Source organism: Acomys minous, assembly GCF_964271855.1.
Source record: "Acomys minous genome assembly, chromosome: 19".
Taxonomy (NCBI): Eukaryota; Metazoa; Chordata; class Mammalia; order Rodentia; family Muridae; genus Acomys; species Acomys minous.
Genome location: NC_140499.1, coordinates 66,888,252 through 67,011,571, shown reverse-complemented (window position 1 = coordinate 67,011,571; position 123,320 = coordinate 66,888,252). Strand labels below are relative to the sequence as shown.

Genomic DNA, 123,320 nt, shown 5'->3' with positions numbered 1-123,320 from the left:
GTGTGGGAGGGTCATGCTATCACAGCCACACACAAAGACACACTGGCATCACATAATTAAAACGAAAGCTAATTGTTACACAAATCAATTAACCCATGATGTTTTCTTGTGTAAATTTCATATATGTAACCCAGATAATGAGGCATAATTTTGTTTTGTTTTATCAAAAAATATAAAACAAAACAAAAGAAAAACCAGATCAAAATAGAGACAGGGTTTCTGTGTCAAACAGTGCTGTCTGTCCTGGACTCACTTTGCAGCCAGGCTGGCCTGGATCTCAGTGATCTGCCTCTGAGTGCTAGGATCAAAGGTGTGCGCCACCACACCTGGCTGATGCTGAGTTTTTCTATATCATGAAATGGTTCATGTAGCAGAAAGAAACCATGTGGGCTTGAAGACAGAGAAACTAGTTCTTCTCAGTTGGGGATATCATTTGGGAAGATTCAGGACATGCTGCCCTGATGGTGGAAACATGTCACTGGGGGTGGGTGACAGGCCGCTGTGGCTCTGTTTTGGTGCGTCTCATCCCTGCCCCCAGAGGCACTGGCATTGTCTCAGCTCCTATGCCCAATAAGCTACTGATGATGGCCGGTATTGATGACTGCTACACATCAGCCAGGGGCTGTACTGCCACCCTGGGCAACTTTGACAAGGCCACTTTTGATGCCATTTCCAAGACCACAAGACCTACCTGACACCGATCTCTGGAAAGAAACTGTTCACCAAGTCTCTTGTGAAAACTCACACCAGAGTGTATGTTCAGAGGACCCAGGCTCCAGCTGTGGCTACCACATAAGGTCTTTTACAAGAAAAATAAAGTGGATTAATTTTGTTTAAAAAAAAAAAAGAAAGAAAGAAAGAGAGTTTACATTCAGGGCTGGAGAGATGGCTCAGAGGTTAAAAGCACTTACTGGCTGCTCTTCCAAAGGTCCTGAGTTCAATTCCCAGCAACCACATGGAGGCTCACAAGCATCTGTAATGAGATCTGGTGCCCTCTTCTAGCATGCAGGCTTACATGCAGATAAAACATTGTATACATAAATAAAATTGAAAAAAAAAAAAAGGAAAGTTTAGATCCACACACCATGTCCAGATTTACTCTGTGCTTCATGCTGCAGGTTGAGAATGTGAGCTCTGAGCTTCCTGCTATAGCTTCCAAGTGTGACACTTGCTGCATTGCCACTTTCATGGTGATCCCTTTTGCCATCTTAAACCAAATTAAACTTGTATAGCTTGCCTTAGACTTTGATTTATCACAGCAAAAGAAAATGTAATTAAACATATCCATAATGTTTGATACCTATAATTGAAGAGAATTGTGAAATCTAAAAGGGAAACATAACTACTTGAATTCATGTTTTTTAGAAGACTTTGCAAATCAAAATAAAGAGGGACATCATAATGTTTGAATAGATTTTGACACTTGTCATGTTTCTTCTCAGTGAACAATCTTGTGTAACTGAATGTAAGTGGTAAGTGTGTTGGCTAAGGATTTTACCAAATCCTTTATAGCCCTAGATTCCCTTGTGTGTGAGTTCTTTCAGGTCCTCAAAGACTACTGTGACACGCAGGGCCTTTCACTGGTTGATTACACACTAAAGGTTTTTACTCTTCTGTAAGAAAACAAAGTGCAAAACTTTACCACACTGACTACATTTAGGGGTATCTCTGAAGTATGATTTTTTTTCCTCATGATGACTAAAACTGCTGCCACACACCAAGTCTTTACCACATTGCACACGTTTTCTCTGCAGTGTGTGTTCGTTTATGTATCTGCAGGTAACTGTGTTGTGAAAAGGGTTTGTGACATTGGTTACATTTTAAGGTTTTTCTTCAATGTGTTCTGTTACACATTTAAATATGTGTATGACTGGTTTCATATATAGTTTCATTATTGGTATGGAACTATAATGATTGGCAGATCTACCACATAGTTCAGGGGCTAAGAGCACTGACTGTTCTTCCAGAGGACCCTGGTTCAATTCCCGGCACCCACATGGCAGCTCACAACTGTCTGAACTCCAAGGTCTGATACCCTCACACAGACATATATGCAGGAAAAACAGCAATGCACATTGAAATAAAAATAAATAAGTTAATAAAAAGATTACTTTTTAAGATAATTGATCCTTTCTTTGTAATATCAAATTGCAGTCTGTCAGTGAAAAGCAGCAACTGACTAAAAAATTATCTTGCTTGCTTTCACTTTGTTGATCTATAACACGCTGCTTAGTTGTGAATATACATAGGTTCTTGGGAATAATTTGTTTTCTTCACCTGCAATGTGAAAAAGTTTTTCATGTAAAAATATTGGGGTATATACTGTTTTTACATGGCCATTCAATAAAAGAAAAATAGAATGTACTCACTTTATAATGCTTGGAAGTTGTTTGTTGGGATATGTAAGCTATAAGAAAAAATAAAGTTGTTGGAACATGCCTTGCTTCATCTACCGTGTGTGTGTGTGTGTGTGTGTGTGTGTGTGTGTGTGTGAGTGTGTGTGTGTGTGCGAATATTCCCTCCTTTTTAATTTTTCTTCTTTGCTAGTGACAAACAATACTGGACCCCAGCTGCTGGCTAAAGGGAGAACTGGCTCCAGTAAATCAAGCCAGATTCCATCAGACAAGCCTGGTGAGTGATCAGTCACCAACTCTATGTCCTGCCTCACTTTACCCTGTAGTGTTCAAGCTGGCCTTCAGCAGAAATGTGCAGAGGCTTCACCTTATTAAATACACTCACAGGGTTTCTATCCAGTATGAACTTTTTCATGCCTTCGAAGATGACTGGGACATGTGAAGGCTTTATTATACTCATTAAATTCATAGGGTTTCTCCCCAGTATGTGTTCTTTTATGATACTGGAAACTACTGTGATGTGCAAAGGTTTCACCATATTAAATACCTTTAGAGTATTTCTCCACAGTGAATTATTTCATACCTTTGAGGATGGCTCTGATGTGCGAAGGCTTTACCATATTGAGTATATTCAAAGTGTTCCTCTCCCATGTGACTTCTTTCATGCCTGCAAAGATAATTAGAGCATGTAAAAGCTGCCCACATTCATTACACTGAATTAATTTTCCTCTGTGAATTAATTTTACAGTTGGGTCTAATGGTAAAGAGGAACCAGATCTTAAGGTTTTATCACTTTGTTTACATTCATGGTGTTCCCCTTCTTCATGTGTTGAGTCTCTGAAGATACCTATGGTAGTGAGAGCATTTATTACATGGCTCACATTTATAGCATCGTTTTTCTATATGACGTTTTTCATATATTTGAAGAGAACTGGAAGAACTCAGAGCTTTACCACACCGACTGCATTCACAAATTTTTCTAGAGTGTGAGTCATACCATATTTGAAAACTGAACTAGGACAAACAGAATTTTCACATTCTTAGTACTCATAGAGATTTTCTGCAGTGTGAGTTTGTGGAGGTTCAGGATGATGTTGGAAAACCAATTAATTTTAAAGTTGTATCACATTCCTAAAGTCTAATCAAATTGGGAACTCCTACATATCTTCTCATTGTTCTAGAGAGAGGTATGTTGCTTCTTTCAATATCCCTATGCTCACATGGCTTGTATCCATTGTGACATAGGATACACCCACTAAGAATAAAAAATCACAGGTTTCCACATTGTATTCAGTTTGATTCTTGTTCCTCACAGACATGGTATGAGATTAAGGTTTCTCCACCACAACATTCATGATTATCACTGCCCTCTCACTGACCTTAGCAACATTACTACAAGTCTATGTCTAACACTAGCAATGCTGTGGACTTTTTGCTTATAGAAGATTTTGGACATACACCTATCACATATTCAATGTGTATTCCTTTTGCAATATCTAAGTGGTATGAAACTAAACCGACTGGCAGTTCTACAGCACAGCTCTAATAGGGCTACAATTCAAATAGTGACATCTGTTAAGTCACTGTTTCCTTGTTTCAGTTCTTAGATGAACTCCTTAAGAACACAAATCAGCGCTGGAGAGAGATGGCTCAGAGGTTAAGAGCACTGTCTGCTCTTCCAGAGATCCTGAGTTCAATTCCCAGCAACCACATGGTGGCTCACAACCATCTGTAATGAGATCTGGCGCCCTCTTGTGGCATGCAGGTGTACAAGCAGGCAGAACACTGTATACATAATAACAAATAAATGGAGGAGGGGGAAAAAAAAAAAGACCACAAATCAGATTCCTGACACTGAGGTGCGTGGTTTTGTGAGAATATAATATTCATCACTGGACTTAAAGCAGTGGGGTTTTGGTTGTTTTCAGGTGTTTTTGTTCATTTGTTTTTTGGTTTAGGTTTTGTTTTTGTTTTGTTTGTTGTTTTGACGATTCTGAGTTTTATAGCAAACCATATTGTACAGACTTGGGGGTTTAGGGGTCCAGACCGGCTGGGTCCCACACTTGCCCCTTGCCGTGGTGTTTTCTTCACTCCCTCAAGCGCCCCCATGGTCAAGCCTTTCTCCAACCCCAGGCCCCCCACATCTGCCTTTGGTCTGCCCAGCCCCCACTCACAACCTGCCACCTTCCTGGTACCTGAGATGTGTGGATCGATTCCCCCTCCTCCACCTACATGCCGTACAATCCGTTTCCCCCTGGCCTAAATTGAGTGGGACCTGGACCCAACTCCTCCCTCAGGCTCTTAAAACCCCACACTCACACTGGAAGAAGGAAAGGGGTGGGGAGAGGGGAGAGAGGAGGTGCCAAGAGTCTGTTAACTAAGTTCCCACAGCAACTAAGAGGGACTGTTTCCAGTCTTGGCGCTGATTTCCAGAAGGGTCCATTGGCTGCTATTTCCATGGCAACCAGGAGTGGCAGTTCCCTGGGCAAATGGAACACAAGTGTCCATGACAAGGAAAGAATGGGATGAGCCAAGCTGGAGGAGTGCCATCTCACCCATCTTTAAGCTGACATCCCCCACCAGGTCAGAGTGGGGGAGCTGTTAGGGACAGTAATGCAAGAGAGCTGGGGGGTGGGACAGTCCAAACGGGGTACCCACTAGCCCAGTTTAGGTCAAGCTGGTCCCCTCACATCACAGTCCCAGATCAGAGATTCCCCTGGTTAAGTACAGATGAATGTTCAAGTACTGTGTAGAGAGCCAAGCAGGGGTCTGGGCCATCCCTCACCACTCCCCTGGGCCACAAGCTGAACAGCAGGTTGACTCGCAGCCCCCACTCCTTGTAATAGCTGCCATTTTCAGTGACGTTCAAGGAGTCAGGGTCAGGGAAAGAACTGAAATCTGGACAGGGGGAAGGGAGAGGGGTAACCCCACAGAGAGGGAACGAGCCCCACATCTGCTCCTCTCCCGGGCCCCAGTCCTGGCATTTCCTGGTGTGTAGAGCCTCCTATCTAACTACTGGATCCCCAACTGCTGCTCTGGTTTCCCCTTTTTGGGACCCCCATCATACCCCAGTGGCCTTTGTTCCCTGGACCGTTGTTGGTCTGCTCTCTGCCCTCCCCGCACCCATCCATCACCTCCCACAGCTCCGTGGATCCCAGGATCCTAACCCCCTCACTCTTCCATACTCAAGACTCGCACCTTCACTACCCCTCCCACCATCCCTTTGGCTCAGCACCTCCCCTGTACCTCTTGACCCATGCCCCCAAGGGGATGGACAACGAAGCAGGTGGAAGGCAGAGATGGGAAGCAAAGATCCCCAAAGATATCAGTGCAGGTGGGAAAGGGGAAGGTTGGCTCAAGTCCCTGGGCAGAAATCCAAAGATTAAACTGAGGAGTGTCAAGTCATGAAGAAAATAACCTGGCCTCACGTTAGGGGGTGAAATGAGGGCAAGAGGTCCAGGAGATGGGAGTCTTTAACATCCTTAAGAGGCATGGTGCAGGCAGTGGGGTGGAGCCCAGGGCAGAGGCGGAGTGCCAAGACCACCCAGAAAGCACCAACTCCTGCAAGCCTTGCAGTCGGTTCAGAAGCCCATGAGCTGCTTTTTGTGGAGACGCCTGTCCAGCTGAGGTCAGAGCACACGGCTGGCGGCAAACCACCCCATTAAGCATGAGTGGGGTCATCGACTTCCTCCGGCTTAGTTCCATCCGAGGCCACAGACACTTGTAGCACCAGCAGCTCCAAGTCCGGCAGACTCGCATGCAGACACATCGCACTCGGGGTCCAAGGTGCTGGAAGACATGGAGCCATGCAGCCCGAGGCAGCAGCCAAAGGCAGAGTGTCAGGCTCAGGGCTTGGGGGAGGGGCACATAACTGTGGAGGCTATGGTAGAGGGGCAGGGCCCAGGGGCCAATAGAACAGTGGTCCCCCACTGCCAGGGCATTTATTTAGGCCACCGCCACCCCGTGGTTTTCCTTCTTGCCAGAGTAGCCCCAGGCTGGCCAAAGGCAATTCCAGGCCTCCCCAGGAGCTTTGTCCTCACTAGGCGATGTGCCCTAGGAGTCTGAGTCTGTGTCTAAGTCCTAGGAGTAAGAAGAGGTATCAGGCACCCGCTCCAGCAGCTGGCACATATGCTTGAAACACTCAAGTTTCTCCCTCTGTGGTGATGGGGATGGCACTGCTGGGCCCTCAGCAGAAGCCATAGATGGCTTGAGTTTCTCCCAGTTCTCGAGAGGGAGCCCAGGCCAGGGTGACAGGATGAGAATGCCTGGCTGGGATTCAGAACTCTGGGGGGGGGTGGCGGGGGGCGCGCACAGAAGGCCAGGGCTGCCTGGGTCTGCTCCTCAGAGGAGGCAGGCATCTCCACCCACCTTCTTCAAGTGCCTCTCTTGGCCTCCTTTCACCTTTTTCCTTGGGGTCGGGGGTCTCATTCCCTGCCTCCCACTCCTTCTGTTTGGGGGCCCGGACACCTGGTCAGGGGGAGGGACAGCAGGTAAGGTTCCCTTTCTTCTGGGCAGAGGTGGAGGTGGTGGCTCCTCTGTCAGCTTCCATCCACCCCTCACCACTGTCAACCCTGTGGTGCCCTGGACCCTCACCTGCATCCTTGTCCATCTTTCCTGGGTACATCGGGGACACTCCCAGCAGTTGGGGATCTCTGAATTGATAGCACCCTCAGCCTTTCCCATCTTCAGGCAGCCAGGGTGGATGCTCTCATTGCCGACTGTACACTCCATGAGGCTCCAACCAAACTTCTCTTCCCCACACAGAAGGTACACAGCTGTGTGAGGGAGCACGGGCGCAGTACACTGCCGAAGCAGACAGGACTGCTTCATGTGCCTGCCCCGCCGACGCCCACAGTTTCTTCATGTCTCCTCAGAAATGGCAGTCCCCGCACTCACTTCTCACACAGGCCTGGCAGCGGTGGAAGCAGGTTCCGCGTTGGTGCCCTCCAGCCCCAGGGCCCTGGCTACGCGACGACATTGGGGGTGTCAACACCACCGAAGGCTCTCACGTGTCCCGGGAGATATCTCCTCCCGGGCAGCGCAGGGCGGGAAATGCTCGGAACGCCTGGGTCCACGCCTCCTGAGGGCGCTCGGCCCCTCCCTCCAGCGGAGGGCGGGACAACAGCGAGTGGAGGTCGGGAGCGCCGGGGGCCAGGCCCTCCCACCGGATGCTGCAAGGCCCTTCCCTTGGAAGGTCCTGCTCTGGGGGTCTCAGCCACTCAGCCACTCAAGGCCAACGGGGGGGGGGGGGGCAGGGGGGGCGGCTACTTGGGCATAGGATGCTCAGCTTCTGCCCAGACACCACTCAGTCCCGGTACCAGTCTCAGCTCCCCACCCCCACCTCTCCCCAAAGGCCCCCAACCCTTAACTGGCCCCTTCCCAGCTCCAACTGCCTAGCTGTCCAGGGAAAGATCCAGGGCTCCCAACCATTTCCGGGGCTCAAACTCCTCCCACCGCTGGTTTACAGGGCGGGGGTGTCGCTGCAACCTGCTACCTTCCCCAAGTCCCCCTGACCCACAGAGACAGGGCAAAGAGGGGGTTCGGTTTTTTAGCACTGTTGCTTTTCTTTAAAACTTGCAGGGCACATTAAAATTTCTTCTGCAAGACATGTATCAGCTTGCACATGAAAATGATCCTCCATGTCTTCTAGACCTTGACAACATTCTTCAATATTATGGTCTCCCAAACTGTAGCTTAAAATATAGTACCAGAAAATATATATTATTGGAAATTATGAATATTGAAGTTATTATATCCAGAGTCTCTAAGAATCATGCCTGATTTATTCACCTCATTCTCCCTCATTCTCAACTGAAATTGCAGAAGAACATCAGTAACAGAGAAACATTTGTCCCCTGACTTTAAAAAGCAAAACATAATTCAGTCCTACCTACAGCAGCTTGGTTCCTGTAGGGCTCCAGCATTACATCCTTGTAAAGACTCTTCTGGGAAGGATCCAGCAAAGCCCACTCTTCCCGAGTGAAGTTCACATGCACATCATCATAGGTCACTGCATCCTAAAGTATGCTGTACATGTGTACACAGAAAGCAGAATACTGACATCACTGTACATATCTGCACTATTGACAACATAGTCATATAACTCTGATGCTTCCTCCACTCATTTCCAGACAAAAAAAAGTTCTACTGTAACAACAAAGTCATTTTAGAAGGAAACTGAATAATGAGGTTCATCTCCATCAAGGGCCAGCCTTGACACACACGTTAGTATTTGGACAGGACACAGTGTTGGTGAATTCTAAAGAACCATCTCATGCTTTATCAATTTAGCTATTTGGTTTTTCTGGCTCTTCTGCTGCCAAAGCCGCTCCTTAGCTAAGGAGTCTATTGTTTAACAGCAGGTGGCTATGACAGTTTCCTGCTGTAAACAACAGGAGTTTGTAAAAGAAAAACCTTAGTCTGCTTTTAAGCTTAGTGGCTGACTTAGGTGTTCAACAGTGGCTTGCTGGAAGCTAGAAACAACTGCATTCTCACCCTGGTTACTATAGGTTTATGGTCATCCTGTAATGCAAATACATTTAGTATAACAGTAATGATCCTAATAATCTGCAACAGCCTGTACTCTGTGCAAGTGCCCAAAGCAAGAGCCTGTACACTGTCCAAATGCCCAAAGCAACAGCCTGTACACTGTCCAAATGCCCAAAGTTGCTTCTGACGATTACAACAACCTCTTGATTCACACATCTTATAAATTCATTACACAAGTTCTCTTTCCAACACACAATGGCACAGAATACTCCTTCTCATTCCAGTAAACAGGAATGTGTACACAGTGAGGGGAGATTAGACCAAGGCAAGAAACTCAGCAGGGCAAACACCAAATCCTGCAGCTCTGTCTCACACACATGGATCTTCATGTCAAAGGGCTTAGATGTCCCTGTTCCTGTACCTTTTCATACATCCCTCAGTTTGGCTACTTCCTCTCCCTATCTGCATCTCTCCTTGCAGATTTCTCGGTGGCTTGGGCGTCTCAACATCTTGTTTGTGGTCTCAAAATGCAACTCAGGCTTCATCATCACAGCTTCAATGCAATGAACTCTCACAGCCTCCTCACTGGGACTGAGGCTGCCAAGCATAAATAGCTGGGACACTGCTGAACTGAAACCACAGAGGAAGAATCTTTGAATCTTGCATCTTTTTTGTTTCCAGAACCAGCACAATAAGGCGATCCTGTCAAGATTGGCTTCTATGTTGGGATGGACCCTGCCACGCTTGGACCACAGCAGTAGGTTTTATGTGAAGTTTCTTCCTGGGTTAAGACTCACTTTGCATACTCTTTCGATTAATTTAAGGCTTAGCAGGAGGAAGTGCTGCCCTTAAGGCACCTTGTTAGGCCTCCAACCCAGATCAAGGGCCCTCTTTCTTTTCTCCTTAAAAAGTCCTGCCTGTTTCAGCATCTGACTGCCATCTGAAACTGCCTTGTGCTGTTTTTCTCTACAAACCGCAGACTTTGTGTTTAATTCTGGCCCACGTTTCACTTTTTTTTAATGTAGTCCTGAATGAGTCACAGGTTTTAACCATTCAAAAGGTTCAATATTCCATCTAAGAATCAGCCCACTGATTTTCAATTCTGTCTCAGGGCATGAGCAGAATAAGAAACATTTTGGGAAATACCATACAAATGTCCTCTAGCTAAATTTTTCACAGGGTCTATTTTCTATTGAAACCCTATAACCTTAACTTCATCTTTCTGCACTGCTCAAAACACTCTGACCTTCCAGGTCCTACAAGAACAGCTGATTAAGCTCAATTTATAATATTTTCCACATTCCTCCCAAAGAGAACTTCCCAAGATCTGTCCAACAGCAAAATCACTTTTTGCGTAACATTTTTTGTTTTAACTTGCTCTATCCTCTAATCAAAAGCATCTCAGGTAGTAAGTGGGAGTTTGGGACGGTTCTGTCAGATCACAGTCCATCATTTTGGGAGCTCAGGATAGAAAGTCAAGCTAGAAAGTCAAGGCAAACACCATGGACAAACATTGTTTCTGGCTTGCTCTCTTGCAAGGTTACCGTGTCAAGTTCAGCTGCCCCAGGCCCATTTGCTTAGGGATATTGCCTCACTGGAAGAGCCTTCTCAAATAGATTGTCAGTCACACAATCTCTCACAGACATAGCAACCATTCTGATGAGAGCATGCTGTCAATTGAAGCTCCCTCACATGGCTGTGGGGTCTGAAATGTTGAAAGTTGAAGTTAATTAGGACACAGAGAAGTTAATATATGAGAAAGTTTGAAAAACCACAAATCAATATGCTAACCATTTCAATCACTTAAGTAACAAAAGCACAAACGTTGATGATTACAACTGGGAAACACAGACTTGCCAAGAAATGAGAGGCAAACCTTTAGGATCAAGAGACAACTAACACTGTTTCTCCGCAGAGTTCCCAAAGTAACAAACACTAAAGGAACTCACAACACACTCAAAATCAACTAAACAGATACCAAGAGAAGAATACAAAGAATTGGGGAGCAGTGGCAGCACCTGAGGCAGGGCACTGAGCAGTCTTTGGTGCAGTCTGGAGCCCTGGCCTCCCTTTCTATTCATGCCCCCAGCTCCGTGTTCTATGATAAAGATGGAGATCTGAGTCACGAATTCAGGGCATCATGAGGATGGATTCCCCCCCCCCCCGCACCCCCCCCACCTGCCCGAATCCACGTGGATTTCCTTCATGGTAAAGTGTGAGCCTGTGGCATGGCAGACACAAGCACCCACTGCCACAGCAAGAAACTCCCAGACTCAGGAGTCAGGCTGATCCTCCAACCCTGAATAAACTAAACTCTGTTGCACCAGAAAACAAACAAACACAACAAAGAATCAATGAAACAGAGCTGATTCACTGCAAAAAAACAAAATAGACCATCCATTATCCAAACTAACTAAAACACAGAAGAATATGCAAATTTTAAAAATCAGAAACAGAAAGGACATACAAGCAGACAATGAGGAAATCCTGAGAATAGTTAAGGATGCACTTTAAAAACCTGTACTCCAACAAATGGAAAATCTAAAAGAAATGGATAATTGATAGGCAACTCTAACCAAAGTTAAATCAAGATCAGATAAACAACTTAAGTAGACCTATAACTGCTAGTGAAACAGAAAATTTCATTACAGGACTCCCAACCAAAAAAAGAAAAACAAAAACAAAAACAAAAACAAAAAAAAAAATAAAACACAGGGATGGATGGATGGTTTTAATGCAGAAATCAACCAGACTTTCAAAGAAGACTTAACACCAATACTGCTCGACCTATTCTACAAAATAGAAAAAGAAGGATTATTACCCAATTCAATGTATGAAGCCACAGTTACCTTGATACCCAAAGCACTCGACAAAGAAAGAGCACTGCTGATCAATTTCCATCATGGACATAGATCCAAAAATACTCAAAAAATATTTGCAAACTCAATCAAAAAACAGATCAAAAAGATCACACACAATGTTCAAGCGGGCTTCATCCCAGAGATGCAGGGAAAGTTCAACACACAAAAATCAGTAAATGTAACCCACCATATAAATAAACTGAGAGAAAAAAAGGAAAACACACAGGATCATCTCATTTGCCACCTACCAAGCCTTTGACAAAAATCAAACACCAATTCATGATAACAGTCTTGGAGAGATTAGGGAAACAAGGGACATACTGTTGTGGTTAATTTATCAGTATTAGGCCTATAATTATCATTACAGCATTATTTTCTAACCTGCTAGCAATCAGTCAAGACACAGACACCTGTTATATTTTAAAATAGCCTTAGTTAACCTTGGGCAGGGGAGATATCAAATCCATAAACGACTTCTCATGACATCTGCTTCTAATAATTTCTATCAAGCTACCTCCCACCCATAATCCCAAATACTTGCTAATTTTCAGCATCTGGACCAAATTTCCATCCACGCTGGCCATATCTTTCTCCTTCATACAACCCAAGGCGCTGCTTTCTTCCACCTCTCCTCTCAGTATCTCAGTCTCCCCAAAGCCCGGGAACCTTAGCCACGCCCATCCCATTTGCACTGCCCAGGGGTGATGGCCTTTTATTGGCCACACAGGTTAGGCTCTTAGGCAAGATACAAGCTGGCAAACAGTAATTAGCATCAAAATACACCAGACCCACCTCCAACACATAATAAAGGGAATCTGCCGCAAGCCTGTAGCCAACATCAAATTAAATGGGGAGAAACTCAAAACAGTTCCACTAAAATCAAGGACAACACAAGGCTGTCCTTTCTCCCATCTATTCAATATTTTATTTAATTTCTGCCTAGAGCAATAAGACAACTGAAAGAGATCAAGAGAGTAACAGACCCTATGGAACTTGAGCTCTGGAAAGATGTCAAGTCCCCAGGCAGACACAGGAAACTGAACCTGGAAACTGCAAGAACAACCACTGCCCTTGACTGCTGAGTCCCATCTCCTGTCCTGTAATGGTTCCTTAAGTAGCTACTGTGGACTCTTAAGTCAATGAACAGTGAGTCAGAAATGATGGAGCTCCAAGGACGCTTTCTTAGAGCACCAGAGGAGTGACAGCTCAGAAAAGACAATCACACAGAAGTGACAAAGAGAAGACAAGAAGTTTGGCAGCAAGAGGCTCAGGTTATGAAAGATATTTGCCCAGAGTTATGTGCCTGAGGGCTTTACAAGCATGAAAACAAGTCAATCTGAAATAGTATGTAGAAAGAAAATGGCAAGGCTATGCAGAGATTAATGAACTAGATAGAGACTAGACTCAAAGATAGTACAGTGATTCAACATAACAGAACGGTTTCAGTGCAGAGACTAAAGTACTAGCAAAGCATCATTCAGCTAATTCAAACTGGAAAAGTGAATTTATATGTATTAGAAGTAGAGCTAACATGAGGATACTGCAAGATTTGACAAGGACTTCAGTGCTACCTTGTGCAGTGCTGTGGAAAGTCGTACACACATAAACCACAACTGAAGAAGACATGATGAGTTCCTAGAAACAAGTGACCAAATCAGCCTCCTACATGATACAACTACAACACACAGCAAGCAGCTGCTGAGACTGAAGCAGTAAGAGTTTTCACCAACTGTGTCTGAGGACTGGACAGATTATCATGGAATTCTCCTTTCCATTGACAAACCTTATACTAATGCCAAAAGGAGAGCACTGCATAAAACACAAAAAAAGAACAATAGAAAGTCCTCATGCAAAGCTGGCTTTACCTCGAAGCACAAAGCAGGTGAGCCCACACAAATATATGCAAAAAATAAAAAAATCATAGAGCAGTTGCCAGAATCTACACAGACACAGAGATCATCTCTAAATAACACAGAAATGGAAAATTTGAGTTCACAAGAGTGCAAGGCTGTTTCAACACCTACAGACGAATCTATGTAAGACATCAAATATGTAGACTCAGTGAGAGAAGGAAAATGGCTATGTCAATAGATACATTAAAGCCCTGTGGTAAAAAATGACATCTTCTCAGTAGAAAACCTCTCAAGGTATGAGGACAGAAGGAACACACCTCAGAAGAATACAGTCAGACACAAAGCTAAAGCAACAGTGTGAGAAAGGACAACTGGAGTAATTCCACTCTAACCAGGACTAACTCAACACAGTGCATCAGTGAGTACACGGTTCTCTGACAGAGAAAAATTTAAGGGGACAATAGAGTAAGAAAGCAACTGGATCTCCTTAAAGGAAAACAACAACAAAAACAACAACTCAGCCCAACAGTGGTGGCGCACGCCTGTAATCCCAGCACTCAGGAGGCAGAAGCAGGCGGTTCACTGTGAGTTCGAGGCCAGTGTGGTCTACTAAGCGAGTCCAGGACAGAGAAGGTTACACAGAGAAATCCTATCTTGAAAAAAATAAAAATAAAAAAATAAAAAATAAAAAAGAAGGAGGAGGAGAAGAACCACAATCTAACCACTCACACTCTCTTCAGATATCTTGGACTAAATAGTAGTCAAAAATAGCTATGCAGACTAAGGAAAAGGGCAGAGTCATCAGTGGTCACATCCCAATTTGGATCCTGTGTGCTACAATCCAAATCTGTCAGACATGCCCACTGGAGCCATACTGGCAAGACTATTTTTAGTAACAAAATATTTTATGGTTCAATATGAAGGTAATTGCACAGGGGGAAAAATACATAGATTACACTTGGAACCTGACCAAAGCAAATAATAAGGAAGGTCACAGGCCCTCAAAAGGAATCCACTATGACATTTGCTACACACGCAAATGGCTCAGTTCACACCCAAGGCCAGGCCTGCTTTCAGTCAAGGTCAGAGACTTTGTTTTCAATGGGCAACAGTTATTTCAGAGACTCAAAACTAATCAAATACAGGGAACTACTGATTGTTTAATGTACTGCTTATAATGGGAAATCCATTTTACCGCATCTAACATTATTCTCAGTGAAAATCTTGCAAAATCATTAATGAAATAAAATCTTGCAAAATCAACTTCATGTCCTGGTTCTATTGTCACTTCAGAGCCACCCACACCATGCTCAATCTGTCTAATGTACCTGGATCCTTTGCTACAATCTCTGTCCTCACTATCTAGGGCTCTTAGTTGTCATTCACAGGTGAGCAGATCTGGCTGAGCAGTGGGAGACCTGCCCATGGGAAAGAGGTGCAAAGCACTTTATTGGAACAAAACTGAAAGATGCTAACACCTGCCTAAAGGATAACCATGAAGGAAAGAGAAAATATCATAAAAATAACAAAGCCACATGGGAAAGTATGGTGGCATATAGGTTTGTATTCATAAGCCCCAGTAGTTCTTGACCACAGTCCATTTCTTGGTCAATATTTACTATTTATAATAGTACCTGCTCAAGTAGTGAAACTGGTTTTTCTCCCAGGAATCTCAGGATGAACACAGCATAGAATAAACCTCAACCATACGCTGGAGCAGTCAGATTTTCAGTTTTCATCAGACCCAAGGTATAACATTAATAACTAAGCATTGAAGACACAGTTCTGAATGCTGTACTCACATCCCATCTGTTAATGTTTTCAACCACAACTATGGTGCTTTATAAAGTATATTTTCTGATTCAATCATATCTGCACTGGTTCCACATATTACCAAGTTGTACAAAGCTTTCTGTGGATGCCTATTCCCCAGGACAAAGGACACACTCTTGAATAGGAAAATAGAGGAACAGGGGAGCTAAGAAAGCATGGGTGAATTTTAATTTGAGGAGATTTATAACTGCTGTAGCAGTGAACCTGGTATCTAAATACACATACTGCAAATGCTCCAAGAGATGATTTTATGAAAATTATTCTGGCAACCACAGAAGAAAAAAAACTCACAATAAACACCCTTCCTGACAATGGTAAGATATCCTCAACAGAACTGTGATATTGGCGTACTTAAGAGCCGGAGGCAGAGGCAGGTGGATCACTGTAAGTTCAAGGCCAGCCTAGTCTACAAAGCAAGACTAGGACAGCCAAGGATACACAGAGAAACCCTGTTTCGAAAACAAAACAAAAAACAAACAAACAAACAAAAAACCCCTGCAGCTGAGGAAATCACGCTGCTCCTCTCCCTCCATTTCCCATCCCGCATTCCCTTCTGACCAGGGAGGGTCCAGGGCTGCAGGGCTGCGTTTTTCTCCCAGGCCCGCAGCCAGGAAACTGCGTCTGAGAAGAGTTGTTGGGTTTCTGTAAACAACCTGCCCCCACATGCCGCCCATCCACAGAAGGAAATGGTGCATATTCATAAAGACCCACCCACTACCCCTCAGTTCCAGTCACATGGTTCCCCAAACCTTTTCAAGGACCACCCAGATTTTTTCTCTTCCTTGACACTCTCCTGGTTTTTAGTGTACTTTCTCAAGTTACAGACCACACAGCTCTGTAAGCTCAGTTCTCTTAACCAATATATTTTATTACAACTTATTAACTGAACCTATATACCCGACTAACCAAAACAATAGGAAAATAGGATTAAAGAACACAACAATACCGTAAGGATATCAGTTCCGAGGAATGATTCTCCTGGTGTAATCAGCAGGATTTCTTCTGCTTGAACCTGGAGTAACCAGAGCCCGGAAAGTCAGCAGGAGCCCGGAAGCCTTCCCTCGAGCGGTTCTCTCTGGGAGCATCTCAAAGTGGAGCTTTGAACAGCCAAAACTATCCCAAGTCTCCCAAGGCCCCGCCTCCAGTTCTGGGCTCATTTACATATCTCCTCCCAGAGTCTGTTCACGGGATCTTTTCAGCTGGCAACAATCAAGTTCCTGCACGAGGTGGTTGGTCTTCTAGTGGATTAACCTCACCTGTTCTCTCACAAGACCATTCTGATCCCACACTTGGGATCATAAAAAACAGGTTTATCTCTCCTTCACAGCTCCAACTGTCAGGCTGCCCTCCCAGCATTCTTGCTGCCAGCCTAGACCAGAACTGGGTCTAGTAGGATGCTGCACCCCAATATCTGAGCCCTATAGTGAATTCCGAACCCTTCATACAAAAGATAGGCAGCCTAACTTGTTAGCTTGGAATACAAGCCTCCTAGGCTAAAAAAAATGCAGGGCAAAAGACATCCAGCACCCTAATTCCAATTTCTTTTGGTCTCATTCACAAAACAAATTATTTACAAAAAAAATTTAAAAGTACTAAATGCCAATCACAACCATAGCTGTATCCTCTAAAAAGAGCAATTTAAATAACATACAACATTCAAAACTCAGGGTCATGAAGATAAGTACAAGGAAAATGGTTGATGGATATGGAAATGCAAGGAAATGGACAAAGGAACTGAGGACAATGTAGGATAAGAAAAATGCCAGGCAGTGGTGACACACGCTTTTAATCTCAGAACTCGGAGAAAGAGGCAGATGGATCGCTGTGAGTTCAAGGCCAGCCTGGTCTACAAAGCGAGTCCAGGATGGCCAAGATAACATAGAGAAACTCTGTCTCGGGTTGGGGATTTAGCTCAGTGGTAGAGCGCTTGCCTAGCAAGCGCAAGGCCCTGGGTTCGGTCCTCAGCTCTGGAAAAAAAAAGAGAGAGAGAGAGAGAGAGAGAGAGAGAGAGAGAGAGAGAGAGAGAGAGAAACTCTGTCTCGATAAATAAATAAATAAATAAATAAATAAGGGCTAATATCAAAATATATCAAGGGAAAGCCTTTGTACATACTGTGAAGGGCACCAGATATTATCTAACACCCCATTTATTTGTTACTATTACATCTCAGGTTATTTTCAATTTTTTATACTAAAAAGAGTTACATATAAATTAAGGTGGCTAAGTATAATCAAAGGTGTCTAGCTCTTTAACTTCTACTACATTACTTACTTACAAAAATTTTCCCTCATTCAAAGTCAAGTATATTCAAAATTCATGATAAAATGTAAAGTTTCTTTCTCATGATATGCAAGACCATGTGGGGAGGGTTGGAGGCAAAGATACAATTCAAACTGAAAATTTTTATTCTGAAAACTTGTAACAACCTGACTGTGGAGCAAAGCCTGAGGGAAACTGTGGCAGTGGGTGCTACAGAACCATGGCGAGTCAGGAACCAGAATGACTTACTACACTAGTAGGTATTTCATTACAGATGTCTATATCTATAGCTATATCTGTATGTGTGTGTGTGTGTGTGTGTGTGTGTGTGTGTGTGTGTGTGTGTGTGTCCCGTGCCACCTCCACTGTATTTCTCCTTGCCAAACCTCCAAAACAACAATCTACATCAACTAGCTCAAAACTCATTTTCTAAAAAAAATTTTAAAAACCTCTTAAACATAATTTGCCTCTTAACAAATCAGTTAATGTAGCGTAACACAAAGTGAAGCACTGAAAATGCTTAGCTGGATCTTCCCTCATCCCATAAACATAAAATGTTTGGTCTTAGGAGGTAAGTTTATACATGCAAATCTCCATAACCCAGTGTCAAATCCCTTAGAACTTCTTACAGACCCTAAGAAGAGGTTATCAAGCACAGCAAAATAGCTTAAGACATCTTACCTAGCCACATCCCCATGGGATCCAATAGTGATTAAACATTAAGGGATGAAGACTGGCACCATACGCGTCTCCCAGCCCGCACCGCCAAGACGCCCAAGCAGAAGGTTAGAGCTGCGAAGGCGGAGCCCAAGCGAGCCTGTCGGCCAAGCCCGCCCATGCTAAGGTGGATGCAAAGCTGAAAAAGGCCGGGGGGCGGGGTGAGGGGGGATATATATCAGAAAAAAAAAGTGCAAGCAAAAGGGAAGAGGGGAGCAAAGGGCAAACAGACAGAAGTGGCTGACCAGCAAGCTACAGATCTGCCTGCAGAAAACCAGAGTCCAGCCTCTGAGGTCTGTCAGTGGTCCCTGCCTCCCTTCTTGTACAATCCATTACCTTTTCAAATGAGTGACACATGAATAATACATTAAATAAACATTGAACAAAATGATCTTAAGTTTCTACTAACATTCAATATATAATATTTTGTCAATATATAACATACAATACATAAGGCAAAAAATGAATAGCAATATACAATGTAAGTTTTTATCAGTGTGAAGCAAAAGTTGAATAAAATACTCTTAAATTTCCATCAATCAAAAGTGTTACATTTCTTGAGCGTATATTTCTGCAAAATACCAAATAATTATTTTAAATATTAACATATTTTAAATAAGAAATCATGTTTCCTTCTTTCAAAAATGTTATGTAATATTTTAAAAAGGAAAATATTCACAAGAGCATAGTTGAGAAATAAACTCACACCATTAGGTTTTCAACCTTTCTTTATGTTTTCTTTTTCTCTGTTCACCTTGATTTTACAGGTTCAGATTTTCATCCTTTATTTTACATTTTTGCAACCTCACATGATGCTTAAATATCAGCATAGAAGTTTTTCAAGACTAGGGTCTGAAAGTAAGTTGTAATTCTGACACCAGAACCTATGAAGCACATGAAAGAAACAAAACACCAAATAATCAAGATAAAAGTGTACAAACAAATTGAAAAGGCAATTTTCAAAAAGTGAAATACAAGCATTCATAAATGTGTGGAAATGTCCACCATCTTTAGTCACTGAGAGTCAAACATCAGTGTGCTACAGTGTCGCTGATGAACTAGGGAGCGTCATCCAGAGCCTCATGGTCCCCAGCTGGGGTGTGGCTTCAGGAGACTGTGATATCTTTGAAATCATGTTGTGTCTTGCAGGAGTATGTAATCATATGGATGGACGTGAAATGACATTTGATTTAAATCTAAGCTTTAAGTCCAACACTGAACAAGTCATATTATTCTCATAGATTCATATTTCCCTGTTCAATCAAATCAAGCTCTTTCTATCATCCATCCATCCATCTACCTATCTATCTATCTATCTACCTATCTATCTACCTACCTACCTATCTATCTATCGTCTATCTATCTAATCTCTTTATTTCTCCCATTTTGGTTCCTCAATCTTTGTACAATAGTCTTAATCCCAAGAACACTCTCTGGTTGGCACTTGTTATAATGGAGACTGTTCTTCAGACAGCCAAATAGTAACAGCCTACAATCTAGGAGCTCATAATGATGACAATTTTAGACATAGGACAAAAGCTATGATTGTTTTAAAACTCACTGAAGCTTATTCTTGCCTGTTCACCCCTGCAAAGGAAGTTTGATAAGATGTTAAGTGCTAAAAATTCAAAAGAAATTAGTTACTGTATAATTCAAATGGTGATTAAAATCTTCATGGAGACATAAGAATTATTTAAATAATACCTTACTATACAAGATGAGGAGAGCCGGGTATGGTGGTTCACGCCTTTAATCCCAGCACTCGGGAGCCAGAGGCAAGAGGATCGCTGTGAGTTCGAGAGCAGCCTGGTCTACAAAGTGAGTCCAGGACAGCCAAGGCTACACAGAGAGACCCTGTCTCAAAAAACAAAACAAAAACAAACAAACAAGATGAGGAATATTTTTCTTAAAAGATCTTTGAGAAGTGAAATATTACATTATACTTTTTGACACTATCATGTTAGATTTGGCCGAGGACCTAGGTAAGGACACCATTGATTTCTCCTTCTTCTCCTCCTCTTCCTACTCAATTTTCTTTCTTCTTCTGCACAAGACTTGGTAAATAAATAAATTTCAGTTTATTAACATTTTCATGAACATGTATGTATTCATAAATAAGATTACAATATTCACTATAAATTCTGGGATTATAGATGTGTTCCCAAACCTCACCCTTTATACATTACATAGGGTAAATTTAATTAGCATATTAATGTATGAAATAAGAAAATAGCATCCATTTCAACCAGTTCATAACAGATGACATTTCTGTTTATTAAACCACAAACTAAAAATTATTTAAATCATTAAATGTTTTCCAAGAGTTGTAGATGCAGAGAGTCAAATGTCGGGTGTAAGAAAATGTTCAAAGATGACGATTTCCTTCTGTATCTTCACACTTTAAGAAGAGAGGAATCTTTGATTTCTTTTTTAGAGGACTGGTCGTACCATGTAACCTTCTGTTTTATCTAATTTATTGTCTCCATAACAAAATATCCATTCCAGTGACGAGCCTGGGCTGAATGTCTGGGCTCAAGAGTGAAATGTCAGCACCTAGGTGGGCTGAGCAGAGACACTGGTGCTGGTTCATGGAAATTTTAGGATGATTGTGAATTATAAGGTAGATCTGGCCACAATGTCAAAATTATTCCGGAAAAAAAAAAACAGATTTCTTCCTAGGTACATGCTGCTAAAGGGGATCAGAGGGCTGAGGGACAGTGCTGGGGCCTTTATTTTCCTCTGAGCTTTGGAGAACACATGAGGTGTAGAAATCATGGCGACCCTAAGTCTCTGCAGGATTGGCTTTCACGCTGAAGCTGCTGTCTCACCTTCACAGTCACTTTCTTCACTAGACACAGTAAAAATGACATAACTGAAAGGAATTATACAGCTATAGAGAACAGACAAGTCCGTTCTGCATCTCTAATTCATAGGAGTTTGCTGTGCTTGGTTCTCAGGAAGTCTTGGGTAGACGACCAGTGTAGCTTTAGGGCACCACTCCTAGCCATGGCCTTGAGATCCTTATGATGCTGAATAAACTCATTTCCCTCAGTTTCCAATATTTCTGATCCTGGACATGTGGGGTTTTGTTTGTTTGTTTCTCACACCAGAGATTGTTCATATCCTCCCCTTTTTTTAATTAAAAATAACCCTGCTCGGGGCTGGAAAGATGGCTCAGTGGTTTAGAGCACTGCCTGCTCTTCCGGAGGTCCTGAGTTCAATTCCCAGCAACCACATGGTGGCTCACAACCATCTATAGTGTGATCTGATGCCCTATTCTGCAGATAAAACACTCATATATAATGAATAATAAATAAATAAATATTAAAAAAATAACCCTGCTCACTGACTTGCTTCTCCCCCCCACACACACACACACCTTTTTTCTCTCTTTTTTGTTGTTCAAATCCCTTTATCTGAATCTCATTACTGTGTTCATATTACGCTCACAACAATTTCGAGTACGGAGAGAAATTAAAATTTTTCTTCCATTCAATTTCCACATATATTTTAAGAAGTCTAGTCAGCGTGGAAGTACTGAATAAGAATAGGACACCATAGCATCAGTTTTAGCCCTGAAAATCTGGGTTTATGATTTTAGACAGAGCAACTCCTCTCTCCCTAAATGGATCCTCACAGTCCACAGTGGGATAATGAAACAACTGAGATACTGAGTGTTTAGGGGAGGACAGTGCAGAGGAAGCACACAGGCAGTTCCGAGAGCTACTCCACAGAAGCAGAGGCAGAGCTGGGGGTTAGACAGAAGCACTGAGACAAGAGGCTTCACTGTGGCAGCCACCCTCCACTGTCATTCCACGTTAGCATTTGAATGTCCCTGCTGTTCAGCAGTAATGCTGGGATGTGAGGGGAACTGGCTTTCACATCTGCCAACCCTCCAGGAGGAGGATTGCCTCTGCTGACCAGGGCTCAGTGTGCAACCATGCTGGATCTGGGGTTTACAGGTAGAACTGGACGTTTAGGGCAGAGAAACGGAGCTGTTTTGTATGTCTAGGACACAGGAGCAACTGTGTTCCCTGCTTAGGTCCTCCTGACAATCTCTCTAAAAGTAGAGTCACTGCCAAGGCTGATTATTCAGGTTTGCAAGCTGAGCACCAGGGGGCTGAGGTAGCTGGGTCACCACTAGCTTATGGCTAGCATCCTCTAATACATGCTGATTTCCTGGAAAGCATGCCCTATAAAATAAAACTCTGACCAGTTTTAAATGAATCTTTTATGCATGTTAAAAGTCATTGTTCATTTTTCCAATATTTTCTTTTTATTGGTTATTTGGGAATTTAATACAGTGTACTTTCTACTAGTTTTCCATTGCTCCCAGTTCCACGTTCCCACCATCGTGTCCCACTAAAACATTTTTTATACAACGCATCGATTCCCATCTGTTTTGTTCACATACACATTGAAGCATGGACGAAATCTCAGTGCCCTGTCCCTAAGCGATAACTGAGTCCTTCCTCATCCTCACCACCAGCCAAGAACCAGCATTCCTGAAGCACTACAAATCAGCATTTTTATCCCAATTTTAATGAATCTCTTCAATGGCTTTCTATATGTACTGCTTATTCTGATGTGGGGCCTGAGAGGTCATGGGCTTCCACATGATTTCTGGCTGAGGCAAGGACCATAACCACAACCATGGCTCCAGCTACAACACAGACTATGGAGGTCATTTCAGGGGGCCCAATCCAGAAAATGAACGCCTGTCCATCTCCACAGTTACAAGCTGAAGTAACTCTAGTTTCACTTCTCTCTGCCCCATGCATGGGGCTCTGCTCAGAGATCTCTTCTTTTCCAATTTCATGAGCCCACTTTTTAAGAGTATATTATCATAAATCTGCCATTTTTTTTGTTATTCTAGACATAGTGTGTGCTCTGCATACTCACTCTCTGCTCCAGTGTCTCTCCTCTCAGCCTTCATGGGTCTCTCAGGCTCCTTGGAGTTTTCCATAGTGCATAAAGTGTCTACAACCACTGACATCTTGAATCTTTCTTCATTTTACATCCATAGGGAAAAAGCAACAATTTAATCTTGCTGGTTTTTCAATTAAAATTGTTTTTAAGTGTTCATTATACAATGGAGTTTGTGACTATCATCCTGCCTCAACCACTGACTTGTAGACGGAAAAGCCTGTATCTTCAGAGCTATAGTGGTCCTTATTTTAGCAATGCATACATTAACATGAATTAACATTAATTCCTTGAGAAGCAAAGGATCTTCCTAGCTACTTGCTTAGGTAGTAGCAGGAGGGAACCTTGTGATATTCAGGTCCTCAGACAGCAAAAGTGTCCAGATAACAAAGGACCTTGTACTAATAAAAAATGTGGTAGCATTGAAGTTGCAAACACATGTAATTTGCAAGCAATAACCTGGCTAATTTAAAAGCCTAGTGTCTTTTTCTGTGTTTAAACTAGTGAACTCAAGGGATCATATATCATTTTTTCTTGGCATTGTCAGTGGGATCAGAGGAAATAAGTCAATACTGCGACCAGTTAGTCTTCAGAATACGTTGCACTTCAGCTCTCAAATACCCTGATTCGCAGGAAACACTCGAGCCAAGCTTGTGCGATGGTCCAAGGTGCTCACCGTCGTCAAGGGTTTTAATACCTTCTGCCTCTTCTCAGCTTTAGTCTCCAAAGTCCTTCAACAGCAGGAACTGATCTTTCCTTCCTCATTGTCACTAAAATGCTCCTGAAGACTTGAGCATCGTGTCTACTAACTAAATTACCAAGGGCACCCTATCACAGAGCCTCGTACTTCTAGCTGGGATTGGATTGTGGAAGACATGAATAGGGGGTCCTCCCAGCTAAGCTGCTCCCAAATAGTCTTGGTGATACCAGGGTATCTTGTCAGTGTTGGGTCTATGCGTATGCACAGTCCTCCAGTGTGACCCCAAAACATATAGCTACGTAAAGTCTTATTGTGCTAACCTCAATAAATAGGCTGTCTTTAGTAACCGGTCCTAACATAAATACTGCCTGAGAGCTTCATTGCATTATGTTTTCATGGGGCACAAACACACCTAGTTCCGACGCTACCGTTTTACTACCATAGTAACAGGATCCCATGCTTGATTGGTCACTACACTTATTGAACTAAATCACAAGTGGTGTTTTATCTGTTCCAATATCTTTAGTGAGATGTTTGTCACACATGTATGAACATGCTTGCACATGAGTCCTGGGAGACACACACACACACACACACACCGTGAGCTAGCTGGCCAGAATAGCAGGATGGAAAGATGGCAGGAGATGGGTTTTGGTGTTTCCTGTCTTCTCTTTTCTATGTTAGAACATCTGAGGAGACGATGATGTTTGTCTACATCCCCAAGAGTGGCTCCAAACCTTAAATTAAGCTATAGGTCAGAACATTGAAATCAACAAAAATATTTCAGGGTAACTTACATGAGCCTGAGAAAATACTTCTTCAAAATGGCAGCTGACATGGATAAATGTGGACAACATGAAGAAGCCTTTATTATCTACCATAAATTCCCCATGTGAGACCCTGCAGCTTCTGTCTCCTTTCCTGGGACTGTTCCCTCACCCATGCTGCTCTCCTGTTCATGTTCCTCACATTTGCTGACAGTCACTGAACTTGACAATGTCATGGCTAGTCAGATTTCTGAAAGTTCATAAATACGTGTTTTTCCTACTTATAAAAAACAAGAGGACCCAAGGTGGCAGTATCACAAAAAAAGAATTTCATGAGTAGGAAATTTAGTTCTTGATCCTTTGCCCATGTGCCCAATTTTTAAAAACAGTTTGACAGAGAAGCAGGGTGTGTCCAGATGCTGAGTGACTTGAATTCCCCATTTCCCCTCAAGCAGCCAGAAACAGCCCAGATCCTGCTGTAGCTGCTTGAGTCCTGTAAGGGGTTAGCCTTCCCTGCAGAGACACAGTTATCAAAGGACTATAGAGCACATGGAGTCAGTGTGGTTTGTCACATAAAGCCTTTTTCAAAGCTGATCATCATACTTGGGGAGGCAGAATAATAAAAAGATTGAAAAGCTGTCTCCAGCTAAGGACTCTTACAGCCTCAGTGAGGAGAGTGCTGTGTGTTCGATGAAGTGAATGTTGGTAAAATCTCAACAGTCCTGTGCATCCCTGAGTTGAGTGAAGCAGAACCTAAAAAAAATGCACATGGGTCTCAGGAGCTCAGGCACTAGGGAGGGGGTTTCTGGGACATGACTTCCCTTATCCTTAGAAGACTGTGTGTACTGAGTAGGTACATCGCCTTCCTGTTTCACAGAGAAGGAGAAAGCTCAGGATTAGACATGACCACAAGTATGACATTTTTCAAGATTGCATTTCCCAGGTCGTGCAACTCCTAGTACAGGGGTTCCATTTTGTTTTCCACAGATAGTATTCTGAAAAGTGAAGGCATTCTTCTTGAGAGCACAATAAGGCTCCCCCTCATTTCCTCCTCCATCCAGAGACAAATCACTCTCACCAGGGACTTATGTGTCTTCCCTGATATCATTTTGTCATACTGAGTTTATGATCACACCTTCCTCCCAAGCAGAATTTCTGACAAGGTCATGAATCTTTCCTAATTCTTAGTCTGATGTGAAGGTTGAAGTAGCTTAGCAGTACCCATGGGTGTCCACAGCACTACTCCCCCTAGAATCCTCAGTGTCTCCCACCATTACCTCATGGTCTCTGAGGGGAGGTTGTGCCCTGCTGAGAGACAATACACAAAGGTGCTGTGTGAGCAAAAATCCATATTGTGGTTGGTAATGGAAGAAGGAGACCAATGCCTTCATTTTCTCTTTTAAAGTTCAGGAATGTGACCAGTTCCTCGGGGCTCCTTGGGTCTACTAATTCCATCTGCTGACTTCTGACAGCATGGAAGAAAAGTATGCACCATGATAGCTTAGCTCTGCTTCTCCGCAGCTGATGTTGCCAGTCTAATAGAAGAGTGTGGACACTTCTCTGTCCAGGCACCGGGACAGAAATGGATGCGGCACTTCTCCGTGTCCCTCTCTGGAGCCCAGATGCAGAGGCCACATTTCCTCAGGGCATCACTTAGGCATGTGGAATTTTTCTTCACGTCTTAGTCACTCTGCTCTGTTCCTTTAGACTGTACCTAGAAAAACTCAGCAAAGTCCCCACACAAGGAAACAGTGCTGCCAGTAGACGACCAAACTTCCTCAAGGTGGGCCTTGCTGTCTATGTGTCTGACCAAATATCTCCTGAGCAGAGTTACTCTAAGAGAAGCCACACATCCTGACACTGGGTGGAGGCTGGGCTGGTGCTGCCTCAGCAAAGCAGGACAGAGGCGAGGGATGGCGGGCATGGGGTTCAAGTTGTACATGAGCTGCTGCTGCCTCTCCCAACTTGTTTTCTTTCTCTCTTTTCTGACATTAGAACTGTTCTAATTTTCCATTCCAGTTTTGTGTTGTAGGCTATGCATACAGTGTTCAAGAGGGTTGAGACACTGAAGGGGGAATCCCTAAAAAAAATACACCATCAAATATGAGCAACACCAGGCAGAGAGGGTCAGCGTGAGGAGCAGGAAGACAGGGGAGTGTGTGCAGCTACTCAGCCTATTCCCAGGACTGTATCGTGCTGTTCAGTGGACTCTGTGCTTCATTGAAGAGGCTCCACACTCACTTGCACATAAATGCACTTGCACTTACACAAGCCCCCCCCCCCCCGCCAGCACACAAAGTGGGGTGGGTGCTGAGAAGACTGAGAATAAGCTGTTAGTTACTGAAGACAGCCAAAGACAACTGAGTAAGGGGGAGGGGTTGTTTTCCGACACCCAAGTTTATTGACCCTATGCTGAGATACCAGGAGAATTACAGTTTGCTCATCTCAGTGCAGACAAGACTTTTCTTCTGAGATTTGAAGTATTAACCTAAATCCTTTCAGCTTCCTGAACAAGAAAAAAGAGGAACTTGCACAGCAGGGAGCCTTCTGGGAAGACATAAGAGACATCTTGACAAAATCAGGATTATTCAGCTGGGGCTGTCTTCCATTCAGGCGTGTGTATGGTTCTGAAGAAAGCAAAAGTGGGGAGGCAGGACCTGGTGCACCATTAACATCAAAGGCAGCTCAAACTCCAACACCAACCGCAAACTCCAGCCCGCCTCCTTTAGGAGAGGGAGCCTCGGATGAAGTAGTCCCAAGCACATCATCTGTCAAGCATCTTGGGAAAAACAGCACAGTGAAAGGGCCAGGTAAGTCACCAGAGGTTCCTGACTTGGAGCAGACATGTGTAGAAGTGGTCTCCATTGCATCTACGTCAGCCTCACAAGTGTGAGACTGGAGCTTCCCAGTGAGGCAGGCAGCTGGTGGGCAGCTTCTGAAGTCTGGAGCACTGAGCACCACAGAGACTGTTGCCTGTCCTTGTCGGTGTCTTCAGTTTTTTGCCTCCATGGACCCACTTCCTCTGCTGAGGTAACAGAATCCCATGTGATGACTGCTGTCTTTTTCTGTCCTGCCACCCTATCTTATAAAAGTATAGTTTAAATAATGTCTGTTTCTTCAAAACTTATTGAAAGTCAGACCTTCATCTTTTAAGAGCTCTGTAAGAAACTGTGGGTGACACGGTCTGGATACCTTGAATTTAATGACTTTGTATTTGGTTGCTTTTGAGAGTCCCTTGAAATTTTTGCTTCAATACTACATTTAAATTTTTTCATTCTAGCAGTGGCAAATGCCAGTAATTCAGGTCACTGGCAAACTGAAGCTGGAGGTTTCCCCCAAGTTCAAACCAGCTTCGCAGGCAGAGTGAGCCATTGTCTTGAATGCAAACAAGGCAGGCCAGCGGGCAGACAGGCAGAGAGCGGGCATGCGGCATGGAGACAGGCACGCTGACCAATTCTAAAAGGAAAAGGAGGACTCAGTTATTTTGGGACCTTGTCTGAGCACCTGCTCTGGTAAGCCATGGAATATAAATTATCTAAACACCTCAAGACTACCGAGCAGACTTGTTGGCTGCTGTGGGGAAGAGTAGAGGCCTAGGATGTGCCAAGAGCGACAGGGCCGGCTCATCTCAGCATCTGTTCCCTGCACCCAGCTAAGCACAGAGCACCCAAAGCTGGGAAGCACTAAGTCAGGGAAGGAAAGAGAGGAAAGTCATTCACTGGGGTGGGTGACTTACTTGTGTTATGAGAGAGTAGATTGAGACCTCCGGGGAATTGTGACAAATTGTTTTCTTCTGGCAGGTTAGACAGGAGTATCACTTTACCCAGACCATCACTCCTCTACAGAAAGGAGGCCCTGACTTTTGTTATGCCCAAAACAAAGAAGAGCTCTTTTTTATGCAATGAGACCTGGGGCTTCTCACCTTAGGTTGGATTCTTGTGAGCAAACTGACCTCCCTGGTGGTGGGCGTCTCTTGTCTGCCTCTTACCAGGGCAAGTGTGGTGGGACTGGGCAGAGGCAGAATCACCAAACAGAAGAGCAGGCTCAGAGAAGACAGTTGGTGCAAGAAGAAAGAAGGTAGAGTGGGGCTTGAGAGAAGAAAAGAGATTGAATGAAAATAAGAGACAGTTGACAGTGAACTGACCTAGCAGAGTGAGAAGAAGAGACAGTTGGTGACAGTTGAGAGACAGTTAGGAGGAGAACTCAGAAAACACAGACAAACAGTATGATTTAATAAAAAGAAGGAACTGAAAAAAGAAAGAAAACACAGACAAGCAAAAACCAAAGCCAAAACAAAAACAAAACAAAACAAAAAACCCCAACAAACAACATCAAAAAGAATTTGAGTTGAAGACTTAATTAAAGATCTTTTGGCATCAGAATAAAGTATTTGATGTAGAAGTATAAAAATAGATTCATATTCTCCACCCTGGACAAAACTAAAGTCCGAATGGATCAAAGACCTTAATATAAAATCGAATATAATAAATGTAATAGAGAAAAAGTGGGGAAAACCCTTAAATTCACTGGCGCAGGAGACAACTTCCTGAAGGGTTAGGGTTAGGGTTAGGACCAACAGCTCAAGCACTAAAATCAACAACTAATAAATTGGACCTAATGAAACTGCAAAGCTTCTGTTAGGTAAAAGATGCTGTTAATAAAACAAAATAGCAGCCTACAGATTGTGAAAAGATCTGCACCATCCCTAAACCCAACAGAGGGCTAATATCCAAAACACATAAGGAACTCAAGAAATTAATTACCAACAAACCAAATAACCTAACTTAAAATGAGGGACAGAGCTACATAGAGTATTCTCAATAGAGGGAGGGGTCTCTAGTGGCTGAGAAGCTCTTAAAGAAATGCTCAACCTCCTTAAGCATTAGGGAAATACAAATCAAAAGGACTCTGAGATTCCATGTTACACCCCTCAGAATGGCCAAGATCCAAAACTCAAGTGACAGCACATGCTGCAGAGGGTGTGGAGCAAAAAAAAAAAAAATCCTCCATTGCTGTTGTGAGTGCAAACGTTTACAACCAATTTGGAAATCAGTTTGGCAGTTTCTCAGAAAGTTGGGAATCATTCTACCTCAAGACCTAGCTATGGGCTGGAGAGATGGCTCGGCAGTTAAGAGCGCCGACTGCTCTTCCAGAGGTCCTGAGTTCAATTCCCAGCAACCACATGGTGGCTCACAACCATCTGTAATATGATCTGATATGCATGGTATACATAATAAATAAGCAAAAAAAAAAAAAAGATAAAAAAGACCTAGCTATACCTCTCGTGAGTATATTCCCAAAAGATGCTCCACCATACTGCAAGGACACCTGCTCAACTATGTTCATAGCAGCTTTACTCATAATTGCCAGAAACTGGAAACAACCTAGATGTCACTCAAAAGAAGAATGGATTAAAAAATTACATTTACATGATGGAATGCTATTCAGCTATTAAAAACAAATAAATCGTGTGGAGGAACGCTGAGTGGATGTAACATCTATCAATGAAGCGGTTTGGCCAACCAGCTGGGCAGAAGGACAGGAAGTGGAAGGCAGAGCTTCCTGGGGAGGAAGAGGTTTGGCAGTTGGGAGAGAGAGAGAGAAAGAGAGAGAAAGAGAGAGAGAGAGAGAGAGAGAGAGAGAGAGAGAGAGAGATGGCTGACTGAGGAGGAAGGGAAGGATGGCCTGTGCAGCATCATAGTAGCACATGCTTGGGGTATATGTATTATATATCGGTTTAGAGTAGTTTGTTTCCCATAGGTTAGGAATAGATTTGTATTAGGACAGTTTCTGTCCATCTTAGAGCTAGCAGTTTTAAAGTACACTTCAGACTCTGTCTTCTTCAGACTCTGTGAATTTATTTAGCATCTTAGGCTGAACTGATACATTTTTAATGTAACAATTGTGATATTTGCAGGCAAATGGATGGAATAGAAAAGATCATCCTGAGTTAGGTAACCCAAACCAGAAAGACACATATACAGTGTACTCATTTATAAGTTGATATTAGCCATATCATACAGAATAACCATTCTACAATCCACAGGCCCCAAATTGCTAAGTAACAAGGAGAGAGAAGTAGGTGGGAGAGGTGTGGGAGAGGGAGAGCTGGGATGCGAGGGGAGAGATCTGGAAGAAGGGAAGGGAACCAGCGTGTGGGGACATCTCCAGGGCAAGTTGGAGACCTGTGATAGGGTGAGCTCCTGGGAACATATGGGGGTACCGCTAGCTCAGACTCCTAACAGTGGGAGGTAGGGAGACTTCCTATACCCAGGCAAGACTACTAGTAGAGTGAGTATGACACCAGCCCAACAGGCAAAACATTGACCCAAAATTTATCCTGCCAACAAGGTGTAAAAGGATAAAGATAGACCAAAGTTTGAAGGAAGGGCCAAACAATGACGGGTCCAACTTGAGACCCACCCTGGGAAAGAGCCAACCACACACACTATTAATGCTACTCTGCTATGCTCGCAGACAGGAAAGTAGCATAACTGTCATCTGAGAAGCTCTACACAGTAGTGAACTGGAACAGATGCTGAGACCCACAGCCAAACATTAGGTGGAGCTCTGGGAGTCTTGTGGAAGAGTTGGGGGAGGATGAGGGAACAGGAGGGGACAAGAAATCCATAGGACCAACAGAGTCAAGTAACTGGGAAACGTTGGGGCTCATAGAGAATGCGCCACCAAAGAGCACGCGTTGACTGGACCTAGGTCCCCTACAAATATGTAGCTGATGGGCAGCTTTGTCTTCATGAGGGTCTTCTAACAACTAGAACAGGGCTGTCTGACATGGACCCTGCTGCCTGCTTGGATCACTTTCCTCTAGCTAGGCTGCCTTGTTGGGCCTCAGAGGAAGAGGATGCACTTAGTACTGATGGGACCTGATGTGCAGGGTGGGCTGTGGGGAGAGGGCTCCCTCTTCTGAGAAGCAGCATGGAAACCAGATGGCGTCCCACCATCGTCAGGAGCTCCGCATCCTCCAGTCATTTCACTTTTGCTGTTTTTCCTTTGTCTTCCCTCAGGTCTTGGGTAAAGCTCATCGTTCAGTGTGTCCCCAGTGGGTGCAGATGTTAGGACAACTGCTTCAGTCTTCTCCTCAAATGACTTTGTTCAGTGTTTTGGTTTAGATGACAAGCAAGAATCAATTAGTTCTTCACAAGGTAATTCTGGAACCTTCCGAACAACCTGCCTGATGGAGTGTGCGCCTCCGTGTGTGTGAGCTACCGCCCATCACCTGCACAGCCCCCATCTTCCTGTCATTGTCTGCATCTTTGTTTTCCTGTCAGGCTGGGGCTCTCTGACGGTAGCAGTTGTGTTTTTTATTGGTCCCCTAGCTTGGCACATAGTAGGTCTTTAATGTCTGTTAAGTGAATGAGTGAATGGACAAGTGAAGGAGCAAAGAAGCAACAAGGAAAGAAGAGTCTAGCGTGGGAGAAGAGACCGTTGTTTCTGTAGTTGCTTCTGTAGTTTTGCTTTAAAGACTAATGGGCTGAGAAAGTTAGAGAAAGCCCTACTCCACCACTGAGGGTGCATAAGAAGCTGATACAGCCTTGCAGGCGAACACAAATAATACACTTGATCTTAGCCAAAAGGTTAAAAATTGATGACATAAGTGGGAAAAAAGGTCCTCTTTCAAAAAAGTATTACATTTCTTTGTTTCTGTGTATATGTGGATGTGGGTGGGGGCTGCTGCCGTGGCAGAGAAGAACTTGCAGGGGTTGGCTCCCTGCATCATACGCATCCTGGGGGTCAAACTCAGGTGGTCAGGCATTGTGGCAAGCACCTTTGCCTGCTGAGCTAGCTGCCAGCCCCACTGTGCCCTTTATGGGTGCAGAAGGGACTGGAGAGATGCTCAGGGATCAAGACTACTTCCTGCTCTTGCAGAGGACCTGAGTTTGTTTCCGAGCACCCACATCGGGCTTAAGACTCCCTGGGTGTCTGACACCCTCTTCTGGCCTTTGAGAGTGAAGACCCACACATGTGGCTTGCATTCACATAGACAACACACAGATAAGTAAAAAATACAAATAACCCCCACAAAGGAGGCAAACCCATCTTTAATAACACCCATTTCCCTTTGGATCCTCACTGGAAGTAAAGGGGTGAGGGATCGTCTCTCTCTTTTTGCATGTTTTTTTAAAGAAGTTAATCACTTTATGTTTATGAATATCTTTAAGCTATATGTATGAATATTTTGACTGCATATATGTATGCATGTGTACCATGTACATGCCTGGTGCCTGCAGAAGTCAGAAGAAAGCCTTGGATGTTCTGGAACTGCAATCAGGATGGTAGTAAGCCACCACATGGGTGCCTGGAAACAAACTCAGGTCCTCTGCAAGAGCACACGTGCTCTTAACTCTGGGCAGTCAATCCATCCCTGAGGGATGTTTTCAATGTAAGTATGACCTCAGTCCAAGCCCCAGACATCATATATCCCTCAAAGGCTGGTCAAGTTATAGCTTCCATGAAGTACATAGAGGGGCCGCTGTGGGCCTTTTTCTATAACTAACCAGCTGACCAGCGTGAAGCAGAGTGCCGTCCTTGTCTGACCCGTCTCCATTCTCAGGGAGCGGAACAGGGGCAAAATCATAATCTCTAGACGGCAACTGATTCAGAGTGCATGTCGCTGGGGACACAAGAACCCTGGGTGTCCCATGAATTGCCCAGAAAAAATCCAGGTGTGATATACACCTCTAATCCCGGCATTTTTAGGAGGATCCAGAGTTCAAGGATAGCCTTGTCTAAACAAGCTCAGGCCAGCTGGGCTACAGGACACCGAATCTCAAAAAAGCAACTAACAAGAGCCAGGAAACACCCATGCATCTAAAGAAATCAAGTAGACTTAACATTTACCATTGGAACCCTAGGTTAATCACTAGTTAATTATCGCCGCAAAAGCTTAAGGAGGCTTGAGGAATCTGCTTCAAAGAGCATGAAGCTCAGGGTAGGATTTAGTGCAAGGAGCACAAAGAAGAATCAAACCAGGACTGAGAACCACTTGATATTCAGTATACGTCCTGGTTTTCGCTTGTTTGTTTGTTTTTCTTTTTTTTTTTTTTTTTTTGGTTTTTTTGTTTGTTTGTTTGTTTTATTTTTTTGAGACAAGGTTTCTCTGTGTAGCCTTGGCTGTTCTGGACTCACTCTGTGGACCAGCCTGGCCTTGAACCCACAGAGATCCATCTGCCTCTGCCTCCTGAGTGCTGGGATTAAAGGGATGTGCCACCACACTGGGCTTCAGTATACTTTCTACTTAGTCCTCACAACACATGGAACGGTAGATGATTTTCTAATGAAACACTTTTGTAATTATATTTACTATTTGTTAAGCATTTGCTGCATGTTCCCTTTACCTGGACTGTCTCACTTAGTTCTCAGATCCTCTAGGTAAAATACAAGGAGAGATGGCTCAGTGGTTAAGAACACATCTATTCTTCCAAAGGTCCTGAGTTCAATTCCCAACAACCAACAACCAACATGGTGGCTCACAACCACCTAAAGTGGGATCTGGTGCCCCCTTCTGGTGTGCAGATATAATGCAGATAGGACCCTCATACATAATTTTTTTAAAAACTCGCTTTGTAAACCAGGCTGGCCTTGAACCACCATCAGGCCAAAATCTCTTGTTATCTGAACCTCCGAGAAATAGACTTGTTCAAGATGATAGAGCAACAAACCAAAGACTCGGATTTCAATCCAAGCCTGTGTGTTTCCCAGGATACTTTGCATGGTCCCACACATAGGTAAGGATTACAGGACCCTAGAGGAGAGCTCTGGTGAAGGGTCGCAAAAACATCCAGAATGCTTGAGCAGTCTCTGTCCTAGGAAACTCAAACAGTGCCAGAAGTCATTGGATACTGGATTTTATTTGTTCTGACCATCCAGTCACCACGGTGGAAACAACAATCCTCAGGAAGGAGGCTCTGAGGAAGACCAGAGACACCAAAATGAACATTGCAGTTACTGTGAGAATTCCAATTGCCCATGAAGCAAAACACAGGACAAGGGGAGGGGAATTTAGAGTTAACTTGAGATTTCCAGCAAACATCAAGCAAGGCCTGAAAAACTCACTCCTGCAGAGAAAACTGCAACACGTGACAAGTCCCAGAACCGTCTTCCTTGATGCTATGACTGCTATAGAGCCGGTGCTGACAAGTCAGGGGTTACTCCTCAGAGACCTCAAGCCAACCACTCAGAGGACCACGCAGACCTCCCTTGTTTGGATCGCATGGGCCGCTGTTGCCCAGTGCTGGCGGGGTGAAAGGGCTTCTCTTAAGGAAGCCCCAAATGAGTGAGCTAAGGAAACTGCCAAAGGCTTCCCTGCTATTCCAGTTTGGACCACCTGGGGGCCCCTGGCTTCAGAAAATTCAGTACCAGGTCCTGGCTTTGCACCCAGGGAAGGATGAGGGGTTTGGGAGGCCTGCCTGAGCCCAGAGAGCCTGGGGGCAGCTGGGTTTCCCCAGCACCTGAGGGCGGGCGTACCGTGAAGTTTCAGGTTTCAGGGGGACTGGCAGTTGCCTGTCTGAAGGCTTCTCTGTGCCTTGGAATTGTACAGAATGTCTCTTGTGGCTTTTCCTCCTCCCTCCTTTTTTCCTGTTGACTCTCCCCATCCGGCTCTATGAATCACTGGACTCCACAGGAAAGCGGCAGATGTTGACTTTTACTTCTTTTAAGCCAACGTCAGCTCTCTCCTGTGGAGTGGGGAGCAGGCAGGAAGGTGAGAGGGAATTGGGCGGGGGCGGGGGTGCAGGATAACCTTTTCAGAATTGTGAGGAAGGACAAAGCGAATGGGAAAGGAGGCAGGAACAGAATCTCTGATGCTGATGGGCGTTGGGAAAGATAAGCCCCCAATCAAAGACCCAAAGTTGGCTGTGGAACCCATCAGGAGGAGGAAAGCAGGGTGGGGACGTTATGTGTTCCGGTGCCAGCCCTTCGTGACTGAGGCAAAGCCTCATCTCCTGCCAGAAGCATCCCCGCGGCTCAAAAGTCAAGTCAGGCTGCAGGACTGGAGACGTATTCCAGAAGCGCCTTTCCCCTTTGAGCCTCCAAGCCTCACTTTTGGACATGAGTCTCTTGAAAAGGCTGCCTACAGTCAGTGCTCCAACTTCTCTTCGCTTTGTTCTTCCTTGGGGATTTTCTTACGCGCAAAGAAGCCAAGCTATGGAGGAAAAGATACAAGTAATGGCCCGATGCCCTACTGAGGGTCTTGCCAACCGCCCCCCTCGTCTCTGAGGTCTTTGCTTTTGTTCTGCTTCCAAAAATGGGGTTCAAATTTATTTTTATTTGGCTGAGATTAATTTAACCATCATTTGTGGGCTAGAGCAGAGGCGATCTGAACATCTCTCTCTCTCTCTCTCTCTCTCTCTCTCTCTCTCTCTCTCTTACACACACACACACACACACACACACACACACACACACACACACACCAGCCTGTTTAACTGTCTAGCACAGAGCCTGTCCTTCCTGATAGAATAAGATGCTTCAAACTGTGAGCCTGGTGCTCCCCACCACCCTCAGAATCCGGGCTTACCTTCCACAGGCAGAAGACAAAGAGAGCGAGCAGGAGCAGCCCTCCCAGGATACTGCCAAGGAGGACCCACAGGGAGATGAGGGTGACCAGGGTCTGAATCACCTCCAAGAGGCTCTGCATATCAAAGAGAGTGTGTTTTGCTTTGTTTTGTTTTAGGGATGAGTTTCTGTGGGTTTGTTTGTTAGTTTGGTTTTGAGGCAGAGTTTCATTATATGTCCCAGGCTGGCCTTCAACTCTTGGCAAGTCTCCTCTCTCAGCCTCCCAGGACTCGGATTACAAGCATGCATCACCATACCTGGTTTGTGTTTTATATGTGTCCTTTAACACAGATAGCTTCACTCAATATAACAAAGCCAGCCCCCAAATAGAGTCAAAAATAAAACAAAACCTCTTTCTACTTAAAGCACTGAATCAAGAAGCAGAGCCACAGTAGAGTGGCCACTTCTGGTACAGTTTTGCTCCGAAAAATCTCACTGTGGGGCTGGAGAGATGGCTCCGTGGTTAAAAGCACTTGTGGCTCTTGAAAAAAGGATCCTGTTGGGCTCCCAGTACCCACTTGGTGTCTCAAATCCATCTCAGGTCTGGGGGACCCAATGCCTTGTTCTGACTTCCAATCACATGTGTACTTTACATGCAGGCAAAACATTGATACACATAAGGTTTTAAAAACTAAATTGGAGGGCTGGAGAGATGGCTTGGAGGTTAAGAACACTGGCTGCTCTTCCAAAAAGGTCCTGATTTCAATTGCCAGCAACCACATGGAGGCTCACAACCATCTATAATGAGATCTTATGCAATCTTCTGTTGCGCAGGTGTGCATGCAGGCAAAACACTGTATATGTAATAAATCTTTTTTAAAAATTAAATTGGAAAAGAAGAGGGGAGGGGGAAGCATCCTTTACCCATCCCACTGCCGCTATTTCCACAGCACTGGCCCTACCTCACTCCAGCAGGAGGCCTCGTTCAGCTGTAGGACACTGCCCTCCTCAGTTCCTAACTTGAAGGTGCTGACCACTGTCAGAGACTTGAATTTGGCCTGTGATAGGAAGACATTTAAACTGAGAGACATCGTCTCAGGTAATGCAGAACCCCAAGAACAAAGTTGACGCTCGGCAGCACAATTACTAGAGCCCCAAAGGTCACAATAAGATGCTGGAGATCAGGGAGAGAAAAGGAGACAGGGAGGAAGCCTCTTCTGCAAATGCACTGTTGACAAAGGCGGTCAACTCCCCTTTCCTGTCAGGGACTTCCATGGGGCATGTTTCCCACCAACTCCCACTAACCCTGATACTATGATCTGAGTGTGGGTTGAGTGTCTTTCACCTTTCATGTGGCAGAGCAAGTGTGAGACAACCCCCAGCCCAGTGCCATGCAGGCCCTGGATTGGGTGGGCCATACCTGAGATGTCACAGGCAGGGCATAGCACTCCCGAGGTGACCCCAGACATGCAAAGGCCCTGGTCACCACTAAGATGAGCAAGTAAATGGAGAGATGAAAGAGAACAAGAAGAGAAAGATGTGTTCACGGTGAAGAGAGGCAGAACCGGAGACCTGAGCGAAGTGAGGAACAGCCTGATGTGAGTAGGTGGTGAAGCAATTAAGGCCATGGTGAGGTCCTGGCCATGCAGGAAGGAAGAACGGTGGGAAAGGGCAGGTTTACCCTCTGGAAGAATTCATTGTGAACCAGCCTCAGCACTCCAACAGAGATCTCAGTCCCCTTCACCAGCTGCCCAAGATGGCACCTCACTACCTGACACCGAGTGTTACTCCCATTCTGTCAGAAGAGAGATAAAACAGTGTCCTGGAAGGTACAGATCCTCACTCCCACCACCTGTCACCAAACAGCTGTCTCTGCTTGCATTCCCATGCCAGACACCTTCCTACCAGTCTGCTGATGTGCTGAAGCTCCTCTGGACGCACAAGGGATCCTGGGGGCTCAGTCAGGTCCTGCACTGTGCAGCTTGCCTAGACAAAGAGCCAATCTGAAAGACCCTCCCAGACCAGCCCCGCTACAACCCTTCTCCACATAATCTCTCGCCTTCCTCCCAAGCTGCAGGTCACAGCACAGGTCACAGGAGGGGGCGGCCCTCTACGAATTCAAGTTGGCAGGGTTCCACATGCTCTAGCCCAGACTCACATTGCTAGCAATGACTTGAGATAGTGACAGGAAGTAGTTGCCCCCGTGGGCTACAGCTGGAAGGAGGGCCCAGACGATGAGGCCACTGACCACACGGCAGCCAAGGTTCTGAACCTGGGAGAAGACTTTAAGTTGGCATGAGGCGAAGGGCAGAGGGCCTGGTTCACCTACCGGCCCCTTCAGCCACTTGAATCCACAGTGACTCTTCTCAACCTTCGCCTCACAGCCGTTGCTCTTCCCCGCACTCCCCCAGAATGCCGAGACCCCTCCAGCTTCTCACCCTAATAGTGGTTTTGAATTCAGGGCCAGGACCCACGGAGAGAGTCCTGTGAGGGTGAACCTCATATCGATGTAGCGTGGACTCACTGTGTAGACACCAAGCCAGGAAGTGTAAGGCCACGGCCACGACACAGACACAGGGCACATGGTCAGCACACAAACATGGGTTCAGGGAAGGTAGGGGTCAGTACATGGATAATGAGACAGGGATGCGTGACAAAGAAGGAAAATAAATATAACACAATCTTCCTTTAAAAAAAAATGTTTGGCCATATCCTCATAACGTTTTATCCCAGTTCTAATGCTGAGGACCTGACAAAGCTCAGGAAAGTGAGATACTTAGGAGGAACGGTTGACTACGGGTGAGGACCAAGGGTTTGTGTCCCTGGGAACACTGAAGCACAGGGAAGGGCAGGGAGAAAACACAAAGGATGTGAGTCTGGGTCAGAACAGGTGGCCGCCAGGAGCCCAGCCTTACCTAGAAAGCATGAGGTGAGGCTCATATTGCACGAAGGCTGAGGTCTGAACTGTATTATCCTGAATGGTCTCGTTGCTCTCCAGGCTACTGCTGCAGGGTCAGGACGAGATTTTCACATCCAGGCCCCTCCTCTGGGACACTTTTGCTACTAAAGGAATCAGGGCTGTTCTTCCAGCCCCCCCACTTCTCTGATTTCCAGTCAAGAGCCCTGAAAGGGGTAGGAAAGGAGTAGGGGAGGAGGTAGCTGCTTTGTTCTCACCTACTGGCAGCCAGTCTCACGAAGACCTGGTTCAGGAGGAAGGTGCAGCTAAATTCAAACTCTAACAGGAAGGTCACCTGGGGGCAAGGGACATTCATGGGTTAATAAATCCTTCCTTGTGGAAAACCCACTGAGGAACAAGAGCCACGTCTACCTCCTTCCCAGAAAGTCCACGCCCCATGGATCCCTGACCCTGCTTTCCCGGCACCTTTTCCTCATTCTGGGCCCCTAACTCACCTTGGCCCCAGCCTGGAAGACCGGATGCCCCACCATGCATAACCGGATGTGGGGGGAAGGCACCGCACACTCCATCTTCACTGGTTTGGGTCCCTGCAGGCAGAGGAGGGAGGGAGAGGTTAGAGCTGGGGCTGCCCTTCACAGACTACACACCTCCCGCCTCCTGCCTCCCTCCAAGGGTACCTGAGGAGTGAGACTGGCCAGGTGGAGGTTTCTAGAGAAGCTGAGGTTCAGGCTGGTGTTGTAGGCATTCTCCTTCTTGTTCTCCAGGGTTGCTGACACCAGCAGCTTCTGACGGCTACCCCGAACAACAAACGGGGATTTCCTAAGAGCGGGAGACAAAGGAAAAGATGGAGAGGGAAAAGAGAATCAAAAGTCTCACTTCCAACCTGTAGTGCATGCTTTTAATCCCAGGCCAGCTAGGCCTGCACAGGGAGAACCTGACTCAAAAGCCCCCTCCCTCCCTCGGGTCCCTCCTGTTGTGCCTAACACATCTGCATCAAACCTGGAGCCTCTGATGTCCATGTCAGCTCGAAGCACCAGGTCTGCCATGCATTCATTGTCAGGGCCACAGTCTTTTGAGAAGGGGACCTAGAAGAGAGTTAAGGGGCTGAGGGCTGAGAGGAAGGCAAGGAGGAGGAACTGAAATTGGGGGAAAGTGAAGAGAAGAGAGGCCATGTCTCCAGCCCTGGGACCCTGCTAACCAGCTTCCGTATAGAGGTGGATGACTCCTCATCCAGCACAGGCCCTGGCTTTGTGGTGTTGTCCAAGGCAAAAGCCACAGTCAAGGCCACTGGCCGGAGGTAGTCCGAGGTGTCCTGAGGGAAAGCAGAGGGCAGGGTCACTGGTGGGGAAGCAGGATTGGGGTAGAAGCCAGGCCTCTGCAGAATATGCTAAGTGTGACTGCCTATGAAGCACTTCCTATGTCTGGGCATTGTCCCAAGGTTTTCACAGCGGGATGAGATGTAACTCACATGCAACGCCTGTGATATGCTTGTCAGTAGATACCATGCTTTTTCAGACAAGGGTGCTGAGATGTGGCAGTTGAGTGACTCGGCATAGTTCACAGTGACAAGTTCTAGAGCTAGGATCCCAATCCGCATCATCCTGACCCCCAACCCTGAATTGTCTCTCTCTTCACTTCGGTTTTGTGTTTTGTGGCTGATCTGGTTAAAATTCCTCTGGCACCCAGGCTTTTCCTCACTCTCAGGACCAACGCAAAGCAGTTCCTACCCCGTCCTCACCAGGACATGGAAGTGCAGCTGTTCACATGTGACATCGCCTACACTGAGCAGTAGCTGCTGAGGGGACAGCCGCTGGCCAGAGCCATCAAATGCCGCACGCACCGCAGCTGTCCACTCATCCAGTGATGCTGAGAACCGTATGTCTGGCGGGGAGAGGCAAGCATGAGTGGAGACAGACACAGACACTGAGGAGGGCCAGGGCTTGAGGGTCATCTTGGATACATCGTAGTCACTCACAGAATCTGCGATCCCAACGCCCAGGGGTGTGAGAGGTCACTCGGAAGCAAAGGGTTGCAGTCAGGCAGGCTGCCTCCTGGCCTCGTCGCCTACAGTCCTTCTGGACCACGCTGATGTGAGGTGGGGTCACATCCAGGGTTGGTGTCAAGTGGATGATGGGCTGGGAGCTGCAACAGGGTGGGAAGGAAATTTGAAAAGGAGCAGCTAAGTCTGCCTCCCCTCTCACCAACACACACATGCGTGCTCGCGTGCACGCGCGCACACACACACACACACACACATACACACACACACACATGTACAACCCTAGACTGGGGATGGAGCTTAGTGGTAGAGCTCTTGACCTGGGGCTGTACTTCAGAAGAAAAGGTAAAGGTAAAAACTGCAACCTTAGTGCTTAACTTCCCCCATAATTAAGCAAAAATTAACTAATTAATTTTTAGAAATTTGAAATGGTCTATGTCAGACCAGAAGCCTATAACAGAAGTCACATAATAATACATTCAATTTAATAGGCACAAATGTCAGGCTGTAGAGATAGCTCAGCGCTTAAGAGAGCACTGGCTGCTCCTCCAGAGGACTCGTGTTTGATTCCCAGGACCCACATGGCAACTCAAGGACAGCTGCAGGACTCCAGTTTCAGGGGATCCAGCGCCCTCTTCTGGTATCCATAGGCACTGCACACACACAGTGCATAGACGTGCAAACAGGCAAAACACTCATAACACACAAAATAAAAATAAATAAGCACTGTCAAAAATCTTTATGTGGACCATCTAATATGATATTTACAATAAGCCTGTAAGAAAGCAGCAATTACTTTCATTCTAAGAACTAGGAACCAAGGCATCAGATTACTTGACCAAGAAACCCAGGTTTAATCTGTGACCTTCGTTCTTCTAAGCTGTACTCCACTGTCCGCTGCTACCCAGGCTGGCCTCCTCACCTGAGCAGGACAGCTGCCCCGTGGGCACCCACAGCAACATCCACAAGCTCGTCTCCATCCAGATCTAACCTGCCATCCACACTTCGGCCAAAGTAGCGGAGGGCCTGAGGCATGGAGACAGCAGCAATCCTCTGGGAATGAGAGAAAAAGGACTGAGGAGGGGCTCACACCGGCTTGTCTGTCCCCGCTGGGTTCCTTCCAGCATTCCCATCAGCTAAAAGAATAAGAAAAGCCTGCCTGTCTCAGGAATCCCTCACTCACCATCTCTTTTTCAACCTATGAGCTCAGGTGCTTGTTTGGCTTGAGTCTTAAGCCAAGTGGAGGGTAAACAGGTGAAGAACACAGCTCCCTTCCCGCTGCGGTGCCCCATTTTCCATTCTTTGTATATATATATATATATATATATATATATATATATATATATATATATATATATATATATATTATTCTTGTTACATCTCAATGGTAATCCCATCCCTTGTATCCTCCCATTCCTCCCTCCCTCCCATTTTCCCCTTACTCCCCTCCCCTATGACTGCCTGAGGGGGACCTCCTCCCCCTTTATATGCTCATAGGGTATCAAGTCTCTTCTTGGTAGCCCATTCTTTGTTTTTGAGACAGCATTCTCACCAGGTTGGCCTTGAACTCACAGAGACCCACCTTCTGGGATGGAAGGCTTGTGCCACACGCACTGCTAACCTGGGTAGGATGTGGCCTGATTCCAGTCCGGGTTCCATGATACAGGTACAGTGCTCCCTGGTGCCCATCTTCCAGGGGGGCCCCAATTGCTACATCAGCAAAACCATCATGGTTCAGATCAGGAAGAGCAGCCATGGCAAAGCCAAACCGAGAATCCTGGGAGCGTTCTGGCTGAAGGGTTCCTTGGAGCATCAACAAAATTTGCTTGTAGTGGAGAGGAGAAAGAAAGAATTACTTATCCGTGACCCTCCCCCCTCAGCAAGCTCTCACATGCATGTGTCTCCCTCTCCCCTTCCTTCCACCCTCTTACCTGGCCCACCACATACACATAAACACGTCCTGTCTCTTTGTTCTGGGGACCCAGGAACATGGGAGCCGCCACAAGTAAGACGTCAGTTATTCCGTCCCTATCTGTATCCAGCGGGCAGAGCTCGCTGCCAAAGTACGAGCCAATCTGGGAGTGGTGGGTAGTGATGACCCCAGAGAAGAGGGAAGGTGGTTGTGAACAGCTGGCCTCAGCGGGAAGCACTCGCCAGCCAGCCAGGCTGGTCCTTACATCCCTGACAGGCCGCCTGCCAGAATTCCACAAGGACTTCCCAGTCTTGCCCGTTCCCTTCTCGCCCTTCTCCTTCAGTCCATGGGGGTCCAACGGTGCCACCCTCCTTCATCTCATACCTGCTCCCCCTGGAGGCTCTGGGCAACCCTCACAACCCCATCTTTCTTTAGCTGGAAGGCGATAACTTTTCCTCGATGTCTAAACCTCGGTGCCCCCGAGAGAAAGAGGCGGCGTCCACCCGGTGGAAACATGGAGGAAACAGAGTAGCCTAAAGTGAGTGGACATCAGATGTAAAAGGCAACAAGATGAGGTCAGGACGGAGGATTTGCTGCAGGAATACGGTGGGGTCTCAAGAGATTTAAGGAGACCGGTGAACAACTGCGTGAGTTAAGAGGGAGGGCCTCAGACACCGGTCTCCCACTCTCCCAGTTTCCTGCAACTGTAGGTTACTCACCCAGGTAGGCTGCGTGGTTCTGCAACGCAGAGGGGAATTCATCTTCAAGGGCAGTTCGTGGGGGGAAAAGGCGGCGACCTTCTTCAAGCCATAGCACTGAGCCCCCCCAGTCATAGGCCCCCACCATTCCAAAGAGAATCCCGTCCTGAAGGGCAGAACCAAATGAGGGCACTGGGAAGACCTGGGGGGAGGGGAGCGGGGCGCGCGAGCGGAATAGGCAAAAAAGAGAGCTCTCCAGCAGTAAGGGTATGTAAGGGTACGCTGTGGTCAGAAAAGCATGGAAGGTCAGGATGTGGGCTGGCTAAAGGAGAAATCTAGAAGGGCCTTAGGGTTGAAGTTATCTGACTCAGAAACAGGAGAGGATTACGAAGAGATTGAAGGCTCTGTCTGGGATGTTGTGGAGGATCCGGGTCTATCCAACCTGTAGCCGGTGGGTGGAGAAGCCAATCTCAGACATTTCTAGCCCAAAGGAGCTTTCATTTTCTCCACGGGACCCTTGGGTGGGAGAAAACGACAAGGCGCTATCAGGGGGAGCTCGCCCTACTGAACTCACTCTAGAATGCCCCAATCCCGTCTTCCATTTCGCCAGGATACTCATTACCTTCAAGACCGAAAATTCGGTCTCCCAGGGCATCTACAATGTCGGTCAGTGCAGCCTCATCTGTTACATTAAAGAAGAATCGCTCATCTGGATCACTAGCGATATCTCTGATTTCCCGAAGGAAAGAGCTGGGGTCTCGCTGTCGACGGAGATAGTGACCAAGGACCTGAGTTTAAGATCGGGGTCCATTAGCTGTGTGGAATAGGTGTTAGAGAAGATTCAGAATGCAGCCAGCCAAGGCAAAGGAGGGAAGTCCAGGCGGTGGCTACTACTATTTTCTCTATGTGTCATATCCTGACAATCTTTCTCCACCAGTCTTTCTAGACCCAGAGTCAGTTTTTGGTCTGGGAAGATGACTCAGTGAGTAAAGTGCTTGCCAAGCAAGTCTGAGTTCAGATCCCCAGTCCCATGTAAATGCTGGACACAATAGCACAAGTTTATCTGCCATCCCAGCATGACCAAGAGACAGGAGGCTGAGACAAAAGCCTGTGGGCCTGGTGTGGCAATGTGAAAGGGTCCCTTATAGACTCCTGTGTTTGAATGCTTGGCCCGTAGTGGGGTGGCATTATTAGGAGGTGCGGCCTTGTTGGAAAAAGTGCAGGAAGTGCATCGCTGTGGAGGCAGGCTTTGAAGTCTCATATACGTTCAAGCCACTCAGAGTGCAACAGTCGCTTCTGCTGCCTGCAGATTAAGATGTAGAACTCTCAGCTCTTTCTCAAGCACCATGTCTGCCTGTTCCCTGCCATCCATGGTGATAATGAACCAAACCTTTGAAGTGTAAGCCAGCCCTGACTGAACGCTTTCCTTTATAAGAGTTGCCATGGTCATGGTTGTCTCTTCACAGCAATGAAACCCTAAGATGCCTGTCTTGCTGTACGCAGCAGTGAACAAGACATCCAGTCTGCAGCAAGATGGAAGATGAGCACCAATGTCTAAGCTTGTCCTGTGACGTACATTTACATGCCATGGTGTGTGCACACACTTATGCAAACACATTCTACAAACACATACACACACAAACACCACAAAACCAAAAAACGCCGGAGTCAAGTCTCACTGCAATCCCGTAACGTGTCACTCTTCCAGCCGCACAGGCCTTTAGCGCTGCAGGGAGCTCCTCTCCATCATGGGACTCGCCGTCAGTGACGACCACGAGCAGTCTAGCAGCCTCCGGCCTGCCCCCCCGGGACTGACTGAACCCTTCTGTGCTGAGGAGAGAAGGAAAAAATGAGATATGGTCATGTGTATGTGCGTGCATGCGAGTACACACACACACGCACACACATATGCAAGTACACACACACAACATACAATGTATTTAACACCATCAGCAGTCTTTTAGGCCATCCCCTGACAGAGTCATAACTTGAATGTTTGGCTGGCACACGACATATAGACAACCTGTCACCAGTGTAAATAAGGTCAAGCTTTATCCATTCATAGATTAATTTAGCCAATGTTGCATTTGGGTTGACAAGATCAGGGGACTGGAGAGTAGCAGCTAGTTAGGTCAGGTGGTCTCCCCAGGGGTTAGTTTAGGGTCATGCTTGAAGGCTGGGACATGAGTGACTGAGAAGCTAAGAATCAGAATTGACACAAGAAGAGAGGAGAGGAGGTGGGGCTCTGTTTGCAGAAACAGAACAGACGCGTTGAGACGCGCTCCACTCCAGACCCCTCCACAGCCCCGCTGACCCTTCAGCCTCCCACACCTCCTTCGCCATGCCTCACCATGCCACCATTATTGCTTGGGCAGTCCTCGTTTCTCTCCCCTCCTGCCGGCTGAGGTTCCTTGCTGCTCTCACAACTTCTTCCTTTGTTCGGAAGTCTCCCAGGGACCACTCGTGCACGGGGATCTCCCCATACTGCACCAGACCTACCTGAGAATGATAGACCACGTTCCCAAATGGGATGCATGTAGAGGGTTTGAAGGTGGAGAACAGAGGGTGGACATAGGCAGAAGGTTAGTGTGTAGTTTAAATGCTGATTTCTGTCTCAATGTTGTGAAAACGCCCCTCCCCAAATGTTCCCTGGTGTGCCAGTAAAGCAGCTTACAGCCAGTGGCTGAGCAGGGGAGAGAATAGGGCTGGACTTCCTGCCAGCCAGGGGAGGAGGAGTTAGAGGAGGAAATAGGGGATTCGCCAGAAAAGGGAGCCACAGGTAGAGGTCCAAGAAAGGTCAGGAGGAAGGAGCTGGAGCTGAGGAAAGCTACAAGGTGCAAGCATAGCTGGGCTGTTTGCTAGTAGTAAGACAAAAGAGCATAGAGGGTTAAGGACAGACTTGAACTACTTAGATTGTGCTGTGAAGCTTAATTTTAAACAAATATAAAAGAGTCTCAATTATTTGTGTGATAGCCAGGTTAAGAAATAAGCTAAGAGAAACAAACACAGTTGTATAAAAATAACTTCAACAGATGGCGGGGTGGGGAGGGGGGAGACACGGAGGAATAGCAACTGAAGCCTCTGGGCCCCAAGCAACTGCACGCAGCAGAGAAGAGCCGTGAGGCCCACACAAAACCAGACACTTACTTCAAAGATTATGAGATTTTTGTGACTTTTTGGTAACTTATTCGCCCAATTCTTGAGCATGACTTCTGTAGACCACAATGTCCTGGTGTGATGTCGAGAGGTTGGACACCCCGACTACACTGAAGGGACCCGCTGAGCCCATCGTGTTTCGTTCTCTTACCTGTATCTGCTCTGGATCAATAAACAGCCTCCCTACGAGCCTCCGAAGGAAAGTCTGAACTTCTGACCAGGGATAGATACTATTGGAGCCATCCAAAACAATGACAACATCCATGTAGGTAGGACAGCCTGGAAGAGGGATATAGTGATGGGAAACTAAAACATGGAAGGGTGCTGGGTGGAGGTTTGTCACAGGAGGATGCTTCGGTGTAAGCATTTACTAGGGACTCCTCTCTCACATACAAGGAAAGGACGGTGCCAGGCCCTACCTGTAGAAATGAATGAAAGGAGAGGTGTGAAGAGTGAAACACACACTAGGCAGAAGCACTACTGTGTGCTAGGGCAGACTGAGAGCGGGTTGCGTGTGTGTGTGTGTGTGTGTGTGCATGCATTGTGTGTGTATGTGTATGCATTGTGTGTATATGTGTATGTGTATGTGTGTGTATGTGTGTATGCATTGTGTGTGTATGTGTTTGTATGTGTGTGTATGCAGTGTGTGTGTGTGTGTGTGTGTGTGTGTGTGTGTGTGTGTGTGAATTGAACCAAGGCCTCTACTCATGCTCTACCCATGTGTCACTGAGGCCAGTACACGACAGTACATGTTTATTATGCCAGTCCTTGAGAGGCTGAGGCAGGCAAATTTCCAAGCCCAAGGGTAGCCTGGGCTACATAAGACTCTCTCCAAGAAGGCAGCAAATAAGAAGATATATGCAGGGCAGGAGGGGAGATCAATAACTGATTGCTCGCTTGGCATCCATAAGATCCACAAAAAGTAAGAGAGACACCGAAGACTCTGAGAAAACGCACTAAGATAGAGAACATTGTGAACAAGGGAAAATAGAAGTCACAAAGCAAATGGCTCACAGTAAGATTCACAGAAATGCGATGGCTGAGGTGTGCAAAGCTGGGTCTTTTAAGTTGGTTAAACCAGATCCTGGCGTCCTGAGGCTCTGGTAAGGAGTCTGAATTCTAATCTGTTAGCAAACAGGAGCCTCTCCCGCAAGTGCAACGGGGGATGACGAGGCTAGTCATGCGGACCCTCCACCAAGCCTCTTGTCCTGTTTTCCCCACCCAGCATCCCCATCTGGGAACCGCGGCCCTTCTCAGGTCCTTCCTGTGGCTCACGTTGGGCGGTGGGTGCCAGGCTTCCCTGAGGCCGGAATGAAGCATCCACATGGGCACATATTCCAGAACTGAAGACGGAGCTGCCACAAGCACGAGACCAAAGAGGGGCACAGGCCTGGGTGGGCGGGGAAGCAGTTATTCCCAGGCTTGGGAGGGGCGCCTCAGAGCATGCAGCTATTAGAAAGACACTGAGATCACTCCGTAGGCCGCCCTATCTCGCTCTCCAGGGTTTTTTAATTCCTTGTCTCTTCTATGTAGACTCATTTCCCATACCATAATGTTCTTTTGTTGTGGTTTGGTTGGTTTCTTGGTTTTTTTAAATATATTTTATTAATTTATTCATATTACATCTCAATTGTTATCCCATCCCTTGTATCCTCTCATTCCTCCCTCCCATTTTCCCCTTACTCCCCTCCCCTATGACTATGACTGAGGGGGACCTCCTCCCCCTATATATGCTCATAGGGTATCAAGTCTCTTCTTGGTAGGTTTTGGTTTTTTTGAGACAGGGTTTCTCTGCATAGCCCTTGGCTGTCCTGGAACTCGCGCTGTAGACCAGGCTGGCCTCGAACTCAGAGATCTGCCTATTCTGCCTCCAGAATGCTGGGATCAAAGGCGTGCACCACCACCGCCCAGATACCATAATGCTGTCTTCCCTGCTTTCTGAGGCCCTTCCTTTAGCTCACCATGAATCCCCCATCACCATCGGTCCCAAGTAGAGACATCCCCAGGTGCATATTCACGGCAGGCTGAGATGAATTTCCCAGTTGATAGTCACCTGGTTTTGGGCGGGGGGCGGGGGGGGGGGGAAGAGAACGGAGTCATGGGGTCATAGGTCAGCTGCTGCAGTTCCAGGTAGTTTGAAAAGAGAATGAAAAGGAATCAAGTTGAAGACAAGGTCCGTGTAAGTTATGGGGTAAAGAAGCTGATGTACAAGGGGCCAGAGTTCTCGGTGTCAGGCATCTTCTTACCCAGGTGGCCCTTGGCACATGGAGCATCGTGGGATCCCCCTATAGAGCAGCGATAAACATCCCCCCTCCGGTCACCTGAGGGCCCATCCCAGGGGGCGCCCACCAGCATCCTGGGAGGGGAATAGGGATATAAACATCAGGTAAGCAGGATCCTTAGTATAGGGAGAGGGGAAATGCACAGAGGTGGCAAGCTTAAAGCCCTGGGCACTTTCAAAGACCAGCTTGGAGACCCATCTATCTTGCCTCCCCTTTATCACAGCCCCTCTCCCTGAGGTCCTCCGGCGTCCTTCTTACGATCGCTGTCCACCCCCAACATGCTGTAAGACACTGTATCCAAATTCGGCCTCTGGTGGCCCTGTGAACAGGCGTGGGTGATGCTCGTCCAGATTAAAGGGGGAGCAGAGACCTGGGGGAGGGGGGCAGGATCATAATCAGCATCAACAAATCAGTTGATGAGAGACTAGAAAGGCATAGCCAGAGACAAGACACGAGGGAGTGTTTCCATCTCAGTGTGTCTGCCTGGTTACTATAAGCTGTCCTGGCCTGTGTCAACCTCAAGGACTCAGAGCCCCAGATGGGGTGACTGGACGAGTTTGCTCCTGCGTGGGGGTCCTAAGGCGCTCTGCCACGCTGGAGCACAGCTGGATTTCTATTCTCACTCCTGAAATCTCATTCACAGACACATCTAAAAAGGTCAAGTTACTCTCTCCTCCTACACATCCTCCTGAGGGAGCGGGCCGTTGTGCAGATGAAGAATAACCACCCCTTCCAAGTTCCTCCCCAACCCAGGGCCACGGGGAGAGCGAGGGGAGGGCGAGGAGCTCTCTGTCTGGGTGCCTCCTCTTTCCATTCCTTCTTGACACTGTCACCCTAGCAGGGTTTCTCCAAGGTCTAAGACGCTGGTTGCTTCCAGCCCAGCAAACCTCAGTGCTAATTACCTGGGTGGAACCACCCGCCTGCCTGCCTGCCCGCACACACAGTTTGCCATCTATCCTTGTTAAGGGTCTTGCCACCCTGAGATTCCCCCACAATCCACTCCACAGCTCACCCACCTCCCAAATACCCCTCGCCTACCCCACTCAGACTTCAGCCCACTCTAAGGGTCCCCACGCCCCACTGGTTCCTTTCTTCTGACCCCAATACCCATAAAATCAGAGCTGCTATTTTAAGAAACAAAGATTATAGGGCACTAGCAGGGGAAAAATTCCAAGCCTCTTGTCCCTCCCATGATTCACTTCTCCACTTGTCTTGTTCCTCACATTCAAGCAACTGTCTCTCACCCCACCCCACACCCCATATCTGTGCCTTCACCCCAAACTGCGCTCACTTTCAGAAAGGCATTTTGTATGTGAGCTGTTTTGCATCCAGGAAATTGGCAGGGTTATGAGACCAGGAGCTGTAGCTCCCTCGTTAGATGAGCCCAAAGCTCTGACCACACAGTCAGGCAGTTTATGCCTCAGCACCAACGAGCACTACTGGTGCTGAGAGGCAGGGAGGGCGATAGTAGGGATCAGGCCAGCTGCATTGAAGAGGAGAGACACGTTTCTTCTCTGTGGCCTCATTTCTGCAGAGTTTAGGGCAAAACTTTTAGATAATTAGGTACAAGCTCACTCAAGCCCTTGGCAGTTCCAGCTCCCGCCATTTGGGAACCTAAGAATGTGAGCGCACACGTGCAATACAGCATCAGTGTTAAGTCCTGACCAGAACTGCCAAAGAATGTTAACCGTAATGGTTCTGGTTCTAAACAACCCACATATCTTCCATTCCCACCAGAACCCAAGTTCACGCTCCTCACCTGTCAGCAACACCAGGGGCAAGAGCAGGTGAGGAAAAGAGAGGCACTCCATGCCCGCTGTCCTGTCCTGTCCGAGACGCCCTCTGTGCCTCCTGGGCCCTATCCTTTCCTCTGCTGTTTTACTCTCCCTCCTATCCTGCCCCCTCCCACTGGCAGCTAAAAATAAAGTTGGACGGAATGGGAGGGGTGGTGGTAGGGAACTGTGGGGAGCCCCAGACCAAGAGGACAGAGCACTCTTAGTCCAGATCTCCGCTTGGGTGCTGCCCCCTGGAGGCCTCGGCTAATATGCACAGAGAACACACATTTTGACCCTTTCTGAGGATTCTTTTTCCCACTGTTTATTTGTTGAACCATTTCCTTGGGTTTAGAACAGAAAGAAGAGACAATTTTTTTACTTATTAATCTCGACCTGATATATGCAAAATAAAAGCTGACAGCAGTGACAGCAGCATTTTCCTCCCTACTGTGTGAAGGACATGTCCCACTGTGACCTTGCCAGTCCACTGAGTGCTGGTCACGTTCACGTGTGTTTGCCTGTGAGCAGGTGAGCTCTGTCGTGTTAGTACAGTTGTTCTGGTTTAGACCATCGCTCCCCCAACCCGAGGCTGTAAATGTCTCAGGTACAATCATCTTAGTTCCTTTGTGTGTCCGCCACCTACTGCTGTCCCCCAACACCTAAGTTCTCAGTGAAAACCTGGGGGTAACTAGCAGCCGATGCCACAGAAAGCCACCCATCGTCACAGAAACTAAGGCTTAAAATATCCAGAACATGAAGAGCCCAGACCAGATGCTGACGAGCCGCTGGGTGGAGTGACACACACCTGTGTTCTGGTTACTCAGAAGCCTGAGGCAGAACTCAGAGGTTCAGGCCAGCCTAGGTAACAGTGAGGCCCCCATCTTGAAGTTGAATAAATAAGTCAGTCAGCAAACTGATCTTTAATGTGTTGACCTGGAAGGCTTGCCTGCACTGTGGGCACGGACCACAGCTATTTACACAGATTCATCGTACAGTATTTACAGCAAGAGGCCAGACATACCATCAGTCCGGATAGTTAAAGAAAGGGCAAGAGAGCCAGGTGAGGAAGGACACGCTAACATCAAAGCAGAAACTCAAAAGTGTGGGGACAGAGAAGGGGCAGAGGGCAGGGAGTCTGGGGAGGGGACAAGGAAGGAGCAGCAGCCTGCAGTGGAGAGATTCACTGGGAGAGTTTGCTGGGACACGAAACTAAGCCTTGGAAATTATGGTGTGAAGGGGGAGGAAAATGCTACATGCTGCTTCAGAGAACAAAGAACACGGTGATTAGCACCTTACCACCCAAACGTACACTCCCTACCAAGAAGTCACTCTCCTTAAGTATCTAAACAGGGGGGTTAAGAAAGACAATTCTGCCGCACAGTGACAAATTCTTAACTAGACTCAAGTCAGATAAAGGGAAGAGAGCAGAGAGATTCTGGCAACGTGAGAGACCAACTGCACAGGCAGCTTCTGTTGACCTTCCCGCCTCGGCTTCGGCAAGGTTCTTCCCTTTGTCCCCAAGTGTCTGGATTTTAACTTCAGTCAGGGAGCGGATCAGGATGGTGCTGGCTCCTGGGGAACAATCTAAGATTCCATGTCACCAGCTCAGGCTCCCTCCTAGCCTGGACATAGTGTCAGGGCTTGAGTCGTAGCCAGGGACAGATCAGGGTGAGAATAGACAGAACAGAGGATATGAGGCCACACAGGCCCACGACCCCAGGGCCACAGCGCCACAGGCCTAGTCTGTCCAGTGGTATGAAGAGGTCACAGGCATTCCTGAGCACGTCCAGCAGAAGAGGGGGGTGACCCCTAAGAACACGAACCAGTAGCAGGATTCGGAGTTGAAATTTCAGAGCCAGTTGTGGCAGGGACCCTCCCGGAGTCCCTGGTCCCCCAGGTCCCCCAGTCTCAACTCCTACACCAGAAACCTTCATGCGCCTGCTGTAAGCCGAGGTCTCCTGCTCCATCAGTAGGCGAATCTCGTAAGCGTCACGGCTCAGATTCATGATGAGGGAAAACAAATAGTACCTGAGATACACAGGGCGGAAGCACGAGTTAGAAAAGGCACAGACAGCTACCCGCACATCCTATACAGTGTAAACATGCTCTTCATGTGTTCATGCAGAGGGATTCCGATGAGAACATCAGGAGTGAGCCACTGCTAGAAATGTCCATGCTGGACTGGTGCGACAGCCTCGTGGGTAAAGGCACTTGTCACCAAGCCTGAAGACCCAAGTTCAAACTCCAGAACCCACACGGAGGCTAGGGCTGACTTCCACAGACATACCACAGCACCCATACACCCAAAACAAATAAATAAATGCTTTTTTAAGTTAAAAATATGCCCTGCCTTAGAAGTGGTAGAGCTCAGTGGTAAGGGCATTTGCCTTGCATGCACAAGTCCTGAGTCCGGTGTCGGCAACACCAAGAAGTCCTTCCCTGAGGACAGTGCACGCGGCTCAGTAGTTCTGATACAGAAGGACATATGACCTCACCTATGTGTTCAACCTCAGCAGCCTAACTCACCAAGGTATGGAATAAAATGGTTGTCGCCATGACAGGAGGAGATGAGAAACAAGAAGATAATAGACAATGGGACAAACAGTCAGTTCTACAAAATCAATAGGTTCGTTCTGTCTAACGCACAGCATGGTGGCTATAGTTACTGTAACTGCATCATAAACTTGACATTTGCTAGATTGGTAGATCTCAGCTCAGGTGTTCTTATCATTAAAAAAAGATGACACCATGAATAGTAGTAGTACTGGAGAGGCGGAGGCAGGGGAATCACCTCTTCTTCTTCTTCTTCTTCTTCTTCTTCTTCTTCTTCTTCTTCTTCTTCTTCTTCTTCGTTTTTTTTTGTTGTTGTTGTTTGTTTGTTTTTGTTTTTCAAGACAGGGTTTTTCTCTGTGTAGCCTTGGCTGTCCTGGACTAGCTTTGTAGACCAGGCTGGCCTCAAACTCAGAGATCCACCTGCCTCTGCCTCCCGAGTGCTGGGATTAAAGGCATGCGCCACCACGCCCAGCTTAGGTTTGTTTTTTAAGAGTTCTTTATTTTTATTTTATGTACATAGTTGTTTTGCCAGTGTGTATTTCTGTGAACCAGTGTATGCAATGCCTATGGAAGGCAGAAGAGGGCATCAGATTCCCCTGGAACTGGAGTCACAGATGGTTCTGAGCTCCATGTTGGTGACGGGAATCGAACCCATGTGCTTTGCAAGAGCAGCCAGTGCTCTTAACCACTGATTCATTTCTCTAGACCCCTGCTTTAGTTTTGTTTTTTAAAATTAGTGCGTGGGGGGTGGTATATGTATGCCACTGCACATGTGTGGAGGTTGGAAGGACTCAGTTCCCCCCTCCTACCTTATGCTCTAGGGACTGAACTCAGGGCATCAGGATCACTCACTTTTAACCCATTGAATCATCTCAGAACTGGTGTAGTGGAAGCTCTGGTTTCTTTAACAACTCAGTTGTGTTACGTAAATATGTCTTTGTTTTGCTCCCAAGTGTGGGATCTAGGACTGCCTTAGTTTACCCACAGCTGATCACAGCCTCACGTGGCTTGGAGAAGGGCGTGGTCTTTGCCAGCTAGAGATTGTTTAACTCTGAGGCCTCCGAGAGGGTAAAGGGCCAGGGCTTTGAGAGAGATGGAGGAGGAAGAAGGTTGTTGGTTCTTCCAGCTGCTGCATTTGCTGTTGCTGGACTGCAGGACATCCTGATGACAAACATTATTTCCCTAAAGAACCTGATGACCCTAGCCAGCCGGAAGTAGCTAAGAGATCTACGCCCCGTCCCTTCTTTCTTTCCTACTTGTTGAGCGGTTGGAAGGGAGGTAGAGGCTAAAGGAACTCCAAATAAAATAGAGTTTAAAAAAATAGCACTTCTGGGTGCGGTGGCACACGCCTTTAATCCCAGCACTAGGGAGGCAGAGGCAGGTGGATCGTTGTGAGTTCAAGGCCAGTCTGGTCTACAAAGCAAGTCCAGGACAGTCAAGACTACACAGAGAAACCCTGTCTCAAAAAAAAAAAAATAGCCCCAACACACTGGTCAAATTATTTGTTTTAATAACTGGCTCCCTTACTGCACTGTAATGAGCCTTGGCTTCTTTTATCTTTTTAAATTTATTTGTTTTATTCATCGCTATTATATGTAGTTGTGTGTGTGTGTGTGTGTGTGTGTGTGTGTGTGAAAGAGAGAGAGAGAGAGAGAGAGAGAGAGAGAGAGAGAGAGAGATGGGGGGGCACAGCGCAATGGTATACATACTGAAGTCAAAGAAAAACTCTGAGGACTGGTTCTCTCCTTCCGCCTTTACGTAGGCTCCAGGGATCAAACTCCAATCGTCAGGTTTGCTTGCTTAGACTCACTGAGTCACCCTACGCTTTAAGTTTCAAGTGTGAGGCATCACACTTGTTTGGCTTTTGCCTAAGCTCCTGGCCCATAGTAAGAAACTAAGAAATGTTTTTGGAAAATGCAAGCACAGTGGCAGTGGTGCTTGTGTATGCAGCCCCAGACGCTAGAGTGGCTAAAGTAGGAGGCGTCTTTGGATCCAGGAAATCTGTACCAGCATGAGCAACATACCAAGACCCCCATCTCTTTCACATGTGGGGGTGCACATATTCATTGGTATGTATGCACATGTGTGCACATGCATGTGGAGCCCAGAGTTCAGCCTTGGGGCCACTCCTCAGGTGCAGTTCAGCCTTGCGGCCACTCCTCAGGTGCTGTCCACCTTGTTTTTGAGGCAGGATTTCTCCTCTGGCCTGGAACTTGCTCATTATCCTAGGCTGGCTGACCAGAGAGCACCTACACACTGGTCTAATTATTTGTTTTAATAACAGGCTCCCTTACTACACAGTAATGACTCAGTGGTTAAAAGCACCAGCTGTTCTTCCATAGGACCTGGGTTCTGGGAATCAGAGCCTACATGACAGTCATCTGTAGCTCCAGTTCTGATGCCATCTTTTGTCCTCTGCCAGCACCAGGCACTCACATGGTGCACAGACACACATGCAGACAAAATATTCATACACACAGAGTGAAATATTAAATGTTACACACACACACACACACACACACACACACACACAGAATGTTATATACATTCTGCAAGCTATGCAAAATGGAGGCTACCAACCTGAAGGAACGCTGCGCCCACTTTTCCTGGTCCACACGGGGAGCTAGCCCAGACTTTCCAGCCCACAGAACGTTGTCACAGGCAAAGTACAAGGCTCGGTTGAGGTGACTAACAGTGATGCAGAGCCTCAGGACACCATCCGAGAGGTGCACAGCTCTCTTCGCTGACTCAAGGGCACCTGCCGAGTCACCCAGGCGCAGCACTTGTGCAGAACAGTAAGGGATTTGAAGTAGAGAGGCAGGCGGTGGGGCAGAGAAGAAAAGGAAAAACAAAAAGAGTGAGCCAGCAATAATAGCATACAATAAGAAAGAGTAAAAAATATTTTGTTCTTTTTTAACTTCACATTGTAATTAAATTTTTTGTGAAGTTTAGTTTTGACTTGCTCCCTTCTCTCCAGTCAGTGCTACCTCCCTTACACCTGCTCTCTTATGTCAACTGGAGGTACACAGAGGAGGGCCAAATGACAGCAAACTGGCAGAAAGGGAAAATATATTAAGGAGAGGAAATGGGCTGATAGCTGAATATAAGTATGGTTTACTTACGCTTTCTTCCAAGGCTCAGATGCCCCTCCAGTAGTCGGATCTGTTTCTGTAGCTCAGGGCTGGCCCCGTGTCTCTGCAAAGCATGGCCAAGGAGGGAACAGGCGTATTGCGCAGCCCTGGAGGGGAGGACAGGCAAAGTAAAGGGCAGGCCTCTGGAACCTCTCTGACAAAAAACGTCCCCCAGCGGGCTGGTGGGGAGAGGACCGGGGTTCCACTCCCAGCACCCACATGGTAGCTCACAACTGTCTTTAACTTCAGTTCCAGGGGATCCATCACCTTCCTCTGCCCTCTGCAGGCACCAGACAGCACATTACACACTTGGAGACAAAACACTCGGACAAATCATAAATTTGAAAACAAGAACTCCTCCAGGAACATTTCCTCTTTTTCATACCAGTATCTTCTGGTTTTCCTCAAGGGCAGTGGAAGGGGGAAACTCGAGGGGAAAATAAAGCCTAGAAAGATGGTAGAGCGCACCATTTGGAGTTAGGGGAGTAAGAGTTTTGAAAATGGTGAGGCCTAAAGAGGTCAGTAAGCAGCGGGGCCCATCACAAGCGTCCACACGCGAATGTACACATGAAACACGACAGAGGAAGGGAGATCTAGGTGAAGGGCAGGTTATTCCCCCGGGTAGATGAGCTAGGAGATTAAGGTCCTTGAACTGAAAGGAAACCGAGGGAGAGGCTGGACAGCGCTGCTGCTAGGTGACAGCTGGTGAGAGGACACAGAACCGAGAGGATCGCCCCTCGTGCCGCCACAGCAGTGAGGAAACTGTTGCTCCCCGCGGACACTGTAACCCTGGGCGGCCTCCCCGCTGGCCATCTCGTGCCTCAGTTTCCCCATCTTCCCCGTGAGCAGGAAAGAATCATCTCACAACCCGCTGCAGACTGCGCCTCTCGGGCCGCGCGGGCCCCCGTAGCCACAGCTGACCCTTAGGGACCCCGTAGCGCGCCCGCCGCCACGCGGGAGCCTGCTCTGCCCTCCCGCCCTCCCGCCCGCGCCCCGCCGTCGGCCGCACCTACACAGCCGCTCCCGGGCTTGGCTCTGAGCGCTGAAGCGGACCCAGGCGTCCATGACAGCGGCAGCCCGGGCCCGCGGCGCCGCAGCACGCCTGCTTCCAGCCCCTAGTCACGCCTCCTGGGCGAGCAACGGGGCTTCGCGAGGGACAAACGGCGGCCGGAAAGCCGACCAGCGGGAGCCGGCCCCGAAGCGGAATCTCAGGACGCGAGGCAAGACCGAGGGTGCATTTCCGGCAGCTCACCCCTTCTTGGACCGTCTGCAGCTCCTAAGCTCGGCCCCGGGAGCGCACTCTGCTTTAAGGGGTGGAGCCTGCGGGAGCCCCGGGGCGCCCTAGGAAGCAGCGGAGGCACAAACCTCCCGCCCTAACCGGCTCAGCAGAAGCCAGTCCCACACTGATTGTCCAAGGGAAAGCGGGTGTGACGATATGCCGCTTGGCAACCTTCTCCCGAATAGCTGATAAAGAGTCCAGGGGCAGAATTAAGCGGACAAAGTTCCCAGGCCGCAGCACACCTTCCGGGACAGCAGTGCTGAAGGAGTGGAAATAAACGGTCAGATTCTCATCCTCGAGGAGCAGCAGTGCCCGAATGGGCATCACCATTACGCTCTGCGTTACTTTGCTGGAAGAGGCCTGGCGGTGCAGTGGTCAGCGACACCGCGGTTGGCACCAGCCAGCTCCACCCGCCTCCCAGCCTCACTTTCTTGACTCATTTAGCCGCTGCCAACTTACCGGCGTCTTCTGCGGTCATGCCCCTAGCATATTGCTACCTGAAATATTCTTGTCCAGTGTCTGGTTGGAGATATCGCATGTTAGACACCCATGTCTCTAAAAACTGACATGTGGGTAGGGGCCTTCCTGCCTGGAAACCATCTGCTTTCTTCCAGTGCTCAGGTGGAAGGTGGGAACGAAATGTTTGGGGGAGACCTGGTTTCTTGCTTGCCTCGCCCTAGGAGAACAGGTTGTCAGGGCTCCGGGAAGGGCTGAATTTGGCTACACGCTAGGTGCCTAGGCTGCAAACTTCGCTGCCACTAGCCGTGAACCCTCAGGCATGGAGGCTGCCATTTCCCTCGAAGTTAGTATGATTATGAGGCAGAGGCAGGAGAGTGCTGAAAGTTTAAAGCCATCTTAATTTATCTACAGAATTGCATACAGTCCAGCCAGAGCTAACGTACTGAGACCGACTTTAGTGCACAGGCACTGGCTTGGTGGCAAAGAGTACTGGTGCTCTTTCCGTGGACTGAAGGGCAGCTCACAGCTGTCTGTGACTCCAGTCCAGGGCATCCGATGCTCTCTTCCGGCACTTACGTTCATATCAGGCTGGCATTCACACAAGTAAATGTCTTTTTAAAGCAGTGTCCTAATAACTACATCTGTATCTCTTCCCTGAGGCTCTAGGGATATTGGTAGAGAAAAACTCCAGGGCCGAGAAAGACATTGTGCAGCCCAAGAATCTATGAGGGCGACCCTAGGTAAGACTCCTAGCAATGGGGCACATAGAGCCTGAACCTACTATCCCCTGTAATCAGGCAAGACTTCCAGTGCTACACCAACCCAGCCACAAACCCTTCAACCTACAATTTGTCCTGCCTACAAGAAGTGCTGGGATAAAGGTGGCTCAGAAGTTGTGGGAGTGGCCAGCCAATGGCTGGTCCACCTTGAGACCCATGCCATGAGAGGGAGCCCACCCCTGACACTGCCCCGAGGGGAGCCCACCCCTGACACTGCTGAGAGGAAGCCCACCCCTGACACTGCCCCGGGAGCCCAGAGACCGAGGATAGGATCAAATCTGATGGGGAGAAGGTGGGAACGGTGAGTCCTCCCGATACTCTGCTTCATCCAGCAACTGATGTGAACGGATGCAAGACCCAGAGCCAAACACTAGGTGGAGCTCGGGAACCCTGCTGAAAGGGGAAGGAAGGATTGTAGGAGCCAGAGGGGTCAAGGACACAAGGAAACCACCGAATCAATTTACCGTGCCTCATGGGAGCTAACAGATACTCAACTGCCAAGCAAGGAGCCTGCAATGGGATTGACCTTGGCTCTCTGCACATCTGTTACAGCTGTGTAGTTTGCTCTTCGTGTGGGACCGCAACTCTGTCGCCTCCTTCTACTGGGCTGCCTTGTCCTGCCTTAATAGGAGAGGAGGTGCCTAGTCTTACTGCAACTTGATGTGCCATGGCTGGCTGATATCCATGGAAGGCCTGCTCTTTTCTGAAGAGAAACTGGAGAAATGGATGGGAGTGGGGGTAGTGGTGGGGTGGGAGGAGGGAGGGGAGGGGAAACCAATCAGGATGTAAAAAAAATAAAAATAAAAATAAAGAAGAAGAAAAAAATATAAATAAGGGGGAGGGGGGGAGTCAGCAGGCATAGCGACTTTAACCCCAGCACTTAGGAGTCAGAAACAGATCTGAATCTGAGGCCAGGTCTACAGAGCAGATTTCAGAAGAGCCATGGCAACGTAGAAAACCCTGTCTCAAAGAACAGAACAGAAAGTCTGGCTGGAGGGTTGAGGATCACCTGGGTTCAATGCCCTCACACACGTGGGCTCACAACCATCTGTAACCCCAGTTCCACGGGATCCAACAGCCCCCTCACACCTCAGCAGGTACCAGGCAGCATGTGGTACACAGGCGTAAAGCAAAACACCCAGACACATAAAACCTTTTTTAAAAAGTGAAATTTAGAGCTTTGGGTTAACCTTTGTGGTTTTTATTCCACTCAAGAAAAAATGTCAGATTCAAATGCACGCCTGGCCACATTAAGAGTTAAAAATGGAATGTGGGGGGGCTAGAGAGATGGCTCAGGGATTAAGAGCACTGACTGCTCCTCCTAGAGGTCCTGAGTTCAATTCCCAGCAACCACATGGTGGCTCACAACCATCTATAATGTCATCTGATGTCCTCTTCTGGCCTGCAGGTATACAAACAGGCAGAACACTGTATATATAATAAATAAATCTTTAAAAAAACAGAATGGAATGTGGGCCGGGCACGGTGGCACACACCTGTAATCCCAGCACTCGGGAGGCAGAGGTAGCCTGATCTACAAAGGGAGTCCAGGACAGCTAGGGCTACACAGAGGCCAGGCTGGCCTCGAACTCACAAAGTCCGCCTGCCTCTGCCTGTGCCACCACGCCCAGCTTCTCTAACTCACTCTTTTGAAGTCCGGGGAGAACTTTTCTGAGGTAAGAGATGGAGGGTGGGCTAGGTCACAGGTAGCTGTGTTTATCCTGAGGCAAGTGGAGACACTAAAAGGTGGAGGGTGACATAATAAGCTTGTGGTTTTTACTCTGATTTTATAGCTATTAAAATTAGGCACTGTGGCCCATGCCTGTAATCCCAGCACACTGGAGGCAGAGGCAAAAGGATCAATGACTAGCCTAGGCTATGTGGTGAATTCCAGGTCAGCCAAGGTGATACAGCCAGACCTCATCATTAAAAACCCAAAGGTTTAATCCCCAAATCATAAAATCAGAAATGTAACACAAGCCTGCCTGTTTTGCACCAATATCAATGACCCAGCACTGGAGGAAAATGTACTAAGATAGCTGAGTTCCATGCTTGCTGAAGCTAAAGACCTTGCTTAAAAACAGCAGCACCAACAGCAGTAAAAGCCTGACCATAGTTCTAAAGCAGAAAAATATTAGACATCCCTACCACCACCATAAAAACTAACCCTAGGACTGGAGTTGGACCAGTGTTTAAGAGCACTGGCTGCTCTTCCAGAGGACATGGATTGAATCCCCCCATCCACATGGCAGCTCACAACCATCTGCAACTCCAGTCCCAGGGCATCTGGAGCCCTGCTGTAACCTCTTCCTGCACCAGGAACACATGGTGTACAAATACACATGCAGGCAAAACACTGGGGGGCGGGGGGGGGGGGGAGAGCACTGATAAATATTAGAAAACAAAACTGCTGGTCAAGGGTGGCACACGCCTTTAATCCCAGAATTTGGGAGGAAGAGGCAGGTTGGTCTCTGTGACTTCGAGGTCAGCCTGGTCTACACAGCAAGTTAGTTCCAGGGCTACACAAGAGAAAAGTGTATGATATATATATATTCAAGTGAACATAAATTAATCTTTTATGATATAAAGAACTACATCAGGAAGAGCAAGAAGTTGCTTATTTCTGTAAGCTCAAGTTAAAAGGAGGGTTTCTACTGTACATGATTAAGTTCTTCAGGAAAAAGGAAGGGCGGCCATACATCAGTGAGTTTTCCCTCTTTCCACTTCCTGTTTCCCAAGACAAGCCTTCATACGCCCCAGTCAGACCTCCAACTGGCTCCGTGGCTGAGGAGGGCCTGAGCTTACGCTTCTTTAGCCTTCCTTCACCTCCGAAGTGCGTGCTAGGATTGCAGGCAGGGCCACCGTGCCCATTTTGGCAGTGTGTGTGCATACAAGGCAGGCATTCTAACTGAACCCCATCCCTAGCCCCTTATGAGCTATTTTTATACTTCTCAAAGCAGAAAGACCATCCAGAAACACAAGGACCCAAGATAAAAGGACCTTTCAGCTAGTTCAGAGCAGCAGGTCATAGCCAAGCAGCTCATCCGAAGTCTCTCTGGCTGATGCTAATTTACTAGTTGGTCCTCAAGTCCCTCATGCTTGCTCGGCTCACTCCTCCAAATACCTCGGGAAATTTAGAAATCTGAGAACCAGGCTTATCTTTTGCCAAACTAACAGTTATTCAATCTACACTACCAGAAAGAACCAAGGCACCCTAACTAAACTAAAATACATTCTTAACCAATTTTTTCCAAAACCCCCAATTTACCAAAGGAAGGGAAAGGCAGCCAATAGCATTTGTAAAAAAATGTTAAGTTTAATATTTGCCATTAAGCAATGGGGAGACAAAGATAGGAGCATCTCACGCCTGAGGACAGTACGGGCCACATAGTGACCTTAGAATTCAAAACAACAAAAGCAATACAAAGTTACTACAGACATACTAGAAAAGTCATTTCAGCTAAAAAACAAAACAAAAACAACAAAAAACTGATAAGGGATAGCCCCCCCCCTTTTTTTTTTGGAGACAGGGTCTCTCTTATATAGTCCTGGCTATCCTAGAATTCTCTCTATAGACCAGGCTGGATTTGATCTCAGAGATCAGCCAGCCTCTGCCTCCAAGGGCTGGGATTGAAGATGTGCATATTTTTACATAGTATTCAAGCTGGTTTTCTTTCATATTGTAGGCCCTAACAAACTTCATGTTCAGCACCATATTCAAGGTAGTACTGGCTGAGCATCGCAAAGCCATGTTTTAATTCTACAGACCACATAAACGGGGTATCATGGTCCAAACCTAGAATCTTAGCACCTGGGAGACAAGTATCCAAAGTTCAAGGTCACTCTTAACACAAAGAGTTCAAGGCCAGCCAGGGCCACACAAGATGCTATTCAACAGAAAAGCAAAAGTGACACTAATATACAATTGCTCACAAGAGTCTGTAAGAATCATTCCTTAATGCCATAATGCTGAGCAGCCTCCTTGAGCCTTTCTAGAAACTCAGAATTCCACTCCAGGCACAAGTGTCTTCACAACGACTCGTAAGAGTTGTTCAGAGAACCAAGAAATAATTTTAAGTGTACAAAAACAAAATGAACATTTATTTTTTTTTAACTCAAAACACAACTAAGTGGATAGGGCAAGACATTAAATATAAACACAAGTCTACCCTAGCCCTATTTATCCAAGGCAGGATAACCAAATGGACTCGAAATGAGACCAGCTGGCCAACAAATGATCTATCAACGGCGTCTCCGGTCTGGACTCCTGCTTCGTCTTCGGCCACCTCTAAGAAAAATAGGGGGGGAAAGCCATCAGAGGAAATATACAATATCCTTATTATTCTAAGAGAAATGTTTTCCCGCCCCCATCTTACCTCCTCTTGCCCTTTGGTGGACCGCGAACAAAACACCAGTCGACACTGATTGGCTGTCCCATCAAGTCTTGACCATTCAGTCCCTCCATGGCAGCCTGAGCCTCTTTGTATGTTTCATACTCTACTAGCGTGTACCCCTGGGGAAAAATATCAAACTTTACTCCACCAACCACCAAGCACCCTCTTCTATAAACTGGAACTGCATACTTAGAAAACTTACCAGCTCTACACCTCAAGAAGCACATCACACACACAAACATGGCCACGCTGCTTCTATCTCTCTCTTGTGGGCAACAAAACCCACTCCTAATGCCACCCACCTGTTCCCTTTCTTGGCCAGCCACAACAAACACAAAATAACCACCAACATATCTAAGTTGTGAGCGAAGGAAGCAAGAAAATCTACCTTCAGGTATCCCGTACGCCTGTCCAAATTAAGGTGGATGTTTTTTATTTCCCCATATTCGGCGAATTTGTCATGGATGTCTTCCTCAGTTGCTTCTTCGTGGACTCCAGTGACAAAGAGAATCCAACCTTCAACAGCTGCAGAGTAAGAAGAGCTTGTATGAGCACAGACAACATGGCATCACACTCTTGCAATCCCAGCACTCGGGAGGCTGAGGCAGGCAGAGTTCTGAGGCCAGCCGGTCTACAGAGTGAGTCCAGGACAGCCAGGGCTACACAAAGAAACCCTATCTCCAAAAACAAAAAAACCCAGTACTCAGGAGACAGAAGCAGGCAGATTTCTGAGTTTGAGGCCATCCTGGTCTACATAGCAAGTTCCAGGCCATCTAGGGTTACACAGTGAGAATCTGTATCAAAAACAAACAAAAAACCTTTAAAAATGGCAAGGCGTGGTGTGGAAGAACTTTAATCCCAGCACTTGAGAGGCAGAGGCAGATGGATCCTGTTCCCCACAAAAAGAGTTCAGGACAGCCAGAACTGTCACACAAGGAAACCCTGTCTCAAAAAACAAAACAAAAACAAAAAACTAGAAAAGAAAAATTCCAAGCAGAATGGCAGTAAGCAATGACTTGGGATCGCCAACACATACCGACTCCCCACAAACCCTATTTACTCACAGCGTTGCGGTCCTGGTTCATCGCCGTCCTGTTCCACACTGTCATAATCCTCCCGCATCCGCGCCCGGGACCCCTCTTCTAAAAGAAGACGTACCAGATCACCGAAAACTGTCCTCCAAATGTGTTCCCATCGGACCCAAAATTCGCGGACCATTAGACCACCCTATCCTGCTCCCCACACTCACCGGAGCCAAAGCCGCGGCCCTTCCGTTTCTTCGCTTTTTCTTTTAGTTTGTGGATGCTTTCTAGAGTTCCAGATGAGAAAATGAGAAGTCACAAAAACAAGAGACATTTTTTTTTAAACTGTCTTGTTCCCAAGACGACGTGGGAGCACATAACCCGGACTCCAGCTTCGGGCCCTTCCCGGTTCCGCCCAGAATTCCTGCCCAAGGGGGAGGAGCCTATTTGTTCGAGACCCGGTTCGCGGGCCCTCGCCCGAGGAAGACTCCTGCTCTCGCACGCTCCTCTCGCACCTTCCCCTCTCCCCGCTGCCGCCTCCACTCTCCTCACCGTCCCCATCTTCATCCATGGCGAAATCCTCGCCCCCGGCCTCGTGAAGATCCAGCACGTCCGCCATCTTGCCTCTCCCCGAGCTCTCGTCTGTGCCGCTGGGAGCTAAGCACCACGGGAAACTGTCGCAGAGTGCAGACGTCACCAGTCAGGCCGACCAATCCAAACTTGGCTCCAAGTCCCGCCCTCGGCACCGTGAACATTTGCAGACGCTGCCTGCCGGGCTCTCAAGTGGAGCTGGAAACCTGGCGTGGCTGAGCGCTTCTAACTACAGCACCCGGGAGCATGGCTGGATCACTTTGAGTTCCGGGCCAGCCAAGGCCACATAGTTTGTCACTGGGTTTGGTTTGGTTTTTCGAGACAGGGTCTCTCTGTGTAGCCTTGGCTGTCCTGGCCTCACTTTGTAGACCAGGCTGGCCTCGAACTCACAGCGATCCACCTGCCTCTGCCTCCCGAGTGCTGGGATTAAAAGCCTGAGCCACCACCGCCCGGCCTTGTGGGGTTTTGTTGTTTTCTGTTTTGTTTTGTTGTTTTGTTTTTATACAGGGTCTCATTAAGTAGCCCTGGTTTGCCTCGAAATCACAGCTATCCACCTATATCCACCTTCTTCGTGCTGGGATTAAAAGTGTGTGCCACCGCGCCGGGCTCGGAGGTTACAGAGTGAGATCATTTCTCAAAAAATATGAAACAGGAGCCGGGCATGATAGTGCACGCCTTTAATCCCAGCACTCAGGGGTAGGGTTAGGGAGGCAGAGGCAGGCTAATTTCTGTGAGTTCGAGGCCAGCCTGGTCTTAAAGCTGAGTCCAGGACAGCCAAGGCTACACAAAGAAACACTGTCTTGGAAAACCAAAATAAAAAATAAAGTAAAATAAAATGGTGCCGGGATTGCTCCTAACAGCCATGTTTAACAGGCTGGGGCACAGCTGCCTTTGGACAAAGTCAAAGGTTGAATGGAGTCAGTGGGCTTTCTGTTTGTTTTTTGTTGTTGTTTTGTTTCGAGACAGGGTTTCTCTGTGTAGCCTTGGCTGTACTGGACTCACTTTGTAGACCAGGCTGGCCCGGAACTCATTGAGATCCACCTGCCTCTGCCTTCCAAGTGCTGGGAGTAAAGGTGTGCGCCACCATGCCCAGCTAGTGGTTTTCTCTTAAAACCTTCATCTAGCAGGAAATCCTAATGAAGCCATGTCAGTGTCCTTATTAGAGGTTTTCCTTCTCCCCACTTCATACTAGGAAATGGAAGCTGAATTAAATTTTTGTTGTTTTTAATCTCAAACAACGAGTACTGGTACTGAAGAGATGGGTCAGCCAGTAAAGGCTGTTTCTGCCGAGTCTGACATCCTGAGTTCAATGCCCGGCACCCACATGGTGGAAGGGAAGAAACGACTTTTGCAAGGTGTTCTCTGACCTCTACACGCTTGCAGTTGCACATGATGTAAACACACACACACACACACACACACATATGCACGCACGCGCACACACACACACACACGTAAGTTTTTCGGTTTTAAAATTAATACTAAAAATTACCTTAAAGCCGATATACTCTGAAGAAGCAAGCCGATCTTTATAGGAAGCATTACAAAAGAGAAAAAAAGGGGGTGGGGGAGGCTGGAGAGATGGCTCAGAGGTTAAGAGCACTGCCTGTTCTTCCAAAGGTCCCTGAGTTCAATTCCCAGCAACCACGTGGTGGCTCATGACAATTAGATCTGGTGCCTTCTTATGGCAGGCAAGCCCACATGTGGGCAAAATACTGTATAAATAATAAGTCTTTTATTTTTTTTAAGAGTTAAATGCTGGGTGATCATGGTGCACACCCTTAATTCCAGCACTCAGTAAACAGAGTCAGCTGGAGGTGGATCTCTGAGTTCAAGGCCAGCCAGGGCTACACAAAGAAACCCTGTCGCAAAATACCAAAAACAAAAAAATTAAATCGCCATTACCAGTTCAAAAGCTGCCCCTGGCATAGAATCTCTTTAGAAAATTTGTAGAGAATACAATTGAAGTTTCATTAGCCAGGCAGATAACAATATTTTGGTGGTGTTTTGAGACAGGTCTCACTGTCTCACTGGAACTGACAAAAATCTGCCTGCTTTGGCCTCTGGAGTGGTAGGATTAAAAGTGTGTCCCACCACAGTTAGTTTAATTTTTTTTTTTTTAAGTCTCCTGGAGCTGAGAGTATAGCCCATTTGCTAAGAGTGTTTGCTGTGAGATGCATGAAGCCCAGGTTTCATCTCAAGCACAAATAGACGAAAGGAAGAAGAGAGAGAAACATCAGAGCCTTAAAAACAGCAGCTTAACATCCTTGAAAGTACTATGGTGTGTAAGTCAGGGTTCTCTAGAGCCACAGAACTTACGGAATGAATCGCTCTCTCTTTCTACACACACATACACTCACTCACACAAATATATGGGATTTATGGAAATGACCTACAGGCTGCAATCCAAATAATCCAACAATGGCTGTGTACAGAAAGTCCAAGAATCTTGTAGTTGCTCAGTCCCACGAAGCTGGTGTCTCAGCTGGTCTTGTGTATATGCTCGAAAAAGTAGTCTCCAACACCAGAGAAAGCTAGGGCGAACAGGCAAAAAGCAAAAGCTTCCTTCTTCTATGTCTTTATATAGGCTTCCAGCAGAAGGTGAGGCCCAGATTAACAGTATGTCTCCACCCCTCGAGATTTGGGTTAAAGGTGTGTGTCTTCCTGCCTCAAAATCCCAATTAGAAGGCTGGAGAGGTGACTCAGAGGTTAAGAGCACTGTATGTTCTTCCAAAGGTCCTGAGTTCAGTTCCCAGCAAGCACATGGTGGCTCACAGCCATCTATAATGAGATCTGGTGCCCTCTTCTGACCTGCAGGTGTACATGCAGACAGACATTGTGTACATAATAAATAAGTAAATCTTTATAAAACAAAACCAGACCTGATCAGAGGTGTGTCTCCCTACCTAAAAGGTCTGGACTAGAAGTAGATTTACCCACTTCAAACCAGGAAAATCTCCATTTCTAGATTGTAGTTCATTCTAGATGTAGCTGACACCAAGAACAGCCAACACATCCGGGGTTTGCTGCTTTGTTTTTTAAAGCAGAATCTCACTGTGTGTAGCCGTGGCTGTCCTGGAGCTCCCTATGTAGACCAGGCTGGCTTACTGATCCCTCCGTGCACTTACTCTTACCTGGGATGACTCTTTCTCATCTCAGGGATTTTGAAGCTTAGTGGCAGAGCTGCACTTGCTGGCCCAGGCTCCACCCTGATGCTGTCCCTCCAGCTCTGTGGCATACACGGCCCAGCTTCACCCTGTAGGTTTCAAGACTACTGCCACCTGAAAGCATCTTTACTATCCTCCTTTCCTGTCTCCTCCTTAGAATTAAAAAGAAGATGTCTAATTACCTTGCTTGGTTTCTAACTTGTTTATAGACTGTTTGTCCCATTATGCTGTATCCTTTATAGTAAAGATGCCTTTTGTTTTGTTTTATTTTGGAGACAGGGTTTCTCTGTGTAGCCTTGGCTGTCTTGGACTTGCTTTGTAGACCAGGCTGGCCTCGAACTCCCAGCGATCCACCTGCCTCTGCCTCCCGAGTGCTTAGTGAAGAAGCTTTAATACATATAATTTTATGTGCATCAGTGTTTTGCCTGCATATATGTTGTGTGTGAGGGTGTTGGATCCTGGAGTTACAGACAGCTGTGAGCTGCCTTGAATCTACATCCTATGGAAGAACAGCCAGTGCTCTTAATTGCTGAGCCATCTCTCCAGCCCCTGTAAAGATGTTTCTTTGTAATTGTCTCCAAAACTTGTACCTGGCACCTGTCCCATGGTAAAGAAGCAATGAATGGCTGTCAGGATGAAAAGGAATTCTGTGTGTTTAAAGTTGTGTGACCAGGAAGTAAATCTCCGAATCTGGGACTTCAGAGTAAGACCAGATCCTGAAATACCAAACAGAAAAAATAAATAAATAAATAAATAAATAAATAAATAAATAAAAGTGACCTCAGGCTTACTGGCACATAGGCTGGTCCCAGCACTTGGGACTCGGAGGCAGAAGGATGCAGTGTTCAGGGCTAGCAGCTTTGATACAAGTCGGAAGCCAAACCTCAGCTACAGGAAATACCATCACAGGAGAAAAAAATCATTCTGGCTTACTAGACAAAAAAATTTTTTTAATTGTGTAAAATTGTACATATAAAATACATATAAAGTACCAAAAAGATGACTAAAATCTTTAACATCAAAAGCGGACAGAACACTTTCTTCTCATGTTCTTTGGAGTCTTGAGTTTTTGAGGAAAAATAAGAAAACCCAGAGGTACAAGGGAAGTTCTTCCCAAAACTCACAACCCTTACCATATCTCACACAAGGAAAGATGTACAGAAGAAGCCAGAGGCCTCATGGCTCCCTGTGGCTCCCAGGTTACAGATACCAACTTGAAACAGTTACACCTGTCACGTAAGGGAGGCGGGGTGGTCTGATCCAACACCGTGTAGTTTATGAAATAAAGAGACAGGGCCAACTGAAGGGATCCAAGAAGCCTTTTCCAAGCACTGACACTGTTGTAATGGACTCCTTACCCTGATCTCATGTGTCCTGTCACAGATGATTTCCAAAGCAAGAAAGCTACTTTTCACCTTGTCCTACCCACTGGGATAACAGTGACCCTACCTATCCCTTCCTTCCTTCCTTCCCCTCCAAGCCCCTCCCCGCCCCCACGCCCTTTCAGTAGAGATTACACTCAGGCCTCACAGGCCAGTTAAACTCTCTACCACTAAGCTATGTCCCCAGTCCTGCTTTTACTTCCTACATCTGATACTGTCCTGCTAAGTTATTCAGGTTGGCCTTGAACTCACTCTAGCTAGACCTTGAATTTCTGACCTTTTTGAGCCTTCAGGGTAGCTGTGGTTTCAGACCTGCTCCATCAAGGCCCAGCTCCTAATCTGATAGCAAACTGCAACTGTTAAACGGGAAGTCGAATTATAGTAGCAATTAAATGTCCCAAATTGACAGAAAGTGCATAGAACAGAAATTCAGTGTAGCAGAGATCACAGAAAGACAGGGGAGGGGAGCTCACAACACAGACTCTGCAGAACCTCCGCGTTCTGCCCGTCTTCCAGGCATTCTCACGTCACACACAAGTGCAAGTTCTCCTTCCTGTCCTGCAGGCTTCCCGATCCAAAACACAGGAAGAGCCACATTCTCACCCAAGTTTGATCTGCTCCTGTTCTCAAAGTCAATGTGGAGGTAAAGAAGGAGAGGAGGAGGAGGAGGAGGAAGAGGAGGAGGAAGAGGAGAAGGAAGAGGAAGAGGAGAAGGAAAAGGAGGAGGAAGAGGAAGAGGAGAAGGAAGAGAAGGAGAAGCAGGAAATGAGAATCTAACAGTACAACTCAGTGGACAAGAGAAGACACAGTTCTCACTAAACAGAACAGAAACAGTTCCTAGAGAAGGAAGTGATTCTCATCACTGAAGAAAGGGTTAAGGCAGGTGTGGGTGCTCCACTGTAACCCTAGCATGTGGGAGGTGGGCCCAGGAGGCTCAGGGGTTCAAGGTCATCCTCACCTACAAGGAGAGCTTGAGACCAAGTGTGTGTGTCTTTACTAAGTGTGGTGAGAAGTGACACCAGGGCATGGTTCAAGGTGACCAGCTGCAATGCTCACCCTCTTACACCAAGGAATCTTTTAACTGCTAGCAGGGTCTAGATAAGCCCAGAAGCAGTTTAGGCAGTGCCACTCGCCCACCTCCAGAAGAGAAGGGTTTATTATTCTCTTGTTCTTAGGCAGTCCTCAGGAGTGACTACAAAATAAGAGCTCAGCAGGAGTCCTCCCGATAGTCTGAAGCCCTCCTCCACTACAGAACCTCCAGGCCAGGGTGAGACAGCTCACAGAACAAAAGAAGCCAGACCCCAGACCTGACCCCTTTCCTTCTGGATGAGGCTGGGAAGCCCCCAGCGAAGAAGCATCAGGAGTGTTAGAAGAGCCACCTCAGCCCAAAGGCTGACAGCGAGGGCACAGGTGAGGGTGCAGTGCACACTGCTTGTTCTAACTGCTCTTCTCTGTGTGGAGGGGAGGGTTGGAGGCAGGGTCTTACATGCTGATCTCGAACTCACTATGGAGTCCAGGCTGGCCTCGTACTGACAGCAATACTGCCTCAGACTCCTGAGCACAGACATTATAGCTATGAGTCACCACAGCTGGCTACTATTTAAAGGAAAGAGACACAGCTGGACGTGGTGGCTCACACCTGTAACGCCAGCACTCAGGATGGCAGAGGCAGGAGGATCGCTGTGAGTTCCAGGCTAGCCTGGTCTACTAAGCGAGTCCAGGACAGCCAAGGCTACACAGAGAAACCCTGTCTCGAAAAACCAAAACCAAAACCAACAACAACAGAAAGAAAGAAAGAGACATGAACACCTGGCAAATTGTACAATACTACTGAAATGACTTCTTTCCAGAGTACATGTTAATGACTTAGTTAATCTGAAGGTTTAAGAACCAGAAAAGCCCTAAAAATGGAAAAGTGACCTTTCAAAGGTAACTACATCCCAAACTGGAAGTTAGAAAACTGATCTTTTAGCAAACAGGAATCTGGGTGTAGAATTTACACATATATATATATCTATATTTTAAAGTATAAAATTGAGAAAGTATTTACAGAAATCATCCTACGTCTTAGAAAGGAGACATACAAACAGGGGCGGGAAGAGCACGCGAGCAGAGGGCGGGTGCTCAGCAGGTGGAGGAATGCATGTTGCCCAGCTGCCCGGCAGCCAGCATCAGGATATCTTTCTTCTCCTTGTGGAAGCGCAGCTCCTTGCCTGCCAGCCGAGCTTCGTCCAGCTCCCGTTCCGTGGAAGCCAGCTCTCTTGACAGAGCCCCTGGGACACCCTGCTCCCGGCTCACCCAGTCCAGAGCCATTTGGTGGCGAATCTCATCATCCAGGGCCCGATGTGAGTAATGAGCCAACACCTCCTAGTCAGGGGGAGGAACGCAAAGATCACTGAGAAGGTAAAAACACGCTGTTCACATCATATAGCACAGTGACCCTAGTAGAACTTAGCCTTGATGTCTTACAAAGAGTCATTTACCCCTGACTTATAAGAGTTTAAGTAAGCTAGGCACTATGGCGCACGCCTTTAATCCCAGCACTCGGGAGGCAGAGGCAGACAGATCTCTGTGAGTTCAAGGCCAGCCTCGTCTACAAAGTGAGTCCAGGACAGCCAAGGCTACAAAGAGAAACCCTGTCTTGAAAAACAAAAAATAAAACAAACAAAATTTAAGTAAATCAAAAAAAAGTGAGGCAAGGCGTTGAATATATGAATAGATCAGGGAGAGACAGGGGCTGTGTTGTGAGGAGCACAGGGAAGTTCAGAGCAGCCAAAGCTCTGAGCTCAGACACAGGTCACACTTTCCCATACCCCAACAGCGTACAGAAGGTGTTAGACTTAGGCAGACAATGTGGTCATCTTTTAAAGCAGAACAAAATCTCCTAAAGGGTGGGGGGGCGGGGCTGGAGAGATGGCTTAGAGGTCGAGAGCACTGCCGCTCTTCCAAAGGCCTTAGTTCAAATCCCAGCAACCACATGGTGGCTCACAACAATCTATAATGAGATCTGGCGCCCTCTTCTGGTGTACGTGCAGGCACAACAGTGGATACATAATAAATAAATAAATCTTAAAAAAAAAACTCTCCTAAATGTGTGAAAGTCTCAGCACACTACCTCCTTTGTGTTTGTTTGTTTGAGACAGGGCTTCTCAGTGTAGGCCTGGCCAGCCTGGAACCCCCTCTGTAGCCACAACACTGTCTCTCAGGTCACCACAGATACTTGCTCAGGGTCTGTAGGAATGCCCGTGACTTGGCAAAATTATGTTTCAAATGCAATGATCATTTCATCTCTTCCACTCCAGCCAGTTCCTTGTTGTTCTAGAAAGAGTGGAGGGGGCTCTCCATGAAACAAGGAAGAATGAGCCACGGTTGAAAGTGATAGACTCGGTCCTTTCTGAGCTTAGAAAGACACACAGAAGGTGACAGTTTCAGCGTTGTCAGCCCATCCTGGAGGGGAAGCAGACTAGGACACAAAGAGGCCAAGAAGGTAGGCGTTGTTTTGCTCCAACGCAGGGTCCCACTGTGTAGCACTCGCTGACATGGGACTAGCTGCCTCTGCCACCTAGGTGCTGGGACTAAAGGTGGGGGCTACAAGCCCAGCTCAGCCAAAGAGTTTCCTAAGGGAAACTTTATGGGGAAGCAAGGCAAAAAGACCACAGTGACATTCAAGCAGCAAAGAATACAAGAGCAGGCCGGATGCTGCAGGAGGCAGAGGCAGGCAGATCTCCAGTTCCAGGACAGCCTGGTCTGCAGAGTGGGTTCCAGGACAGCCAAGGAATACAAGAGCACAGAGGACGCTGGACTAAGTTTCAATGACCACAGCACAAAGCAGCTCTTCCACCCTCGGCCCTCGGCCCTCGGCCCTCGGCCCTCTGCCCTCCGCCCTCCGCCCTCCACTGACGCATACCTGGCGAGAGCACTGCCTTTCCCTCATGGCCTTAAGGCTGCCATTCCAGTGCAGTAGCTGAAAAACTGTCATGAGCTCCTGAGGGGAGAAGAAACGAGAGACCAGTGTGAAGGCTGGTTTTGGTCGCTGACTTGCTAACGTCTGGCGCTAACTAAAACCCCAAACTGCTGGGCACACCTGTGAAGGATTTTGCTTGATTGGATCCCTGGAGGTGGGAAGGCACCTTCTGCCCAAAACACACACCCTTAAATCTGGGCCACCCCTAGTGGCCGCCTATACAGAGGACATGGGAGGAGGAGCTGGCTCTCTATGCTGCTCGCTCTGGCTCTCATCAGCAAGTCCATTCCCTCACTGGCATCAGAGCCTACGTTTTCAGGGTGCTGGTGTCTACTGAAGACCAGCGGAGACATCCCAGCCTCATGGACTGAGCAACTACTGGGTGCTACGAGGCAGCCATTGTTGGGGAAGTCAGCCCATGGCCTATAAGCCACTCTAATAAACGGTGTGTGCACATGCATTCTATCAGTGCTGTTTCTCCAAAGAACCCTGACTAATCCAACCGGGGTAGTGATTTGAAGTCAGGGTAACTGCATCAGAATCACAGAGGACGCGTGATACAAATCGTGTTGTGTTTAATCACCGAATCCAGTGTCCTGGCCTTGGGAGGAATGAAAGGTCATTGTGCTTTGAAAAATCTAACCGCCTTCTCTCTGTGTGTTTTTGCTGAATAAAGAGGTAAAGATCAGAAGATGGCATTAACCTTTGTGTGGGCTGCCCCATGTTGTTAGAGCTGGGAAAGTAAGCTGAAAGTTACCTGGAACTCCAGCATCGACTTGCCCTTATTGGATTCCAGCATGAAGCGGAAAGCACCAATCCCTGTATTTGGGTTGTCGGCTTCCTCTCTGTTACCCTGGTAACAGAAAAGAAAAAGACAAGTAGACTCTCAATCAGAATTATTTTGACCAGCACTACCTAACAGCTATTAATGACATTCTTTATGTTTTTAAAGATTTTATTTACTTTGTGTACACAGCACTCTGCCTGCATGTACACCTGCAGTCCAGAAGAGGGCACTAGATCTCATTATAGATGGTTGTGAGCCACCATGTGGTTGCTGGAAATTGAACTCAGGACCTGGAGGAGCAGACAGTGCTCTTAACTGCTGAGCCATCTCTCCAGACCCCACCCCCCACCCCTGACTAACCACTTTCTTATGCATATTTGTGTGTGTGTGTGTCATTGATGTGTACTCATCTGGATGCCGAGAGTAACCTCAAGTGTTACTCCTCAGGAACACTGGCCACCTCCTTTGAGACAGAGTGGTGCTGGCCTGAGCTCAACAATTAGGCTAAGCTGGCCACAGAGCCCTAGGGATGCCCAGCTCTGGGACTATATGTGTGATCTCCCACACCCACCATTTTAAATGGGCTTGGTTGCGGGTCAAACTAAGGACCTCCTGCTTGCAAGGCAAATGCTTTCCCTCCGACCTGATCCCAGCCCTTCATGGGCCACATATTTATTTATTTTGGGTTTTTGAGACAGGGTTTCTCTGTGTAGTCTTTGCTGTCCTGGAGTCACTTTGTAGACCAGGTTTGCCTGTTGAACTCACGAGATCTGCCTGCCTCTGCCTCCCGAGTGCTGGGATTAAAGGCACGTGCCACCATGCCCAGCCACATATTTAATTTTTAAACGTTTTTTTTTTAATGTGTGTGTGTGTGTGTGTGTGTGTGTGTGTGATGTGTATGTGTGATGTGTGTGTGTGTGTGTGTGTGTGTGTGTGATGTGTGTGTGTGTGTGTGTGATGTGTGTGTGTGTGTGTGTGTGATGTGTGAATGCCAACAGAGGCCAGAGGAAGGCAGCAGATCCCTTGGAGCTGCAGTTACAGGCAGCTGGACTGACAGGGAACTGAACTCTGGTCCTTTGAAAAAGCAGCAGGTGCTCTTAACCCCTGAGCCATTTTTCTAACTCCCACATGTTTAATTTAAAATTTTTCAGTTGCCACACTGAAATAAGAATGTGTTTGAGAGTATATTCTGTGTGTGCACACTAGAGTGGAGGCCAGAGACTGACTTTAGGTTGGTTTATCTCCCTCTCTCTCTCTCCCTCTCCCCCTTGATCCCTCCCATTCTTTCTTCCCCCACTTTAATTTTGTTTTGTTTTTCTGGAACAGTTTCACTTTATAGCTCTGGCTGTCCTAGAACTCCATTGACCAGGCCAGACTTGGTGAACTCAGATATCTGCCTGCCTCTGACTCCAGAGTGTGGGGATTAAAGGTGTAATGTCACCACACCCAGTTGATAAAAAATTTATATCATTATGTATATTTGTTTGAGATAGGTTCTCTCTATGGCCCTGGTTATCCTGGAACTCACATAACTGTCATTGTAAAAAAAAAATTTTGGGGTGGGGTGGGTGGGCACCCACATGGCAGTTCACAATTGTCTGTAACTCTAATATCTGACACCTTCACACCAATGCACATAAATTAAAATTAAATAAAATTTAAAAAACATTTTTAATTTCACAAAGCTTGAGTTAAAAATATCTAGATACCAAAGAATCACAAAGAGACAAAGCGATAAACATAAAAATACAAATACAGAATTAAAAACAGACATGGAGTGAATGACACACATAAAAACTAATAGAACAAAAAGAATAGAAATGCAGACAGACGGGCTGCAGCCATGGTTCAGTGGTTAAGAGCACTGGCTACTCTCCCAGAGGACCAGGGTTCGATCCCCAGCACCCACGTAGCTCAGAACCATCCAGTCCTAGGGGATCCGATGCCCATCTGATTTCTGGACACTACATGTATGTGGTGCACAGACAAACATGTAGACAAAACACCTGTATACACAAAAACAATAAAATAAAGAAATGAGGACAGAAAAGAACAAAAATGCACGGGTTCCCCGCCTCTCCTATCCCCCACTGTCCCCCCCTTCCATTTTCAAGTTCCTTACATTGAAAGATGCCAGGGCCTCTGAGACGCTCTTCTCAATAAACTCATCAGTAATTCTTCGGGACGGATGCTCATTAAACACAGAGTTCATTAATGCAATCTTTGCAGCACTTCGCCGGGCCTCAGCTTTTGTAGGGCAAAACTAGGCAGGGGAGAAAGAGGGAAAACACATACACATGTGCATCGGAGCAGGAGGAAGAAACAGCAGGAAGGAGGCCCCTGAGGAGGAAGACATTTGGATGAGTCAGTTGCATTCATCACACTTTCCGAGGCTTTACTGAAAAATGGCCGGGGTGTTTGGAAACATAATTTTGACTCAACATCCTGAAGTCGTTAAAGAATTGGACATGACTACCTCATACCAAATTGGATGCAGAGCTAGGAAGCTGCTGAAGTCAGCAGATAACCATAGGACTCGGAAAATGCCTCTATTTAAACTGTCAATGGAATAATTACTCAAAAGCCAGCTTGTCAGATAACCCAAGATTTAAGCAAGGCTGTGACCTGTTAGAAGCACCCATCACTCGTAGCTGTTAACGCATTTTCTGCAGCAAGGCCAAAGGAGCCTTGTAGGGTCTAAGTCTGAAGGTGTCTTTTTGGCCCACAGTAGACACAAGAAAGACAGGCCAAGGCAAGGAATGTGACCGAGGAAAGCAAGGGAAACAACTTGTTTTTAAACAGTGACTGACACGGCGTGGGGCAAGTCTGCTGCTGATGCTACCCTGCTCTAACTAGTCTGCTGATGATGCTACCCTGCTCTAACTAGTCTGCTGATGATGCTACCCTGCTCTAACTAGTCTGCTGATGATGCTACCCTGCTCTAACTAGTCTGCTGATGATGCTACCCTGCTCTAACTAGTCTTCATCAGGTGCTGCAGAGCCTCTACAATCTCTCCTTCATCACAAGGAGAAGTGATGCAGCCTTTGGCTTTTTTGGCACAAGGTCTCTCTCTAGCCCTGGCTGTCCTGGAACTCACTTTGTAGACCAGGTGGGCCTTGAACACAGATTCCTCTGCCTCCTGGGATTAAAGACATGCTGCACCATATGGGCTCGATGTTTCAGTTTTCAAAGGGAGAGTGGCCAAGAAGAGACTTGATACCCTATGAGCATATACAGGGGAAGGAAGTCCCCCTCAGTCACAGTCATAGGGGAGGGGAGTAAGGGGAAAATGGGAGGGAGGGAGGAATGGGAGGATACAAGGGATGGGATAACCATTGAGATGTAACAAGAAAAAAAAAGGGAGAGTGGGAGATGTCACTTAACCGCATTGTTGATTATTCCTAATGCCCTTTAGTGAGCAGTTCCCTCAGAGAAAGCGTACAATATATTCATACTAAAGCTTTTTCTTTCTTCCTTTATTTGGTTTTTCTAGACAGGGTTTCTTTGTGTAGCATTGGCTGTCCTGGACTCACTTTGTAGACCAGGCCGGCCTAGATCTCTGCCTCCCCAAGTGCTGGGATCAGAGGTGTGCACCACTGCATCCAGCTGTCTTTTTGTTTGTTTGTTTCTTTCTTTCTTCCTTTCTTTTTGTTTTGTTTTTTGTTTTTGTTTTTCGAGTCAGTGTCTCTCTGTGTAGCCCTGGCTGTCCTGGACTCACCTTGTAGACTTTGCATCACATCAGTGAGTAAGGCGGAGGAGCAGTGTTTCCCCACACCAACCTCAGGGTCCACATGCACACACAGACTTATGCACATGGCACCCACAGGTGTGCCTAGCACACACATGAAACAGGGAAACAAAGTGCAAACATTAATTACCCTGGGCATATATTTGTTTATCTGAAATGGCTCAAGCATTGAGCCAAAAGCCTTAGTCATCTGATTTAAAACAAAGCTTTCAATCCCAGAACTCCAGGGCAGAGGCAGCCAAATCTCCAAGAGCTCAAGGCCAGACTGTTCAACATAGTGAGTCCCAGGACAGCCAGGTCTACAGACGCTATCTGTGAGTGAATGGATGGATGGATGGATGGATGGAAGAATGGATGATTGATTGAAAGAAAAAATAAACAAGGTTTCCTTAGGACTTTCTATCTGAGGCAGGCACTGAGCTACGGTGGCTTTTATTCATGCAGTAGATAAATTGTCATGTACGTGTAGCTCTGAATGGATGGCAGTTTTTTAATACTGAACAAGAAAGAATACAGTTTGCAAGGGCCTAGGTTCGATCCTATGTGTATACACACATGCACAGAGCAAGAAAGAAAGAAAGAAAAAGACACAGCTGGAATGCTTGGAGCGAGGATCAGTAATGATACATTGTAACTTATATGATCGGGAAGCCTAGGGTGCTATGGAAACAGCAAGGGTTCCAACCTTATCTAAAGGTGACACAATCACATAAAAACAGATCAATTTTAAATTCCTACTCAGTCTCTCTCTCAGTGTGTATCTCTCTCTCTCTCTCTCTCTCTCTCTCTCTCTCTCTCTCTCTCTCTCTCTCTCTCTCCCTTGGTTTTTGAGACAGGGTTTCTCTGTGTATCCTTGGCTGTCCTGGACTTGCTTTGTAGACCAGGCTGGCCTCGAACTCAGAGATCCATCTGCCTCTGCCTCCCGAGTGCTGGGATTACTGGAGTGCACCACTACACCCAGCTACTATCCAGACTATTTTTTTTTTAAAGATTTATTATTTATACAGTAGTTTGCCTGCATGTGGACCAGCAGGCCAGAAGAGGGCACTAGATCTCATTATAGATGGTCGTGAGCCACCATGTGGCTGCTGGGAACTGAACACAGGACCTCTGGAGGAGCCGTCAGTGCCCTTAACCTCTGAGCCATCTCTCCAGCTCCCCACTATCCAGACTCTTAAGGCGACATTTGGAAGGCTGCCTTCCTGTCTGAAATGGGGGGAAAACAGTTCCTGGTAATATTCATACCAATCTACAAAATTTCTTCTTAAAGATCACATAGTCTATTTTTTATTTTTGCAAGTGTGTGTGTGTGTGTGTGTGTGTGTGTGTGTGTGTGTGTGTCAGAAGAGAGTGTCAGATGGAGCACCTCTTACTCTTCCAGAGGACCTGAGTTCAGTTCACAGAACCCACATCACAAGATTCACAACCACCTGGTACCCTAGCCCCAGGGGAATCTACTACCATCTTCAGGTACCAATGGCACCTGCACTCACTTACACATCCCCCAACAGAAGAGACACATAAATACACATGTGATTAATAATAAAACCAGAGCCGGATGATGGTGGTGCACGCCTTTAATCCTGGCACTCAGGAGGCAGAGGCAGGTGGCTATCTGGGTTCAAGGGTAACCTGATTTACAAAGTGAGTTCCAGGACAGCTAGGGTTGTCACATGGAGAAACCCTATCTCAAGATAATAATAATAATAATAATAATAATAATAATAATAATAATAATAACAACAACAACAACAACAACAACAACAACAATAATAATGACAACAACAATAATAACAAAGACATGGCGCAGTGGTTGGGAGCACTGGCTGCTCTTCTAGAGGCTCAGGTTTGATTCCCAGCACCCACACGGCAGCTCACAACCACCTGGAACTTCAGGTGGAATTGCCAAGCTGGAAACGGGCTTGAGTTGAGGGCTGAGACCTCTGTGCTCTCATGGGCCTGCGGTGCCTGTCAGAAGGGTTTGCCCACAGTGAGTGAGTCCTAAGTATGTGACGTCAGGCAGAGCTTAATGGCCAAGGTAATATAGTCTTCATTAGCACTCACACACTTACCTTTACTGGTTCTGCCCCGCAACTCTTACCTGGAAACTCCCAAAGCAGCTTCCCCCAGGCAGTGTGACGTAGCAGACGTAGGGAGGGCTGTTGGAGGGAACCATCTCATACACCACCAGAGCCCCGTTCTTCAGGTCAGCGCCCCGGGATTGCTTCATCTGCCAGAATTCCTGCAGGGCCTCCACCACGTTCACTGAGAAAGAAGCAGAGAGCTCAGCACCGGGACAGGCTCCAAAGGCCCCGGGTTTTAGTGCCTTGCTGCTGGTCATTACTTAAAAAACATTTACACTAGTGAAGGCAGACTGACAAATCCTCGCGGCAGCGCTGGGCTTCCCTGGTCTCCAGTTCTCCAGCCTCTCGCTTCTTAAACTGTGGGGTTGTGGCCCTATATGGAGTCAGGTAAATCAGTGGGATAGTGGAAAACTGGGGACAGTAAAAAGGCTGTAACTGAAAATCAGTTCAAAATCAAATGTGAACTGCACCTGAGGTGTTTCTGACAATGATGCTGGGGTCTTGCAGTAACACTGCAGCCTTGGTGCCTGGAGATGCCATAAAGATGGCTAAAACAGCTGGGCGGTGGTGGTACACACCTTTAATCCCAGCACTTGGGAGGCAGAGGCAGGTGGATGGATGTAGGTTCGAGGCCAGCCTGGTCTACAAAGTGAGTCCATGACAGCCAAGGCTACACAGAGAAACCCTATCTCAAACCGCATCCCCCACAATGGAAACCCTAAGAGGAGGGCAGGGGCTAGGAGGAGGTTCTTGTGGGTAAAGCACTTGCTGGGCATTCATGAGGACCGAGTTTGGATCCTAGGACCCACATGAAAGCTGCTATGATGATGCCCATATGCAACCCCAGGGCTGGGGAAAGAGGAGCTGGGGTGGAGACAGGTCCCTGGGCTAACTGGTCAACCAGCCTAGACAAAAAGGGGAGCTTTCGGTTCAGTGAGAGATCCTGCCTCAAGGACAAGAAGTTATGGAGGATGACAGGGAAGACGCCTGAAGTCAATCCCTGGCCTCCGGGTACACGCGCAGGGAGTGCACCAGTGCACACACAAGACCATGCATAAACACACTCAAACACTAATAAAGTAAATGAAAGATGGCTCCACAGTCAAGCACTTTGTTTTTAATTTGTTTTGCTTGTCTACAGCGCCTTACAAAATGCAGCTAGGCAAGAATGCTACACTAAGCTATATCACTAGCTCCTTTAGAGTTTTAAAAACCCTTTCTAAAAATATTTTTAAAAAATTTTATGTGTATGGGTGCTTTGTCTGCATGTATCTGTGTGCACCACTTATATGCCTGGTGCCCTCGGAGGCAGAAGGGCACTAGATCCCCTGACACTGAAGTTCCAAATGGTTGTGCGGAGCAGCTGGTGCTCTTAACCTCTGAGCCAGCTCTCCAGCCTCTGGGTTTTGGAGAAACCTCCTTGCTGGGTAATCCAAGCTGGCCCAGAGCTTGGGCTGTTTCTGTTTCAGCCTCCTAAATTCTGGAATTACAGGCATACCCAATTTCAGTCAGTGTTCTTAAAACTTTAGGTAATACTGCCATTCGAGGAAATACGACACTCAAACTTCAACTTCAACTGAGTAAAACAATGGTCGAAGTTCCTTTCTATTCTAGGACGCTGTGAGGGTGATGAGAGAGAAGGGGGTACCGCTTCTCCCACGGCTTTACCTGGGTGTCGATGGTTTTTTGAGGCAGCACACGCTGTGGGTCTCTTCTGCTCCTTCACACCTTGTGGCGACGCTGCAATGCCCTGCCTACTTTTCCCATGGGTCACTACTCAGAACTGTGTTTGCAGGAAGAGGGAAGCAATGATTCCCACAAGAAAGAGCAAGCTTGCAGCCAGCAGAGGGTTCACACCTTTATTTCCAACATCCACAAGGCTGAGGCAATAGGACTACCTCAGGATTGAGGCCAGCTAAAAGATTTTCAACAACAACAGCAAAAGAGATGGATGCCAGCTTAGGAGATACACTAGACATAGTAAATTCCAAGCAAGCCTGGGCTACTGAGAGTGAGACCTTGTCTCACAAAATTAATGCTGATGATGACTAAATAAATAAATAACAGAACAGAGTAGAATAAGCTTGCTTGGTGCTTATTTTTAAATGGAAGGTTCTCCAAGCTGGGTGTTCCCCCCTCAGGATGCGACCCACAGCCTGTGTGAGCATCCACCTGAGCCTTCTGCATCAGATTTAGGGGGCGAGGAGACTGGTGCACCTCTGAGGCCTGTGAGTCAGGAAGCCCACCATCTCTGACTCGGAAGCCTTGTGACATCTCGCATTTATTAAATAGGAACCAGCTACCTTACTGGTTGTAAGCAGGGTACTATCAAACTCCAGACACGACCTAGTCTTCTAGAGCGCTCCCTTCCACTCCCCGATGTTTGGGGCTCAGCTATTCCACAGCTATCTTCCTGGGTGTCTGCTTCATGGTCGGCTGTGAGCTAGACTCTAGGCTGCGAGAAGGCCTCCCTTTCTCTTGTAAAGAAGGGGAAAGGTGTTAGCTGGATAATCTCAGGCATTTGAGACAGCTGCAACTCTGATGAGCATTGTGTTTTTGAGGGATTTTTGGTTGGTTGGTTAGTTGCTCAGTTGGCTGGTTGGTTTTGTTATGTTTTGTTTTTCGAGACAGGGTTTCTCTGTGTAGCCCTGGCTGTCCTGGACTCACTTTGTAGACCAGACTGGCCTCAAACTTACAAAGATCTGCCTGCCTCTGCCTCCCGAGTGCTGGGATTAAAGACATGGGCCACCACCGCCCAGCCTTTGGTTTTGTCTTTTGAGACAGGGTCTCACTGTGTAGACCAGACTGTGCTCATATTCACAGGCCCGCCTGCCTCTGTCTCCCATGTGCTGATATTCATGGTGTGCACCACCACACCCAGCTCTCATTTCATGTTAAGGTCAATAAAGCTGCCAGGAGGGGGTGATGACTAGGCTAACTCTGAGCTGAGACTCTTTAAGCAAAAGATGAGAGCACAGCACTTGATATAAAGAGCAGCGGGTAGAGAGTGCAGGAAGCACAGCAAACGCTGCCATGGCTGCGGGAAAGCGAAGGGATATGCAGTGCAGGATGTAGCTGCAAATGGAGGCAGAGTCCAGAGTGAGCAGGGCCTCGGTTAGGGTAAGAGTCAACGCAATGCATGTTACACAGAAAAGCAAATCTGGTCAGTTCAGCTTTGGAATGGATCACTCTGACTCCGTTCCAAACATCTCAAAAGGGTTTAACTGGAGCCTAAGTCATCACCCATGCCTTCCAGTGCCTCCGAGCTGGACCACTCCCCCGACTCCCAGTTACCACAAAACTTATCCATGTCCTCATATTGTGTCCATTTGCGTCTGTCAAGAAGATGCTTAGATGAGATGAATGTGCTAGAGATTTATTGGGGAGGGAGGAGGAGGAGCAAGGGGGCCTTCAGGGCACAGTGAACATCTGATGTACACACAAGAGGCAAGAAAAGAGGATTAGATTTGAGACTCTCGGCCTGCAATGTAGTTCCAAGAAAGGTTTGGCCAAGCCTAGACATCTTTATGTCAAAAGAACCCCATATCTTACCCCATGTGCCTACACTGACATCCCGATTGTGCTCAGTCACTGACCGGGGCAGCTACAGGAGGCGATGGAGCTAGAAGGGGTCGAGGCTGCGAGCCAGCTCTGCTTCTGAAGAGGCGATCTGATGCAGACGCTTTCATTAAGCAAAACTGAGTCTTTAAGGCTGGAAAGAACTGCACGCAGCCTTGGCCAAAAGGATGATCAAAACCAGGTGGCCAGGGAGTGAGCTCTTACCTGCTCCTCAAACTAAAACAAAGCCCCGTACAGCAGGCAGAGTGGAAGGCACCACCAGCCCATTCCTTATACCCTATATGCACCTGACTTGACAGTGTCGCTTCTACCAAAAGACTGCGTGGAAAGGACAGGCTCTCTTTGCTATTGGCGAAGCTCTTCAGAAGTCGCTCCTGCCCAGAGAGCTCTGTTCTCTTTGTTCCACTGAGATCCTTTTGAACCTCCTCTTTGAGACAGTGACAGCTGCCCTGACATGGGAACAACAGGGAAAGTAGTGGAGTGCGGAGAAGGGGAGGCCACCACGGGGAAGGGCCTACTCAAAAGCTTATCCCTGCCCCACACCCAGCTGACCCAGCCTCGGGTATACAGCACAGGGCTATTTTTTTCTTTTAAATGATTGCCCACTGTCAGGAAATGGGAGCTAATTCCAATAATAGTGAGTTATGAAATGAGAGACTGGAAAAAGGGGAGTTGAGCTTTTATTTTTATTTGTTTTGTTTTTCTTTTTGTTGTTTTGGTTTTGTTTTCTTGGCTATTCAAGACAGGGTTTCTCTGTGTAGCCCTGGTTGTCAGAGAACTCACTCTGTAGACCAGGCTGGCCTTGAACTCAAATCCACCTGACTCTGCTTCCCAAGTGCTGGGATTAAAGGTGTGTGCCACCACCGCCCAGAAGTTTTGGGGTTTTGGGGGGAAGGGGCAAAAACAAAGGGGATGTTTTGTTTTGTTTTACCTGTAGGATATAAAACATTAGGTGATTGTCTAAGTGAAATGTTAGTGACAACTCATTTATCCACAAGGATAAAGACATTAAAATAACACATCAGACAGAAGCATGTGATTTCTGAGTTCAAGGCCAGCCTGGTGAACAGAGTGAGTTCCAGGAGTACACAGAGAAACCCTGTCTTGAAAGGAAAACACACAACAACAGCAGTAAAACACACAACAACAGCAGTAAAACACACATCAGGGCTGGAACTGTATTTCAGTTGTTAAGAGAACCCTTAAGGACCTGGCTCAAGCCCCAGCTTTAATCTCTCCTTTCCTTAGCTCCCCAAGGAAACCAGCAAACTACTACGGAAAAGTTTACATTAGAAGAATGAAGAGCGGTGCTGGGAAGGCAGCCTGGCAGTTAAGAGCACTTGCTGGGCAATCAAGAGGACTGAAGTTCGGATCCCGGCACCACAGAAGAACCCAGCTGTCTCCCAAACACCTGCAGCTTCAGCTCTGAGCGATCGAGTCACCTTCTGGCCTCCTCAAACTGAGGTATGCACACACTTGCACACAGGACCAGGCAGGCAAGAAGGCACACACACACACACACACACACACTGACAGACATACAGACACAGACACACAGATACACACACCCACAGTCAGGCACACACCCACACACACACACACACACACACACACACACACTGACAGACACACAGACACAGACACACAGATACACACACCCACAGTCAGACACACACACACACACACACACACACACACACACTGAGGATGTGAGTCCGTAGAGCACTCACCTAACATGCACAAAGCTCTAGCTCTGGGTCTAATTTTGAAGCAGGTGGAGGATGAGGAGAGAAACATAGGAACAAAATAGTAATAATAAAAGAATTATTTTAGGTCCTTTAGGGCCAGAGGCAGTAGCACACATCTACAACCCCAGTCCTGAGGAGGCTGAGCCAGAAGGATTGGGAGTTTGAGGCCAGCCAGACTGCATGAGCCGTTCCTTGAAAACAAACAAACAAACAAAAAAAAAAACCAAACAAAACCCAAAGACACAAGTAGGAAAAAGGAATAAATACTGTGGTAAGGATGAAGAGATTAAAAGATGATAAACAGGGGCTGGAGAGATGGCTCAGAGGTTAAGAGCACTGACTGCTCTTCCAGAGGTCCTGAGTTCAATTCCCAGCAACCACATGGTGGCTCCCAACCATCTATAATGTGATCTGGCGCCCTCTTCTGGCCTGTATACATCGCATACATAATAATAAATAAATACATCTTTAAAAAAAAAAAAAGATGATAAACAGGCACTGACACTGAGAGGGCAGAGGTTTTTTTCCCCCCTGATCATACAGGTTTGTAACAATAGGCTGGAAAGCTGGGCGTGGTGGCACATGCCTTTAATCCAGCACTCTGTGGGTTCGAGGCCAGCCAAAGGCTACACAGAGAAACTCTGTCTCGAAAAACAAAAAGAATAGATTGGCAGAGGTTCATCCAAGATATTATGGGAAATAGGAAAGCTGCTTATCAGTTTCATCTAACACTCCCTTTCTCCGTTTTTGAAGACCATGACTATCCCAGGGTGCACAGGGGCTTTTGAAGAGCAGCACTGTGGAACTGAGCAATTTTGGTAAAGCGTCCTACCAAGATGCTCATTTAGTCCTTGGAACCGGTGAATGTCACCTCATGTGATGAGGACTTTGCAGATATGTTTAAAGCCCCTGTGGTGGCGCAGGCCTTTAATCCCAGCACTCAAGAGGCAGATGCAGGCGGATCTCTGTGAGTTCAAGGCCAGCCTGGTCTACAAAGTGAGTCTAGGACAGCCAAGGCTACACAGAGAAACCCTGCCTCAAAAAACCAAAAAACAAACAAAGAAAGAAAACTGTGAGGCAGAGCCTTGGATCAGCATGGTCAGGATCAGGGTTCAGGAATGTCAGTACCACCAGAAGCTGGAGACTGCAAAGGAGGCTAGGCTTTCTGTCAGGATCCTGCTAACACCCATTTGACCCAGTGATACCGATGCCGATGTCTGGCCTGCAGAACTGTAGAAGAACATTCACTATTGTTGTTGCTACTGTGGTTTTAGTCTTTTGAAACAAAGGCTCACATAGCCCAAGTTGGCCTCAAACTCCCTATGTAGCCAGGGATGGCCATAAATTCTCATTATTCCTTCTGCCTCCATCTCCCAAGTGAGAATTACCACCACACCACTTCATTTCTGTTGTTTTAAGCAGCACAGTTTGTGACACTTTGCTATGATAGCAACAACAAATTAACAGGGGAGGGACGTGGAGGGGGCAGGGCTGATCCAATATTTCCAAAATCTGTAAATGCTCATAACAGCTTAGCGCCAGTGAGATTTTGAAAGAAAGAAAAAAAAACTGTCTATGATTAGAATGACAGAGAGTAGCTAAGGAAAAAATATTACACAAAATTCATTTATTCTTGGTCTGGAGAGGTGGTTCACTGATATAAAGCACTTGCTAAAGTTCCAGAGGACCCAGGTTCAATCCCTAGCATCCACATAGTGGCTCAGAACCATCTGTAACTCCAGCCCCTGGGGACCCAACACCCTCTTCTAGCCTTTGTGGGCACTAGGCTTATACATGGTACACAGACATGCAAGCAGGCGAAACATCCGTATACAAAACAACAAAAAAAATTTTTTTTAAATCAAGACAAATACTATAATACCCATTTCGTAAAAAGTATACAGCTTAAGGAATAGCCTAGAAGTAACAGAATCAGGGTTAAGAACTAATGACTCCTTTGGCTTGAACACAAGCCATCTTCCACGTTGCACTATCTTGATTTATTGCAGCATGCTTCAAAGCGGACTAGGCTCCATCCCAATAGAGACTAAACATGTGCCTTGCTCACCACCGGCATCTGGTGAGCAGTAAATATTTGTTAAGTGAATAAACGGAGCATGTAAGGCATAAAAGGAATAAGCAATATCACCCGTGTCACACTGCCACTGTGTGACAGGGCCAGGTCCCAGTGCAAATTCTATACACTGTGGGGTGACTTGAGATCCAACAGCAAGCCAGGCACGACAGCACATGCTTGTAGCCCCAGCAGTTGGGAGGCAGGGGAGTCACCATGAATTAAGAAACCGTAACTACACAGTGAGTTCCATGCCAGCCTGGCCTACATAGTAAGACCTTATCTCAAAAACAAAACAAAAGTCAGCTCAATGGTGTGGGAGACTTTTGAGCAGATGTGAGTAGGGGACTGGGGAGTGGAAAGTAAACTACAGCTGAGGGAAACAACAGGAGAGAAAAGTGTGTGTGTGTGTGTGTGTGTGTGTGTGTGTGTACGTGTGCATGCTGGGATCCAACTCCAGTGAAGATAAATCTGAAAAGTCAGTACTCAAAATGTTGAGCTTAGAGTCATCAGGAAGAAGATGACAGATGTGACTTGAAGAAGACAACATTGCCGGATGAAAGAGGGATCTGGACAGAGACCAAAGTAAATTGTATTCAGGGCAACAGAGCCATCCCCTGAATCTCAGGCCATCAGTCACAAGGGCAGATGGGTACATGCCAATGGCAGCTTTGCCTATTAATTGCAGTGGAATAACTGCTTCCATGTGGTGAAGGACTCGGAGCCAAATCAGCAGAGAGCCAAATTCTCCTACAGCACTGGCTGGGCACCCAGACTGGAAATGAGAAACTCAAGAATAACAAGACTGTGGTGGGAGACCGGGAGCCTGAGGGAGAGACTCACCACAGACTCTGACTGTTCTGTCAGCGCGATCCCTTTGTTCCTGCATCCTAGGGAAACTGAAAAGATTTTCCAGACACCCAGTTTAGAAGCCAAACCAGACGCTCTTCTCGGCAGACAGACATAGGTGAGGAAAGAGGCGTTTCCCTATAATGCTGATAAATGCCTGCAAGCTTCAGGAGCAACTCTTTAGACTTGGGGCCACGACTGCACCCCGAGGCAAAATGTTTCCCTCAGAATTGACTTAAAAGACCTGGGCAGTTCTACCTAAAACCTAGGAGCTGATCTGGAAAGTCACTATACTGGCTCAAGAGTTTCAGGACTATACCCACCTGTATCCCCAGTGCCCTACAGAGTCACAGCCATGGCTGGAGTCCAGCCCGATTACAGAGCGAAGGGAAATAGGCCAACAAACACACAGCACAGCGCGTCTGAACATCCATCTCCATCGAAATCTTTGGTTTTACAAAGATACGAACATTTAGGGGTAGAAGAAAAAAAAACATGTTTTCATGGAAGAGCTAACTGTAAAAACCTGAGCCAGCAATACTTCTCAGTGCCCATTACGTTGTCAGCTGCAGAATCTTAACTAATCCACAGCACAGCCCTTGACAAAACTGTTGATCAGTGAAGTTATGAGTCCCTTTCCCCAAAGACAGAGCTGGGAGTGACAGGCCGCTGAAGCCTGGACCTGATCTTTTCAGGGCAGCTTCCTCAAGGAAGCAGAGAGGGAGGGGGAGGGAGGGAAGGAAAGAGCCGGAAAAGAAAGGGGGAAAGCTGTGCAACTTTTCTCCTATGAAAATAGATACAGTTACTTTTAGACCAAGGACGACCTGATCAAGCAAACAGCAGTGATGTGTTGGAAACTCCAGACTTAAAGTCTGAGTCACAAACCCTTCACTGTGTGTTCCTTGTTGCTTAAACTATAAATCTGGACCCATGATTCTGACAGGAAATTGGTTAACGTTGCCTAAACAAAAACAACAAAGAAAATCCTCATGTCCCTCTTCCCAGAAATTAGGCATCTTTAAGCTGGAGATTTCTAAGCAAAATGGGGTTGCTGCCTGGCTCGTTTCCATAGAATTTAGCATGGAGAGAGCCAAGGCCTGAGATTTATCCCCAGTTCCTGGGCAGGGGCCAGGAGCACAGAGCCAGCCAGCCAGAGGCCCGAGTCACTGTGAGGCTCCAAACTAAGACTAAAGTGAGGCACCAAGTCACAGGAAGCTGGCAAGGCCTTAATGGTGTGGGTCCAGATTCAGAGGAACAGTTATTGTGAGTGGCTTTTGAAAGCACTACCAAATCCCCAGCAGATGTAAATTTCATGGCGGTGGATGGGGTGGCTAAGTATGTGAAGAATTAAAAAGTCGGGGTTAAGGAGATGGAGTACAGGAACTGTTGAGATCGTAGGGGAAAAGACAGAGAGAGAGGAGTAGGGATGGGAAAAGCGCTGGGTCTGAGATAAAGAACGGGATCCCACACAATAGGGGCCGGGTTCTCACTGGGGGAAGGACGTTAAAACCCTAAGCCTACAGGAGTTCTGCCGCTGAAAAGTTGGGAAGAAAAGGGGGCTGCATCTGAAAAAAGGAGTCCCTGGAGAATACATTAATAACTGTGTGTGTGTGTGTGTGTGTGTGTGTGTGTGTGTGTGCAGAAGGAAACTCCCCAAAAGGAAATGCATGCGAGGGCTGTACGCCAAGCGGAGCCACCGGAGGACAGTGGGAGCCAGGCTCCTGCCAGAGGGTGTCCCACAGGAGGAGGCCGGCCCCCCAACACACACACACACACACACACACACACACACACACACACTCACCTCGGCCGTAGCCTTGCGTGTGCTTGGCGAAGCTCCTCACCACCGCCTCCACCGCCTCGCGCAGCACCGCAGGGCTCCCCGCGGCGCCGGGGGGCAGGGGCAGCCCGGGGGCCCCAGCCAGGAGCAGCGGCGGCGGGGGCGGGGCGGGCGGCGGCAGGGCGGGCGGCGGGCCCGCGGGGGGTGTGGCGGCGCTAGTCGGGGCTCCGGTCACCCCCGGCCGCAGGGCTCGCAGAGTGCCTCTCCCGCCGACACCGACGCCGGGCTGCAGCCGCTGCGCTCGCATCGTCTCCATCCCGGCTGCCGGCGGAGCTGGGCCCCCGAGCCTGCCAGCCTGGCGAGCTAACGGTCCCAGCCACCTCGGTGAGCCAGAGCCCGGGACTGAGGGCGGTGCCGGGATCCAGCTGTCAGTCAAGAGCGGGCGGGGACGAACCAGACGCCGTGCCAATCACTGGTGGAGAGGGAGGGAAGGGGTGGGCCCCCGAGCCACCTTAGGCAAATGATTGAGGCTACGGGAACCAATTGCAAAGAGAAAAGGCTAAATCGTCTAAGAGGGGAGAGCTTTGGAGCATCTTTGGGAATCCGGTGGTAAACGCTAGAAATCCGGTCAGACCCCTGGGGCGGGGCTTTAAGGAAAAACAGGCCTGGATGCAAGGCTGGGTAGAAGAGCAGCTGGAAAGGGTTCTCAGGGGATCATTTGTCTGATCACTTTACTTTCTAGATGTAGACTGGTCTCTTAAGTTCATATGCAATTGGTGGTGGAGCTAAAACGTTGTGTGGCGCTGAACATGCTATGCAGTATACTTTAGTACACTGTCTTATTTAATAGTTGCGAGCACAAACCAGATATGGTTACTTTACGAACAAGAAAAGTGACGCTCAGGAAGGTTAGTTACACTGCCCCCAGTGAGATGCCTCGAGAGCGAGGGGGATTCAGACCCAAGTGCTCTGATCCAAACGTTTTCATCTCTTCACTATGCTACAGTTAGGGGTGTTTTTCTGATTTTAGCCCTTCACTAAAGGAGCGAGAGAAAGTAGAATACGTTCGTTACAGTACAGTAGGAAAGGGCTAGAATTCCTGCATAAGCCATGGCAGATTGGAAAGGGTCACTTTGTTCACAGAACTCAGGCTGGTTTCCAACAGCTGTCGCCACACAGACACCCATGAACACACATTATAACACCCTTCTGTTGATTGACTTTCATTCCCCCCCCCCCAGGAGAAGTTACTAAGCCCCCCAGGGTGGCTCAGAGATTAAACAATTGGGCAAAAGAGGCGAGAAGAAAATGATTGAGGCACACCTGGAGAAATGGAATCAAACGCTGTGCGTTTGTTTTGTTGGTTTTTTTTAAAATGTATGTCGTCAAGAAATGTGTTTGTGGAGAAAGGGGCGCTCGGTAAGACTCTTCTGTCATTAAAGGCCAGGCATGAGGAGACTGGAGGGAAGGCAGGCCTGTCAGATGCTTTAAAGCCTGTGGAACACAGAACTGGGCCACCTGTTCTTCTATAACCACTACGGTTGGTCTCCTGGAAAGAAGGTAGCTGTGACATCTAGATACCCTCCCCGGGCAGTTGTAACTGTAGCATCACCTTCCTTGTCCCTCTTCTCTTCACCCCCAGCCCACACCTTCAGGCAGCAGTGACAAAACAGAGACTTCTGAACACATTTATTTGACATGTCAAGTGATAAGAGGACTTAGGCCTGCTCACCACTTCTTTGGGGCGGGGGAGGTTCATAAGCTCAGACAGACAGAAGAGCAGCCTAGGGCCCATGACCCACCCCCTGGAGTAAACAAGACAGCCTGTAGTGCTGTGTGTTGGGGGCGGGAATAAAAAGCAGCGGGTGGAGAAGTGGTGGGCACCAAAGGCTGCGACAGGATCAAGATTGGGGGCTGCTGCAGGAACCCCAAGAAAACTGAAGAAGACATCCTGAAAAGCGGAGGAGCCAGGTGTGGAGAAGCAAGGCCTGAAGAATGGGGCGGGATACTCATGAAGAGAAAGTATGCGAAGGTAGGATAGGCCACGTTGCAGGGCATACATGGGAAGCAGGGGACTGCTTCTTCAGGAGAGCAAAGATACAGGAGACCAGCCATAAATCAGGGGGGAGTGGGCCTGCAGATTCTGAGCAAATGCAAGTGAATCTGGGACCCCAGCACAGGTGGTCCTCTGTTTGTTGGTGTGCTGTGCCTATGGGTACCCAAGTAGTCCCCATGTACTTGTGAAATGACCAGGGCATGAACACGTGAGTCTATACACCCAGTGAATACAGTATGTATCCTCCCTTCGCTAGTAAGTGTACTGTGCTTGTGGACACATGCTTACCCATGTGTGCGTGCACAGTGCCGTGAGCACATGCAAGAGGTCCGGAGTCCGAGGTATCAGCTGGTTTTCCTGCCATCAGGATCCTGACCCTCCCCCTCCCTGGCGCCATCACTTCTTTCAGCGCCCTGGTTCCCCTGGCCCGCCTAGACTCTGGAAACCCCCTAGCAGGCGAATCTGCTCAGTCTGCATGGAGTGGCGTCTCACCAACTTGCGCTTGGTCCTAGGAGATCCTGGTGCCCCAGAGTGAGGAGGGGCAGGCAGTGAGGGTGCCCGACCTCCGGCTTGGGGGCGAATGTCGGGGATGGGAGGGTGGGGGCTGACGTTGAGAGGAGGCAAGAAACCCGGTCGAGTTTGCGAGATGTGGTCCAGGAGCAAGGTACCGGAACCCCTGCGCTCCAGCAGCCCAGGACTCCGCCTCCGTCCGCTCAACGGGGATACAGCCCCGGGCAGACTTTCCTGGGACTGGCGCGGGGAGGAAACTGAGCCCGCAGGAGGGAGGGTCAGCGGAGAGGCACTGTACCGCCGGCGCTCCAGGGATAAGCGGCTGGACTCGGGCGAGTCAGGGCAAAAATGTCCAGGAGTGTCGAGCTCCACAGACTCCATGCGGCTCAGTTTTTGCCTTAGCCCTGAAGGAAGACCAGACTCCTGAGCCTCGGGCGCTGTGTTCCGGCGCGACAGAGGACCCCCGCCCGTCACTTTCTCCGCCCATGGGGGCGGGTCCTCCGGGCCTTCGGTGCTGTGACGCCGAGAAAGACGCGGTCTACCGGTCAGGGTCAGGCCGTTGAATTCAGTCGCCAGGCGCTCCATACCCGGCCTCCCTTCCGCAGGAGGGACAGGTTGAGGAGGAGCCACAAGGCCCCAGGGCTCCGAGTTGAGCCTTTTGAGTGGTTTTGGAGGATGTCGGGGAGGCTTGGGGAGAGGCTCGGAAGGGGAAGGGTCATCAGGGGGCTTAGGAAGAGGGAATTCAAATATGTCTCTTTTCTCCTCTTCTTCCTGGGTTCGAGGGGATAACAACCCGCGTCCTCCTCCTGCAGTCTGAAGTTGGACTTCCGAAGGCGACGTGCAGACCCCAGGGCTGGGAGGAGCGGGTGCAGGGTCCTCCACCCCCGGGGACGGTGGGGAATTGAGATACTGCCTGGTCTTCTTGGTGCCCGAGGGCGAGGTATCCGTGGTTATGATGATGACCTCCGTGCCCTTGGCCTTGCAGGCGTCCAGCAGCGTGGCAAGGGTCTCGCGGTCCCCCCGGTCCAGGGCGTGGACAAGCGCAGAGGCGCCGGCGTGATCTCGGACTGAGGGGTCTGCGCCGTGGGCAAGGAGCAGAGAGGCCACTGCGGCTCCCCCACCCCCGGCGCAAGCGTGCATGAGCGCGGTGCGTCCTAAACGGTCTGCGATGTTGGGGTCCGCGCCTTGCTCCAGGAGGTAGCGTACCATCCGTGCCTTGTTCTGAGGGTCGTCGTAGCGGGCCCTACAGGCCGCCATTAGCGCAGTCTCCCCCTGGGCATCACCCTCATTCACGTAGGCTCCTCCTTCCAGAAGCAAACGGGCCAAGCGTAGCTTACCCTGACCGACCGCCCGAAGAAGAGCGTGGCCCTCGGTGTGCAGCATTGCTGCGGCTCGGGCTAAAGCACCGATGGAGCCGGCACTGAGACCTGCCGAAGACGGCTAGGAGTGTAGGGTGGGGTGAAGTGCTTGGGAGAGGCCTGAGGTCTCTGTGGTGAAGCCTATCCCTGTGAAAGAGAAAGAGAGAGAGAGAGAGCTCACTGACAGGCTCAGCAGGGAAACTGAGGCACCGATAAAGGCGCCTAGTGTATGACAGGGGGAGGGGGCTCTAAAGCAGTCTTTCCTCTTGAATCCTGCCTTTGAGCCGTCCCATCCCCCCCCCCCCCCAGCGCATGCCAGAGGAGGTGGGCAGGGTGCACCCGCACTGAAGCGTGAGGGCTCGTGCAAATGCGTACATGCACGCGCAGAGATATTCGCACCCCCCATTCGCACCCCACGGCTTATCAGACCTTTCCAACACCCCCCTTTTCTTATCCACACTTGGAATCCCCCTCTCTAGGATACTGAACGCCACCCACCCACACGCATGCACCCGTACAGCCATACACATATTTCTATTCCTAACCTCTTTTAGATTGCCACATCCCCAAAAATTGAGTGGAGGGGAGGAAGCAGCTTGGATTTGGGACCTAAAGAGGTGGAGGAAGAATTAGGGTTTCTTTTGCCTCTGCTATGCTCCCCGTTGCTCCTTGTTCTTCCCCCTTCCAGGCTGTACCCCCAAATAGATACCTGAATGTCCGCATAATCTCTGCCTGGCCAGGATTGAGGCCGGGGCCATGGGGGCCTCCGGGGTGGAGGAGCCGGGTACCTGGGGGCCCACATGGCGTGGGGGGGGGTACCCGGATTCCCTTGGTGTCAGTATCTGCGCCCCAGCGCTGGATCCTGGTCCCTCCTCCCGGTGCGCCCCGGGCACAGCGCCGGCTCCGGAGGAGAGAAGAGGGGGGGTGGGGGCGGAGCTCTTCTGTGCTATTTATAGCCCAGTCTCCACGGGTGGGGGCGTCCGGCACCAAGCCGCTCCCCACACCCAGGCGCACACACATAAACCCATAAACCCTTAAAGGAAGGCGGGGGGCGGGGGGGAGAACCACCTAGCGCCTCCAATCTTGACTTCCCTTTCTTAACCCACCTCCCCCAGCCCCAACAAACCTAAGCGCTCCTTAGGGGACTCTCCTGCGACCCATTCAGGGACCATGCCGACTCTTCGTTGGGCTTCCGCGGATCTCCATGCGCTCCGGTATGCCAGACCTGACTGCCACACACGGCATATGGCACACTGTGCAGAGGGGTGAAGGGAGGCGGTTGGGATCTGCAGTGGCGTCCACACAGAGCAGGGAGAGGCATGAGAGAGGTGGCTCCCTTCTGGTAGTTTAAATATCAGGGAAAGTGCAGGCTGGAATCAGACAGCGGTATCATCCCCGCTGCACCCTTCTCAAACATCTCTCACCACAGAGACACTTGGATCTCAATTCCCTTGGGTCCCTTAGAAGGGTGAGGAAGATGGCTCTCCCAGGGCATTTTTAGGGTAAGGGGCGTTCTCAGATTCCCTTTTCCCCATATTTTAAGAGGTGTCCATAGGAGATAAAGAACAAGCGATGACTGACCCCTGTCACACGGGTGCCGGTCTGATTACATCGCTTTACTCCATTAGACTCGTTTTTTCCTTGTCGCTTTAAGGTCCCTGCCTGAATCACTCCTTGTCTCTTCCTATCTGTTGCTCTCACTGCCACCTGCCCTGTCTCCATGGTTACCAAGGCTTCCATCTGCATATTTTAGGGATGAGTTTGTGTCCAGCTGGAAGGTACCAAAGGAAGTGGGGGCATCGGATGGGTACTAAGGGTTTGAAAAGCTCACACACACACACACACGCGCACACACACACACACACACACACACACACAAAACCTAGAGGATTCAAATGGCAGAGGTCATCAAGCACAGACGCAAAAAATAATGTTACTGGTAGTGGAGGAGAAATTATCTGCAGGGCAAACACCCACTTTTACTCGCTATTGATGTGTGCGTTGCATACGTCATCTCCAACCCTCACAACTCTATAAGGTGTATTGAGGTTAAGCAGGTTCCCCCAAAGTTTCACAGCCACTCCAAAACCTGGACACTTGGCACGACACCCACATGCCACTTCCCAGTCTAGAGGCCATTTTCTCTGACATCTTGCATACTCTTGTTGACTAACTCGTAGTTTTATCTCCATCCTGAAGTATTTCCCTCTATTTCGTGTGTGTGTGTGTGTGTGTGTGTGTGTGTGTGTGTGTGTGTGTGTGTGTGATGTCGTAAGCCAGAAGAGGGCGCTGGAGCTGAAGTCAGGTGGTTGGGAGTGTTGGGAGCGAACTCGGGTCCTCTGCAGGCGAAGCTGTTAACCATAGAGCAGTCTGGTCTCTAATTCAGGGGTACATTTCCCAGCAGCGGTTCTCCTCTTCTGGCTCAGCCACGTGCCTAGATGAGCTCTGAGTAGCAGGTCGTCTTAGCCGACTCCCGCCTTCCGGAGGCTGTCGGGTCTGAGGCTCGGCGGTGAATTCTGCAGCCCCAGGTCTCAGCGCGCCCCACTTCCCAAGCCTCAGTTCCGGTTAGGCTCGCTCCCTCCGCCCCCCGCCCCCTCGCCCGCCTCCGCCCTCGCAGATTGACTGGGGAAACCCACCAATGGAAAGCTCCGGGAGGCGGGCCTAGAACGCGGGCTGGAAGAAGAAAAGCAAATTTCAAGTTGGCGGCTGCGTGGGCCCCGAGTAGGGGAGGGACGGCAGGTAAGGCTTCGACCTGACGGCTCTGACCCGGTTTGGTCCGGTACTTCCCGAATTAGTCCCCCGGTGCTGACAACAAGGTAGACAACGTTTTCTATCAGCCTGTTGGGTCAGCCCCCTTCTGAATCCCTACCCTTTCTCCCCGGGCTTTCATTGCTGTACTGACTGTACACCAGAGACCGGGCTTGCGGTAATGCCTGGGAACAGATATTCCCAGCAGGAAAGGAAGGCTCGTTCTTGTAGCTCAGACTCTACTATGGTATCCGCTCCCCTGCGTCTATTAACACTAACCCCGTGTCAAGAGCCTGACGGACTCCTATTACCTGTCCGAGTCACCTGAAACGCTATCTCCTACCCAGCACTTTTCTGGACCGCCTTTCTTGAATTTATTGATTCCCCAGCCTGACAATGTCTGATTATCCCTATTGGAATCTCTTTAATTTTAAAAATCACGTTATTTGTGGGGGGGCCGGGGGCGGGGCCGCCGTGGCGTGCGCAAGGAGGTCAGAGGACACCTTGAGCAAGTCCGCCTGTTTTCCTGGCCACTTGGCAGCAAGAGTATTTACTATCTCGTAAGGCTAGCTCTCTCCCTCCATTCCTCCAATTGTTTTTATTGACAGACTCTTGCTGTGTAGCCCGTACTGGCCTCCAACTTGCCTTCCTCCTGCTGCACCTTCCCCAGTGCTAGGATTACACGTTCTCTTTTGATGTTTCTATTCTTTGAACGGAAGATTTGATGGGACAGATTGTGGTACTTTAATACATTGTGCTCAGTAAGTGTTAACTGACTGGAATTGATTTGTGGGAACCAGTCCTCTTGTCAAGGAGGATGAATTTAAACTAATATAATTAGGGAACAAAAAAAAAAAAAAATACCCAACATAGTATATAATTAAGGGCCTTTAAATTGGTGGTTTATTGCATTAATGTTTTATAACTGCTCTCAGACCAGCGAAGGGAAGGGGAAAGGAGGCTTTATGACTCACAAGGTCTCAAGTGTCTACAAGGTCTATAGACTCATGTAGTCATTTGTTCGAACAACAAATTTTACTGAGCACCTACTACAAGTCAGGCCCAATTCTAGACACCAGGGACCACAGAACCTTCTAACAAAACCTACTCAATAAACCATCACCTAGTGACCATGTGGGAAACTGTTTCTGACACTGGTTCTTGCTATGCAGAGCAAGCAGTCTGGCCTCCAACTTATGATCCTCTGCTCTCAACCTTCCTGAAAGGCTTGGGTAACAGGCTTGTACCACTGCGCCCCCAATTAAACTTGCTCTTTTCACTGAGAAGCATGAATCTGGCCTTTAAAATGCTAAGCATTAACGCCACCCCAGCTACAGACCTACCTCTGGGCCAGCATCTTTAGTAAAGACCTCACTAGCTCCTTCCAGGGCCTTCCACCGTTTAATGTTTTCTTTATTTTTTTTTTTTCAACTTTTGTTATTAGTGGGGCTGGGTGGAGTAACCTGTAACCTACAGGCTGGCCCCAAACTCACTCTGGATAAGCTCAGTGACAAGGTTGGCCCAAGGCTTTGTGCTAAGCAATTTTTTACTTTTGTTTTTGTGGGGTTTTGTTTGCTTTGATTTGTGTGCCTGAAGCCCTGCGGGGGCAGGAAAGGGTGTTGGATTCCCTGGGGCTGGGGCTACAGCCGGTTGTGAGTCACTGTGCTAGTGCTGGGGACTGGAACCCCAGGCCCTCTGGAAGAGCAGCCAGTGCCCTTAACCCTGAGCCACCTCTCCAGCCCTCCCCTGCATCTTGAAAACAAAACAAAACAAAACATCCTTTTTACTTATTAACTGTAGGATATATTTATTCCGTACAATTTACAAACACAGTAATATAAAAGCGTGCATTACTTAATAGCCCTAATATATACTGTAATTACTATTTTACGATTTTGAACTTTGTTATTATTATGTGTGCTTGTACACAGATGGGTCAAGGCGTGCATGTGGAGACTGGAGGACAGCTCTGTAAGATCATGCCTCCATTTCACCTCATGTGGTTCCAGGGCTGGGACTCAGGTTCTTAGATCTGCACTGCCATGCAGCAGATGCCTTCACCTGCTGAGCCATCTTGCCTGCCCCTGTTATTAGAATCCCAGTTCATTCTGTGTATGTGCATAATTTAGTAGGGTTTAGTAGGATTTTTAGATTAAGAATAAAAGCATTAAAACAGAAAGCAAACCTCAAGAGAGGTCCTGGAGAGATGACTCAGAGGTTAAGAGCACTGTCTGTTCTTCCAGAGGTCCTGCGTTCAATTCCCAGAAACCACATGGTGGCTCACAACCGTCTATAAGGAGATCTAGTGCCCTCTTCTGGTGTGCAGGTGTACATGCAGGCAGAACATTGTATATATAATAAATAAATATTTTTTAAAAGAGAGATTGTTTAGCCTTCCCATGGAGGTATCCTTATGTTTCAGTTTGCGTTCTATTGCTGGGATAAGACACTACAGCCAACAGCAACTTAGGGAGGAAAGATTTTACTTGATGTATACTTCCCGATCACAGTCTATCAGGTAGGACGCAGAGGCAGGAACTGAAGTAGAGGCCATGAAGGAACACTGCTGACTGACTTGCTCTCTATAGCTTTCTCAGCTTCTTTTCTACACAAGCCAAAACCACCTGCTCAATGGTGGCCCTGCCCACAGCACCCTGGGCCATCAATCATCAACCAAGAAAACCCCCACAGACGTGCCCTCAGGCCCATCGAATGGAGTCATTTTCCCAATGAAGGTTCCTTCTCTCTCGCTTGTGTCAGTTTGACAGAAAACTAACCACAGCCTATGTCCATCTGAAGGGATTCTCACTACAGCCTAATTATTATTATTTAATTTTTTCTTAGTTCCTTGTTAGGTAGAAAATGGTTTTATTGGGCTGGGCAGATGGCTCAATCCGTAAAGAACACTTTCAGCTCAAGCTGGAAAACCTGGGTTCATATCCTGGAATCTATCTAAAAGTTGGACAGATGCACTGTATTTTTCGGACCATAAGACACACCCCCCCCAAAAAAAAAGCGGGGGTAGGATTAGGGTGTGCCGTATGGTGGTCTGGTTGCTGTTTTTACTGTTTTTCTTGCTTTACTGCTCTAAAAACTGGGTGCATCTTATGGTCAGGTGCATCTTATTGTCTAAAAATACGGTGGTGGCCTAGGGCTGTAGCACCAGCACTCCTGTGGTGAAGGGAGGTGGAGACCTGAGAATACTACAGAAGCTGCAAGGCAAACACGAACGATCTCACCTGGTATCCCAGCACTCTGGGAGGCAGAGGCAGGCGGATCTCTGTGAGTTCGAGGCCAGCCTGGTCTACAAAGTGAGTCCAGGACAGCCAGGGCTACACAGAGAAAACCTGTCTCAAACAAAAAAACGAAGGAGAAAGAGAAAGACCTCACCTGTAAAACAAGCAGGGTGAAAACAAACACCCAGAGTTGTCCTCTGAGCTCCACACATGTCAGACACACACACATGCATGCATTACACACACACACACACACACACACACACACACACATTTTTAAAAACAGTCTAGAAAGACAGCTCAGTAATTATAATAGGGCACCCTGCTGTCACAGAGCACCGACATTTATTTCCCCAGCATCCATCTGTAACTCCAGCTACAGGAGAATCTGACCCCATGGGCACCAGCACACACGTGCACATACCCACAAACACACAATACACATAATTCATAATTAAAAGTAAACATAAATCTTGAAAGAAAAATAAAAGAGCTCAGGCATGGTTTTAACTTCAGCACTCAGGAGGCAGAGGCAGGCAGATCCCTGAGTTTGAGGCCAGCCTGGTATACACAGTGAGTTCTGGGACAGAAGTGGACAACAGCGCCAATCCACGAGTTAAAAACAGTTTCAGAAGGCGCTTAGCAGAGCAGCAGTAGCAGCAGCAGCTTCCCCGTCTTGGGCGTTTAGAGGGCACAGTCCCACTTGCTGCAATCGTAAATGGATTCCTTACACATCCCCAAGCTGAGCGCGGAAGACCAGTGCCCGTCTAGTTTCTGCCCACCAGCTTGGTGCCTGTGTTAGATAGGACACGCCATCTCTCCCTCTTTGTCTTTGGTAATCACTTGTTTACTGTGGGGATAAGTGGGAATGAGGCTAGCGTTGCCAAGGCTCCAAGGTCATGGGCTTTGCCTAACCCCTCGTGGCTTTGCCATCAGAGCCACTCACTTCTCCACAGCTGGAGTTGTGTCTGTCAAGGGAAAAAGACCTAGGCCAGCTGCTCAGTCCTCACCTGAGGCCCCAGAAACCTTCTCTCTCAGTAGCAGGGGTTTTTGTTTTGTTGTTGTTGTTGTTGTTTTCTTTTTGATTTTTCGAGACAGGGTTTCTCTGTGTAGCCTTGGCCGTCCTGGACTCACTTTGTAGACCAGGCTGGCCTTGAACTCACAGAGATCCACCTGCCTCTGCCTCCCGAGTGCTGGGATTAAAGGCATGCACCACCACGCCTGGCAAGGACTTCCCACGTTCTGAGAGGACATGCAGGCACTAAGGTTCACCCCTAGCCCTGTAAACCCCTAGCTTCCTTCCAGGAGATGCCTCTCACGATTGTTCTTCTTCCTTTTTGCTTGTGCATTAACTTCCCTATAGTGTAGGAATTCTTCCTTTATAGAAAGAGAACATAATTAGGTGGCTGGCTGAGAAAAGAGGACAGCCAAGGAGCCTAAACTTGGGATCCTCCTGCCTCTACCTCCCAAGTTCTAAGGTGACAGGTATGTGCCAACATTGCCAGACGATAGATAAAATGATTGATTTAACATTTTAACTAGGAATTCAGGGAGGTGTCTCAGCAGGTAAAGACCTTTGGGCACGCAAACTGGACAACCTGTGTTTGACCCATGGAGCTGATGGGAAACAGAGGCAGGAGAATCAGGGGAAGTGTACAAGCCAAGAAGCCTGAAGTCCACTGCTCGGTGGTTAGAGAGACTTCCTCAACAAAGTTGGGGAGGGGGCAGTCTCTCTCTCTCTCTCTCTCTCTCTCTCTCTCTCTCTCTCTCTCTCTCTCTCTCTTTCACACACACACACATACGCACACACAAACACACACCACACACACACACCTATAAAGTAAAATCTTAAGTAAATGTAAATGTACAGAATCATAAACTAGATTAATAATCTATAGGAGGAAGAAGATGGTACCTGAGGAATTATGGAAATTTAACCACCACGATAAAAATGGAAGGGAAAAGCTGCTATGGGCCACCCGACGTGGTGCTTCACACCTTTAATCCCAGCACTCTGGAAGGCAGAGGCAGGGGGAATCTCTGTGAGTTCGAGGCCAGCCTGGTCTACAAAGCAAGTTTAGGACAGCCAAGGCTACACAGAGAGACCCTGTCTCGAAAAACCAAAAAGAAAAAAGAAAAAAAGAATATGGAAAACCCTGGATTCAAAAATAAGAAGAAAATAGTATATATACACATATTGAACAGATAACCCCCAGAGTTCCCACAAATCCCTGGCACACAGCTCCCTAACATTAATGCTGTATACTGTATTACTTATATATACTAATGTTGTAATACTGTAACGCATTCGTTAAAGTTAATGAACCATTGTTGACATATTGTTTTTCAAGGTTCATATTCTGTTCAGATTTCTTTTTGTATATGGTGGTCTTCCCAGGTGTCACAGTCCTATTCAGGACACCATGTTTTGTTATCCCCTTGGCCTCCTCTGGGCTATGACACTTTCTCTGTGTCTGATGTTTGATAACCATCTGTAGCTCAAGACCTCAGGAGAAACAGTGCCCTCTTCTGGGTTTCTTGGGCATTGCATGCAAATGGTATCCACACATGCCTGCAAAACACCCATACACATAAAATAAAAATAAATTAAAATCTCAAAAAAAAAAAAATAAACAGATGATCTCACTTTGAATCATGAGTCTGTGCGTGTCTCTTGTGTGTACACACATGGACTCAGGTGCCCATTAAGGCCAAAGGCACTGGATCTAGAGTCAGCGTTAGCGTTAGCACCCTATGTGAGTGTGGGCATTGAGTTCAGGTCTTCTGCAAGAGCAGTGCCCACTCTTAGCTGTGTGTCTAGCTGAAATTTATTTCTTTATTTCTTTTTTAGTGCTTTAAAATAGTATTTATTTTTACTTATATGTATGTGCGCCACTTAGGTGAAATGTCTGTGGAGACATTGGGTCTCCTGGAGCTGGGGTTACAGGCGACTGGGAGTTGCCTGGTGTGAGTGCTGGGAACCAAGCCCGGATTCTCTGCAAGACTCGATACTTTTTGCCACCAAGCCGGCTCTTCAAACCTGGGATGGCTCAGAGGTTAAGAGCACTGGCTGCTCCTCCAGAGGTCCTGAGTTCAATTCCCAGCAACCACATGGTGGCTCACAACCATCTGTAATGGTATTGGTGCCCCCTTCTGGCCTGCAGGTGTACATATAGGCAGAGCACTGTATACATAATAATAAATAAACACATCTTTTAAAAATGTTTTAAAATTGTGTGTGCGTGAGAGTGAGAGTGCAGGCACTCGTGGAGGCCAGACCGGGTGTTAGATTCCCTGGAGCTGGGATTACAGACGGTGTGAGCCACCAGACACAAGTACTAGAAACTGAACTCCATTCCTCTGCAAAAAGAGATGCACTCTTCCCCCCCCCCCCAATTTTTTTAGGTGAAAACTTTTTAGAAAGACTTATTTCTTATGTATACACTGTTCTGCCTACATGTACACCTGCAGGCCAGAAGAGGACATCAGTTTACATTATAGATGGTTGTGAGCCACCATCTGGTTGCTGAGAATTGAACTCAGGACCTCTGGAAGAAGCATTCAGTGCTCTTAACCTCTGAGCCATCTCTCCAGCCCTGTTTTTTTATTTTTCAAGACTGGATTTCTTTGTGTAGCCTTGGCTGTCCTGGAACTCTCTTTGTAGACCAGGCTGGCCTTGAACTCACAGAGATATGCCTGCCTCTGCTCCCGCCGATGTATGCCACCACCACCTGGCTGAAATGCACATCTTAATACTGAACAATCTCTCCTACTCCCTATTTGTTTAATTATGAGACATGATCTTGCTATTCAGTCCTGAGTAGCCTAGACTCTATGTAGATCAGGCTAGCCCCAAACTTGCAATCCTTACCCTTCCAAGTGCAGGGCTGGGTTTACAAACTTGTGGTATCACTCCTAACTTTGTTTTACTTGTTTTTAATTAACTGATTAACAGATTAATTGTATCTTTTATTTATTTATTTTATTTTTTTTTTGAGACAGGGTTTCTCTGCATAGCTCTGGATATCCTGAAAGCTGCTCTATAGATCAGGCTGTCCTGGGACTCAGAGATCTCACCTGACTCTGGTCCTCATGCTGACACTAAAGGCGTGCGCCACAACTGCCCAGCACCATTGGCTTTTTTAAGTGTCACAGGAAAAGGATTTGGAGTATAGCTCAAAGGTAAAGTACTCACCTGCCCTGGGAAAGCGTGTGTTCAGACCTCAGCACAGAGGAAGAAGTCACCTGCCACAGCACATCAGGTGTCACGTAGCCCCTTGGCTTCCTGTCTGTCCTACTGGGCTTTGTTATCTCTTTACTTTTGTCTTTATTAGGTTTTTCTCACTGGATCTCTGAGTGTCCGGCCCCCTCCACCATGGCCAGCCGGGGTGGGGCCCGGGGTCGTGGCCGAGGCCAGTTGACCTTCAACATGGAGGCTGTGGGCATTGGGAAGGGTGACGCTTTGCCCCCGCCCACTCTCCAGCCTTCTCCACTCTTCCCCGTGAGTGCCTCCCTCCCTTCGCTACCCGTGACCACAGGGTCCTCCTGTCCCATCCTGAGCCATCTTCATTCTGACCTTTTCTGTCTATAGTCCTGACCCACAGGAAGCGCTTCTCCTGCTCCCAACTCCACAGCTTCCCAAACGCTGTGTTGCCTTCTCGTTCTGTCTGGCCCTGTTTACTGGGAACATTGGGTTTGGCCTAGGGAAAAGGCCCTTCAGGGTTTTTACCGCAGCATTTTCATCCTGACTAACCACTGTTCTCCTTCAGCCCTTGGAGTTCCACCCGGTGCCACTGCCCACGGGAGAGGAAGGGGAGTATGTTCTGGCTCTGAAGCAAGAGCTTCGTGGGGCCATGAGGCAGCTCCCCTACTTCATCCGGCCAGCTGTCCCCAGGAGAGGTCAGTAGAACGGCTAGCATCATGTCTTAGGGCCTTCTATAAGCTGTGTCTGCACTCAGGCCCCTGGAGGCTGGAGCGGCTTAGGAAATTTTCTATCTAAGAGGGAAAGCATTAAAACTCCCTTCTGTACCTGAAATGCATCACCTTATTCGAGATTTGGGTTGAACCTTAATCCTGAGGCCAGCGGGACCTGAAAGCATTGGCATCTTAGCTCCTATGTATAAACAGGGAGCGCAGTACAGGTTCTAACACAATGGTGCTAGGTCTCTGAGCACCACACCTACGCAAAGCATTCACCTCTCATCAGTGAGAGCAGGAGACTGGAGAAGGCAGCTACAGGCAGGCTTAGTGTTCACACTTGATGCTTTTCTCCTGAGGCCCTGGGAGCTGAGGGCCCACAGAGATGGAAGGCTTACCAAGGTAACCCCATTAGTAAGAGGGAGGCAGAAGACTGCGCCCTGGTTTTTATCCCAGCGTATGCTGTCCAGTGGAGCCTACCGCTCGGAAGAGCAGAGCCTTTGGACAAAGAGTAACAAAAGGGCGGGATGGAGAAGCCGGCACCACTGAGTTCTGGGTTTGGAGTGAGGCAAGCCATAGATAAGAAAGGTAGGGCCTTAGGAACAGCTGTTCTAAGGATAGACCTCTGACTCGTGGCCCCTGACCCCTCAGATGTGGAACGTTACTCTGACAAGTATCAGATGTCCGGGCCGATTGACAATGCCATCGACTGGAACCCTGGTAGGTGACTGGCCCTCATCGAAGGTTCTTTCGTACGCATGAGAAGGCGTCATCCTCCCTAACTCGTACAGCGTCTAAAAACTAGAGTCTTTAGATGGCATTGACACACTGTCAGGTTCTAAGAGAAAACACCTATTTTTAACAGAGGCCCGTCCTTCCTGCCCTTTAACCCTCCCTTCCCTTTAGGAATGGCCATCTTCTCAGAGAGGCCACGCACCCCCACGCACCCCCGACAGGGCCCCGCGGACACTCACTCTCCCTCTTTCCAGATTGGCGGAGGCTACCCCGGGAGCTCAGGATTCGAGTGCGCAAACTACAGAAGGAGAGTGAGTGACTCTGGAAAGGGAGCCGATGCCACAAGGACCACACGAGGGCAGCAGAGCGCCACGTCTGCCGCCAGAGGGTGGGGTAGAAAGCTAAGCCGGAGGGAGAGGGGCTCACCGCGGAGGACACCTGCCACTGAGCCTAGGACGCACATGGTGGAAAGGAAGAACTTTCACATGTCCCCTCCCCTCAAACACACACACATGTGCGCGTACACACACCGTGTAACAAAACATTTTTGTGAAAAAGAAAGAAAAGGAACCAGAGAAATGGCGCACTCATTAAGAGCATGTACTGCTTTATCAGAGTTTGGTTCCAGGCACCCACACCAGGTGGCCCACAACTGCCTGCAACTCCAGCGGCAGCAGACCCAATGACCTCTCAGGTCTCCTTGGGCATGCATGTAGCACGCGCACACACACACACACACATGCACACACACATGCACTCATGCACAAAGCAAATTTAAAACCTGGAAAGAAAGCCAGTTAGGAGGTGTGCTTCCTAAGGGGTCACTTTTTGATCCTCCAAACAGGGACCACCATTGTCCTCCCCAAGAGACCCCCTAAGACCACAGAAGACAAAGAGGAAACAATCCAGAAACTGGAGGTGAGGGGGAGTGTGATGACCGACAGCTGGACTCAGCCGCTTAGAGCCTCAGTCCTGCCTGTTTGCTGAGTGTCAGTTTCTCTTCCTGTTCATCCTCACATGAGACTCTGGAGAAGAAGGAGGAGGAAGTGACCTCAGAGGAAGATGAAGAGAAAGAAGAAGAAGAAGAAAAGGAAGAGGGGGAAGAAGAGGAGTATGACGAAGAAGAGCATGAAGAGGTGAAGGCCGAGTCTACCCCCCCTTACAGCCTACTCCCTCCTGCCCCCCCTCCCCCTCCTCTCCCCATCCTGCCCCCTCCTGTCCTCCTCTTTCCCCCCACCTCCTCCTCATAGGCTCTGGGCTCTCAACACTTTGTTGTTGTTTGGTTGATTGGTTTGGTTTGGTTTTGAGACAGACTCTCGCAGTTTAAACTAGGCTGGCCCGGAACTCCCCAGGAAAGGCCCTGCTTCTGCTTCCTAATGTTGGGATTACATGCAGACACTCACAGGGTTAGCATACAAAAGAGGTTTTCTTATTTGCTTTTTAATATGTATGTGTCTGTATGGTTGTCTGCCAAGTGCAGTCAGGTGCCTGATAAGGCCCAAAGAGGGTCTCTGGTCTCCCTGAAGCTGGAAGTTACAAGCAGTTGTGAGCTGCCCAGCTGAGGTGTCCCTGGAAGAGCAACAAGTGTCCTTAATATCATCTTTGTGTGTGTGTGTGTGTGTGTGTGTGTGTGTGTGTGTGTGTTCGGTCCTCCGGCTCAGCAGCAAGCATCTTTTGCACTGAGCCGTCTCACTAACCCTGGGTTCTCAGTTCTTACACAGGGGATGTTCTCAGAGAGTTTCAGGGCCAAAAGTGAGGGTGCCACCAGTGGGTAGAAGCCTGTCATCTGCCCCAGCCTAGTCCCAAAACACCTAACACCGCAGTGAGATGGCTCAGAGGGTAAAGGGGATACTACCAAGCCTGGTGACCCGAGGTCAATCCCCAGAACCACAGGGAGGAAGGAAAGAACTGTCTCCTACAAGTTGTCATCTGACCTGCACTTGTGCACCAGGGCACATACACACCTATACACACGCGTCCGCGCCCACACACACACATACACACACACACACATGCACCTACACACACCTACACACCTACACACACATGCACCTACACATGCACATGCAGCTACACACACACATGCACCTACACACACACACACACACACACATTTAAAGATTCATAACACGGGCTAGAGTGATGATGGCTCCATGCTTGTGAGCACCTGCTGCTCTTGCAGAGGACTCAAGCTCCATTCCCAGCGTCCACATGGCGGCTCACAACCATCTGTAACTCTAGGTCCAGGGCACCTGATGCCATTTTCTGCCCTCTGGGGAGCCCAGGCAGGCAAGCAGTATACATGTAAATGCAGTCAAAACACCTAGGCACATAAAACAAAACAAAACAAAACAAATTCATCACAGCTGGTACAGGTATCCCAGGCATGGGACAGTGTGTTTGGGAGGGAAAGAGCCTGGAAAGCAAAGGGAAGGAAAACTCTGGAGTAATTCCTGATCTCTGCTTCTTTTCATGTTTCAGGAAACTGATTACATCATGTCATATTTTGACAATGGAGAGGACTTTGGAGGTGATAGCGATGACAATATGGATGAGGCCATATACTGAAAACCTAGGCCCATCTATCTTTCTCGCTTTGAGATATAGGGACTAAATATCCTATTATTTAGGGTTTTTCCTTTTTCTGTTATTGTTATCGAGACAGGACCTCATGTAGGTCAGGCTGGCGTGGATCTCAGTATGTAGCCGAGGCTAGCCTTGAACTCTGATTCTCCTGCCTCTACCTCCCAAGTCTTGAGGTTACGGGGTGGGGGGGAGCCCACGGGGGGGTGTGCACCACCACACCACACTTCTTATCAGTCAGAATTCAGGGTTACCCGAGTGACCCCTGAGGGCTGTTAGGCACAGCAGTGACATACAGCTGTCTTTCCTCTTCCTCAAATCGCTGTGTCACCTCTCACATGTCTTAGTGTGAAAGAAGTGTGAGTGGGCCATAAGAGCGGAGACAGCTGTGTACACACCTGCAAAGGTTTTTATAAACCTTTATGGGCATACTTGGAGTAGAAGCAGTCAAGAGGAGTAAGACCTGGTTTGAGATGGTTGGCTGGTTGGTTTTGGTTTTTCGAGACAGGGTTTCTCTGTGTAGCCTTGGCTGCCCTGGACTTACTTTGTAGACCAGGCTGGCCTCGAACTCACAGCGATCCACCGGCCTCTGCCTGGGATTACAGGCGTGCACCACCACACCCAGCTTCTGTTTTGTATTTTTAAATAAAATGTTTGTACCTTCTATCTACCCAGAGTGATGTGTACTGGGAAAGGGCTGGAGGCAGACCGAAGGGGAAGTCCAGTCAAGCCATCCTTACCCCCTCCCCCACTCCCATACTGAGAACTGAAGTTTCAGCCTCTCAGTTGCTAAACTCTCTCACTAAGCCGTATATACCCCAGCTCTTTTTATATATTTATTTTACATTTTGAGACAGTGTTTGGATAAGTTGCCTAAGTTGGCCTTGAACCAACTCTGTAGCCCAAACAGGCCTTAAACTGTCTTGGCCTTCCAAGCTGGGATCCAGGCCTGTGCCACCAGTGCCCAACCAACTTTTTTCTTGTCCAGTGTGACACTAGGGGTCACTGCCTTGTCCTTTGTCCTTTACCTCTCACCCCTACTGAGGCGCATTCACAGCTCATCTGCAGTGCTGTCTGAAAGCTTTGTTGGGGAAAGCGCAGGGTCTGCCACAGAGCAGCTGACTGCCCCAGTGCTTGGCCTCTGGGACATGAGCGTGTATGTGTATTCAGGCACCGTGTATATTCAGGCATGTTCAGGCATCTCTTTCTCACACTTGACCTTGATCGTGTCCTTATTTACAAAGAAATGATTGCGCCTATTTTTGGAAAGCCAGGGGCCAGGAGAGAGGAGACAGTCACTGTTTTCAGCTTAGCACAGTTCTCTTCCAGGACCTGGAGAGCCCACTTTGAAAGGCATATTTAAGGAATTCTCTAAATACACTGCTCTCTGCTGACAGCCAGTGTGTGGCTTGCAGCTTCTCTTTTGGTTCTTCCCTTTGCGAAGTTTAGTTAGCCTTTCTCGCTCTGCTTCGGGGAGGGGGTGGACGGTGCTATCTTCCAGGAAGTAAGGATGGTGGGAAGGGAGGGAGTACTTCAGGGACACAGCTAAAAAGAGGCTTCCTAGCCCACACAGCACTCCCTTGGGTGAGGTCACTTCCCTGGTCTCTGATTGGCTTCTGAGGAAGCCTTCCTCGAGCTGATTGGCTGCATGCACTTGACATGACACAGCCACGAGTAAGCTGCGTGTCCAGTATGTGAGCAGCGTAAGGAGACCAGCCTAGACATCTGGGGTGCTACCACAGGAGGCCCCCACTGAGCACTTAAAAAGTCGTAAGATGGAATGTGGGAGACGCGTCCATAAATTTCTCAACTGCCTTTAGGCGGGCCGCTCGAATTTCCGACAGCATCGTGGGCAGGGACCCCACTGTATATGGCAAAGAGAGGCTTAGACTCCGTGGAAGGAAAGCGCCTTAAAGGCCTCGTTTAAGCGTGGTAGCAAGTGTTAAGATAGACGCCCAGCCGAGAAAACAGAGAAGGGAACAGGAATAGAAACGAACATTCCAGAGTTATTGAGCAATTTGTGATGATTAATGTGTTTCCTTTTCTAGGTCTCCGAGGTGAGTGAAGGGTGGGGCCAGGGTTTTCCCACAGTTACTCAGCTGGCAGCATGGCCACTAGGGAGGGAACAGCAGAAAACAAAAGATCGCGTTTGTCTTTACCCCACCACATCCCTTACACCCCAGCCCCCTACAAACACAGTGTAGGGGAGACAGCTTCTAAACATCATCATTTCAATCCAGGTCTATATCGGGAGACACTGCCACCTGCTAGCCCACCGGATGCTCCTCGGGGAGCTCCATTTGTGTTACATTCCATTTCTTTGGACAGGGGTCTACAGAAATGGCTTTGACTTGTGTGGAGAGGAGTCAGGACTCTCCTACCATATGGTCCTGGAGGGCTCAAATTCAAGTCATCAGGCTTGGAGGCCGGCACCCTCTGAGCCATCCCACTGTCTCTGGAAACTTCTTAAAACAGTGGGAACAGAGATCCTGAGCTCAGGGAGCGGGGCAGGGACAGGAACCTGATCTCCACGCGTCCCTTTCCCCACCATACAGGAGAAAAGGAGGACAAAGGTTGGAACGGCCACTTGGGATCAGTCACACTGTCTCAAAGACAAAGTGTCATAAACATCAGGCCATTCTTGGACTCTACGCTGCCTGGACTCCTGCCTCTCCTGGCAGGGTTACCTTCTTGGACAAAGCCGACAACACGAGACCCGGCAGCTTCTCCAGATTCCTAAGCAGTTCCAGGCATGAGCTAAACTATTTCCACTGACCTTTCCCCAACTTCCCACAAGTACTAACAAACAGGCAAAGGCTGGAGCATAGGTCCAGGAGGCAGGGTCAAAGCTGTTCTCCCTGCGGAGTCAGGTACCTTCACGATTGAGGCCCCGCCTACAAACATGTCCATCGGACCCAGGCAGTGCTTGCCACCAGTGCACATAATACCGCTAGGGACAATCTTCACTGTCTAAACTGCTCCCGTGCGCACGGCCTGGGCTGCAATGCAGGGTCTAGGGCAGGAACCCTACTCTCCCGGGCCTCTCCCACTTGGGCAGGATGTGTGAAACTGGGAGTCTGTGAGCAGGTCTAAGGATGCACATGGTCGGGGGGTGGGGGTGGGGGTGGGGGGGGGCCCAAATAGAGATCTGGATGCACCAAGTAGTTTAGGTTGAGAGTGGGGAACTAAGAAAACTGGAGAGCCAGAAGGCAGTGGGTAGTGGTGAGGAGCCTGTGGGGAGGTAAGGAAAAGGCAGTCTGTTTCTGCAACTCATTTTTACGGTTGTCTGAACTTTGAAAATAAAGAAGGGTGTAGCTAGTCAAGAACAAAGGGGAGTGGCCGTGGGGAACTGGGGGCGTAGCTCAATAGGTAGACAGCACTTGCCCAGGGGGCACAGCCCTACATTCTGCCCCCAACACCACATAAGCCAAGTTCAGTGGCATATGTCTTTAACCCTTGGCTATCTGGAAAATTTGAAGCCAAGCTGGAGTATAGGAGATACTGTCCCAAAAGACTAAAAGGAGCTAAATCAAGCTAGGCATGGTGACATGCGCCTTTAATCTCAGCACTCAGGAAGCAGAGGCAGGCGGATCTCTGTGAGTTTGAGGCCAGCCTGGTCTACAAAGTGAGTCCAGGACAGCCAAGGCTACACAGAGAAACCCTATTTGCGAGGGGGGCGAGGGAGTCTTTGTAAGCCAGGCATGATGGCACACATCTTTAATCCCAGCTCTCAGGCGGCAGAGGCAGGTGGATCGCTGTGAGTTTGAGGCTAGCCTGGTCTACAAAGAGAGTCCAGGGTAGCCAAGGCTACCCAGAGAAACCCTGTCTCGAAAAACCAACCAACCAAACAAACAGTGCTAAGTCATGGGGAACAACAGGCAAAGCATTGTCTCATTAGGTTAGTTCCCCTGAGCCATAGGACTGAACTCTTGGATAAGTTGTGTCAAGATCCCATGTTTATTTTCTTTGTGTCCGATGCATGAATTTGTTTCCTGAGAACCTTACTCCACAGTAGGGTTGGAGTGGATCCACTTAAGGTACCAATGGTGCTGGGTCTCGTGTCATTTGCTTTATGCAACAAGGTCACCTGCCAGGAGAAGCAGGGCTGCAGGCAAGGCAGAGTTCAAATGACCTTATTTTTATGACATTTTTGTCTTTGAGGCAGTGCAACCGATCAATCCCAAGTGGTCACTCCAACCTTTGTCCTCCAAATGGCCGGGCCATGTCCCTATTTTGCTCATCCAACCCCCCTGATCTTCCCACCTTATTTTCGGCCAGGCAGGCTAAAGATATCTCAGGCAAATGGCCAGTTGTTTCCAAGAACCTTTTCAGCCAGCGTAGCTAGGGATCAGCAACTCCCACAGCCGGTAAGAAAACAGAAAACCTTGCAACGGAGAGTTCAAGGTTACAACCTGCAAGTCAGGGCTTACATCAAGGACATTGTGGAGATTTCTGACCAAAGAAGGGGCCGTGGATACAGGGCCTACCTATCTGTCCTCAAACATGCCTGGCCAGAAGGCGAGGAGGTGATACCAAGCCAGACAGGAATAGTTCAGTTAGGTAACCTGCCCAGACTAGCGGTGACCTTTTCTCTACTGCCTTTTCCCCTACTGAGACCCAAGTTTCCCGCAAGGAAATCACAAAGACAGAAATTTGAAATCCCAATGCAGAATTCTGGTATTGTCATGGAGAACGTGTTGTCTAATCCAATAGGATGCAATGTGTCTCTTCTGCCTAACCATAGCTACCCACTGGGAGCTTAGTAGACACGTACTGACCTAACCCTGACGACAGGCCCAGAGAGGTTAAGGTTTCCATGATCACACAGCCTATGGCTGATTTTTAATTCTCGAACTTTCTCTTATGCCAGGGTTATCATCTGTGGACTGTGCTACCTACAGCTCAGACCACTTCCCCTCCTTGAGCGGACACAATCCTATAATTCTACTTCTCTGGGTTTACAGTAAAGAAGTGGGGAAGGGGTGTCCACATGTAGCTGGGTGTAATGGCACAAGCCTTTAATCCCAGCACCAGGGAGGCAGAGAGGGGCAGGCAGGTCTCTAGGTTTGAGGCCAACCTGGTCTACAAAGAGAGCTCCAGGACAGCCAGGGCTGTTATACATGGAAGTCCTGTCTCAAAACAACAACTGAAGACAAAGTCAAATGCTGCCTGTTCCCGGCATGGTGCCACTCTCAGCAGCATTAACAAAACCTGTGGGGAGGAACTTAGCTAAAGCCATGCTTGTGTTTTGCTTTGTTCATTTCCAACAGTTTTAGGTAGCCCAGGCTGGCCTTACATTTGATCGTGTAACACTTGAACTCCTAAACCTTCCGGCCCCCTCTCCCAAGAGCTGAGATTCCAGACACATAGCAGGTACTTCCAGCTTGTTTTATTTTATTTAAGACAGGGAGGCCTGGGATTTTTCATGTAGTACAGACTAATCTCGGACATGGAATAATCCTTCTGTCACAGCTTCCAAAGTGCTGGGGTTGCCGGGCATCATGGCGCACGACTTTAATCCTAGCACTCGGGAGGCAAAGTCAGGCGGATCTCTGTGAGTCAAGGCCAGCCTGGTCTACAGAGCGAGTTCCAGGACAGCCAGAGCTATATAGTGAGACCCTGTACTGGAAAAACAACAACAAACAACAACCAAAAAACAACAACCAAAGTGCTGCGATTATAGGTGTGTGCCACCACACTTGGTTTACTCCTGTCTTACTGTGGTGAGCGTTCTGTTTGCGTGCATGCATACTCACATACATGCAGATGTGTGTGTTCGTGACGGAAAGAAGGCAGCCTAGGGTGTCACTCCCCGTGTGCAGTCTTCTGTTTTGAGACGGGGTCTCTCCCTGGCTTTGAGCTTTTGAAGTAAGCTAGGATGGCTGGACACGACCTCAGCAATCCACCTGTGTCCGTGTGCCCAGGCCTGGGCTTGCAGGGAAGAGACCCCACCCTCAGGGGCTCATGTTTGCACAGCAAGCACCTGACTGACTGAGCCACCTCGACAGCCTTCTTGATGTTTTTTTTGTTTGATTGACTTGACTGCTTTGTTTTGTTCATTTTGTTTGTTTGCTTGTTTGTTTGTTGTTTTGAGACAGGCTCTCTGGTTGGTCTCACATTTGATAGCCTTCTGGCCCCAGAGTGCTGGGGTTAGGATTACAAACGTGTGTGTGTGTGTGTGTGTGTGTGTGTGTGTGTGTGTGTGTGTGTGTGCGCGCGCCCCACCATGCCCAGCAAGTAAAACCTACCTTTGTTTTAGCAAAGGGCAGGGGATTGTGAGGTAGAGGCCACACACAAGACAACCAGGAGGTCAAGATCATCTTTGGCTACATGTGAGTGTGAGGTCAGCTGGAGCTGTAAGAGACCCTGTCTCAAACAACAAAAACAAAACCAACAAAAAACAATCATGGAAGAAGTCTGTCTACCTCGGAGTCTCTCTTATCGTGGAGATGACCCCTACAGGCCCCTTTCATTTCGCTCTGCTGTGGCCAGGGGTGCAACCGGTTTTGAGAGGAAAGTCCCCCCTGAGTTAATGCTTTTTTTCCAGGCAGGGCAGTAAAAGGAAGTTAGCAAAGATGGGCGTTCTGTGGAAGAGGGCCAATCCCTCGCTCTCTGAGGGAGAGAAGCAGAGCTTCACAGAGGCGGCTTCCTACCCCAGGCCTCTTTCCTGGCACCCAGATAGCATTTTCCTGCCTGACCATACTTGGATCTGGCTGCCCGCAGCCCTTCACCTCTCCCTTACTTGGCCTGGATCCTGTTGTGAGTCTTGCTTTCCAGCCGAAACCACCACTCTCACACCTGCCTTGGGATGTCAGAGATGTCTGCAAACCTCTCTGGAGACGTACGGGGCCTGGCCAGGAAAGCCGGGTGTGGACAAGGAAGTCTTTGCACTCAGGCTCACCCTTGAAGTCCTCACAATGCTTTAAATGACGTCCCTCTTGTATTATGTGTGTGAGTGTCTGTCTGTCTGTCTGAATGTATGTATGTATATATGTGTGTATGTATGTGACAGACAAGACCTTATGAAACCCAGGTTGACCTGAAACTTTACAGCTGACAATAGCCTTGCACCTCTCATCCTCCTGCCTCAGGCTCCCTGGTGCTGGGATTCCTCCCTCCTTGGATTTTTGGGTGTGTGTGTAAGTGCAGGCACATTTATTGACAAGTGCCTTTTTATCTGAGCTATCTCACCATTTTTCCTGCCCCCCCTGCCTTGTTCCCCCTCCCTCTCCTCCTCCCCCCCTCCTCCTTCTTCCTCCTTCCTTTCTTTTTCTTTCTTTCTTTTTTTTTCCTTTATTAATTTATTCTTGTTACATCTCAATGGTTATCCCATCCCTTGTATCCTCCCATTCTTCCCTCCCTCCCATTTTCCCCTTATTCCCCTCCCCTATGGCTGTTCCTGAGGGGGATTACCTCCCCCTGCATATGCTCATAGGGTATCAAGTCTCTTCTTGGTAACCTGCTGTCCTTCCTCTGAGTGCCACCAGGTCTCCCCCTCCAGGGGACATGGTCAAAGGTGAGGCACCAGAGTATGTGAGAAAGTAACATCCCACTCTCCACTCTACTGTGGAGAGTGTTCCGTCCATTGGCTAGATCTGGTTTGTTTGTTTGTTTGGTTTTTTTTGGTTTTTCAAGACAGGGTTTCTCTGTGTAGCCTTGGCTGTCCTGGACACTCTCTGTAGACCAGGCTGGCCTCGAACTCACAGTGATCCGCCTGCCTCTGCCTCCTGATGGGATTAAAGCCACCACCGCCCGGCCCTTCCTTCCTTTCAACAGTGTCTGAGAGAGCTTGTTATATTGCCAACTGTGGCCTATATCTGTTAATCCTTCTGCCTCAGGGTTCCAAATGTTGGGGTTTCAGGAATGTAGTGCCACGCCAGGCCCCTAAAATGTAGCAAATATAGTTTCCAAATGTTCACAACTGATTCAAACTTTTAGGAAGAAATTGTGCAGACTTCTAAAGGTCTGCAGGCTGCTTTGGCTAGTGCTCTGCCTCTGCTTAGCATGTCCTCTGTGCTCTGCTTTGTCAACTTCAGCTAAAATCAAGATCTAGGAAGAGAAGTGCCAATGCCAGTGTGTCTGAGCTGGGCCTCCATCACAAACCGAAGTTCCATCTTCCTGCAGACTTCCCAGCAACCTTGGAGTGTCTATGTTGAGGATTCCCTTCTTAACCACAAAACAGAGTTGAAGCCAGGACGTGGTGGCGCACGCCTTTAATCCCAGCACTCAGGAGGCAGAGGCAGGCGGATCGCTGTGAGTTCGAGGCCAGCCTGGTCTACAAAGTGAGTCCAGGACAGCCAAAAAAAAAACCAAAAAAACAAAACAAAACAAAAAAACAGGGTTGAAAGTGTTAGAAGAGATGCTGAGAAAGAAAGCACAAAGCGGGGGAGGAGAAGTCTTTGGAAATGGAGGGTTCCCCGTTTATAAAGAAGGCTAAGATTGGGGGCGGTGGTGGCACACGCCTTTAGTCCCAGCACTTGGAGGCAGAGGCAGGTGAGTCTCTGAGTGCCAGACCAGCCCGGTCTACAGAGTGAGTTCCAGGACAACCAGGGCTGCACAGAGAAACCCTGTCTTGAAAAACAAGAACAAAAGCACACACCCCAAAAAAGAAGCCCAAGATAAGATGAAGTCTATTGAGAATTTCCGCAATTTTTCTGCCCTCTGCCACAGCCGTGCCCAGTTTCCAGGACCCTCTTCTCCCGTAGTCACCAGGGTCCCTTAGGCTGTGTCATCGAGTCTCTGCTCCCCCACCCCCACCCCCACCCCCGGCCCCTCCAGCTCCCAGGTGACAGCAGTGTCAGCACGACGCCATTTTCAATCTCTCTGACTTCCACAAGCAAGTATGTCTGCTACTTTCTCAAGGCCTGTAAAGCCCAAACCTAGGTTTTTCCGTTTTAGATTCTATCCCCAGGGAGCGGGACAGTAGGGCCCACGAGGCTTCAGGAGTGTGGAGCCCTCCTGCAGGCCAGAGAGAACTCAGCTGCCTCTCGAAGGGGACATTCTTCCCCCCCCCCCCCCCCCCCCGGGGAGAAGAGGAGTCCTCTCTCTCCCCTCCCATCCTACATTCACAGATCTACAGAGGCCAGGAGGGAACAACTCTGAGTGTGGACGAGAAGCTCGGCCTCTGCAGATGGAAGGTGAGGCAGGTATGAAAGACCATGGGTGCAGAGAAAGAGAGCAGGACGCGGCTCTGAGTCTGGGTGGCAGGAGGAGGAGCTCGTGTAGGGGAGGCATAAACGAAGCCCCTTTGTTCCCTCCTTCCTCCCTCCATCCACACAGGAGGCTAAAAATAGCCATGCCAAGCACCTAGCCAGGTTTTTCCAAGAACCTGTTTACTCACCACTTGGTTGACTTGAAGCCGTCTAGTCAGCAATTCCATCACCCAAAAAAAGATGGAGGACGGACCTCACTTGACATCCTAAGACTCAGGTCATGTGGGGCTCACGATCCTGTCCCCACGTTCTGTCTTTCTCCTTCCATCACTCTGTTGCCTGGAGATGACCAAGCAGTCAGTAAACAGAGACATCCCAGCACACCGAGGCTGTTCACTCTTTCCTCTTTATGTAACAGGCTAAAGAAAAAATAGAGAAGGACCAGCAATGCAGGGCCCCTGAAGTAGGCCTCATGGGTAGGCTCAACGGGCCTGACCCCTGTTCCACCCAGCTAGTCCGTCTCTGGGAAAAGACCAAAATACTTTAGAAGCAGAATTCTAAAACTGGAGCAAGGGGTAAGAGAACCTTACAGGACCAGGTTCAGGTCTCAGTCCGAACATGGTGGCCCACGGCCTTCTGTAATTCCAGTTCCAGGCCCCAGGCATACAAGCAGTGCACAAACATACACTGCTGGTAAACACTCATACACATAAGAAAAATTTTTAAAAAAATGTAGAAGAAGAGGAGGAGGAAGAAGAGGAGGAGGAATTAGAGACCTTGGTAGTCTGCACTTCTGGTCCTCAGTTTGCCACACTAAATGGTAGAAAGTTTTCCCCTAAATGTGTAAACTGAAGAATTTAGAAGATTCCGTTGCAGTACACTTATGTAGGCCAGAGGACAGTTTGTGGGGGTAGGCTGTCTTCTAGGATTACAGGCATGCACCATTATGCCCAGCCTACTCTTATTTTGAGCAGCAAACACTTTTTTGTTCTAATATTGCCCAGATGTATTCTCCCCTTGCTATAATTTTTTTTAAAGATTTGTTCCATTTATTATTTTTTCATGTGTCTGTGTGAGTGAATACCACAGGTCTGTGGTGCCCAAGGGGCCCTCAGATCCCTTCGAGGTGGAGTTTGTGAGCCACCGGCACCCACGGGTGCTGAGAACTAAATCAGGTATTCTGAAGAGGTGCAGGTGTTCTTAATCGCTGAGCCATTTCTCCAGCTACCTGTGTGTATGTGTGTGTGTGTGTGTGTGTGTGTGTGTGTGTGTGTGTGTGGTGTGTGTGTGTGGTGTGTGTGTGTGTGTGGTGTGTGTGTGTGGTGTGTGTGTGTGGTGTGTGTGTGTGGTGTGTGTGTGTGGTGTGTGTGTGTGTGTGTGGTGTGTGTGGTGTGTGTGGTGTGTGGTGTGTGTGTGTGTGTGGTGTGTGTGTGTGATGTGCGTGTGTGTGTGTGTGTGTGTGTGTGGTGTGTGGTGTGTGTGGTGTGTGTGTGTGATGTGCGTGTGTGTGTGGTGTGTGTGTGTGTGGTGTGTGTGTGTGGTGTGTGTGTGTGTGTGGTGTGTGTGGTGTGTGTGGTGTGTGTGTGTGTGTGGTGTGTGTGTGTGATGTGCGTGTGTGTGTGTGTGTGTGTGTGTGTGTGTGTGTGTGGTGTGTGGTATGTGTGGTGTGTGTGGTGTGTGTGTGTGTGTGGTGTGTGTGTGTGGTGTGTGTGTGTGTGTGTGGTGTGTGTGGTGTGTGTGGTGTGTGTGGTGTGTGTGTGTGGTGTGTGTGTGTGTGGTGTGTGTGGTGTGTGTGGTGTGTGTGTGTGTGTGGTGTGTGTGGTGTGTGTGTGTGATGTGTGTGTGTGTGTGTGGTGTGCACGTGTATGTGCACAGGCAATACGGCATTCCTGTGGAAGTCAGAGGACAACTTTTGGGGGGTTGGTTCTCTCTTTCCATGTGACTTGTGGGGACTGAACTCAGGTCATCAGGTTTGGTGGCAAATACCCCCTGAGTCATCTCCTTGGCTCAGTTATGTGTTTCTAATCTTCACAACACCGCTGGGGGCAGTTGTATCATTTCTAATCTTTATAACTCGTTTGGGGGCAGTTGTATCCTTGGCTTTCATTAAGTAAATGAACAGTCTGAACTATAGTAATGGCACATGTCTATAATCCCAGCATTTGAGAGGCTAAGGGATCATGAGTTTGATAGGCTATCTAGTGAGACCCATTCTCCAAAACACACACACACACACACACGCACACATACACCATGGAAATGTGGTTCATACCTATGATCCCAGTGCTCAGGAACCTGAGACAGGAGGATTGAGGCAAGTTTGAAACCAGCCTAATTTACGTAGTGACAACTGTCTCAAAAATATAAAAACAATTAGCAGTTGGTAAAGCCTTTGCTAGTCAAGCTTGAGGACCTGAGAGTGAGTCTAGAGCATTCACGTAAAAAGCCAGGTGGGCTTGGTACCTGACTGTAGCCCCAGTGCAGGGAGGCCCACATTCAGTGAAAGGCCTTGGGGCGTGGGGGATGATGATGATGATGATGGTGATGGTGATGGTGATGGTGGTGGTGGTGATGGTGGTGGTGGTGGTGGTGGTGATGATGATGATGACTGATAATGGGGCAGCAGGTAAGAGTACTTAACTCAGATTAAATTCCTAGTACCCAACGGTGGCTCACAACCATCTATAACTCCTGTTCCAAGAGATACACGCTCCCTTCCAGCTTCCAAGGCACAAGGAAGGCATATAGAGCCCAGACACACACACAGACACTGCCATACACACAAGATAAAAATACATAAAAATTTAAAGTAAAGCAATAGCGAATGCACAGCCTATGCAGACTTTAAACAAGCTGCAGATGGCAGGCACTGGCAGGCGATGCAGGAGGAGTGGAGTTTAGTCTGGCTCCAGGGTCCACGTTCTTTTTTTTTTTTAAATAATATTCATATTACATCTCAGTTGTTATCCCATCCCTGTATCCTCCCATTCCTCCCTCCCGCTTTCATCCTATTCCCCTCCCCTATGATTGTGACTGAGGGGGCCTCCTCCCCCTGTATATGATCCTAGGGTATCAAGCCTCTTCTTGGTAACCTGCTATCCTTCCTCTGAGTGCACATATTGTCCCTGGTTGGTGCCATAGCTTGAGCAGAACCCCTGGGCCCAGATCCTCCCATCCTAGTGTTCTTCTTGTAGGTTTCTAGGACCCTCTGGGTTCTTCTGTTTCCCCATCCTCCCATGCTTCTCTCACCTAGAGTCCCAATAGGATGTCCTCCCCTCTGTCCCACTCTCCTGGTAAGTGAAGACTTTCATGGGACATGCCCCTTGGGCTAGTGTCCAGATATAAGTGAGTATGTACCATTTGACTCTTTTTGCTTCTGGGTTAACTCACTCATTATGATCATTTCTAGTTCAATCCATTTGTCCACAAAATTTGGAAATTCCTTTTTTTAAATAGCTGAGTAGTAGTTCATAGTGTAAATGTATCACAGTTTCTTTATCCATTCTTCTACTGAGGGACACTTAGGCTGTTTCCAGGTTCTGGCTATTATGAATAAGGCCGCTATGAACATGGTTGAGCATATGTCCTTGTTGTGTGCTGGAGCATCTTCTGGGTATATTCCAAGGAGTGGAATAGCTGGGTCTTGAGGTAGCCCTACTCCCAGTTTTCTGAGAAAGCGCCAGATGGATTTCCAAAGTGGTTGTACTAGTTTGCATTCCCACCAGCAATGAAGGAGTGTTCCTTTCTCCACATCCTCACCAGCATGTGGTGTCACTTGACTTTTTTATCTTAGCCATTCTGATGGGTGTAAGATGGAATCTCAGAGTCCATTTTGATTTGCATTTCTCTGATGACTAAAGACATTGAGCATTTCTTTAGGTGTTTCTCAGTCATTCAGTATTCCTCTGTTGAGAATTCTCTGTTTAGTTCTGGGCCCCATTTCTCAATTGGGTTACTTGGTTTTGTGGTGTTTAATTTCTTGAGTTCTTTATATATTTTGGATATTAGACCTTTGACAGATGTAGGGTTGGTGAAGATCTTTTCCCAGTCTGTAGACTGTTGCTTTGTTGACAGTGTCTCCTGCCTTACAGAAGCTTCTCAGCCTCATGAAGTCCCATTTGTTAATTATTGACCTTAAGGCCTGGGCTGTTGGTGTTCTGTTCAGGAAGTTGTCTCCTGTGCAAATGAGTTCTAGGCTCTTCCCCACTTTTTCTTCTAACAGATTTAGTGTGTCTGGTTTTATGTTGAGGTTTTTAATCCACTCGGACTTGAGTTTTGTGCATGATGACAAATATGGGTCTAATTGCATTTTTCTACACGTAGACATCCAGTTAGACCAGCACCATTTGTTGAAGATGCTATCCTTTTTCCATTGAATAGATTTGGCTTCTTTGTAAAAAATCAAGTGACCCTATTTGTGTGGATTCATTTCTGGGTCTTCAATTCGATTCCATTGATCAACCAGCCTATTGCTGTGCCAGTACCATGCAGTTTTAATTACTGTTGCTCTATAGTACAGCTTGAGCTCGGGTATGGAGATTCCTCTGGATTGTTTTAGGATTGTTTTAGCTATTTTGGGTTTTTTGTTTTTCTATTTGAAGTTGAGAATTGATCTTTCTATGTCTTTAAAATATTGTGTAGGTATTTTGATAGGGATTGCATTGAATCTGTAAATTGCTTTTGGTAAGATGGCCATTTTTACTATGTTAATTCTCCCAATCCACGAACAAGGGAGATCCTTCCATCTTCTGATGTCATTTTCAATCTCTTTCTTCAGAGATTTAAAGTTTTTTTCAAACAAGTCCATCACTTGCTTGGTTAGAGTTATTCCTAGATATTTTATATTGCTTGTGGATATCGTGAAAGGTGTAGTTTTCCTAATTTCTTCTTCTGCATGGCTGTCATTTGTATATAGGAAGGCTATTGACTTTTTTGAGTTAATTTTGTATCCAGCCAATTTGCTGAAGGTGTTTATCAGCTGTAGGAGTTCTCTGGTGGAATTTTGAGGGTCACTTATGTACACTATCATATCATCTGCAAATAGAGATAATTTGATATCTTCCTTTCCCATTTGGATCCCCTTGATCTCCTTTTGTTATCTTATTGCTCTGGCTAGAACTTCAAGAATTATATTGAAGAGATATGGAGAAAGTGGGCAGCCTTGTCTGGTCCCTGATTTTAGAGGAATTTCCTTGAGTATCTCTCCATTTAATTTGATGTTGGCTATTGGCTTGCTGTATATAGCCTTTATTGTGTTTAGGTATGTGCCTTGTATTCCCTATCTCTCTAAAACTTTAAACATGAAAGGGTGTTGGATTTTGTCAAATGCTTTTTATGCATCTAAGGAGATGCTAGGGTCCACATTCTTAAAAAGTTCTCCTAAGTAGGTCCCTCCATCAGATTGGTCTGTGGGACATTCTAATTAATGATGAATGTGGGAGGGCCCAGCCCATGATGGGTGTGGGAGGGGCCAGCCCATGGTGGGTGTGGGAGGGGCCAGCCCATGGTAGGTGTGGGAGACACAGCCCATGATGGGTGTGGGAGGGCCCAGCCCATGGTGGGTGGTGCTGTCACTGGGCGTGGGGTCCTGAGCTGTATCCAAAAGGAAGCTGATCAAGCGATGGGGAGCAAGGCAGTAAGC

The 123,320-nt window shown here is 47.8% G+C and overlaps 6 protein-coding genes and 1 pseudogene across 17 annotated transcripts; 1 reads left to right on the top strand and 6 right to left on the bottom strand.

The window, feature by feature from the left end:
• Positions 1 to 5,783: 5,783 nt before the first annotated feature.
• LOC311589819 (F-box/LRR-repeat protein 19-like) lies at positions 5,784 to 7,332 on the bottom strand (annotated as a pseudogene). Its single transcript has 3 exons — positions 6,948 to 7,332; positions 6,723 to 6,755; positions 5,784 to 6,569 (listed from the first exon to the last, which is right to left on the bottom strand). The product of its transcript is annotated as an F-box/LRR-repeat protein 19-like (transcript).
• Positions 6,829 to 109,193, top strand: POLR3GL (RNA polymerase III subunit GL). Of its 5 annotated transcripts, XM_084768988.1 has the most exons (11): positions 94,010 to 94,147; positions 95,424 to 95,522; positions 96,713 to 97,047; positions 104,295 to 104,474; positions 104,627 to 104,793; positions 105,062 to 105,191; positions 105,861 to 105,929; positions 106,199 to 106,255; positions 106,789 to 106,862; positions 106,967 to 107,080; positions 108,426 to 109,193. In XM_084768988.1, the coding sequence occupies exons 5-11, from the start codon at positions 104,668 to 104,670 to the stop codon at positions 108,510 to 108,512; spliced, it is 657 nt and encodes a 218-aa protein (XP_084625114.1). In that variant the 5' UTR covers positions 94,010 to 94,147; positions 95,424 to 95,522; positions 96,713 to 97,047; positions 104,295 to 104,474; positions 104,627 to 104,667; the 3' UTR covers positions 108,513 to 109,193. The 5 variants fall into 5 exon arrangements, with proteins under 5 accessions (XP_084625116.1, XP_084625114.1, XP_084625118.1 ...); XM_084768992.1 differs by lacking the exon at positions 106,199 to 106,255; XM_084768990.1 differs by lacking the exons at positions 94,010 to 94,147; positions 95,424 to 95,522; positions 96,713 to 97,047 and adding an exon at positions 6,829 to 6,844.
• ITGA10 (integrin subunit alpha 10) lies at positions 34,171 to 51,230 on the bottom strand. Of its 2 annotated transcripts, XM_084769244.1 has the most exons (30): positions 50,998 to 51,228; positions 49,497 to 49,608; positions 49,203 to 49,312; positions 48,918 to 49,009; positions 48,232 to 48,346; positions 47,108 to 47,235; positions 46,151 to 46,299; positions 45,480 to 45,630; positions 44,423 to 44,588; positions 44,243 to 44,316; positions 43,822 to 43,966; positions 43,487 to 43,635; positions 43,122 to 43,265; positions 42,812 to 43,015; positions 42,113 to 42,243; positions 41,167 to 41,333; positions 40,930 to 41,072; positions 40,390 to 40,503; positions 40,191 to 40,276; positions 39,869 to 40,010; positions 39,686 to 39,778; positions 39,449 to 39,525; positions 39,190 to 39,279; positions 38,713 to 38,797; positions 38,433 to 38,546; positions 38,180 to 38,260; positions 37,956 to 38,069; positions 37,237 to 37,332; positions 36,297 to 36,410; positions 34,171 to 35,921 (listed from the first exon to the last, which is right to left on the bottom strand). In XM_084769244.1, exons 1-30 carry the CDS (start codon positions 51,047 to 51,049, stop codon positions 35,856 to 35,858), a joined length of 3,504 nt encoding a protein of 1,167 aa, XP_084625370.1. In that variant the 5' UTR covers positions 51,050 to 51,228; the 3' UTR covers positions 34,171 to 35,855. The 2 variants fall into 2 exon arrangements, with proteins under 2 accessions (XP_084625370.1, XP_084625371.1); XM_084769245.1 differs by lacking the exons at positions 34,171 to 35,921; positions 36,297 to 36,410; positions 37,237 to 37,332; ... (2 more) ...; positions 38,433 to 38,546; positions 38,713 to 38,797 and having other exon boundaries at positions 39,217 to 39,337; positions 50,998 to 51,230.
• On the bottom strand, positions 51,915 to 57,910 carry PEX11B (peroxisomal biogenesis factor 11 beta). Of its 2 annotated transcripts, none has more exons than XM_084769957.1 (4): positions 57,707 to 57,910; positions 56,689 to 56,804; positions 56,147 to 56,348; positions 51,915 to 53,041 (listed from the first exon to the last, which is right to left on the bottom strand). In XM_084769957.1, the coding sequence occupies exons 1-4, from the start codon at positions 57,760 to 57,762 to the stop codon at positions 52,648 to 52,650; spliced, it is 768 nt and encodes a 255-aa protein (XP_084626083.1). In that variant the 5' UTR covers positions 57,763 to 57,910; the 3' UTR covers positions 51,915 to 52,647. The 2 variants fall into 2 exon arrangements, with proteins under 2 accessions (XP_084626083.1, XP_084626084.1); XM_084769958.1 differs by lacking the exon at positions 57,707 to 57,910 and adding an exon at positions 56,917 to 56,937.
• On the bottom strand, positions 62,511 to 65,304 carry RBM8A (RNA binding motif protein 8A). Of its 2 annotated transcripts, none has more exons than XM_084769626.1 (6): positions 65,183 to 65,304; positions 64,858 to 64,917; positions 64,673 to 64,750; positions 63,997 to 64,133; positions 63,591 to 63,727; positions 62,511 to 63,502 (listed from the first exon to the last, which is right to left on the bottom strand). In XM_084769626.1, the coding sequence occupies exons 1-6, from the start codon at positions 65,247 to 65,249 to the stop codon at positions 63,457 to 63,459; spliced, it is 525 nt and encodes a 174-aa protein (XP_084625752.1). In that variant the 5' UTR covers positions 65,250 to 65,304; the 3' UTR covers positions 62,511 to 63,456. The 2 variants fall into 2 exon arrangements, with proteins under 2 accessions (XP_084625752.1, XP_084625753.1); XM_084769627.1 differs by having other exon boundaries at positions 64,673 to 64,747.
• Positions 69,318 to 90,792, bottom strand: LIX1L (limb and CNS expressed 1 like). The gene is made up of 6 exons (XM_084769625.1): positions 90,409 to 90,792; positions 80,372 to 80,535; positions 76,644 to 76,784; positions 74,492 to 74,587; positions 73,678 to 73,755; positions 69,318 to 72,137 (listed from the first exon to the last, which is right to left on the bottom strand). The coding sequence occupies exons 1-6, from the start codon at positions 90,698 to 90,700 to the stop codon at positions 71,895 to 71,897; spliced, it is 1,014 nt and encodes a 337-aa protein (XP_084625751.1). The 5' UTR covers positions 90,701 to 90,792; the 3' UTR covers positions 69,318 to 71,894.
• ANKRD34A (ankyrin repeat domain 34A) lies at positions 92,059 to 96,575 on the bottom strand. 4 transcript variants are annotated; one of them, XM_084768986.1, is made up of 3 exons: positions 95,435 to 96,575; positions 94,854 to 94,917; positions 92,059 to 94,455 (listed from the first exon to the last, which is right to left on the bottom strand). In XM_084768986.1, exon 3 carries the CDS (start codon positions 94,331 to 94,333, stop codon positions 92,846 to 92,848), a length of 1,488 nt encoding a protein of 495 aa, XP_084625112.1. In that variant the 5' UTR covers positions 94,334 to 94,455; positions 94,854 to 94,917; positions 95,435 to 96,575; the 3' UTR covers positions 92,059 to 92,845. The 4 variants fall into 4 exon arrangements, with proteins under 4 accessions (XP_084625112.1, XP_084625111.1, XP_084625113.1 ...); XM_084768985.1 differs by lacking the exon at positions 95,435 to 96,575 and adding an exon at positions 95,018 to 95,236; XM_084768987.1 differs by lacking the exon at positions 94,854 to 94,917.
• Positions 109,194 to 123,320: the final 14,127 nt, after the last annotated feature.

What these genes read in the sequence shown, in the direction of transcription:
- RBM8A (XM_084769626.1), bottom strand. Translation starts at nt 65,249, where the DNA reads ATGGCGGACGTGCTGGATCTTCACGAGGCCGGGGGCGAGGATTTCGCC. An exon ending in CATGGATGAAGATGGGGACG is followed by an intron (nt 64,918 to 65,182) that starts GTGAGGAGAGTG and finishes CTGGAACTCTAG; the next exon opens with AAAGCATCCACAAACTAAAA. An exon ending in GGGCCGCGGCTTTGGCTCCG is followed by an intron (nt 64,751 to 64,857) that starts GTGAGTGTGGGG and finishes GTCTTCTTTTAG; the next exon opens with AAGAGGGGTCCCGGGCGCGG.
- PEX11B (XM_084769957.1), bottom strand. Translation starts at nt 57,762, where the DNA reads ATGGACGCCTGGGTCCGCTTCAGCGCTCAGAGCCAAGCCCGGGAGCGG. An exon ending in TCTGAGCCTTGGAAGAAAGC is followed by an intron (nt 56,349 to 56,688) that starts GTAAGTAAACCA and finishes GTTCTGCACAAG; the next exon opens with TGCTGCGCCTGGGTGACTCG. An exon ending in TGGGCGCAGCGTTCCTTCAG is followed by an intron (nt 53,042 to 56,146) that starts GTTGGTAGCCTC and finishes TGTGTATCTCAG; the next exon opens with GTACTATTTGTTTTCCCTCA.
- ITGA10 (XM_084769244.1), bottom strand. Translation starts at nt 51,049, where the DNA reads ATGGAGTGCCTCTCTTTTCCTCACCTGCTCTTGCCCCTGGTGTTGCTG. An exon ending in AGCTGCACTTCCATGTCCTG is followed by an intron (nt 40,504 to 40,929) that starts GTGAGGACGGGG and finishes GCTTTCCCTCAG; the next exon opens with GACACCTCGGACTACCTCCG. An exon ending in TTGTCTTCTGCCTGTGGAAG is followed by an intron (nt 35,922 to 36,296) that starts GTAAGCCCGGAT and finishes TTTCCTCCATAG; the next exon opens with CTTGGCTTCTTTGCGCGTAA.
- LIX1L (XM_084769625.1), bottom strand. Translation starts at nt 90,700, where the DNA reads ATGGAGACGATGCGAGCGCAGCGGCTGCAGCCCGGCGTCGGTGTCGGC. An exon ending in CACGCAAGGCTACGGCCGAG is followed by an intron (nt 80,536 to 90,408) that starts GTGAGTGTGTGT and finishes CTTCTTTCTCAG; the next exon opens with TGAACGTGGTGGAGGCCCTG. An exon ending in AGGCCCTGGCATCTTTCAAT is followed by an intron (nt 74,588 to 76,643) that starts GTAAGGAACTTG and finishes TTCTGTTACCAG; the next exon opens with GGTAACAGAGAGGAAGCCGA.
- ANKRD34A (XM_084768986.1), bottom strand. Translation starts at nt 94,333, where the DNA reads ATGCTGCACACCGAGGGCCACGCTCTTCTTCGGGCGGTCGGTCAGGGT.
- POLR3GL (XM_084768990.1), top strand. Translation starts at nt 104,668, where the DNA reads ATGGCCAGCCGGGGTGGGGCCCGGGGTCGTGGCCGAGGCCAGTTGACC. An exon ending in GCGCAAACTACAGAAGGAGA is followed by an intron (nt 106,256 to 106,788) that starts GTGAGTGACTCT and finishes TCCTCCAAACAG; the next exon opens with GGACCACCATTGTCCTCCCC. An exon ending in ACGAAGAAGAGCATGAAGAG is followed by an intron (nt 107,081 to 108,425) that starts GTGAAGGCCGAG and finishes TTCATGTTTCAG; the next exon opens with GAAACTGATTACATCATGTC.